General features: G+C 38.3%; 1 protein-coding gene, 2 long non-coding RNA genes and 3 pseudogenes across 5 annotated transcripts; 1 reads left to right on the top strand and 5 right to left on the bottom strand.

The window, feature by feature from the left end:
* Nucleotides 1-1,616: 1,616 nt before the first annotated feature.
* Nucleotides 1,617-3,206, bottom strand: LOC112586181 (annotated as a pseudogene).
* Nucleotides 3,207-13,436: 10,230 nt separating this feature from the next.
* On the bottom strand, nucleotides 13,437-50,378 carry LOC102399410 (UDP-glucuronosyltransferase 2C1). Of its 2 annotated transcripts, none has more exons than XM_006071137.3 (6): nucleotides 47,047-47,208; nucleotides 37,428-37,576; nucleotides 33,613-33,744; nucleotides 19,676-19,763; nucleotides 17,528-17,747; nucleotides 13,437-15,151 (listed from the first exon to the last, which is right to left on the bottom strand). In XM_006071137.3, exons 1-6 carry the CDS (start codon nucleotides 47,168-47,170, stop codon nucleotides 14,872-14,874), a joined length of 993 nt encoding a protein of 330 aa, XP_006071199.2. In that variant the 5' UTR covers nucleotides 47,171-47,208; the 3' UTR covers nucleotides 13,437-14,871. The 2 variants fall into 2 exon arrangements, with proteins under 2 accessions (XP_006071199.2, XP_006071198.1); XM_006071136.4 differs by lacking the exon at nucleotides 47,047-47,208 and adding an exon at nucleotides 48,769-50,378 and having other exon boundaries at nucleotides 13,447-15,151.
* On the top strand, nucleotides 46,024-48,499 carry LOC123465991. The gene is made up of 2 exons (XR_006641268.1): nucleotides 46,024-46,659; nucleotides 48,169-48,499. It is a non-coding gene; the product is annotated as an uncharacterized LOC123465991 (long non-coding RNA).
* A 14,484-nt stretch (nucleotides 50,379-64,862) lies between the features above and the next one.
* Nucleotides 64,863-77,527, bottom strand: LOC102399942. Of its 2 annotated transcripts, XR_003110587.3 has the most exons (5): nucleotides 76,799-77,527; nucleotides 72,164-72,309; nucleotides 68,064-68,150; nucleotides 66,937-67,001; nucleotides 64,863-66,147 (listed from the first exon to the last, which is right to left on the bottom strand). It is a non-coding gene; the product is annotated as an uncharacterized LOC102399942 (long non-coding RNA). The 2 variants fall into 2 exon arrangements; XR_003110586.3 differs by lacking the exon at nucleotides 76,799-77,527 and having other exon boundaries at nucleotides 72,164-76,545.
* A 1,584-nt stretch (nucleotides 77,528-79,111) lies between these two features.
* LOC112577685 lies at nucleotides 79,112-113,485 on the bottom strand (annotated as a pseudogene).
* Nucleotides 113,486-121,051: 7,566 nt separating this feature from the next.
* LOC112577649 lies at nucleotides 121,052-123,321 on the bottom strand (annotated as a pseudogene).
* Between the last annotated feature and the right edge of the window lie 20,858 nt (nucleotides 123,322-144,179).

Genomic DNA, 144,179 nt, shown 5'->3' with positions numbered 1-144,179 from the left:
ACTGCTGGGGATGTGGAGAAAAAAGAACCCTTGTGCTCTGTTAGTGGGAATGTAAATTGGTAAAGCTACAATGGAAAACAGTGTGGTTGTTCCTCAAAAACTTCTAAATAAAACAACTACGGCACTCCTATGTCAGTTGCATCATTATTGACAATACCCATAACATGGAAACAATCTGTTTTTCAGTGAGTGAATGGACAAAGAAAATATGGTTATATATATAAAAAAAAAAAGAATATTATTAAGTCATGAGAAAAAGAAACAATCTGCCACTTGCTTAAACAAGAATGGAACTTGAAAGAAATATGGTAAGTGAAGTAACTCAGAGAAAGACAAATATTGTTTGATATTATTTAAATATGAAATCTAAAAAGAAAGTGAAACAAAAAAGAAAACAAAGTCACAGAGAACAGACTGGTGGTTTCCATATCCTAGGGATAAAGGATAGACACAAAGGTGAAGGTGGACAAAAGATAAGCAAGTTCTGGGGATCTGATGTACAGTTTGGTGACTATAGTTAATAATTGTGGTTGTTTTTTTAATCACTAAGTACTGTCTGACTCTTTTGCCACCCATGGAGTGTATCCTGTTAGTCTCCTCTCTTTATGGGATTTTCTAGGCAAGAATACTGAAGTGGGTTGCCATTTCCTTTTCCAGAGGATCTTTCTGACCTAGGGATCAAATGTACTGGCAGGTAGATTCTTTACTACTGAGCCAACAGGGAAGCCCATCGTTGTTAATACTGTATTGTATATTTGAAACGTGCTAAGAGAATAAGTCTAAAGTTCTCGTCTCAAAGGAGAAGAGAATTTTAACTATGTGTGGTGATGAATGTTAACTAAAGTTACCTTAGTGATCGTTTCACAATATGTACAAATATAAAATCATCATGTTGTATACCTGTGATGAAACAATATGGTTTTAAATCAGGACAAGAAAAATTTAACATAACAAGTTCTCTGCCATTTGAGCCAACACCCTGCTTCCCTTTAATATACATTTTTCATCTCCATTGTACATTATCAAGATCTCCTTAGAAGATACAGGAATGTCTACTCACAATGAAACAAAAACAAACAAAAATTACGATTTCCTCCTGGCACCAGCAAAGTAACTCCTTAGGAGATAACATTCCTTACTTAATCTTTCAAGAGGTCACAGTGACCCACCACTTGCTTTATTGGCCTCTATAAACTTTCAGTATATTACTCTGATGTAAAACCCTTTATCTCAAAAACGTATAAACTGTTCTTTGACTTCTAATTGGTGAAATATTCTCCAGAGCTTTCTGAAAGACTCTCTCCTGGGTTATAATCCTCACATTGGCTCAAATAAAATTTTCCACTTCTTTCTTAGGCTAACTATTGGCTAATTTCTTCATCCACACCTGAAACTAATACAATATTATATGTTAATTATATTTTTTAAAAATCTAACTAAATAATGCAAGTAGGGTACTGCCCTCTCTAAGATAATTAGTATATTGTGCAAAATCATCCTTAGCACAATTAAATAAATTAAATAAATGCTATTTTAAAAAATTAGTTATGAAAAATTAAAAACAAAGGGGCACACAGACTTACTGAAATAGAGAAAATCTTTTTGTTGGAGTCAAAGCTCATTAATTGACTTTAATGTAGTTATGAACAGAACAATAACAACAGGATGACAATGAGATAAGTTTAAACATCTAGAAACATGGTCCTTTAGAGAAAAATCTTCCATGTTTCTCCTTTGGTAGACAAGAGTAGAGAAACCAAGATTTATATATTTCTTTTCCAGTTTCATGCTCACCACATTCCAAGCCCGGGAATCAGCCAACCAAGTGTTGATAGGATGCAAATATAAAGCTTGAAAAAAGAGAAGATTAATCAGAAAGAAAACAGAGTATATAAAAAGAGAGGTAAAAAAGAGAGAAATACTCCAGGGTTATAGAACTTACACTGTCAGATTTGAGTTTTCCAGATACTTGAAAAAATTAGTAACATCAAACAAGATATATGGAGAAATAAAGAGAATATTTCTTCTGTGATATATATTTTCAATACACAATGATCTGAAACAAAACAAAAAACCAAAAGCTTAAAAAAAAAGGAAAAATTAAAGAAAAGGTTATTATTTTCACTCAAAACAGTTAAGCAACAGAATCTTGTATCTCACTTAAAAGAAAACTTTTCAAAGGCTTTATACAGTCAGATAGACACTCACATTATACATATGAAATAAGAATCATTATGGCATGCAAATTTCTCTTACCTAAAAACTTGCTGTAATACTCATTCCATTCTGGAAATGAATAATGTGCAGATATCACATCACTCATGGTATACAATAACCATTTCTCCAGCCTCTGTATAAAAGTCATACTATCTGTCAGTCTTGATGTAACATCAGGAATATATGAAGAAAGCATAAGAAGCCCAGCACACAATCTCTCAATGACTTTTTCATAGGAAAATTGTAAAGAATATATAAATGGAATATTGATGAGTTCAACCACTAATTCTCCACAAAGGCTTAAAGGGTCAGCATACAGATACCAAACTTAGCTGTCTGTATCCTGCTGAGTAACTCCTTCTTTGTGACAGCACTATCACATACTCTTTTGGCTGTTGCTAAAAAAAATTTGATCATTTTTATCAGTTTTACTTGCCGGTCCCATCATGAAAGTTTTGGCAGTTCAAAAGAAAATGTGTAGAGACCAGCACTGAATTCTTCCATGAAACTTTCTTTATTTATTGGAAGTTGAAGAATCTCCACATTAAAGGGACTCTTGGATGATCAAACAGAAAACTTGTTGAAGGTACCAGGATGGTTATCTCATGTCAATGAAAATGGAGTTCATCCAGAATAACTTTTAAATTAATCCAGTGACTAAAATCCATGGGCCATACAAGTACCTTCCCAGTAGTCCTTCCTTTCAGGGTCAAAGAACGATAAATGTAGCATGAAAAGGACACAGAAGCCTTTTGCAGTTTTCATGACGTTAACTGTGCTCAAACAAATTCTGGGTTTAAACCAAGTTCATGAAACTCACAATCCAAAGGTCTCTCTGAGCTTCACAGTCACTTTATAGATGGTTGGACTAAACTTTGAGTTATGTACTTTGCATTAAAGATTAAAAGGAAATGCAACTGTTTTGATGGAATGAAAAATATCAATAAAGTCAATAAAATGAGTTAAGAAACCCCTCAGAATGAGAGTTTCCAAACTTATTTCAGTTCAGTTCAGTTCAGTCGCTCAGTCGTGTCCGACCCTTTGTGACCCCATGGATCGCAGCACGCCAAGCCTTCCTGTCCATCACCAACTCCCGGAATCCACCCAAACCCATGTCCATCCAGTCGATGATGCCATCCAACCATCTCATCCGCTGTCGTCCCCTTCTCCTCCTGCCCTCAATCTTTCCCAGCATCAAGGTCTTTTCCAATGAGTCTTTAGTTGATATAAAAAAAAAAAAGGCATATGAATTTAAACATAAATTCATAATAATTTCTAAATAATGTTAAGAAAATCCATCATCTCATGTGTATTCAATGAAGACTAGATTTTTTTTGGCAAATAAATAAATAAATGGTGACTAGATGGGGAAATAATGGAAATAGGAAGAGACTTTATTTTGGGGGGCTCCAAAATTACGGAAGATGGTGACTGCTGCCATGAAATTAAAAGACACTTGCTCCTTGGAAGAAAAGCTATGACAATATAGACAGCATATTAAAAAGCAGAGACAATACTTTAGTCAACATTACTTTAGACAACAAAGGTCCATCTAATCAAAGCTATGGTTTTTCCAGTAGTCATGTATGGATGTGAGAGTTGAACTATAAAGAAGGCTGAGTGCTGAAGAATTGATGCTTTTGAACTGTGGTGTTGAAGAATACTCTTGAGAGTCCCTTGAACTGCAAGAAGATCCAACCAGTCCATCCTAAAGGAAATCAGTCCTGAATGTTTATTGAAAGGACTGATGCTCAAGCTGAAACTCCAATACTTTGGCTACCAGATGCAAAGAGCTGACTCATTGGAAAAGACCCTGATCCTGGGAAAGACTGAAGGCAAGGGGAGAAGGGGATGACAAAGGATGAGATGATTGGATAGCATCACCGACTCACTGGACATGAGTTTGAGCAAGCTCCAGGAGTTGGTGATGGACAGGGAAGCCTGGCATGCTGCAGTCCATGGGGCCACTAAGAGTTGGACACAACTGAGCAGCTGAACTGAACTGAGATTTTTTTTTTTAATATTTTGGATATTTTTCTCTGCTTTTATTTGAATGTTTGTTTGAACAGGACAGTCTCTGTAGTGTTTTTCTTACTGATAAATCTGCTAAATATTCAGATAAGAATGAGGCCATCAGTTACTGCCAGATGGAGTGATTATGCATACTTTGAGATGTTAAGGCAGAGAGATTTAGATCCAAATGTTCTGATGCTGAATTCAGTACTCTTCCTGCTAAATCACATCTATCTTTAAGAGAAACAGAGAAATATATATTTTCACTATTAGTGCAGCTTATTCAAGCTCTGGTTCTCATCAGACTAATGTTATGTTGAGAAGAGATACTTTATTAATAGAGTGAAGAAAGGAAGTCATGAAGAACATAACTTGATAATATTATCCTTCTTTCCAGCAAATCTAATTGTATTATCTTTGCCTTCTTGTTCTAAAATAATTTTTATAATGTAAAATTCCATTTTTTTTTGCTTGAATTTTTCCAACTTGAATTCACTACACTCTGTAGAAATGAATCCAATGATATTTAGGGACATTTGCTTAAAAAGTTTATTTTCCTCAAACAATTAAACAATAGAAATATATAATGATAGCATTGTCATAAGAATAATTGTTTCTTAACAAAAATATAATTGTGTAATTATCCAATTGTTTACTATTTCTACACATTCTACTCCAAAATTATAAGTCAATCTATTTACATTAGTATACTTCACCATTATAGTCATTTATATATCTAATCTGGAATTACTACAGAACCCTTATGGTCTCACCGCTTCAAATTCTGCACACATGCAACTCACATTCATAGAGAAATTTTGCTGCAGTTTAAGTTGTATCTGACTCTCTGGGACCTCATGGACTGTAGCCTGCAAGATTCCTCTATCCATGGGATTATTCCAGCAAGAATATTAGAATGGGTTGCCATTTCCTCCCCCAGAGAATCTTCTTGACCCAGGATCGAACCAGCGTCTAATGAATCTCTTGCTTAGCAGTCAAATTCTTTACCACTGAATCACCTGGGAAGCTAGAGAAACTTCACTGATTTTTTTTTTAATTCTCTTTCACAAATTATCTTACTTGAGTCAAATGTTTAAATAACTATGTCTTATATAGATATTAAAATCTATACTCTCTGAAATGGCCCACAAAATGCTGACTTTATTTCTAATCTTATGTTGTTCCACATTCCTTCTCCATTGATATCAGCTTTCTTTGAGGTTTTCATGGTAAGAATTTCTTCTCTGGAATGACATCAGCAAGACTGCAGAATAGGAGATCTCTACTGTCATCCCCACAGAACAATGATTTTGGTAGTTACCTTAGGATGAGCATAACTTTATGGGAATCTGAAAGCCCAATGGAGAAGTTTCAGCCCACCATGGGAGCAAATAATCCTAAGAATGTATGCATTGAAGAAGGTAAGATGAACAGTTTTGCTTTTTCTGTCACTTCTTCCCAATTATCATGGTTCAGTGCCACAAAAGATCCATGTAAAATGTAATTTCTCCAACATGGGGAAAGTGAAATTGTATGAGTCAGTGCATGGTGTCCCAGCAATAAGGAATGCCTTTTTTTTTTTTTTTTTTTTTTTACTTTGCCAAGATTACTGAGTGATCTGCAAAGCTAAGGGGTTACAAGAGGCTGGTATCACTGCTGAGTCTTAGAACTCCTCAAAGCAATGCCACTAACCACTTTGTGGTTCTTCCTACTAAACAATTTGCAGACTCCATCAGGTGGACTTCCCACCATCTCCTTGGACACCTCATCTGCAGACCAGTCTGAGTGGCCACAGGCTTCCCCAGTGCTTCATCTGTCTCACCCACACCACTCTGCTCCTCCTCCCTGACCCACATAACCATCTCCTCTGTGCACTGCCATGGACAGCAAGAGTTAGCAAATGCAGAAATCTGACCCATATCTGTAGTACTGGAAGAATACTCACAACCTTGAACATTTCAGGACTCTATACTTGAGAAGACAAATGGGAAACTCTCAACATGGGGCTGGTATTGTGGGATCAAAAGGAGATACACAACCTAAATAAATCCCCCACAAGAGGGAGAAATCAATGTGGAAGAGACATTGGGAGGTCGTCTGTGGGGGTCACAAAGACTTGGACATAACTAAGCATCTAACACTACACTGCTACTACTATTTCATACAGTTAATATAAACTTTTCAAGGCATCTTCACAAAAATAGGAAAAACATTACTAATATTTGTATGGAGCCATAAAACACCCTGAATCACCAAAACAATCCCCAAAAGAAAGACAAAGCTGAAGATATTACACTTCCTGATTTCAAATTATGTTTTAAAGAAATAGCAATCATGAACTGAAATGACACTGGCATAAAATATGGGCAAAGACCACTGGAACAGAGTTGAGAGTAAAAAAATTGTAAGAAATATGGGCAACTAATATTCAACATGAGTTCCATAACAATAGATGGAGAATGGACAATCCTTTCAATATACAATATAGGAAAACCAGATTACCATGTCCAGAAGAATGAAACTGGACCTCTATCAAATGCCACTCACAAATTTATCATGAAATGGATAAAGAATTAGACATAAAAACAAAAACCTAAAGCATTCCTAGAAGAATAAATAGGGAACATGTTCCTTGATATGGTCTTGGCAACAGTTTTTTGGATTGACCCCAAAAGCACAGCAGTAAGAACAAAAGTAAACAAGTGGGACAACATCAAAATAATAAGTTGTGCACAGCAAAAAAAAAAAGAAAAGAAAGAAAGAAAGAAAAGGCAACTGACAGATGATATCAGCAAGCCACATACCTGATAAGGCATTAATATCCCCAAAATATAAAGAACTCATATGTCAAACCCAGTCTCCCAATTTACTTTGCTGTACCACAGAAATGGTGGCTCAGTGGTAAAGAATCCGCTTGCCAAGCAGGAGACAAAGTTTCAGTTCCTGGATTGGGATAAACCCCTGGAGAAGAACATGGCAACCCACTCCAGTATTCTTGCCTGGAGAATTCCAAGGACAGAGGAGCCTGGCAAGCTACAGTTCGTTGGGTCGCAAAGAGTCAGACATGACTGAGCAACTAAACAACAATGACAGCAGAAATTAACACAACATTGTAAGTCAACTATACTCCAATAAAATTTAATTTAAAAAAAAAGCTCATACAATTAATAGTAAAATAATCTGATTTAAAACTGATCAGACACATTGAATAATTTTTCCAAAGAAAACATACATATGCCCAACAAAAAAATTGAAATGTATTTCTAACCCTCACACAAATGCAAATCATAGCCACTCTTTGATATATCATCTAACACTGTTAGAACCAGTTCAGTTCAACCACTCTGTCATGTCCAACTCTTTGCGACCTGCTGGAATGCAGCATGCCAGGCTTCCCTGTCCATCACCAACTCCCAGAGCTTACTCCAAGTCATGTCCAGCAAGTCAGTGATGCCATCCAACCATCTCATTCTCTGTCATCCCCTTCTCCTCCCACCTTCAATCTTGCCCAGTATCAGGGTCTTTTCAAATGAGTCAAATGAGTCAGCTCTTTGCATCAGGTGGCCAAAGTATTGGAGTTTCAGCTTCAGCATCAGTCCTTCCAATGAATGTTCAGGACTGATTTCCTCTGGGAAGGACTGGTTGGATCTCCTTGCTGTCCACAGGACTCTCAAGAGTTTTCTCCAACACCGCAGTTCAAAAGCATCAATTCTTCAGCACTAAGCCTTCTTTATAGTCCAACTCTCACATCCATACATACTGGAAAAATCATAGCTTTGACTAGATGGACCTTTGTTGGTAAAGTAATGTCTCTGCTTTCTAATATGCTGTCTAGGTTGGTCATAACTTTTCTTCCAAGGAGCAAGCGTCTTTCAATTTCATGGCTGCAGTCACCATCTCAGTGATTTTTGGAGCCCCCCAAAATAAAATCTGTCATTGTTTCCATTGTTTCCCCATCTATTTGCCATGAAGTGATGGATCAGATGCCATGATCTTAGTTTTCTGAATGTTGAGTTTTAAAAGTATGAAAAGGGTGAAAGATAGGTACTTGTATTTCATCATGTCATATGATTTGCTGATATTATACACCAGAGAATTGTATGTAAGGGTATAAAAAGGACATCTCTTAGGGAAATAAATGCCAGGAAGTGAGAATGTGATTTTAGGATCTCAGTCTACTCAGCCAAGTTTAGAGCCAGAATCTAGAACATTAGTAGAAATGGAGTGGGATTCAGAAACAAAGAACCTAGGGAGGAAACAAAATTGAGAAACAAAAGGTCAGTAGCAATCCAATGTGAACTGCAGAACTGATGTTTCTCTGCTCCATAGACTGCATATTATTCTAAGCCCCAACTGTACTGCTTTTTAAAATATTACAGTTGATATCCTCATAAATATATGGATAATGTTAGATCTGAGATTACAGATGAATCATTATTTTTGGTAAAATATGTTGAATATAGCCAAAACAAATACCTCCCTCACCATAAAAGACAGCCACGTTTAGAAATCAAAGCATAGAATTTCATGGATCATTTTTTATTTATGACACATAGAACTTGACATTGTGATCATATATATATGCACATATGTATAAAATATTTGTGTACACCTGTGATAATTTAAAAATTTTATTTTAAATTAAGTCTTGATATGGAAGAAATTTGAGCAGGATTTTCTAACATAATGATGTATAAGATGTAACTAGTTTAAATATAAAGTATTTTAGAACATGTTATTATAACAGACTAGGAAAGTCAGACATCATAAAAATCCAGTAAAAAAAAATTGCCTATTAAAAGTAAACTGGAAAAATAAAGCATGTTACAAAGGTTTAGCCACTGCATACTTAAAATTATTAGCAAATTGTTTATTTAATACAATGATGTATAGATGATTTAAATAGGCAAATATTAGTGTTTAAGAGAAGTTCCGGTTTCTGTAAAATAGAATAGATTCACTTATTTATCAGAGTAGTTCTTTTGAAAAAAACAGAAATTTCAGAAATAAGGTATATAAACCTTGAATTACTTAAGCTCCTTATGTTAACATAATTTTATATTATGCAAGACATCTTGATTTTGGCATAAAATGGTACAAGATTCAATTACGGTTTTTAAAGAGTATTATTGGTCATAACTTTCCTTCCAAGGAGCAAACTTCTTTTAATTTCATGGCTGCAATCACCATCTGCAGTAATTTTAGAGACCCAAAAAATAAAGTCTGGCACTGTTTCCACTGTTTGCTCATCTATTTCCCATAAACTGATGGGACCAGATGCCATGATCTTAGCTTTCTGAATGTTGAGCTTTAAGCCAACTTTTTTACTCTCCTCTTTCACTTTCATCAAGAGACTTTTTAGTTCCTCTTCACTTTCTGCCATAAGGGTGGTGTCATCTGCGTATCTGAGGTTATTGATATTTCTCCCAGCAATCTTGATTCCAGCCTGTGCTTTATCCAGCCCAGCGTTTCTCATGATGTACTCTGCATAGAAGTTAAATAAACAGGGTGACAATATACAGCCTTGACATACTCCTTTTCCTATTTGGAACCAGTCTGTTGTTCCATGTCCAGTTCTAACTGTTGCTTCCTGACCTGCATATAGGTTTCTCAAGAGGCAGGTCAGGTGGTCTGGTATTCCCATCTCTTTCAGAATTTTCCACAGTTTATTGTGATCCACACAGTCAAAGGCTTTGGCATAGTCAATAAAGCAGAAATACATGTTTTTTCTGGAACTCTCTTGCTTTTTCCTATGATCCAGCAGATGTTGGCAATTTGATCTCTGGTTCCTCTGACTTATTTAAAACCAGCTTGAACATCTGGAAGTTCACGGTTCATGTATTGTCGAAGCCTGGATTGGAGAATTTGGAGCATTGCTTTACTAGCATGTGAAATGAGTACAATTGTGCAGTAGTTCAAGAATTCTTTGGCATTGCCTTTCTTTGTTATTGGAATGGAAACTGATCTTTTCCAGTCCTGTGACCACTGCTGAGTTTCCAAATGTGCTGGCATATTGAGTGCAGTACTTTCACAGCATCATCTTTCAAGATTTGAATTAGCTCAACTGGAATTCCATCACCTCCACTAGTTGTGTTCATAGTGATGCTTCCTAAGTCCCACTTGACTTTACATTCCAGGATGTCTGGCTCTAGGTGAGTGATCGACCATCGTGATTATCTGGGTCGTGAAGATCTTTTTTGTACAGTTCTTCTGTGTATTCATGCCACCTCTTCTTAATATCTTCTGCTTCTGTTAGATCCATACATTTCTGTCCTTTATAGAGCCCGTCTTTGCATGAAATGTAACCTTGGTATCTCTAATTTTCTTGAAGAGATCACTAGTCTTTCCCATTCTGTTGTTTTCCTCTATTTCTTTACATTGATCACTGAGGAAGGCTTTCTTATCTCCTCTTGCTATTCTTTGGAACTCTGCATTCAGATGCTTATATCTTTCCTTTTCTCCTTTGCTTTTCACTTCTCTTCTTTTCACAGCTATTTGTAAGGCCTCCTCAGACAGCCATTTTGCTTTTTTTGCATTTTTTTTCCCATGGGGATAGTCTTAATCCCTGTCTCCTGTACAATGTCACAAACCTCTGTCCATATTCATCAGGCACTCTGTCTATCAGATCTAGTCCCTAAAATCTATTTCTCACTTCCACAGTATAATCATAAGGGTTAGGGTTAGGTCATACCTGAATGGTCTAGTGGTTTTCCCTACTTTCTTCAATTTCAGTCCGAATTTGGCAATAAGGAGTTCATGGTCTGAGCCACAGTCAGCTCTTGGTCTTGTTTTTGCTGACCATATAGAGCTTCTCCATCTTTGGCTGCAAATAATATAATCAGTCTGATTTTGGTGTGGACCATCTGGTGAAGTCCATGTGTAGAGTCTTCTCTTGTGTTGTTGGAAGAGGGTGTTTGCTATGACCAGTGCATTTTCTTGGAAAAACTCTATTAGCCTTTGCCCTGCTTCATTCTGAACTCCAAGGCCAAATTTGCCTGCTATTCCAGTTGTTTCCTGACTTTCTACTTTTGCATTCCAGTCCCCTATAATGAAAAGGACATCTTTTTTGGGTGTTAGCTCTAAAAGGTCTTGTAGGTCTTCGTAGAACCATTCAACTTCAGCTTCTTCAGCATTACTGGTTGGGGGATAGACTTGGATTACCGTAATATTGAATGGTTTGCCTTGGAAACGAACAGAGATCATTCGGTTGTTTTTGAGATTGCATCCAAGTACTGCATTTTGGATTCTTTTGTTGACCATGATGGCTACTCCATTTCTTCTAAGGAATTCCTGCCCACAGTAGTCGATATAATGGTCGTCTGAGTTAAATTTACCCATTCCAGTCCATCTTAGTTTGGTGATTCCTAGAATGTCGACATTCACTCTTGCCATCTCCTGTTTGACCACTTCCAATTTGCCCTGATTCATGGACCTGACATACCAGGTTCCTATGCAATATTGCTCTTTACAGCATCAGACCTTGCTTCTATCACCAGTCCCATCCACAACTGGGTAATGTTTTTGCTCTGGCTCCATCCCTTCATTCTTTTGAAGTTATTTCTCCACTGATCTCCAGTAGCATATTGGGCACCTACCCACCTGGGGAGTTCATCTTTCTGTGTCCTATCTTTTTGCCTTTTCATACTGTTCATGGAGTTCTCAAGGCAAGAATACTGAAGTGGTTTGCCATTCCCTTCTCCAGTGGACGACATTCCGTCAGACCTCTCCACCATGACCCGTCCGTTTTGGGTGGCCCCATATTTAAAAGCAGAGGCATTACTTTGCCAACAAAGGTCCGTCTAGTCAAGGCTATGGTTTTTCCAGTAGTTGTGTATGGATTTGAGAGTTGCACGGTGAAGAAAGCTGAGCGCCAAAGAATTGACGCTTTTGAACTGTGATGTTGGAGAAGACTCTTGAGAGTCCCTTGGACTGCAAGAAGATCCAACCAGTCCATCCTAAACAAGATCAGTCCTGAGTGTTCATTGGAAGGACTGATGTTGAAACTGAAACTCCAATACTTTGGCCACCTCATGCAAAGAGCTGACTCTTTGGAAAGACCCTAATGCTGGGAAGGATTGGGGGGGGGGGGAGGTGGAAAAGGGGATGACAGAGGATGAGATGGTTGAATGACATCACCGACTTGATGGACATGGGTTTGGGTAGACTCCAGGAGTTGATGATGGACTGGGAGGCCTGGTGTGCTGCAGTTCATGGGGTCACAAACAGTTGGACATGACTGAGCCTCTGAACTGAACTGAACTGAAAGAGTATTATAGAAAAGGACATTATCTTAGTGTCAGAAAAAATGCTGCTTTGGTTACATGAATTAGGTCTTAAAACTTGCAGCATTAGTGTTTATGTTTTTTAAACTCTATATCTTAAAGTATAATAATTATTTAAAACTCATAAAATTAAGAAAACATAATTTTTAGATGTATTTTTATAGTTAATTCCCCATTGAAGAATAAATTTATGTTTACCTTGTTCTTATTTGTGCCGCTATTCCTGTAGTAAAACTGAAAAATGCCCAAATCATTCATATTTGTCCTACTTCCCTGGTGGTTCAGACAGTAAGGCGTCTGCCTGCACTGCATGAGATCCAAGTTCAATCCCTGCATTGGGAAGATCCCCTAGAGGAGGAAATGGCAATCCTCCCCAGTATTCTTGCCTGGAAAATCCCATGGATGGAGGAGCCTGGCAGGCTACAGTCCACAGGGTCCAAAGTGTTGGACATGACTTTCTTTAAGATAATTCTATATTCGTTCTAATATATTTTTATGTTGTTAGACTAATCTGATAAACTAATATTTATTCTGAGATTGTAATTTAAGGTCTATTTTGCCTGGGATATAAATATCAAAGTCTATGATAAATCATTACTAAATCTGGTTGATACCAGTTCAGTTCAGTTGCATCTGACTCTTCGTGACACCATGGACTGCAGCACACCAGGCCTCCCTATCCATCACCAACTCCCAGAGTTTACTCAAACTCATGTCCATTGAGTCGGTGATGCCATCCAGCCGTGTATTATGTTAAATAACTTTTTGGAGATAGACTTTAGAAAAGAATGTTAGAGACATCTTTTTTAAAGGGGAGAATTGGGTAATTCAAAATCATTGTCCAGACCCCCCAAAACTGATCCTGTATGATTAGAGAAGAAAGAAAGGGAATGTTCTTTTTTTTTTTTTTTAAGATACCTTTTTTTATTAAAATTCAAGCTGTGTTTTCAAGCTTACTGCAGATTTCCAGCAGATGCTAGTTAATAAGAAGCCTAAGTACTTGTGCTTGTAATAGTGATCAAAGGACCATTTATGAGAAGACCAGGGGAAGTGATGGAAGTGAAGGAGGAAATGAGAAAACCCACTGTGTTTCTCTTTAGATGGAGAAATCATTCCCCATAGCAAATAGCATTTCTGAGAAATGCATTTTCCCCAATGAATATGCAGTGTAGCTCTAAGAAGTTTGCTTCTCTCTCCAAATGTATATGTTCTAAGTAAAATTAATATAGGAAAAAAATTTTTTAATTAAGTTAGTTTAGGGCTTGCCTGTTGGTCCAGTAGTTAAGAACCCACCTGCCACTGAAGGAGACACGAGTTCAATCCCTGGTCCAGAAAGATCTCACCTGCCACGAGGCAACTAAGCCTGTTCAGTAAAACTACTGAACTCCCACTCTACAGCCCCCAGGCTACAACTACTGACACTCACGTATCCTAGAGCCTGTGCTCTGCAATAAAAGAAACCACCTCAATGAAAAGCCCACGGACTGCAACTAGAGAAGCCCCTGCTCACTGCACCTAGAGAAGGCCCATGTGCAGCAATGAAGACATAACACAGTGAAAGATAAATAAATAAATTAAGATAAATGTTTAAAAAATTGTTACTTTGAAAGGATGGGTATTAAATTCCAGTCATTTACTTTTGCTCCATCGTACCAACAATCATGCTAATATATGAAAATCACTAGTTCTCTGAAGCTATGAAGTGTTACAATACAAATTAAGTACTATTATTGTTATCAAATGAGTATTATCATTACTAATATCCAAATGAAGGGCAGTCTTCAAATACAAAGCAAAGCTTTGTATTTTAAGAGGGACAACATCTAATGTATGATATGAAAGAAAATTGATGGTGTAAAATGTGCTTTACAGATGAGTAGAAACCCTACAAGTTCCTGATCATCCTGACTGGAAGGAAAGCTCTGACTAGAGTGTGCTCTACATCACTCCTTGTCTAGTTCCTTTAGAATATGGAACCCAAAATCATGTCAGATATTAAGGAAGTATTCAATACGGTTAGTACTGAAAATAGAATTACTTGTTATGTTTGTAAGGCCTCAAACAGCATCTCAACTTATTGAACTGAAGGCAATGAATGAAGTAAACCACTACATCATTAATGGTAGCAACTTTTACATTGTTTATTTGTTTATCCTCTCTTTTTAAAGAAAGGATTCTTTTAAACCATAATTATAAATCATATGGCATATTTTTGGAGTGAGAGTTTGAACTTTGACTCGATAAGCTGAGGAATGGACAAGAACCCAAGAGAGTAGAAATCTGTTCAAATCAGTGCCTGGGATAATTCAGATGGATTTCATCAAGATTTCTAGTCCAACTGTTAAAAAAAAAACAAAAACTACTCTCTCTTTTTCTTCTTGGAAATTTTACCAAACTTCCCACAACAAAACAGGCAACATTTAGTGACCAGGAATATAATAGTTGCCACACAAGCTAGCAGGAAGCCAATCACATCCAAAGAGTGGTGCTGGTACCAGGTGAGGTCGTGAAAGGCTGGTCGAAGATGTTTGGCTCCTTTGTGATGCATGATAAACTCAATCCAGAAGACTGCTCGTTTGAGGGGCTTCACCGGTGTATCATGGTGAATTCTTGATAACTCCATAGCATTCTCTTTATAGCTAAGGATTGAATATATAGATAGCCACTTGAAAATTTTGTTAACGACATGATATACCTAAAATTGTTATATACTATTAAAAGTATATTACATAATTATAAATATATTATGTCATAAATGATATCACCAAGAGCACAGAATATACATGAAAGGTTTTTTTTTACTCTTGAGATATTTCTAGATATGGTAGTTTATTAACTGAAATTTGTTGGATATTTCACAGTCTATAATAATTGGAGGTAGGGGAGAATTTCTAACTGGAAGTAGCATTTTAAAGATTCATAAAGAGGAATGTAGAATATGTAATTTGAGAATACAGAATTTTTATCTCTTTTGCTGAATGTGGTGCTGGGAACATAATAGTGACAGAAGCAGCATTTAAGGGGCAGAGCTATGAGAAAATAACTCTTCCTGTACTCCTCTTCCCTCTCCCCGGTTCAGTATTAGTGCTAAAAGAAGCTAGTTTTCAACAGCAGCAGGGAAGATTTCAGTCTGAGATTTTCATGGCCCTGACATTCCAGATGAAAACAAGAAGCTTGATCCTCTGGGCAAGAAGTAGGAGCTGAGAGTAAGTTGATGGTATGTCAATGCTACTCTTCTCAATTTGTCCCACCCTCTTCTTCCCCTGCTGAGTCCACAATACCATCCTCTCCACATCTGTGTCTCTATTCCTCCCCTGTAAACAGGTTCATCAGTACCATTTTTCTAGATTCTGTATATATGAATTAATACATTTGTTTTTCTCTTTCTGAGTTCTTTCTCTCTGTAAAATAGGCTCTAGGTTTAGGATTTTTAATGGCTCACTTAGAGGAAGTATTCCTTTGAGTTTGTGAAGGAGATGGAGGAAGAAGGTTATTCTCCCACACTGAAGTGCAATTATCATTGATAGAGAGTACAGAACATTAAACTGTAGAAAAAATAATGAAATATATGTAGAAAGTTCTGAGAAACAGAATTGTGAGCCAAAATAAAAAAGTATGCAAAACCCTGTAACCATTTGGTAAAAAAAAAAAGACAGGTCTTTCTTAATATACAAGGATTTAATGAATAAGTACCTCTAGATATATCTCAGGAAAACAAGGAAAAAACAATAGCTCTGAGACACAGAAAAAAAAAAATTTGTCAGATAAAAAATTAATAAAAACAAATCATTCAGGAATAAATATACCAAACATGCTGTGCAAAGTGGCTTCAGTTGTGTCTAACTCTTGCAACCCCATGGACTGTAGGTCTCCAGGCTCCTCTGTCCATGGAATTCTCTAGGTAAGAATACTGAAGTAGGTGGCCATTTTCTTCTCCAGGAGATCTTCCTAACCTAAGGATCGAACCTCTCCTGTATTGCAGGCAGATTCTTTACCATCTGAGCCACCAGAGAAGTCCCAAAATGTAGCCTGGTCCCATTTTTATACATTTTTTCTTTTCTATTTATAAATTAGCACAAAGAAATATCTGAAGTAATATTTCTATACTGGTAATAGGTTATAGATGCCTGAAGAGAGCTATATGATCTTTTTCAACTTTATTTCTCTATATTTCTGTCACATTGCCTAAATTCTTTATAGTAGTAATATCTGTAATTTTAAAGACATAATAAATGGCTTCCCAGGTGGCTCAGTGGTAAAGAATATGCCTGCCAATGCAGGAGATGTGGGTTGGATCCCTGCGTCAGGAAGATCCCCTGGATTATATAGGTTTTTATATATAAAAACCTTCATTTCCCCTGGAGAAGGAAATGGCAACTCACTCCAGTATTCTTGCCTGTAGAATCCCACGGACAGAGGAGACTGGTGGACTAAAGTCAATGAGGTTGCAAAAGAGCCGACATGACTTAGCACTGAGCATGCACATGACCAAAAAATAATATTAGCAAAAGTATGTGTGACTCTTTAAAAATAGTTTGCTGCTGCAGCTGCTAATTTGCTTCAGTCATGTCCGACTCTGTGTGACCCCATAGACAGCAGCCCACCAGGCTCCCCTGTCCCTGGGATTCTCCAGGCAAGAACACTGGAGTGGGTTGCCATTTCCTTCTCCAATGCATGAAAGTGAAAAGTGAAAGTGAAGTCGCTCAGTGGGGTCCAACTCCTAGCGACCCCATGGACTGCAGCCTACCAGGCTCCTCTGTCCATGGGATTTTCCAGGCAAGAGTACTGGAGTGGGGTGCCATTTAAATAAATTTAGCATTTCTTTGAGGATGAAATCTATTCTCCAGTAACAATAGGTAAATATTTTCATAGAATTTGAGAAGTATATGACAATAATTTATTTGATGTTAGATATGTCCTGGTGATTATATAAAAGTATTGAATTAAACTGAATGAAACAATTACTCCTTTTAAAGTACCAATGTTTCTCAGAAAACGGTATACTTTATACTCACCTAGGGTTGTTAATAACTGCCTTCAAAGCGTTAAGCAGATCGGAACTCGTCATTCTCTGCAAGTCTAATTCAATAGCCGCTCCTTTGGCTTTAACACGAGCAACATTGCCATACTGATCACCAAACAGGGGGATTCCCACCATAGGGACCCCATGGTAGATAGCTTCATAGACACCATTGGTTCCACAGTGAGTGATAAAAGCTCTGGTTTTGGGATGACCTAAAAAAAAATAAATAAATCAGTATTCTAAATTGAAAGAGTTTTAGAAACAGAAAGCCATAACATCTTTATAAATAATTAATTCAGTTAGATGGCATCTTCTATATGATTGTGTACAATGAAGCCATATATAGATTCCTATAGGTGCTAAAGAAAGTAGCAATTGATTATTCCAGGCTAAGCAGCAATTAGTGATTCCAGCAAGTGAATCATTCCATAAACCTCTGAAAAATTTGTGCAGAGTTAAATGATAGAGAGTACCTGCCATTGGACAAGTAATTGGGATGATGATGCTTTAATAAACAGGATCGAGGGATTTAAGAAAAAATGCTTCTGTGAATGGAACATGGGAGAAGAGATATGCAGGGTTTCAATTTGAGAATGTTGGCAGCTCAGGATAGAAAGATAGACCAAGGAAAGTTCATTAAGTACCTGTTTAAGAAAACAGAATTGTGCATGTAATTTTATAGTAATCTGGAGCCATTTGTAATATGCTAGATGATGAAATGGTTTACCAGATTTTCTTCCCCCTAAATAGTTACTGCAGGGAAAGTGCAGAGAGGCGGATGGATACAGAGGAGAAAATGCATACAGAGTCAGGAAGGTGTTGCCATATTCTATACAAAAAGTAATGAGAACAGCAAAAGAGACACTGATGTATAGAACAGTCTTATGGACTCTGTGAGAGAGGGAGAGGGTGGGAAGATTTGGGAGAATGGCATTGAAACATGTAAAATATCATGTGTGAAACGAGTTGCCAGTCCAGGTTCGATGCACGATACTGGATGCTTGGGGCTGGTGCACTGGGACGACCCAGAGGGATGGAATGGGGAGGAAGGAGGGAGGAGGGTTCAGGATGGGGAACACATGTATACCTGTGGCGGATTCATTTTGATATTTGGCAAAACTAATACAATTATGTAAAGTTTAAAAAAAAAAAAAAAAAAAAAAAGGTAATGAGAGCCTTATCTAAAAGTACTTTCCTTTACCCTGATTCTGAAGAGGCAGAGATTATATCATAAGTGGAAGAATTATAAAATCCATATTTATGTTAGAGCTTGAAAAATATTCTATCCTTGACCAAAGTCTAGTCAGGCTCCTCTGAACTCTCTTCTCAACTAGGTCCTGGTTTGGGGGTTTCTTTTTTATCTCTGCGTTACCTAATTTTAGCAAGCATCCTATGAAGTCAGTTTCCCTAGACTCTTGAAGCCTTGATATTTGATCACCTCTCTGATTGTTGATTCATCCTTCACCATCCCCCTATTTGATACTTGATCACTCTGGCCTGCCTTCAGCAAGAATCTGATTCAGTTGTTTTTGCCAGAATGCCCCCCTTGTCTGAGATGCTTACTCTTATTAATTTTTCATCTAATGACCATCCACTCTGTACTTTGTCTATAAATTTTCCACTTTTCCTTTTTGACTCAGATTGAGTCCAATCTCTGATTTGCTGTGAAAGTCTATTGCAGTAGTATTCATTCTGATGGTCTTGGATAAAGTGTTCTTTACAGTCTTTTGGGGCTTCCAGTCTTTTGGGGCTTTTTTTGATAGCTCAATTCTTGGTAAAGAATCTACTTGCAATGCAGGAGACCCTAGTGCAATCCCTGGGTTGAGAAGATCCCCTGGAGAAGGGAAAGGCTACCTACTCCAGTATTCTGGCCAGGAGAATTCCGTGGACTGTATAGTCCACGGGGTAGTAAAGAGTCGGACACAACTGAGCAACTTGCACTGCACTTCACTTCAGTTTAGTCTTTAACAAGTGTCATGGATAGTTTTTTCTTTAACAAACTCTAGAAGAAATGTAAAGAAGCCATCAAGGTTTTTATTTCTTATTTTGAATACAAATTTTTTGGATTTATTTGTTATTGAGTAATTATTCAGATTATCCCTTATTTATTTCTGTTTAATTTTCTTCTCTTTGGTCTTACCAAGAAGATCATTCTGTGGAATCCATTCATATATCCGGGTATTGGCTCCTAAATTTTCTGGTTTCTTTCCTCCATATTTCCACAGAACCTGTTAAGGCAAGTGTCTTTACTTCATCTGAAGATTTTTAGAACCATATCTTGTCAGAAGGAGGCAGTTAACTTAGAATTAATCAGGTTTAATGCCTCCAGGTATTACACAAGCAATGAGGCCTTAGTGATTAAGTAATGAATGTTTTTAAACCATTGACATTACAATCATATTTTCAAATGCTTACAATAATCCTGATCTATATACTAACAGGTTAATTCTCACTTAAAAGATGAAGGAAAAAAGGACAATCTTTACCTGAAACAATTATGTATTGGCATTACTAGGTTATTCTGGTAAAAGGGATTTCGCAACAAAATTTTCAGAGGTAAAGGGGATGGATGTTATTTACCTAAGAGCTTGTTAGCACTCAGACCTTTGTTATATACTTGGTGGTGATATAGAATCGAGTATTGTCTTTATTATAATAAAATACACATACTGATATTTATATTTTAAGGTATTATATGATTAAAACTTACATTAGGCATTACAATCCACAATGTTATGAAACCATCAGCACTATCAATATCCCAAATGTCTTCATCATCCCTACATAACTCTGTATCATTCAGCAGTAACTCCCTATTCCCTTCACTTCATAACCCCTGGTGACCTCTATTCTATTTTCTGTCTCTACAGATTTAACTACTCTGGGAATCTAAGTGGAATCATACAGTACTTTCTGATTTAACATTATTTCACTTAATGTTATGTCTCAAAGTTCATACATATTGTAACATATCAGGATTTCCTTCTTTTAAAAGGTGAATAATATTTCTTTGTGTGTATATGTCACATTTTATCCAGTCATTTCATGATTGTGAATAATGATGCTGTGACCACTGGTGTGCAAGTAGCTGTTTGAGCCCATGATTTCAATTCTTTTGGATATATAGCTAGAATTAGAATGACTGGTTTGTATGATATACCCATGTTAACTTTCTGAGAAAACACAAAATGTTTTCCGCAGCCCATGGGATTCCCTGGTAGCTCAGATGATAAAGAATCTGCCTGCAATGTGGGAAACCCAGGATAGATCCCTGGATTGCGAAGATCCCCTGGAGAAGGGAATGAAAACTCACTCCAGGATTCTTGCCTGGAGAATTCCATGGAAAGAGGAGCCTGGTGGGTTACAGTCCATGAGGCCACAAAGAGTCAAACAAGACCCTTTCCCTTTCGTATGCATCATTTTGGGCTTCTCAAGTGGCTCAACTGTTAAAGAATCCACCTGCAGTGCAGGGATGCAGATTCGATCCCTGGGTCAGGAAGATTCCCTGGAGGAGGAAATAGGAACCCACTCCAGTATTCTTCTGATATCAGTGCGCTTCCCTGAGAGCTCAGCTGGTAAAGAATCCACCTGCAATGCAGGAGACCTGGGTTCGATACCTGGTTGGGAAGATCCCCTGGAGGAGGGAAAGGCTACCCACTCCAGTGTTGTGCCCTGGAGAATTCTTTGATGAAATCTGATTTTCTTTTCTTTTATTACCTATTCCTTTTGCCTCATACCTAGGAAATCATAACATAATTTATGTGATGAAGTTTTCCCTTAGGATTTTCTTATAAATTGCTGTAATTTTACTTCTAAATTTTCATACTTTGATCCATTTTGAGGTAATTTATATATATATATATATATATATATATATATATATATATGATATGTCTTCATTCTTTTACATGTGGATATCAGAGTTTTATTAGTACAATGTGTCAAGAAGTGACTGTCCTTTTCCAATTGAATGGTCTTTCACACTTGTTGAAAATCAGTTAGCCATATATATGAAGGTTAATTCCAATTTGTCTTCTATTCCATTGGCTTATATATCTACCCTTCTAGTACCACACTGTTAATTTACTGTCGGTTTATAATGTTTCTAATTTCAATGTTTGAAAATGTGAGTCCTTTCACTTTTTTGTTTTTCAATATTGTTTGTCTATTTGTGGTTCTTGAAATTCCATATGAGGTTGTTAATTGGATATTTCATTTCTACAAAAAAGGCTGTTAAAGAGTTTTGATAGGCATTTAATAAAACTATTGATTACTTTGGATAGTGTTGACATTTTAACATGCTAAATGTTCCTATCCATGGACACAGGATGACTTTCCATGTATTTAGGCATTCTTTAATTCCTTACAATGATAATGTTTTATAGTTTTCCACATGTAAATATGTAACTTCCTTGGTCAGATTCATTCTTAAGTATTTAAATTGTTTCATTGTTCTTGTAAAGGAAGTTTTAAAATTTCACAGTCAGTTTGTTCATTGATACTGTGTGCATAATAAGCAAAACTGATTTTTGTGTGTGAATCTTGTATTCTACACTTTTGTTAAATTTGGTTTTTAGCCCTAGTAGGTACTCTTGCCTGGAAAATCCCATGGACGGAGGAGCCTGGTAGGCTGCAGTCCATGGGGTTGCTAAGAGTCAGACACAACTGAGTGACTTCACTTTCACTTTTCACCTTCACACATTGGAGAAGGAAATGGCAACCCACTCCAGTGTTCTTGCCTGGAGAATCCCAGGGACGGGGGAGCCTGGTGGGCTGCCATCTATGGGGTGGCACAGAGTTGGACATGACTGAAGCAATTTAGCAGCAGCAGCAGCAGCTTTTTGTGAATTCTTGGAGATTTTCTATGTATAGGATCATATCATCTGCAAATACACATTGTTTTACCTCTCATTCTAATGTGCATGAATGCCTTTCATTTATTTTTCTTGTGTCATTTCCATGCCGAACTTCTAGTAAAAGTTAAATAGCAGCAGTGAAAGTAGCCATTCTTGTATTTTTCCTGATCTTAGGAGGAAAGCTTTCAGGTTCCATCATTGAGCTTGATACTAGATTTTTTTTTTTTTTAATACTCTGTATCATGCTGAAGGCTTTTTTCACTCTTCCTAGTTTCTTAAGAATTTTTACCATGAAAGAAATTGGATTTTGTCAGCTTTATTTAATGTGTAGCTTGTAATGATTGTTTTGTTTTGTTTTGTTTTCCCTTGTTATTAAATGTCACTTAACTCTTTAACTGTCGCTTGCATCTTCTGAAAAATGTGTTACTATAAAAATCACACATTTCCAGTCATGCATAACATGTCTACAACCCAAATAACATTAAATTAATTAACTTTTTAAAAATTGTACAAATTTTAAGGGTTATTTTCCATTTATAGTTGTCAGAAAGTATTGGCTATGTTTCTCATGTTGTACAATACATCCCTGAGCCTATCTTATAGCCAATATTTTGTGCTTCCTACTCCCCTATGCATATATTACCCTTCTGCCCTTTCCCACTGGTAGCCACTATTTTCTTCTCTATAACTGTGAGTCTGATCAGTACACTCATATCAAGTTATTATACTGATTGATTTACTTTTGCTTAACCATCCTCATATAAGGAAATTAAACACCATTTCATTATGGTGAATACTCTTTTTCAATATTCTACTGGATTTGATCTGCAAATATTTTCTTGAGTATTTTAATATTTATGTTTAAAACTGATCATGGTCTATAATTTTATGTTTTGTGATGTGTCTATGTGGCTTTTGTATCAGGGTGAATCTGGTCTCATAGAATTATTTAGTGTTCCCTTAAAATTTTTTGAAAATTTGGAAATGATTAGTTTATTTTATTGTTTACAAGTCTGGTAGACTTTACTAGTGATATGATCTCTCCTGGATTTTTCCTCTAGGAGAGATTTTTTTATTATAATTGATAATTCAATCTCTTAATTTGATATGTCTGTTGAAATAATCTATTTCTTTTTTTTTTTTTGTCAGACTCACAGATATATTGAAGAAACTAGTGGTTACCAGTGGGGAAGGGAAGAAGGGTAATATAAGCCTAGGGGAGTAGGAAGCACAAAATATTGAGTATAAGAGAAGCTCAAGGATGTATTGTACAACATGAGGAACATAGCCAATAGTTTGTGGTAACTATAAATAGAAATTAACCCTTAAAATTTGTATAATTTTTAAAAAATAATTTAATGATTCTTGGGTCATAGACATGCAATTATAGATGACTGGAAATGCGTGATTTTTATACAACACATTTTTCAGAAGGTACAAAAGATAGTTAAAGAGTTAAATAACATTCAATAAAAATGGAAGAGAAATTTTTAAATTCTTATAATAAAAACATTGCTAAAGTCTTTTTAAAAAGAAGTGTATAATTTGACATTTATAGATTTTTATGGTGCAAATTTGCATAACACATTTCACTGGGAATATTTTAGGTGTATTTCAGGTGTAATTGAATAGGACATGTTCAATTGTCACATTCTGATTCAACCATTTTGTCAGATTTCTACTAAGACAGTAAAAGCAGATGTGGTAATAAAAACATAATATTGAGAGTTAGTACTATTATGTAAATGAATAATCAAAGTAATTCAATATTTGCTGTAAAAAATAAATTATTATAAATAAGACCAAAAAATCACCTTAAGTAAATTGAGTTTTTTAAGATATTTATCCATGACCTCTAGTTCGTCTAATTTTGTTGTGCAATTTTTATATCACTTTTTTCCTCGAGTTTTGTTGTGATATAACTGACATAACTGCACTGTGTAAGCTTAAGTTGTACAGCATAATGATTCAACTTACATATATTAGGAAATGACTGTCACAATAAGCTTAGTGAACATCTATCAGCTTATATATGCATAAAATTAAATAGAAAAAAAATCCTGAGATGAGAAATCAGGAAGTTATTCTCCTGAAAATTTCTGTGTATAACATACAGCAGCATTAGCTAAATTTATGATGTATATTGCATCCTGGTGTTTATCTTATAACTGGAAGTTTGAACCTACTAACTACCTTCCTTCTATTGCCCCTTCCCCAATCGCATGCTTCTGGTAACCAAAAATCTGATCTGTTTTTCTATGAATTTCTTTAATTTTTTTTTGTTTTGAAGTATAATTGATCTACAACACTATATTAGTTTCTGTTAGACCACATAGTGATTTGATATTTCTATACATTTCAAAGTAATCATCATGATAGATGTAGTTACAACATGTAAAGATATCACATAGTCATTCCCCACACTGTACTTGGCAAAATACATACAAATATATGTAAAATATATGATTATCTTAAGTTGCGGATCTCTTAAGTGCAAATGCATTTTAAGAACCTTGTGTTTTTACTCCTCCCACCACACTTAGTGTTTTTGATATCATATTTTAAGCCTTCTTATTTTATATATCCCTTAACTACTTATTATGAGTATACTTGATTGTACTACTTTTGTCTTTTAACCTTCCTTCTAGCCTTATACCTTGCTGATTTACTAGCACTGTGGTATATTTCTCTTCACCAATGAAATTTTTCCTTTTGTAATTTTCGTATTTCCAGTTTTGACCTTTTCTTTCTCACTTAAAGAAGTTCCTTTAACATTTCTGTAAACCTGGTTTGGTGGCTCCAATCTCCTTTAGTTTCTGCTTGCTTGCAAAGTTTTGGTCTCACCATCGAATCTGAATGTGAACCTTTCTATATAGATTATTCTTGGTAGTAGGCTTTTCCTTTTATCATTTTAAATATGTCAAGTTACTCCATTCTGGCCTTTACAGTTTCTTCTGAAATATCAGCTGTTGTCTTAAGGGAGTTTCCTTGTACATAACTTGTTTCTTTTCCCTTGCTGCTTTAAATTTTTTTTTCTTTATATTTATTTTCTTTTCCATTTTAATTGCAATGTGTCTTAATGTGGTCCTTTTTGAATTGGTCCTGTTTGAGATTGTCTGTGCTTCCAACAATTGGATGCTTATTTCCTTTTGCAGGTTAGTTATTATATCTTCAAATATGTTCTTTGCCCCTTTCTCCCTCTTCTTCAGGTCCCTTATAATACTAATGCAGTGTACTTGATGCTGTCATGCAGGTCTCTTAAGCTGCCCTCATTTCTTTTTATTCTTTTTTATTTCTTTTCAGCTTCAGTGTTTTCTAGTACTTTATCTTTTTGCTCACTGACCTGTTTCTCTACATTATCTAATATACTGTTTTTTCCTTCTAGTGTATTTTTCATGTCAATTTTTATATTCTTCATCTCTATTTGATGGTGCTTCATATTTTCTCTTTGTTAAAAATTTTTAACTTCTCACTCTGTTCATCCAATCTTCCCCCAGTAATTTGAAAATCTTTACAACCATAATAATTGAACTCTCCATCAGGTAGATTGCCTGCTTCCATTCACTTAGTTCTTTTTTCTGGAGTTTTATATTGTTGTTCCACTTGATCATATTCTATCACCTCATGACACCTTACTTTCTGTTTTATTTTATATATCTTATAGTTTGGTTACACTGCTTGATCTTGGAGAAGAGACCTTTTGTAAGAGACATCCTGTGCATCCAAGCAGTGTACCCTCCTCTGGTTACCTCTTCATTTTTACAAAGCAGACAAGACAGGGTCTTGTCATTAGCTACTGGGATGCCCCTATTTGGGCTGCATGCATCCTTCTGTTATGGGTTTGAGGCAGCAGAGAGAGGGGCCCCGGGCTGAGCAGTTGAAGTCTGTCCCCTGTGGAACAATAATCCAAGATAAAGTTGATACAGGGGCAGAGAGGAGCTTAGTTCTGCTCAGGTAAAGAGTCCACATATTTTTCATTCTTGAGGTCAAGGAGACCTTTTCAATTACACATGTGCAGAAAGTCTTCTTAGGGGTCAAAAAGGGAGGGAGTGCCACCCCAGAATAGGTAGTATAAACCTTCCCACAGGCCTCTGAGATGGAATCCATCCTAGTTAAGAGATGCATGCATACACAGGGGAAGACTCTGAGTTATACCAATAAAGACTCAGAGCCAGGCAGAGCAATATCAGCCAGATGAAATTTGGAAAGAAATGATCCACAGAGTGATTTAAGCTACCACGAATCACAACTCTCTCTCTGAACCTGCCCATGTGTGTCTGTTCACATGTACTTTTCTTTTTTCTCCCAATAAACACTTCACTTGTTTCACTAATTTCTGTCTTTTTGTTGAAATTCATTTTTACAAAGCTAACAAGCCAGGGCCTTTTCACTTGCTACTGGCCCTCGCGGTCTAATGGCCTGGATTCAGTACTCTCACTGCCTAGACCTGGTTTCAATATCTGGTTAGGGAATTGACATCCTGCTTCAAGCCACTGCCTGCTAAATTTCCCTGAGATCAGATTGACTACTATGAGCCATGGGCTCCTCTGCAAGTAATACCTACTTGCCTTCGAAGTCAATGCTCTGAGTGATTGACTTCTGAGCACAGAATACCTAGGCCAAGGAGTCCAGGATTGGGCTCAACCCTTTCAGTCTTTGGGAACCACCTCTGCTAATTAGCCTACTTGGGGATATGATACTTAACAGTATTGCTTCTCCATCCTTCCTATCTATCTAATTGTAGTTCCTTCTTTATATCTTCAGGTGTAGATCTTTACAACCTGTCTTCTGCTTGTTCTCATCAATAATTGCTCTGTAAATAGGATCTATTTTAGTGTGCCTAAGGGAAAAGGTGAGCTACGGTCTTTCTAGTCTTCCGTCTGTGCCACACTGCCATTATATTCTCTTATAATCTTTTTATCTCTATAAATCCATTAGTAATCTCCCTAGGATCATTTCTAATTTTAATTTTTTGCATCAACTCTCTTTTTTCTCTTTTCCGGTTTAGCTAAATGTTTGATAATTTTGCCGACTTTTTTAAAGTACTGGCTTTTTATTTTATTGATTTTCCCTGTTTTATTTTTAACCTATTTTTGTTTGTTTATCTCTGATCTAATAATCATTACTTCTTTGCTTTGGCTATACATTGGTTCAGCTAGCCTTCTTTTTAGAGTTCTTTAAAGTATAATCTTAGATTGCTTGTTTTAGATCTTTCCTCTGTTTCAGTGTAGTCACATAAAGCTATAAGAGCTTCCCCGATGGCTCAATGGTAAAGAATCTGCCTGTCAATGCAGTAGACATGGGTTCAGTCCTTGAGTTGGGAAGATACCCTGGAGTAGGAAACAGTAACCCACTCCAGTATTCTTGCCTGAAAAATCCCATAAACAGAGGAGCTTAGTGAGCTATAGTCCATGGGGTTCCAAAAGAGTCAAACACTACTTAATTACTAAAATTCAAAGTCAATAATTAAAAATTTTTCTATGGCCCTGCTTTCTCACCACATATTTTTTGTCTCTTGTGTTTTCATTCATTTAAAAAGATATTTTCCAATTACTCTCATGCCTTATTCCTTGACATATTGATCCAATAGCAGAAAATAGCTCCACTTCTTTATAGATTCATCCTCTTTCTTTTACTGTTGTCATAATTTATATACTTATGCATTGTGTTCCTAATTACATAATTGTTTTTAAGCATTTATATATTAAATTTTTGAGATTTTTAAAAGTTAGATATATAGCCAGAACTACAAAAATACTAACTTTTATAATTGAATTTACTCCAATTTCACATCACTGCAGATCTTTATTTCTTCGTATAGTTTTGTGTTACTGTTTAGCAGACTTTTATTACAACCAGAAAGTTTTCCTTTTGCATTTTTTATAGGGAAAATCTAGTGTTAATGATGTTCCACAACTTTTGCTTTTCTGGGAATGTCTTAATTTGTACTTCAGTTTTGAGGACATTTTCATCATATAAAATTCTGTTAACAATTTTGTTTTTCAACGCTTTGAATTTAACAACTTACTGTCTTTCCAAGGTTTCTGATGAGAAATTGGCTGATCACTGTATTAAAGATACCATATATGTAATGAATTCTTTCTTCCTAGCTACTTTCAATATTTACTCATTATCTTTGGCTTTCAAGAAGTTGATTATAATATGTCTTAACGTAGGTTGCCTTGAGTTTATCCTACTGGAAATTCATTAAGCATCTTGGAGGTATCAATTCATTCACGCTAAGCTCTTCAGTAATGTCTGAATCTTTGCAACCTGATAGACTATAGCCTGCCAAGCTCTTCTGTCCATGGGATTCTCTAGGCAAGAATACTGGAGTGGGCTTTGTGCCCTCCTCCAGGAGATCTTCCTGATCCAGGGATCGAGCTCACAGCTCTTAAGTCTCCTGCATTGGCAGGCAGGTTCTTTACCACTAGCGCCATCTGGGAAGCTCCGTATAGATTCAAACCTTTATTAAATTGGGGCTATTTTAAGCCATTATTTATTTTAGTATGCTATCTGCTGATTTCTCTCTTTCTGGAACTCTCACAGTATATATGTTAATTCACAGGATGGATCCTCACAACTTTTAGGCTTTGTTCATTTTTCTTCTTTTCTTTTTTTTTTTTTTTTCTGTTCCTCAAACTTGATAATTTCAATTATTGTTTATTAACATTTGTCACCTTTTCTTAATATCCTTCACTTCTGTTAGGTCCATACCATTTCTGGCCTTTATTGAGCCCATCTTTGCATGAAATGTTCCCTTGGTATCTCTAATTTTTTTGAAGAGATCTCTAGTCTTTCCTATTCTGTTGTTTTCCTCTATTTCTTTGCATTGATCACTGAGGAAGGCTTTCTTATCTCTTCTTGCTATTCTTTGGAACTCTGAATTCAAATGGGTATATCTCTCCTTTTCTTCTTTACTTTTGGCTTCTCTTCTTTTCACAGCTATTTATAAGGCCTCCTCAGACAGCCATTTTGCTTTTTTGCTTTTATTTTTCTTGGGGATGGCCTTGCTCCCAGTCTCCTGTACAATGTCACAAACCTCCATGCATTTTTCATCAGGTAGTCTGTCTATCAGATCTAGTCCCTTAAATCTATTTCACACTTCAAATGTATCAGTTCAGTTCAGTTCAGTCACTCACTCGTGTCTGACTTTTTGCGACCCCATGAATTGCAGCATGCCAGGCTTCCCTGTCTATCACCAACTCCCAGAGTTCACTCAGACTTACATCCATCGAGTCAGTGATGCCATCAAATGTATAATCATTAGGAATTTGATTTAGGTCATACCTGAATGGTCTAGTGGTTTTCCCTACTTCAAATTAAGTCTGAATTTGGCAATAAAGAGTTCATGATCTGAGCCACAATCAACTCTCAGTCTTGTTTTTGCTGACTATATAGAGCTTCTCATTGGAGAAGGAGATGCCAACCCACTCCAGTATTCTTGCCTGGAGAATCCCAGGGACGGGGGAGCCTGGTGGGCTGCCATCCATGGGGTTGCACAGAGTTGGACACAACTGAAGCAACTTAGCAGAAACAGCATAGAGCTTCTCCATCTTTGGCTGCAAAGAATATAATCAATCTGATTTCAGTGTTGACCATCTGGTGATGTCCATGTGTAGAGACTTCTCTTGTGTTGTTGGAAGAAGGTGTTTGCTATGACCAGTGTGTTATCTTGGCAGAACTCTATTAGCTTTTGCCCTGCTTCATTCTGTACTCCAAGGCCAAATTTGCCTGTTAGTCCAGGCATTTCTTGACTTCCTACTTTTGCATTCCAGTCCCCAGTTAACATTTGCATTCCAGACACCCTGGAATGTGAAGTCAAGTGGGCCTTAGGAAGCATCACTACTAACAAAGCTAGTGGAGGTGATGGAATTCCAGGTGAGCTATTTCAAATCCTGAAAGATGATGCTGTGAAAGTGCTGCACTCAATATGCCAGCACATTTGGAAAACTCAGCAGTGGCCACAGGACTAGAAAAGGTCAGTTTTCATTCCAATCCCTAAGAAAGGCAATGCCAACGAATGCTCAAACTACTGCCCAATTGCACTCATCTCACACGCTAGTAAAGTAATGCTCAAGATTCTCCAAGCCAGGCTTCAACAATACGTGGACCATGAACTTCCACATGTTCAAGCTGGTTTTAGAAAAGGCAGAGGAACCAGAGATCAAATTGCCAACATCTGCTGGATCATGGAAAAAGGAAGAGTTCCAGAAAAATATCTATTTCTGCTTTGTTGACTATGCCAAAGCCTCTGACTGTGTGGATCACAATAAAAATGTGGAAAATTCTTCAAGAGGTGGGAATACCAGACCACCTGACCTGTCTCTTGAGAAAACTGTATGCAGGGCAGGAAGCAACAGTTGGAACTGGACTTGGAACAGATTGGTTCCAAATAGGAAAAGGAGTATGTCAAGGCTGTATATTGTTACCCTGCTTATTTAACTTATACGCAGAGTACATCATGAGAAATGCTTGGCTGTATGAAGCCCAAGCTGGAGTCAAGATTCCTGGGAGAAATATCAATAATCTCAGATATGTAGATGACACCACGCTTATGGCAGAAAGTGAAGAAGAACTAAAAAGCCTCTTGATGAAAGTGAAAAAGGAGAGTGAAAAAGTTGGCTTAAAGCTCAACATTCAGAAAGCTAAGACCATGGCATCCAGTCCCATCACTTCATGGTAAATAGATGGAGAAACAGTGGAAACTGTGGCAGACTTTATTTTGGGGGGCTCCAAAATTACTTCAGATGGTGACTGCAGCCATGAAATTAAAAGATGCTTGCTCCCTGGAAGGAAAGTTATGACAAACCTAGACAGCAGATTAAAAAGCAGAGACATTACATTGCCAACAAAGGTCCATCTAGTCAAAGCTATAGTTTTTCCAGTGGTCATGTATGGATGTGAGAGTTGGACTATAAAGAAAGCTGAACACCAAAGAATTGATGCTTTTGAACTGTGGTGTTGGAGAAGACTCTTGCAAGTCCCTTGGACTGCAAGGAGATCCAACCAGTCCATCCTAAAGGAAATCAGTCCTGAGTGTTCATTGGAAGGACTGATGTCTAAGCTGAAACTCCAATACTTTGGCTACCTGATGTGAAGAGCAAACTCATTTGATAAGACCCTGATGCTGGGAAAGAAGAAGGCAGGAGGGGAAGGGAATAACAGAGGATGAGATGGTTGGATGGCATCACCAACTCAATGGACATGAGTTTGAGTAAACCCTGGGAGTTGGTGATAGACAGGGAGGCCTGGCATGCTGCAGTCCATGGGGTCACAAAGAGTCAGACACAATTGAGCAACTGAACTGAACTGAGCTGAACATTTGCTGATGCTTTTGACTCATGTCTGATTTAGAACCCCTTCCGTGGATTTTTCACTTTAGTTATTGTAACTGTGAGCTCTATAATTTCTTTTTGAAATTATATGAGAAAAAAATAATTTCTTTCTCATTGCCAGTATTTCCTTTTGTCTCTGTATCATTTTCTTCTCTTTATCATTGTCTTCCTTTGTTTCTTTGTCCATCTTTAGGACAGAGTTTTTAAAGTATTTGTTTCTAGTAATTCCAAAATCTAGCATCCCTCAGAAATTGTTTTTCTCAATTTATTTTATTCCTTTTTTTTCCCCCTTCATTCCTTTGATTGGGCTATACTTTCATCTAACTTTCTATGTATTGTGATATTGGTTGAGATGTGTGCATTGGATTTTTAAACACGATTCTAACTCTGGAAATCTGATTTGCCCCTTTGATAGGGTTTGCTTTGTGTATTTGTTTGTTTGACTGTTGAAGCATTTTTCTTTGCCAGGAAACAGCTTGAAGTTAAAGGTTTAGGCCTTCTAGATATTTTATGAATCATTATCTTTTCATGGACCTGCACATAGCTTTCTAAATTCCACTGTGAGGTTGTTTTTCGATGGCCTAATTCAATGACTTGCTCCAAAGTGGACAAAAATGGGAAATTGAAAAAAATAAGCTTATCCTTTAAAGTTCCTGGAAATTGCATCTTATAATGAAGGTTGAAATGACTGTGGTCAACTTTTGTGCCTCACCTCAATTATCACAGGCAGTAGTCAGCAATTAAATTGCAAACACACAGTATTTGGAGGTTAAAGTCTATTGCCTCTCATGGTGCCACAAATTACACCAGGAATACAGGCATGTTGGCTAATGTGAGGCTGGGTGATTTCCACCCAGTCTTTCCACTGTGAGTTGCAAGTACTTAGAGTCCAGAGTTCAAATATGATTACTTCAGATAGCTTTTGCTGGAACAATTTTGTTTATGCAGAGAGAGAGGTCTTGGTGCTTCAGATTCTGCCCTGGTTTAACCCCTAAACATTGTATATTTTAATACAATTCAATATTCTTGCGAAGATCCTTTTTTACATTAAATATTTAGAAGGTATTGCTTCCACAAAACAATTTTTGAAAGTAGTTTGGCTATGAATACAATAATTATTGTGAGCATTTGTAACTTAACATTGCAGGTAATTCTCTGTTTTCACTAAAGCTAGGGGGAAAAATGTCTTTGGGAGTTTAAGAAGAACATTATTCAGTTATAACCTAGAATAGTATCAATAAAAAGTATAATTTAGGGTAACATCATAGAGTGAACTATATAAATCTTTACTGTTTTAATATTATTAAAGTCTTCAATTATGTAAATAGAAGAATCATTGCTTAGGAGTATTCCAAGAATCTATGCTGTTACTTCAAGGGTCAACCAGGTCCTGACTGACCCAAATCCATTAATTATAAGGAAATATAGTCCCAAGGCATCCTGTGAATCAAGACTATAATTTAAAATATTATTTTAAAATATTCAAAATAAATATTTAAAATAAATATTATTTTATTCTCAATCATGGCAGTTGTAACTTGTGTATATGCCTCATATTAAGATAAAACAATACAAACAACAAAACAATGTTAGATTACATGGAAAGTTTAAAATCTAGGCACAAAGTTTACTGGTTAACAGTAGTGAATGATTCAGTATTAGCTCATTGTTTAAAGAAAATTCTGCAATATGTTTTCCTGTTAGCAATGCCAGGATAGCAATTACATATGTTGCTTTCACAGTTAATACTTTTTTAATATCTCAGTTAAATTGACAATAACAGTACCAATAACTTCTACATTTTAAAGCACACTTTTTAATTAAAGAGTTTTTCCTAGATTCTAAAATAGCTGCCCCTCCCTCAAAAAATATAAATATTTGACCTTTTGTGGAATTTGGGCAAGGGCTGATGCAATCATTTTAGAGTTTTCTTCTGTGAGGTTTTTGACCATTGATCCCAGAGTAAACACCACGACTCCATTTTTTCCAGAACTTTGAACAAACTCTTCAAACTCCTGTGAAGAAAACAGTCTTTGTTATGTGAGAGTTTAGAGTTATGAGTCACACACTTTTCTCAATGTGCCCGAACTAAGAATGATTCTATTTTTTAATGTTAACTATTTCAGAGTACAGAATATGACCTGAAATCATTGGTTAATAGGCAAATTAAGAATTATTTAAATTGGAGGTTTTCTTTTAGCACATTAGAGATGTATGTGTGTATGTCTTTACAAATTATTGACTATATGTATCTTTTGCCATTGCTGAGCTCTTTACTTGTATCATTTGATTCTGATACATGGTAACTGAAGGAATATGTATACATTTGCAGATGAGAAAGCTATCTCAGAAAGGTTAAGCAATTTGTCCAAGGCTATAGAGCTTCCCTGGAGCTCAGCTGGTAAAGAATCCACCTCCATTGCAGAAGACCCCAGTTCCACTCCTGGGTGGGAAGATATGCTGGAGAAGGGATAGGCTACCCACTCCTGTATTCTTGAGCTTCTCTGGTGGCTCAGACTTTAAAGAATCCGCCTGCAATGTGGGAGGGCTGAGTTTGGTCCCTGAGTTGGTAAGATCCTCTGGAGAAGGTAACAGTTACTCACTCCAGTATTCTGGCCTGGAGAATTCCATGGACAGAGGAGCCTGGCAGGCTACAGTCCGTGGGGTCCCAAAGAGTTAGACACAACTGAGTGACTTTCACTTTCACACAGCTGTAGGTATTACAGCCAAATTTCTAGGTTACTTCAGCATGATCAAATATGCCATTTTACTTTGAATGTGATGCTGTATGTGTCTATTATATTACTGTCATTCTCAGAGTATGCTTTATAAGAACTTCTGCATTACTTGTCCAGTCAGGAAGTTATATAGCTACCTCATTTCTAAATGTGCTGTGGAACCTTCTACCAAGAGAAAAAATAGGCAATATAAAACAAAACTGAAATTTAGAAAACAGAACAGAGTAACTGTACCAAAGTATGTCATTATATTGACTGTGCTTCAGTAGAAAATGAAAGATAAATCTTATTAGCATCCATGGCTAAATATGAGGTGAAGCACTTGAACTACTTAAGAATCAGATGTAATTCATTTGGAGCATTGTGGAGAGGGTGCTAAAAGGTAATAAAGAGAACTGAATATAGTCATTGGCTTACTCATCATTTACCATTGTACATGCACTAACTCTGAAACAGCCACAAAAGTTATTGTTCATGAAAAGGTTCAAATTTCACCAGATTCTCCATCATATTCCTTTCTATAAGAGCCTCAAACCTCATGATTACTTTACTCTTCACCCTCTTTATGCCTTACTTTGCACATTTGCATTGACTCTTGTAGCTGTATATAATATGTTGATTTAGCGTCCTTTGTTGTCTAATTTTTTTAATTAGGGATATTACGGAACCAACATTAGCAATACAAATTAGTCAAATAATTCAATGTTATGAACGAAGAATCCTACTGATATCATAGATTTAAGAATATTTTTTTTTTCATATGTGTATGAGCATGTCATTATGTGACTGCAGAGATGTGATTGTGCTTTTGTAGTGTCCCCAGGGCCCTAGTGTTCTCTGGTGGGTGGAGATGGGGAAATAGATTCACTGGAAAATCTACAAAGCTCTTACACTTTCTGGACACCCTGCAAAAATAACAGATTGATCCTTGATACCACATTATTGATAAATAAATACTTAAATACACACATTACACATACATATACGTACACATTAAACATTACACATACATATGTGTTATTGGTCAATACTAAGACAATAGAAGAATTCCTCATATTTTTGAGCTATTAAATATATCTAATATGTTTATAAGCAAGCCTCACACTATTCCAACATTTGATTTCTAGGATTTTAGAACTGAATGTTTACAAGGCATAGATCTTTTATTAAAAATTATGGAGAAAAAAACAAACAAACTCAGAATACTTAAAGGATTACTTTCTAAGCTGAAAAAATGGCTTATGACAATGTAGAATGCATATCCAACATCATCTATCTTTTCAAAATATTGAACATCGTGCTTTAAGATTTTGCTGTGAATGTAAATGTCTCTAAAAATAGTTTATTAATTTAAAAAACTTCATAAATACTTAATTGACCTGTCTCCTGTGATTAAAACAGTGTGTTTAATAGCTGCTTGCTAGATACTGCATTGTACCTCATTCAGCATATACAAACATGAATTGACCATTTTCCCTCAAAATTGCTCCTTTCTCCTTCTTCACTTAGTAAATGACAATATTCTCTACTAAATTCCCACACAAAATAGTAAATATAAAGGATGACATATACAAGAAATAAAAAGCTAAGGATTAATTCTGAAATTGTCACTCTTAACTGCCACCTCCAGCCTATCTTAAAATCTTACCAACTTTCTTTGTAAATATTCTCCAAATCTTTCCACTTATGCTCAAAATTATTATCATATAGCAGTTTGCATTTCTATAAAGTCTTTCTGAAACTACTGCACCTATTTCTCAGCCCATTCCATCTCAGCCCATTTAAATAGTACTCCATTCCAAATAATTCAATAACCAAACTATATGAAGTGGTAAGCTGTATCACCTTATTGCTTAAAACTTATACATTGATTTGTCATTGATATTAAATTTGAGGTGAAGAATACTTATACTGTGCTGTGCTTAGCTGCTCAGTCATGTCTGATTCTTTGCCACCCCATGAACTGTAGCCCACCAGGTTCCTCTAATCCATGGGGATTTTCCAGACAATAATTGAGATGGGTTGCCATGCCCTCCTCCAGGGGATCTTCCCTACCTGGGGATCGAACCCAGGTCTCCTCCACTCCAGGCAGATTCTTTACCTTCTGAGCCATCAGGGAAGCCCAAAGACTACTTAGTATTTCTCATTTGCTTTTTTCATAACTTATCCTATGGTCATCTTTCCAGGCTAATTTCTTTCCTCTATTTAAACCAAACAAATGATTACTGTATGTTCTGCCAGGATTTTGGGTGAGCCATCACACCTCTATTTGATCTTTTCTCAAAGTATCGTAATTTCTCTACTATGTCCATTTCTTAGACTAGGTTATGCTGAATAACTTGCAACTCAAAAATCTGAGTGTCTTGGGGTTTCCCTGCTGTCCCAGTGATGAAGACTCTGCTTTCCAAGGCAGGGGGCACCTGTGCAATCTTGGTCAGAGAACTAAGATCCTACATATTGCAGCAGCATGGCCAAAAGTAAATACGTAAATAAAAGGCTCAAGTATCTTAGTATCCTAAACCAACGGCTTCTTTCTTTTACCATATATCCATCTATTATTCCATGTATTTTTAATCAGGATTCAGATTGACACATGTCATTCACATCACAAAGGGAAAGAGAACTCTGGAGTAAGTGCATCTGATAATTAAGAGTTGGACATGGAAGTTATACATGCCTCTTCAGCTTATACTCATTTCCCAGAGAATATTGGACAATTTCACTAAACTCAGGGGCTGGGAATTTTATTTTAGTTAAACATCTGGCATATTTGATTAGCATCAGTAATGATTACTATGATAATGTAGAAAATATGGTAGCATAAAAGTCTAATGTGGACAAGTCCCATTAATTCTTGTGTCTAGGTTTTCAGTTTGAATATCAAATACTAGAAATAATAAACTACAAATCATTTCAGGAGGTAAATACTGAGAGAGGCAAAAAGAAACACATTTAATTACCTTAGGCAAGGGTTTTGCAGGCTTGCAGTGCAGTCCTCCAACAAATTCAAAGTTAGGTAAGAAAGGGTGAGGAAATTCAAAATCCCAGTTAGTTCGAATCAACCACATTTCAGCTTTTCCCATAATCTCACATAATTTGGTAGATTTTCCTGAACAAAAATGAAAGATGATAGAGGGAAAAACATTTGATATGCTAGGTGGGACATGTTTTACCATCAAATTTCCTGTGAAGAATCTTTAAAGAACCAATATTAGTTCTATGCAACCCAAGAGAAATCAATAGGCTTTTCCTCCTCCAAGAGTACAAAATACTGAGACTAGGAAGAACCAAACACAGAATTAAGTATGGAATAACCAAAGATCTTCTGCTTTATCTCTACCAACAAAATATTTCCGCTTGAGCTACACCTGAGCCCTACTCCATGCTCAGAATCAGCAGGTGCTCTTAGCAATAAACAAGAAAACTCAGCCAGTTATCCTCAGCCTACTGTGGTACAGTCTCCTCCTCTTCTGGAATTCCAATTTATCTCATTTTCATTGCTCCAAAAGTTTCTGATAGCTTTAAAAATAAGCAGCTTTTTAAATTGAACCATTGTTTTCTTTTCTGGTATTGGAAATGTCCTGTTACTACTAAGTACATCCTATCCAGAATGGAAATCTTATAATAAAAATCTTAAAGTAATTATCTCCTTTACAAAATTAGTTTCACAAAACTTTGTCCTCTTTGGTGAAGATAGAGCACTGCATCATAATCTGGTGGCAAAATATTTGCTATTTTGACCTACTTCCTTACAAAAGTGTCCCCTTTCAAAACAAGTGGAAAGCATGTGAATATTAACATAATAGCAGCTCAAATTAGTGACTCTGAATTAAATCATGTTCCTTAGTTTGGCGCAAAAGTTTCATTTCTGAATTTATATAATTACTGTGGTATAAGGAACCTTATTCAGAGTGTAAGTGTTCTTTTGAAAGATGTACTCCACATCACCAATAAAAAGAAACTATAGCTATCTGGATTCTAACCACATGATTTTTTAAAAAAATATTTTCCTTGATATTCTAAGAGTGCTGAAGTTTTGATTAAAAAATATGAGGGATTTTTGAATTGTCAGGGAAACCTATCTGCTTAAAAGATCACAAGCAAATCTCAGTAATTTAGGGGTCTGATTCTGATAATGTCCAAGGTATTCAAATTCCAGTTTCAGGTCTAGTATAGACTTCATATTTGAGCCTTAGGTGTCAGCTATGGGTATAATTTTATTTTCTTTCTGAAATGCTTTGCTCCTCTACTCTTTTAATGACAATTTTATTGACATACAATTTACGCCATACAGTTCTTCCTTTTAAATACACTGTGTGGTCTTTTATGCTACCTTCTTTTATTTAACAAGTTTTCAAGATTGATTCCTAAGGTCATATGTATCAGTACTTGAAGATTTTTTATTTCTGAATAATACTTTTGTACAGATACACTTCATTTTTTTAATCCATTCAGTAATTGTCAAATATTTGTGTTGTTTTCATATTTGGCTCTATGAATAATGTGGTTATGAGCATTAAGGTATGTAGTTTGTGTGGATAAATGCATTCATTTTTTTTTTGTTATAAGCCTATGAGTAGAATTATGGGGTCATATCGTTGATTCACCTTCTTTTGTTATCCAAATAATATCTTTTTTAGTTAAAATCTGCACTCTTTTGTTATTAATCCAATGCGCTTCAAGCATCTTATTGAAAGGAAGACAATATTGTACAAAAACTATAATTGATCTGAATAAAGACTGTGAGCCAATATCTGAAATTTGGAAAACCATTTCCCAAAGTTCCAAAACAATACCACTTTTTGTATTATGATGAGGCATTTGTTGGATACTGGACAATTCAAAGATTATTTATATCTTTAGAAAAATGTATCTACATTCTATACTGCTATTTTTTAGTGATTTACTGCAGATTTTTGTTTTTAGATACTGTGAAGTTAAATGTTAACTTGCATATTTCCATTTAGTAGAAAAAATCATCTCCTAAATTATGAACTTATTGCCTTATTAGACATTGACCATTTTTGTATTTAACCTAATAGTATTATCCTAACATTCTTTTTCCTCAAGAACTGTTTATAAATAGTTCCTCAAAATATTTTGAAGCAGATGCCATCTTACCTGTTTCCTCATCAATTATTAGAACATATTCATACATAATAAAGTTAATAATTACATAAATTATGTTATATTTTAAATTTGAAAAAATATATTTGGAATTCATTATACAATGGAGATTATAAATTGATCCTGAATGGCAGGCTATATCTAATAGTATTTTTAAACTTATAAGTAAAAGAAATGTTTTCCTTTTATTTTATGATTTTATTCTTTTTTCTCAGATTATTGATATATTCCTCAAAGAGTATTTCAGGTGCCAAGAGCTAGGAAAGAATCAGAGACAAGAGTTATGTCCTATACTAACTTCACACTAAAATATGTTCCTAAGCTGAGTATCAAACTGCTGGAACTAGGAGTAAACAAAAATCTTAGATGCAGCTGTAGGTCAGTCACTTCTTGATCCACAGTTCAGAAAATGTCACCAGGATGAGATGTCAATGACCTTTTCTCAGTTTTGCCTTTTGTACCTTGTACTTTGGACACTGGTGAGTGATGGGTGCAACAGTTTCTGCCTATTTTTAGGGTTAAGTCTAGAGAAATAAACACCTGTTTCTGTCACAAAATGCCTAGAAACTGTCTCAATGTTACATGTCCACCTGGATTAAGTCTTATGCCTTGTTGAACACACAGCATATTCCTGGGCAGAATACTTCATTAGAAACACTCACATTGTTTCTGAATTGTTGAAGAAATGATTTCTCATAGAAATTTAAATGTGCTAAAAATAAGGAAAATGAAAAGAGCTATATAAAACAAAAGATTACAACTATAAAGGAAAATTTTTAAATTTAGTAATAAACTAATCTTTAGTAATGACACATTATTAGAGATATTTCTGTCCAAAATAGTAAAAAAAAAAAAAAAAGCAACTTTAAAATGTATATAAAACTAAAACTGACTCCTAAAAGCCAAAGCAACCTGCAGACATAACATTTCTGATTTCAGGCAATATTGTAAGCTATAGTGATCACAGCCACATGGTATAGGCATAAAAACAGGCACATGAACCAGTGGAACAGAATCAAAAGCCACAAAATAAGCCCATACATATATGATCAACTAATATTTCACAAGGGAGCCAAAAATATTCAAAGAGAAAAGATCATCTTTTAAATAATCCTTACTGCAAAAAAAAAAAAAGAAAAGAAAAAGAGTATTCAAATGAAAAGAATAAAACTAGACTCCAATCTTACTCTACTACAAAAGTAACTGTAAATGGATTAAAGATTTCAATGTAAGATCTGAAACCATAGAGTTCCTAGAAGAAAATATGGCAGAAAATTTTCTTGATATGAGTCTTGGCAGTGATTTTTTAAACATGATACCAAAAGCATAAACAACAAAATTTAAAAAAAAGCAAATGGGACTGCTTCAAACTAGAAGACTATGAACAGCAAAATAAATGATCAACAAAATGGAAAGGCAACCTATAAAATTAGGGACAATATTTTCAAACCATGTATCTGATACAGGATTGGCATTCAAAATGTCTAAAGAACTTATAAAACTCAGTACAAAAATAAAAAAATAATAATTTAATGTAAAAATGAGCATGTGTGCATGCATGCTAAGTCACTTCAGTTGTGTCCGACTCTTTGTGATCCCATGGACTGTGTAGCCCACCAGGTTCCTCTGTCCATGGGATTCTCCAGGCAAGAATACTGGAGTGGGTTGCCAGGCCCTTCTCTAGTAAAAATGAACAAAGGACCTGAATAGACATTTTTCCAAAGAAGATATCAAATAGCTAACAAGTACATAAATGGGTGCTCCCCATTGCTAATCAGGGAAATGTAGATTAAAATCACAATGAGATATCACCTCATGCCTGTTAATATGGCTATCATGAAAAGACAGGAGATAACTAATGCTGGTGAGGATATGGAGAGAAGGGAGCCCTGGTGCACTGTTGATAGGAATGTAAACTGGTGCAATACTCTGGAAAACATTATGTAGGTCCATCAAAAAATAACATTGTAAAACTACTACCACCTCCCATGTTCACTGCAGTGCTGTAGCATTGTTTAAGGTGGCCAAAATATGGAAAAACTCTAAATGTTTTTCTATGAGTGAATGGATAAAGAAAATATAACTATATATACCATGAAATAGTATTAAGTTATAAGAAAAAAAAAGACAACCTGTCATTTGCCTCAATATGAATGGAACTTGAGGAAATCATGGTAAGAGAAGTCAGAGAGGTAGACAAAAACTATGTGAAATCACTTAAATGTGGAATATTAAAACACACACACACACACAAAACAAAAAAGAAAATGAACTCATAGAAGCCGAGAACAGATTGTTGGTTGCCAAATGCCAGGATTGGAAAGTGGGTACAATAGGTAGGTGAAGGTGGTGAAAGCGCACAAGCTTTCACTTGTAAAATAAGTAAGTCCTGGGGATATGATGTACAACATGCTGACTATATTTAGCAATACTGTATTGTATATATGAAATGAGTTAAGGGAGATCTTAAAAGTTCTCATCTCAAAATTAAAAAGTTGTAACTATGTGAGGTGATGACCATTAACTAGAGATCTTGTGGTGATCACTTCACAATATGTATAAATACAAAATTATTACATTGTATGCCTGTGATTAAAAGAAGTCAATTTAAAGCAGGGCAAAAAAAAAAGCAACATAAATTTTTCTCTGCCATTTGAGCCACTCACCACCCTCCTCTTGAGCGTATATTGCATATCTATATGCAAGGGCTGCGTGGAACCCTGCCGCAGAGTCCAGGTGGGAGGGCAGGTGGGCCTGGGATGGGGGCAGTTGGTGGCCTCAGAGTGGAGAGGGGAGAGCGGTGGAGAGTACTGGAAGCAGAGACCTTGGCCACTGATTGAGGTGTGGGCTGCTTGAGAGGGCTCAGGGGTCCGGGGAAGACGGTGGTGCCTTGCGCACAGGCTGGGGAGGCTGGGAGACTGGCTCCCGCTCCCGGGGCGAGTGCTTTGTGGACCCCGTACACACAGCGCTGAGTGCCCTGCTGCTCCTTGGCAGGCCGTCAGTCAGGACTTGCATGTTTGATGGTATGCTTAGGCTTATTATTATCAGTCATCAAGCTCTCAGATCTACCTCACCTATTGAGATTAGACAAGTTAGACTTACAAACTGCCCAAAGGACAGCAACCACAATTCCTGTTTTTATTCTGATCCTACATATTCTTTTCCCCCAACTTTTTAAATCTGGAAACTTTCAAACTACAGAAGAGTTGAAAAAATATTAGAGGGAGCACCAGCCTTCACCCCCATACATCAACTGTTAAAACTGTACCTGTGCTTTGCCTCTATCTCATCTCCATATACGGAGAAGGCAATTGCACCCCACTCCAGTACTCTTGCCTGGAAAATCCCATGGACAGAGGAGCCTGGTAGGCTGCAGTCCATGGGGTCGCTGAGGGGCGGACATGACTGAGCAACTTCACTTTCACTTTTCACTTTCATGCATTGGAGAAGGAAAAGGCAACCCACTCCAGTGTTCTTGCCTGGAGAATCCCAGGGATGGGGGAGTCTGGTGGGCTGCCGTCTATGGGGTCACAGAGAGTCGGACACGACTGAAGCGACTTAGCAGCAGCAGCAGCAGCATATCTATATTCCACATTAACTAGGTCTCCTTAGAAGACACAGTAATACCAACTCATCAAACAAACAAACAAACAAACAAAACAATTTCCTTTTGCTAGCAAGGTAACTCTTTAGGAGAAAACATTTCTTCCTTAATCCTATAAGGTGTCACAATGACCCACCACTAGCTTTGGCCTATGTAAGTTGCTGGCATTACTCTGATACATTAACTTTTGATGTATAACCCTCTATCTCAAAAACTCATATAACTGTGCTTTGACTTCTAATGGGAGGACTTTTTTCAGAACTTTCTAAAAAACTGCCTCCCAGGTTATAATCTTAAGATTGGTTCAATTACAATTTTCAATTTTTTCTACAGATTCACAATATTTTGTTGACACCTAAAATTAATACAAAGTAACATGTCAATTATATCTTAAAAAATCTAACTTAATATTGCAAGCAGAACATGGCTGATAGGGCCCACATGGAGTCTCATTGATAAGATGGCTCGTTATTTGTGGTGTAGCTGTTAAACCATCAACACCCATAACAGAGACCTGAGAGACCTTGGTTTTTCCAGAGTAGGCAGGCATAGCAGAGTAAGTGGCCCGTGTCAATGAGAAAGGAGATCAGCTTACCTGCCACTGTAAGAGTTACCCTGGGCTCCATAGAGGCAATGAGAGTTGGGGCCTGGGGCCCTGGGCACCTTCAGACTTCAGTGGCAAGTCTGAGGAGCCTGGGCAGAGCTGGGTCAGAGGACTCCTGCTCTGGACCAAGAGGGAATGTCCGGATCCCTGGAGGGGGATTTGGGCAGTCGACCTTCCAATGTCCCTTTATGCCACAGCTGGGACATGGACCTGGGAGGGGGCCTTGGCTTTAGGCATGACCGGGCCCAGTGGCCTTCTTTGCCACATTTGAAGCAGGGACCAGTTGGCTTCCTTTCTTTGTTGCTTGATGGAGGCTTGGAGCCATGTAGGGCAGTGGCTAAAAGGTGGTATTTGGCCTGATCTGGTTGGGCCTTCTCTAGCTTTGCGTATTCTTCCCGATTTTTGAAAATCTTTAAGGCTAAATTTAAATGGTCTCGTTGAGGGGTTTGAAGGCCTTCTTCTGTCTGTTTTAGTTTCTTTCAGATATCTGGGGATGACTGGGAGATAAAATGGGTGTTAAGGACAATGATGCCCTCTGCTGAAGTGGGATCTAATTTAGCATATTTTTGTAGTGCTTCTGTTAACCTGGATGGAAATTGTGCCAGGTTTTCATCTAGTCTTTGAATTATTTCCCGCAGCTTATCAAAGTTGATGACTTTATGCCCTGCCTTTTGAAGGCCCACAGTGAGGCAAGCAGTCATATGATTATGGGCTGCTCATCCAGGTCTCCCTGCCTGATAACCCCAGTTGGGATCATCTCGGGGGATAGCCTTTGCCCCTACGGGCTTAGTGTCCTGTGTATCTCATCAGCATGCACCTGAGAAGCTTGCCAAACTCCATACTCCTTCCTTCTCTTCTGGAAGAAGAGTGGAGGAAAGTGTGATGTAAATATCATGCTAGGTTAAGTCATAAGACTAGGTAAGATCCTTGAATTCTTTTAGTAATTATCTGGGTCTGAGGAGAAGGAGCCAAGATGGCTTTCAATCTGAGATAGATAAGTGAGGGAGAATGGGACATGAACCTGAACAATGCCTTCTGCTCCAGCTACCTCAGGTGAAGGGAGGAGTGGAGCAGGGGAAGGAGCAGGGTCCTCTGGTGAAGTTTCTTGTTTTAAAGTTGTTTGGAGAGGGGACCGTGAACTTCCAGATGTTCAAGCTGGTTTTAGAAAAGGCAGAGGAACCAGAGATCAAATTGTCAACATCCGCTGGATCATCAAAAAAGCAAAAGAGTTCCAGAAAAACATCTATTTCTGCTTTATTGACTATGCCAAAGCCTTTGACTGTGTGGATCACAATAAACTGCGGAAAACTCTGAAAGAGATGGGAATACCAGACCACCTGACCTGCCTCTTGAGAAACCTATATGCAGGTCAGGAAGCAATAGTTAGAACTGGACATGGAACAACAGACTGGTTCCAAATCAGAAGGAGTACATCAAGGCTGTATATTGTCACCCTGCTTATTTAACTTCTATGCAGAGTACATCATGAGAAACGCTGGGCTGGAAGAAGCACAAGCTGGAATCAAGATTGCCAGGAGAAATATCAATAACCTCAGATATGCAGAGGACACAACCCTTATGGCAGAAAGTGAAAAGGAACTCAAAAGCCTCTTGATGAAAGTGAAAGAGGAGAGTGAAAAAGTTGGCTTAAAGCTCAACATTCAGAAAACAAAGATCATGGCATCCGGTCCCACCACTTCATGGGAAATAGATGGGGAAACAGTGGAAACAGTGTCAGACTTCAAAATCACTGCAGATGGTGACTGCAGCCATGAAATTAAAAGACACTTACTCCTTGGAAGGAAAGTTATGACCAACCTAGATAGCATATTCAAAAGCAGAGACATTACTTTGCCAACAAAGGTCCATCTAGTTAAGGCTATGGTTTTTCTGGTGGTCATGTATGGATGTGAGAGTTGGACCATGAAGAAAGCTGAGAGCCAAAGAATTGATGCTTTTGAACTGTGGTGTTGGAGAAGACTCTTGAGAGTCCCTTGGACTACAAGGAGATCCAACCAGTCCATTCTGAAGGAGATCAGCCCTGGGATTTCTTTGGAAGGAATGATGCTAAAGCTGAAACTACAGTACTTTGGCCACCTCATACGAAGAGTTGACTCATTGGAAAAGTCTCTGATGCTGGGAGGGATTGGGGGCAGAAGAAGAAGATGACAGAGGATGAGATGGCTGGATGTCATCACTGACTCGATGGGCCTGAGTCTGAGTGAACTCCGGGGGATGGTGACGGACAGGGAGGCCCGGTATGCTGCGATTCATGGGGTCTCAAAGAGTCGAACAGGACTGAGAGACTGAACTGAACTGAACTGAACTGGAGAGGGATCTAGGGAGGTCGGGGTAAAGCTTTGGAACTCTCAGGGCAGAGGATTGGGCTGAGGTCTCAGGGTTTATCTCAAGCACAAGCAGGGGAGAGGTGCTGGGAGCAGCGGTGGCCTCGGCCTGCCCTTGAGAGGGAGGGAGGGAGGGAGGAGGGGACATAAGGGGGAGGTTGTGGAACTGGATCTGGAGCGGCTACAAGGGGATTGGGAGTGATAGAGGGTGGGCTGTGGTCAGAAAGGTGGAAGGAAGAAGAAGAAAAGTCTGAACAAGGATTGGGAGACATTGTATTAGAAGGATGTGGCTTAGAGTGGGCTACGAGTATTTGAGAAGTAGAAGGGGATTCACAGAAAGAGGGTCGAGAGCGAAGAGCAAAGAAAGCCTGAAGATAAGGAATTTCTAACCACTTGCCATTGCGGCAGCAGAAGTTATCGAGCTCCCTTAGAGTATAGTAATCCAGAGTTCCGTTTTCTGGCCAATGGGACCTGTTATCAAGTCGGTTTTGCAGCCAGACAGTGTTAGAATAGTAAGTAAGTCTGTTTGGTCTTATCTCCCCTTGGAAGCCCAAAGCTTTTAGGTTTCGGAGAAATCATCCCAGAGGAGTAGATTTTGAAGGCTGGGATAGAGAATTTCCCATTGCGGCCGAATAGGGAAGTTAAACAAGGGCGAGAGAAAGAGAGGAGAAAGGTCCGAGAGACTCCGTTCTCTCGGACCTGAGAGCGTCCCCGTTCTCAGGACTTCCTTGGAGAGTAATGATAGTCTGCTTTGAAATGGGCTTCCCCTATTTCAAAGTCAGACGGGGCACAAGACCGAGGGGCTGAGGGCCGTGGGGATCCTCCCCGCCCGCTTATCGCTAGGACTTGGAAACGAGGAGAGAGAGAGAAAGGATCCAAGGGAATGGGATTTCACTCACCCTTGTAACCGATGGATGAAATGTGGACTTGTATGTGGATGTCGGAGAAGGCAATGGCACCCCATTCCAGTGCTCTTGCCTGGAAAATCCCATGGACAGAGGAGCCTGGTAGGCTGCAGTCCATGGGGTCGCTAAGAGTCAGGCACAACTGAGCGACTTCACTTTCACTTTTCACTTTCATGCATTGGAAAAGGAAATGGCAACCCACTCCAGTATTCTTGCCTGGAGAATCCCAGGGACAGAGGAGCCTAGAGGGCTGCCGTTTATGGGGTCGCACAGAGTCGGACACGACTGAAGCGACTTAGCAGCAGCAGCAGTGTGAATGTCAGTCCAGCAAGGCGAGCGGAGAGTGCCATCCCAGAGCTCATCTCAGTTTCTCGGCAAGGGCCAAGACAGGGGACCACCGGGGGTGGGCTTGTGAGAGGAGCCCACCCAGTTGCGGTGGATCTTCCCTCCCGGGTTTCGGCACCAAAATGTAAGGCAAGTGCAGAGAAAAAGAGAGCGAGCCAGGCAGACAAGAAAAGGGAAATTTATTAGAGGGAAAAGAGAGGGTGACTGGCTCTTAAGGAGAACCAGCGTTCTCCCTTTTTGATGGAATCCTTCTTATACCTAACCAAAGAAAAATTCTCTGAAGGGATGGTCACATAGCTGGAGGTCTGGAATCTGGTGGTCTCACAGCTTTGAGAAGATAGGCGCCAGTGAGATAACCGGATGTCATTTGGGCAATTTGGTCAGTCTCACAGATCACTGCGCTTTATTCTTTGTTTGTGAGGTTGACATAAGGAGCCATCTTATCAATGAGACCCCATGTGGGCCCTATCAATGGCTTTTTCAAAATATCTTCTGCAAAATCCTCCTTAACACAATTATATAAACTTTATTAAAAAATAAGCATATCAGTTATGCAAAAGGAAAAATGAAAGCATAAAAGGACTTGCTGAAATGGATAAAATCTTTGCGCTCAGGATCAAAGCTCAATAGTTCACTTCTAATCCGATTATGAATGGAACAGCAACAGTAAAATACATTTAAAAGTCTAGTTAGAGAAAAACATTTCTTGTTTCTTTCTCTTTTGGAATGCAAAGAGCAGATGAAACTCATGTATGTTTATTTATTTTCCAGTTTCTTACTCACATTACAAGCCTGGGAATCAGCAAACCAAGCCTTCAGAGGATGTAAACAGAAGGCCTGAGAAACAGCAGATTAATCAAAAAGAAAATGGAAGGTATAGTGCCCTATTCTAGGGGATCTTCCTGATCCAGGAATCATCAAACCCCTGTCTCATATGTTTCCTGCATTGGCAGACAGGTTCTTTACTGCTAGCACCACCTGGGAAACCTGCATATAAAAGGAGAAGTAAACAAGAGAGAAGTAGCCCAAGGTTATGGAACTTAAACACTGTCAGATTTGGGTTTTGTAGATATCCTGAAAAAAAAAAAAAATTAGCAGCATTGAATAGGATTTATGGATAAATATAGAGAATATTTGTTCTCTGATAAATTTTTAGTACTCAATAATCTAAAACAAAACAAAAAAGGAAAAGTTTAAGAAAAGAATAAAGAAAGATAAAGAATTGTTATTATGTTGTTACTCAAAACAGTTAAGAAACATGAGCTTGGGTATCACTCAAAGAAAAGCTTTTTTAAGTTTTCATACAGTCAGATAAACATTTACATTTTCCATATGAAATAAGAATCATTATTACATGCAAATATCTCTTACCTAAAACCTTGCTGTAATATTCATCCCATTCTGGAAATACAAAATATGAATACATCACGTCATTCACTGTATATGATAACCAGTTCTCCAGCCTCTGTATAAAAGTCATGCTGTCTGTCAGTCCTGATACGGTGCCAGGAACATATGAAGAAGGCATAGGAAGCCCAGCACACAATCTCTCAATGACATTCCCATAGGAAAACCGAAAGGAGTATATAAATGGAATGTTGAGAAGCTCAGCCACTAACTCCCCACAGAAGCTTAAAGGGTCAGCAATACAGATATCAAACTTAGCTGCCTGAAGCCTGGTGAGCAACTCCTTGTTCATGACAACACTGTCACAAATGCTTCTGATTGTTGCTAAAAACGTTTTCAACATTTTCGTCAGTCGTACTTGCCTCTCCCACCATGAAACTTTCGGCAGTTCAAAAGAAAGTGTGTAGAGATTAGCAGTGAATTCTTCCATGAAACTTTCTTTACTTATTGGAATTTCAAGGATCTCCACGTTAAAGGGAATCTGGGTATGATCAAGCAGAGAACTTGTTGAAGGTATGAGGACAGTTATCTCATGCCCACCAAGGTAGAGTTCATCCAGAATAATCTTTAAATTAATCCAGTGACTGAAATCCATGGGCCATACAAGTATCTTTCCGGTCCTTCCAGAGTCAAAGAACCATAGATGCAGCATGAAAAGGACATAGAAGCCTTTCACAGTCTTCATAATCAACTCGCTGAAACTAAATCTGGGCTTGGACCAAGTGCATGAAACTCAAAATCCAAACATCTCTCCTTGACTCTCCCAATCAATTATACTAGGTAGGATTGAACTTTGATTTATGTACTTTATATTAAAGATTAAAACAAAATGAAACTGCCTTGATGGAAAAAAAAAAAAAAAGAAACAGTCGATAATGTCAATAAAATAATTAAGGGAAAAAGAGGAACACCTCAGAATGAGTTTCCAAACTTCTTTTATGAGCTTCCCTGATGGTTCATATGGTAGAGAATCTGCACTCAATGCAGGAGACCTGGATTCAATCCCAGGGTCAGGAAGAAATAGCTACAGAAAAAACAAAACAAACAAAAAACTTCAGAATGAGATTTTCAAAACTTCTTTTCATGGATATCAAAAACAGAGGACATGAAGTTAGACATCAATTCATAGTAATTTCTAAATAATGTTAAGAAAGTTCATCATCATTTGATGAATATTCAATTAAGACTAGATTTTTTGGATCTTTTCCTCTGATTTGATTTGAATGTTCATTGAACAGAATGGTCTCTCTAATATTTCTTTTACTGATAGTAGATCCTTTATCCACTGAACCACCGATATTTGTCTATAATTTTATACACACTCATATTTTGATTGTCTGGGAACTAATTATCTCTTATTATTTAAGAAGGAATTCATTTTCAAGTAAAATATTTTAGGTCACATATTTTCTCTTTCAGAACTTTGAACAAACCAAACAACTCTTTCCTGGCCTGCCAAGTCTCCACTGTTGGACACTCAGTTGTGTCCAACTCTTTGCAACCCCATGGACTACAGCACGCCAAGCTTCACCATCCTTCACCATCTCCCAGAGCTTGCTCAAACCCATGTCCATAGAGTCGGTGATTCCATCCAACTATCTCATCCTCTGTTATTCCCTTCTCCTGCTGCGCTCAATCTTTCCCAGCATCAGGGTCTTTTCAAATGAGTCAGCTCTTTGCATCAGGTGGCCAAAGTACTTGAGTTTCAGCTTCAACAGAAGTCCATCTAATGAACATATAGAATTGATTTCCATTAGGATGAACTGGTTGGATCTCCTTGCAGTCCAAGGGACTCTCAGGAGTCTTCTACGACACCACAATTCAAAAGCATCAATTCCAGGGCTCAGCTTTCTTTATAGTCCAACTCTAACATCCACACATGACTACTGGAAAAACTATAGCTTTGACTATATGGACATTTGTTAGCAAGGTAATATCTCTGCTTTTTAATATGCTGTCTAGGTTGGTCATAACTTTCCTTCCAGGGAGCAAACGTCTTTTAATTTCATGGCTGCAATCACCGTCTGCAGTGATTTGGGAGCCCCCCAAAGTAAAGTCTGCTACTGTTTCCATTGTTTCCCCATCTATTTCCCATGAAGTGATGGGACCGGATGCCATGATCTTAGATTTTGAGTGCCGAGCTTTAAGCCAACTTTTTCACTCCCCTCTATCACTTTCATCAAGAGGCTCTTTAGCTCTTCTTCGCTTTCTGGCATAAGGGTGGTGTCATCTGCATATCTGCTGCTGCTGCTGCTGCCGCTAAGTCACTTCAGTCGTGTCCGACTCTGTGCAACCCCATAGATGGCAGCCCACCAGGATCCCCGTCCCTGGGACTCTCCAGGCAAGAACACTTGAGTGGGTTGCCATTTCCTTCTCCAATGAATGAAAGTGAAAAGTGAACATGAAGTCTCTCAGTCGTGTCCGACTCTTTGCGACTCCATGAACTGCAGCCCACCAGGCTCCTCCGTCCATGGGATTTTCCAGTCAAGAGTACTGGAGTGGGTTGCCATTGCCTTCTCTGCTGCATATCTGAGGTTACTAATATTTCTTCCAGCAATCTTGATTCCAGCTTGGGCTTCTAAAAACCCAGCGTTTCTCATGATGTACTCTGCATATAAGTTAAATAAGCAGGGTGACAATATACAGCCTTGATGTACTCCTTTTCTATTTGGAACCAGTCTGTTGTTCCATGTCCAGTTCTAACTGTTGCTTCCTGACCTGCATATAGGTTTCTCAAGAGGCAGGTCAGGTGGTCTGGTATTCCCATCTCTTTCAGAATTTTCCACAGTTTATTGTGATCCACACAGTCAAAGGCTTTGGCATAGTCAATAGGGCAGAAATAGATGTTTTTCTGGAACTTTCTTGCTTTTCTGATGATCCAGCAGATGTTGGCAATTTGATCTCTGGTTCCTCTGCCTTTTCTAAGACCAGCTTGAACATCTGAAAGTTCACAGTTCATGTATTGCTGAAGCCTGGCTTCGAAAATTTTGAGCATTACTTTATTAGCATGTGAGATGAGTGCAGTTGTGTGGTAGTTTGAGAATTCTTTGGCATTGCTTTTCTTAGGGATTGGAATGAAAACTGACCTTTTCCAGTCCTGTGACCACTGCTGAGTTTTCCAAATTTGCTGAAATATTGAGTGCAGCACTTTCACAGCATCATCTCTCAGGATTTGAAAAAGCTCAACTGGAATTCTATCACCTCCACTAGCTTTGTTCATAGTGATGCTTCCTAAGGCCTACTTGACTTCACATTCCAGGATGTCTGACTCTAGGTGAGTGATCACACCATCATGATTATCTGGATCATGAAGATCTTTTTTGTACAATTCTTCTGTGTATTCTTGCCACCTCTTCTTAATATCTTATGCTTCTGTTAGGTCCCTACAATTTCTGTCCTTTATTGAGCCCATCTTTGAATGAAATGTTCCCTTGGTATTTCTAATTTTCTTGAAAAGATCTCTAGTGTTTCCCATTCTGTTGTTTTCCTCTATTTATTTGCATTGATTGCTGAGGAAGGCTTTCTTATCTCTCCTTGCTATTCTTTGGAACTTCATACTGCGTGTTGTGATTCTGTCTTTAAGGTTGGCAGATTCCACATAGTGTTTTCTCTCATTGAAGATGTATTTAATACTATGCATGTGTGCATGCTTAGTCACTTCAATCGTATCTGACTCTTGGCAACCTTGTGGACTGTAGCTCGCCAGGCTTCTCTGTCCATGGGATTCTCCATGCAAGGTCTACCTAATACTATAGTCTGTCACAAGTTAGACCTACTGCAGAATTCCATCCTGTTCTGGGCCCACTCACAACGGGTATTTTTTTATGTTACTTGGCAAATGTGTCACAGGATGGAATACATATACTTCCTCTAATTCCTAAAAATGCCTTCAAATAACTGTGTTTTTTTTCTCTCTGTAGAAAGGTAAAATGCAAAAATCTGTTCTCCTTCTGAAATGATGACCTCAAATACCCCCGATCATGGGATTTCAATTAATTTCATTGACATGGCAGATTACATATTTATAGGGTTATCGTCTACTCTCCTACACTGATGTATCTTACACGAGTGCCCAATGTACTAGGCATTTCTTGCTTATCCTGTCTGACTAGCACGATGTTAACAACACAGTCAGTTAACACTTTTTTTGAAGTATATGCAGATAATTCATATCTCATTGGTCTATATTATGAGGGAAGAGAATAAAGTTTATTTTATAAAATTCTCAGTAAAAATTGTAAATGTCTGCTGTTTCTGTTTCAAGTGAATGAGAACTCTACCTGGTCTTTTCAGATAGCAATAGCAGAGAACACAATCACCAAAGCAATGACCTCCTGCCATGTACCTGAAGATGTGTTCATATGCTCTAGCAGAAATATCACATCTGAAACAGAGACTAAGAGTAGAGTGAATTATTGGATGAGTTTGCAGGAGTCCATTACCAGATATGAGGACCTTAGATATGATGGAGCTAATCATCCTGCATTTTTTAACTTTAAGATCTTTAATTTGCACCATTCACAGAATTATGATCTTATTTTCTGTTTGTGTTTGGTTTGGATAAGGATGGTGATGAGGGGGCCTCTTTCAAAGATATAGTAGGTTGAAGAGTGGACATCCCAAAGTATGCCCATGGTGTAACTCCCAGAAACTGTGAAATTGATATTCTATGGAGAAAGGATCTTTGAAATGCAAAGGCTTACCTGGTTTCATTGTGTTTTGCTTTATTGTACATCACAGATATTGGCTTCTTACAAAGTGAATATTTGTGACAACCCTGAGTGAATTAAGTCGGTCCATGCCATTTACTAATAGCCTTTACTTATATGCTTGTGTTACATTTGAGCAATTCCTGCAATATTTGAAACTGTTTCATTATTATTATATTTGATATGGTGATCTATGATCAGTGATCTTTGATGTTACTGTTTTACTTTGTGGGAAGGTGCACTAGAAAACCTTACCCATATCAGATAATGAAATTAATCAATAAATATATGTGTTCTAATTGGTTCATCAACTGGCTGTTCCTCTATGTCCTTCTCATCAGATTTCCCTCTTCCCTAAGATACAACAATATCTATTTTATTTTATTTTAAAATTTCTTGAATAGCTGCTTCTTTTCTGTTAGTTAATTTTATTGGAGCAGAGTCACTTTACAGTCATGCATTAGTTTCTACTGTACAGCAAAGTAAATCAGCTATTTATATATATATATATATATATATATATATACATATATATATATCTCCCCTCTATTTTGGATTTCCTTCCTGTTTAGGTTACCACTATGCAATGAGTAGAATTTCCTATACTATATAATGAAGTGAAGTGAAGTCACTCAGTCATGTCTGACTCTTTGCCTCATGGACTGTAGCCTACCAGGCTCCTCCGTCCATGGGATTTTCCAGGCAAGAATACTGGAGTGGGTTGCCATTTCCTTCTCCAGGGGAACTTTCCAACCCAGGGATCAAACCCGGGTCTCCTGCATTGTAGGCAGACGCTTTACCGTCTGAGCCACAAGGGAAGCCTTATACTATATAATAGGTTCTCATTAATTATCTATTTTATACATAGTATCAACAATGTATATATGTCAATGCCAATATTCCACCTCCCCTTCCCCGTTGGTATCTATACATTTGTTCTCTACATCTGTGTTTCTATTTCTGTTTTGCCAATAAAATCATCTATATCATTTTTCTGGATTCCACATATATGCATTAACATACAAAATTATGTTTCTACTTCTATTTTATTTCATTCCATTTTACAGTCTCTAGGTCAACCACATCTCTGCAAATGACCCAATTTTGTTCCTCTTTATGGCTGAGTAATATTTCATTGTTTTTATATACCACATCTTTTTTTTTGAATTTTTTTTTTTTTTATTTTTTAACTTTTCAATATTGTATTGGTTTTGCCATATATCAACATGAATCCGCCACAGGTATACACGTGTTCCCCATCCTGAACTTTCCTCCCTCCTCCCTCCCCATACCATCCCTCTGGGTCGTCCCAGTGCACCAGCCCCAAGCATCCAGTATCATGCATAAGCCAGAAATAAAAACACCAATACAGTATACTAACGCATATATATGGAATTTATAAAGATGGTAACAATAACCACATCTTCTTATTTATTCTTCTGTTGATGGGAGTTAGGTTGCTTTCTCGTCCTGGCTATAGTAAATAATGCTGTAATGAACACAGAGATACAAAAATATTTAAATTAATCTATTAATAACCCTACAATGGTCTCTAAGTGTCAAGTGAAAGGAAGAGTTAAATGTCTCTCATTTTAAATCCAAAGATAGAAATAATAAAACTTAATGATGAAGGCATATTGAAAGCTAAACTAGGCCAAAACTAGGTTTCTTGCACAAAATGAATGAATATTTTCACTAAGAAAAAGTTCCAGGAGGAAGCAAAAAGTGCTACTCCAGTGAGCACACAAATGGTAAGAAAGTGAAATAACTTTATTGTTGATATGAAGAAAGTTTCTGTGGTATGGATAGGATAGCAAATCAGCTACAACATTCTCTTAAACAAAGGCCTAATCCAAAGCAAGGCCCTAACTGTTTTCAATTCTAATAAGAATAAGAGTCATGAGGATCCTGCAGAAGAAAAGTTGGAACTAGCAGAATTTGGTTCATTTGGATGAAGGAAAGAAGCAACCTTTATAACATAAAAGTGCAAGGTGAAGCAGCAAGTGCTGATGTAGAAACTGCAGCAAGTTATCCAGAAGATCTAGCTAATATAATTTATGAAACTGGCTACACTAAACAACAGATTTGCAATGTAGACAAAAGATCCTTATGTTGGAAGATGAAGCCATTTAGGACTTTCATTGCTAGAGAGGAGAAGTTAGTGACTGACTTTTAAGTTTCAGAGGACACGCCAACTCTCTGGTTAGGGACCAAAGTAGCTGATTACTTAAATGCTGAAGCCAATGTTCTTAAAATTCATCATTAGAAAAGCCCTGGTTCCTTAAGAATTACACAAAATCTACTTTTCCTGAGTCTTATAACAACAAAACCAAGACGACAGTGCATCTCTTTACAAGGTGGTTTACTAAATATTTTCAGCCCAGTGCTGAGAACTTCTGTTCAGAAAAACAAAGAATTCTTAAAAATACTGTTCATTGACAATACAGCTGGTCTTCCAAGAGCTCTAATGGAGATGTTATAATGAGATTAATGTCATTTTATGCCTGCTAATACAACAATCATTTTGCATCACATGGATCAAAGAATAACAACATTCAAGTCTTATTATTTAAGGAATACATTTTGTAAGGCTATCACTGCCTCAGATAGTGATCCCTCTGATGGAGTGGGGTAAAGTCTACTGAAAAGTTATGGGAAAGGATTGACCTTTACAGGTGCCATTGAGAACATTTGTGATTCATGAGAAAAGTTCAAAATATAACATTTGGAAGAAGTTGATTCCAGTCCTCAGGGATGATTTTGAGGGGTTTAAGATTTCAGTAGAGGAAGAAACTGCAGATGCCATGGAAATAGCTAAAGAACTTGAATTAGATGTGGACCTGAACGTGTGAATTCATTGTAGCAATTTCCTGATAGAACTAGTAGGTAAGGAGTTGCTTCTTATGGATGAGCAAAGAAAGTGATTTCTTAAGATGGAAAGTAATTTTGGGCAGATGCTGTGAAAACTGCATTGAAATGAAATGAATTGAAATGAAAATAATGCCTGTGATTACGTTAGGGAAATCAAGGTAAGTTATTTCTGGAATTAGGATAGGCTCTAAATTCAGTAACAAATATTGACTCAGGCAGTAAAGAATCTGCCTGCAATGCAGGAGATCTGGGTTTGATCCCTGGGTTAGGAAGATCCTCTGGAGAAGGAAATGGCAACCCACTCTTGCCTGGAGAATCTTGCCTGGAGAATCTCATGGACAGAGGAGTCTGGCGGGCTGCAGTCCATGGGGTCGCAAAAAGTTGGACACAACTGAGAGACTAACAATTCACTTTCATTCCTATGAGAAGAAAAATGGAAGGATTTTAGAGACACACAAAGGAAAAGGGGATACATAAAGAGAGACAAGAGTTGAAAGAAACCACAGTCAAAGAGCATTGTCAGTAAATAACAGAATCTAGTAGAGAGCCACAGAATGGAAAAACTCTCAAAAAGTAATGGATTTGACAACACTTTGATTTCAAACTTCTGGCTTCCAAGACTGTGAAAGAATATATTTCTGCCATAAACTACAAAGTTTGCAGTAATTTGTTATAACAGTCCTAGGAACCTAATACAGATTGTTTCTAATCAACTGTTTCCAGTATTACAACTCTTATCACACAGGTCAAGGGTGCAATTTGGATTTGTGCCACTGGCAACCTATATCTATTCAATAGCATATGCGAGGGATCTATTCAATAATATATGTGAGGGATTGAGGAAAACATCAGTTGTCTCAGGATGTGGTCCTCCTCTGGGGAAAGAATTGAGGTTATTATTAACATTTACATTTACTGTGATGTTACAGCATTCTTCTTCTAAAGGACCCAATCTCTTCATTATCAATTAATCAGGTTTGAAAAATCTCAGGTCTAAAAATGTGGCAAGTGAGTATGATTTGAGGGGAGCAATGGTCCTCATCTTTCTGATACCTATCCATTGACTGTTCTGGAAGTGTAGACAGGAAAATGCCTTTTTGTTTTATCTATATCACCATGCTAACATGCTAAGTTGCTTCAGTCGTGTCCAGCTTTTTGTGATGTCATGGACTATTGCCTGCCAGGCTCCTTTGTCAAAGGCATTTTCCAGGCAAGAGTATTGAAGTGGGTTGCCATTTCCTTTTCCAGAGAATCTTCCCAACCTAGGGATCCAATACTTATCTTTTATGTCTCTTGCATTGGCAAGTGGGTTCTTTACCACAAGAGCCACCTAGGAAACCCTGTATCACCATATTGATACCTTTTAATAGGGTAAGCCTCCCCGGCTGCCACTCTAACCTTATTGTTCACTGTCATCATTGTGACTGCCTGACTATTGATGACTGAGTGCCATCACCTACTCTCTATTATTTTTTGATTTGATTATAACTAGCATCATGGACGGAGAAGGCAATGGCACCCCACTCCAGTACTCTTGCCTGGGAAATCCCATGGACGGAGGAGCCTGGTAGGCTGCAGTCCATGGGGTCGCTAAGAGTCGGACACGACTAAGCGACTTCACTTTCACTTTTCACTCTCATGAATTGGAGAAGGAAATGACAGCCCACTCCAGTGTTCTTGTCTGGAGAATCCTAGGGATGGGGGAGCTGGTGGGCTGCCGTCTCTAGGGTCGCACAGAGTCGGACACAACTGACGTGACTTAGCAGCAGCAGCAGCATCATGGAGCTCAGTTTTGTAACTACCAGCAAAACACCACCTCAAAGGACAGCCACACTACACATCATATAACTTCAATAAGCAATCATGTGGTAGATTTTCCAAATGTAAAATAGCATTTCTATCTTAATATATCCATTATTCTAAGCCTTTGGATTTCTTTCATTGTTTCCCATGGCACTGACTTCCAGTCAATTTTATTTCCTAAGGGCCATCACTTTTTTCAAGTTTCTACAGACATCCTAGTAGTCTGTTATCAATATCTCCTGGAGTCTGAATCCAGTTATTAAATCCTATGTCCCAAGACAGTGCTCCAAAAAACATGCTTCTTTGTACAACATTATGTTCTACTTTCCTTAATTTTATTCCCCAGTGTATAATTCTATGTAAAATTTCTCAGTTCCTGTTGGTAAATATTGGATATAGTCTTCAATTTTCTGAGTTATACTATCATTCATTCCCTAGTAGGTCCAGCATATGCCTGACTATGCAATGGGGCTTAACCCTGGTTATTGGCCTGTGACCAGGAGGGAAGATATGATCAAACCTGAGAGAGATACACAGTATCCTGTGGGGTAGAGGACACTATATCCTCCTCAAACAATGGAGAAGTGCTACCCCTTAACAGAGAAGAGTGGGCCAATACTGGGGACTCACAGGGTTTAGGGAATCTAGGAATTAAAGATTTTCACAAACATTATTTCTCTGATGTCTTGAGATTATGTTCTTTTTCAACTACTGTCCTGATCTTGGAAAAAATTCAAACCAGTTTGGGAATTTAAGTAGAACTGGAAATGTCTTATTTTAAAATTATACTTTTTTTTTTCCTTCTGGAAGAGATGAGAATTTTTTTATATGATGCCAAGGGGGCTCCTCTAGCTTTCTCATTTAGCCTTAATAAATGGTTTGAAGTTCTCATTCTGTCATGATATTTTCTAAAGAACTAATGCTATAGAAACAAGCATGAACCTTCATTTTCTTAATAATATCTACTTTTCCACAGTTATCAACTACTTGATATATCACAAACACTAGTAACTTTTCTTCCACCATCATATGGTCCCAACTCACCTTGACTGGAAATAATAAAAATTTCACAGTTACCACAGTCCTGGGGTATCTGTGTGTCATCTTAATCTAGTGGAACACTAGATAGGTCAATTTTTTATTTAATGTATTTTCCTGTAGTATTTGAAAAGCAATATTACTTTCTTTGTGTTTGTTAAAATACATTTAGATATAGGTATCACTAGATCTGATAGAGGGAGTGCCTGATGAACTATGGATGGAGGCTTGTGACATTGTACAAAAGACAGGGATCAAGACCAGCCCCATGGAAAAGAAATGAAAAAAAGCAAAATGGCTGTCTGGGGAGGCCTTACAAATAGCTGTGAAAAGAAGAAAAGTGAAAAGTAAAGGAGAAAAGGAAAGATATAAACATCTGAATGCAGAGTTCCAAAGAATAGCAAAGAGAGATAAGAAAGCCTTCCTCAGAGATCAATGCAAAGAAATAGAGGAAAACAACAGAATGGGAAAGACTAGAGATCTCTTCAAAAAAATTAGAGATACCAAGGGAACATTTCATGCAAAGATAGGCTCGATAAAGGACATAAATGGTATGGACCTAACAGAAGCAGAAGATATTAAGAAGAGGTGGCAAGAATACACAGAAGAACTGTACAAAAAAGATCTTCATGTCCAAGATAATCACGATGGTATGATCACTCATCTAGAGCCAGCCATCCTGAAATGTGAAGTCAAGTGAGCCTTAGAAAGCATCACTATGAACAAAGCTAGTGGAGGTGATGGAATTCCAGTTGACCTATTTCAAATCCTGGAAGATGATGCTGTGAAAGTGCTGCACTCAATATGCCAGCTCATTTGGAAAACTCAGCAGTGGCCACAGGACTGGAAAAGGTCAGTTTCCATTCCAATCCCAAAGAAAGGCAATGCCAAAGAATGCTCAAACTACTGCACAATTGCATTCATCTCACACACCAGTAAAGTAATGCTCAAACTTCTCCAAGCCAGGCTTCAGCAATACGTGAACTGTGAACTTCCAGATGTTCAAGCTGGTTTTAGAAAAGACAGAGGAACCAGAATTGCCAACATCCTCTGGATCATCGAAAAAGAAAGAGAGTTCCAGAAAAAAATGTATTTCTGCTTTATTGACTATGCCAAAGCCTTTGACTGTCTGGATCACCATAAACTGGAAAATTCTGAAAGAGATGGGAATACCAGACCACCTGACCTGCCTCTTGAGAAACCTATATGCAGGTCAGAAAGTGACAGTTAGAACTGGAAATGAAACAACAGACTGGTTCGAAATAGGAAAAGGAGTATGTCAAGGCTGTATATTGTCACCCTGCTTATTTAACTTCTATGCAGAGTATATCATGAGAAACGCTGAGCTGGAAGAAGCACAAGCTGGAATCAAGATTGCCAGGAGAAGTATCAGTAACCTCAGATATGCAGATGACACCACCCTTTGGCAGAAAGTGAAGAGGAACTAAAAAGCCTCTTGATGAAAGTGAAAGAGGAGAGTGAAAAAGTTGGCTTAAAGTTCAACATTCAGAAAACGAAGACCACGGCATCTGGTCCCATCACTTCATGGGAAATAGATGAGGAAACAGTAGAAACAGTGTCAGACATTATTTTTCTGGGCTTCAAAATCACTGCAGATGGTGATTGCAGCCATGAAATTTAAAGACGCTTACTTCTTGGAAAGAAAGTTATGAACAACCTAGATAGCATATTCAAAAGCAGAGACATTACTTTGCCAACAAAGGTCTGTCTAGTCAAGGCTATGGTTTTTCCTGTGGTCATGTATGGATGTGAGAGTTGGACTGTGAAGAAAGCTGAGTGCTGAAGAATTGATGCTTTTGAACTGTGGTGTTGGAGAAGACTCTTGAGAGTCCCTTGGACTGCAAGGAGATCCAACCAGTCCATTCTAAAGGAGATCAGCCCTGGGTGTTCTTTGGAAGGAATGATGCTAAAGCTGAAATTCCAATACTTTGGCCACCTCATGCAAGAGTTGACTCATTGGCAAAGACTCTGATGCTGGGAGCGATTTGGGGCAGGAGGAGAAGGGGACGACAGAGGATGAGATGGTGGGATGGCATCACCAACTCGATGGACATGGGTTTGGGTGAACTCCGGGAGTTGGTGATGGCCAGGGAAGCCTGGCATGCTGCAATTCATGGGGTCGCAAAGAGTTGGACACAACTGAGCGACTGAACTGAACTAAACTGATCAATATATGCATAATATATGAATTTTAAAAGATTTTGTTAAGAATAGAGAGAAATAGAAATGTAATAGGCTCTCAGTGAACATCTATCAACCATTATAGAGAGTTTGTACAAGTAACATAGAGGTCTTTGACGCTTTGGACCTTGCTCTATAGTGGAGTGACATTAATCCACTATATTAATATCCTTTGCACTTTTTGTTTAATGAGCTGTATATGCCCTTCATTTTTCATAAATCATAATGGCTCTGTTATTTATTGCTATATAATCAACCATTATTAAACTTGTGGTTAAAACAGCACCATATCATTTGCTCATGATACTCTGGACCAGCAATTTGGGCTGGTTTCAGGGAAATATATCCTCCCTGCAGATTTCCTGGGCTTACTCTTGAAGCTCCAGTTAGTTATCAGCTTGGCTGGGGCAGAATGATCCAAGACAGCATCAGTCACATGGCTGCAGTTTGGCAAATTAGTAGGAAGCTTTTATTCCTGTCTTCCAACCAACAAACTTGGGTTTTTCAAATGATAGCAGAATCCCAGACCAGCTTGTTTGCAAGTTCTAGGACTAGGTTTGGAAGTCATGCAGTGTTAACTTCTGCCAGCTTCTATTGTGTTTAAAGGCAAGTCATGAAGGAAGTCCAAACTCAGGGGTGGAAAATTAGCTTTCACCATTTGGTGAGAGGAATTACAAAATAAATATAGACATTTTTAATTTACTACAGTAGGAAACTTCATTAAATATAAAATCAAATGAAGGGCACAATGAAGTAGTACATCTTTAAAACAAGGTACTAATAAAAAACAATCTACTTTATGTATAAGAAAAGTATGACTAATTTTTGTAAAGTTTATTTTTGCTTGCCTTAAAAACTAAACATTTCTATGTATTCACACCCAAGGATCCTTTCAGATTCAAAGTTTTTTATCTCTTTACTAAATTCAAATTTTTGTATTATTGTAACTGTTGTATTTCTTTGATATAACCATCTAATACCTCCATCAGAAAAGAAAACCCCTTAGTTGTGGATGAGCAGTCTCTGGGAATTGTCTGATATGACCTCCTCCTTCTCAATGGATTAAATTTTATTGGCTAAAGAAAACTAAAACTTTGTGGATTAACATTATAATTATTATTATCAATTTTCTGTTTTCTGAGTCTACAATTATTGCAAAGAGGCTTTTGCAAACAAGACCATTTTCTAGCCTTACTTCCAGATGTTTTACGTTATTCCTTGAACAGGCAGGCACCCATCACTTATTTCCTGACTTGTTAAGAACAGAAATTTATAAAGGAGTTCTCTTGGCTGAATTATAATACATCAAAGGGATAATTTTTAGCTTTATGCTGACACATATCCCCTTTTATGAATAAACTCAGAAAATTCAGGAACAAGGTATCTAAACCTTGAGTTTAATTGAACTCCTTTATGTTAACATCATTTTACATTATGAAAAAGTGAAGGGATAGCTTTAATTTGGCATAAAATGGCCAAAGATTAAATTATGATTTTAAAAGACTATTATAGGAACGATTATTTTATCATGAGAATAACTGATTAAACACTAGGGTAAGTTATTGCTTTGATTACATGAATTAGATCTTAAAACAAGGAGCATTCGTGCTTCAGTTCAGTTCAGTTCAGTCACTCAGTCATATCCGACCCCTTGTGACCCCATGAACCGCAGCACCCCAGGCCTCCCTGTCCATCACCAACTCCTGGAGTTTACCCAAATTCATGTGCATCGAGTTGGTGATGCCATCCAGCCGTTTCATCCTCTGTTGTCCCCTTCTCCTCCTGCCCTCAATCTTGTCCAGCATCAGGGTCTTTTCCAATGAGTCAGCTCTTCATATCAGGTGGCCAAAGTATTGGAGTTTCAGCTTCAACATCAGTCCTTTCAATGAACACCCAGGACTGATCTCCTTAAGAATGGACTGGTTGGATCTCCTTGCAGTCCAAGGGACTCTCAAGAGCCTTCTCCAACACCACAGTTCAAAAGCATCAATTCTTAAGCGCTCAGCATTCTTTATAGTCCAACTCTCACATCCATACATGACCACTGGAAAAACCATAGCCTTGACTAGACAGACCTTTGTGGGCAAAGTAATGTCTCTGCTTTTTAATATGCTGCCTAGGTTGGTCATAACTTTCCTTCCAAGGAGTAAGCATCTTTTAATTTCATGGCTGCAATCACCATCTGCAGTGATTTTGGAGCCCAGAAAAATAAAGTCAGCCACCGTTTCCCCATCTATTTGCCATGAAGTGATGGGACCGGATGCCATGATCTTAGTTTTCTGAATGTGGAGCTTTAAGCCAACATTTTCACTCTTCTCTTTCACTTTCATCAAGAGGCTCTTTAGTTCTTCTTCACTTTCTGCCATAAGGGTGGTGTCATCTGCATATCTGAAGTTATTGATATTTCTCCCAGAAATCTTGATTCCAGCTTGTGCTTCCTCCAGCCCAGTGTTTCTCATGATATACTCTGCATGTAAGTTAAATAAGCAGGATGACAATATACAGCCTTAATGTTCTCCTTTTCCTATTTGGAACCAGTCTGTTCTACGTCCAGTTCCTGACCTGCATATAGGTTTCTCATGAGGCACGTCAGGTGGTCTGGTATTCCCATCTCTTTCAGAGTTTTCCATAGTCTGTTTTGATCCACACAGTCAAAAGCTTTGGCATAGTCATTAAAGCAGAAATAGATGTTTTTCTGGAACTCTCTTGCTTTTTCCATGATCCAGTGGATGTTGGCAATTTGATCTCTGGTTCCTCCACCTTTTCTAAATCCAGCTTGAACACCTGTAATTTCATAGTTCACATAGTGTTGAGCCTGGCTTGGAGAATTTTGAGCATTAGTTTGCTAGTGTGTAAGATGAGTGCAATTGTGCAGTAGTTTGAATATTCTTTGGCATTGCTTTTCTTTGGAATTGGAATGAAAATTGACCTTTTCTAGTCCTGTGGCCACTGCTGAGTTTTCCAAATGTGCTGGCATATCGAGTGCAGCACTTTCACAGCATCATCTTTTAGAATTTGAAATAGCTCAACCAGAATTCCTTCACCTCCACTAATTTTGTTCATAGTAATGTTTTCTGAGGCCCATTTGACCTCTCATTCCAGAATATCTATCTCTAGGTGAGTGATCACACCATTGTGTTATCTGGGTCATGAAGATCTTTTTTGTATTGTTTCTGTGTATTCTTGACACCTCTTCTTAATATCTTCTGCTTCTGTTAGGTCCATACCATTTCTATCCTTTATTGTGCCCATCTTTGCATGAAATGTTCCCTTGCTGATGTAATATAAAGGTCCAAGTTTCATTTTCCTCCATATGATTATCGAGTTTCCTCAATACTATTCATAGAAGAGATGACCATTTTCCTATTAAGTGTTTTTGGGTTTTTTGTCAAATATTATTCAATTTTAGAGGTAACGTTTGTAATCCTATTCATTCATCTATGTGTTTTTTATGATAATACCGTATTTTAAAATTTTCTATAGTTTTGTAATAGAGTTTAAAATAAGAGGTGGCATGCTTCCAGCTTCATTCTTATTTCTCAGGACTCCTGTGGCTATTTCAGTTCTTTGTGACTTCATAAATATTTAGGTTTTTTTTTCTTTTTTTTTCCATTTATGTGCCCCAAAAGGCTTTAAAAGCTGGTCATTCAACTCACTCTTCCCTGCTAGGTTCCTAGAAGAACTCTTCCTAGCTGTGAAGTTCTCTCTTGGAGCTAAGCAATGCTGGCTTGAGAATATGATGATGCAGCCATGAGCAAGCTGTCTTCTTCATTCTGAACTGTGTGACTATTCTCAGGTTTGTTTGTGTTTTTTGCTTTTTTTTTTTTTTTTTTGTTCCACAGTGTTGCTGAAATATCATAAGTGGACTTTAGATCTCTCAAAGATGTTTTTGTTCATGGATAGCCACTAATTATTGACCTTACGGAATAATGAGGCTGGGTTAGTCTACGTTTCCATTTGTATCTCTCCATTTTACTTCATGAACTTTCTCTTCCTTTAATTTAAATATGTCAATATAGAATATTTTAAATAATTATTAAGTAGCATTATTCCATTTTTATAATTATTTCCTTTTTATTTTCTACTTATAAACTAGCACAAAAATATCTAAATTAATATTTCTATACTGGTAATTGGTTATAACTACATGAGGTGTGTTAAGTGACTTTTTTTCATTTTTATTTTTCTATATTTTTGTCATATTACCTAAATTCTTTACAATGGTAATATCTTTTAAAAAATAAATATTAACAATGAAAAAATATGTTCCTTTAAAAATAGCTAAGTTTCTTTCAATAAATTTCTTTGAGGTTGGAATCTAATATCCAGTAACAGTAGTGAATCTAAATGCTTTCATAGAAGTTGAGACATACCAGACAATTCCATTTGATTTTAGCCATGTCCTGGAGATTATGTAAAAGTACTAAATTTAACTGAATGAAATGAATTACTCCTTTTAAAATACTGATGCTTCTCAGAAAAGCATACATCCTATACTCACATAAGGTTGTTAATAACTTCATTCAAAGCATTAAGCAGATCAGAACTCATCATTCTATGCAAGTCTAATTCAACAGCTGTCCCTTTGGCTTTTACTCAAGAAACATTATCAAGCTGATCACTCAACAAGGGAATTCCCACCATAGGGACCCATGGTAAACAGCTTCATAGATCCCATTGGTTCCACAGTGAGTGATAAAAGCTCTGGTTTTGGGATGGCCTAAAAAGAAAAAAAAAAAAAAATATATATATATATATATATATATATATATATACATACACACACACACATACACACACACATGTTTAAATGGTAATAGTTCCACAAAAAGAAAATCATGGCACCTGTATAAATCATTAATTCAATTAGGTAACATCTTTTATATAACTCTGTGCCATGAGGCCATATATAAATTCCTACAAGCTCCAAAGAAGGCAGTAATTGATTGGCTAAGCATCAATTAGTAATTCCAGCAGTTAAGTAATTCCACAAACCTCTGAAAGTTTTGTGTGGAGTTAAATGTGAAGAGTACTTGCCACTGGACAGGTTGTTGGGGTGAGGATACTTTAATAAACAGGAATGGAGGAATTTAAGTAAACAAATGCTTGTGTGAATGGGAAATTGAAGGTGAGATATGCAGGGTTTCAATGAGAGAATGCTGGCATCACAGGCTAGAAAAATCAACTAGTTGCAAGTTCATGAAATGTATGTTTAAGAAAACAGGATTTTGTATTTGAATTTATAGCAATCTGGTCACTCAGTCATGTCCGACTCTGTGACCCCATGGACTATACAATCCATGGAATTCTCCAGGGCAGAATACTGGAGTGGGTAGCCATGCCCTCCTTCAGGGAATCTTCCCCACCCAGGGACTGAACCCAGTCTCCCACATTGTAAGTAGATCCTTTATCAACTGAGCCACCAGGGAAGTCCATAGGAATCTGGAAGCATTTATAATATGATAGATGATAAAATGGTATTTCAGATTTTTTTTTTCCAGATACTTACTGTGGGGTGAGTGCAGAGAGGTGGGAGAGAATGAATACAGACAGTCAAAAGAGTGCTGCAGTATTCTGTACAAAAGTTAATGAGAACTTGATTTAAACATATTTTCATTTACCCTGATGCTGAAGTAGGAGAGTTTGCATCATAAATGGGAAAATTATAAATTTCATATTTATGTTAAAGCTTGATAAAGATTCTGTCCTTGACCAAAGTCTAGTCAGGCTCTTCTGAACTCTCTTCTCAACCAGGTCCTGATTTGGAAGCTTGATTGTTAATCCCTGCATTACTCAATTTTAGCAAACATCCTACTGAGTCAGTTTAGCTAGACTCCTCCAACCTTGATATTTGATCACCTTTTCCACTGTTGATTCATCCTTCACCATCCTCCACCCTGGCCTGCATTAAGCATTCATCTGATTAGGTTGGTTTTTGCCAGAGTCCCCTTCTCTGTATCAGTCGTTCAGTCAATCAGTACAACTCTTTGCAACCCCTTGGACTGTAGCCCCATCAAGCTCCTGTGTCCATGGAATTCTCCAGGCAAGAACTGGAGTGTGTTGCCATTCCCTTCTCCAGGGGATCTTCCCAACCCAAGGATTGAACCCAAAGATTTCCACCCACTGGGGCTTTGAATTTGCTCCTACATTACAGGCAGGTTCTTTACCATATAAACCACCAGGGAAGGGAGCAAACTTTGAGCAAACTCCAAGAGATGATGACAGACATCATGGTCAAGGAAGCCTGGCATGCTGCAGTCCATGTGCTCACAAAGAGTCAGACATGACTGAGCAGCTGAATAACCCATATCTCTGATGTTTCCTCTTAGTAATTTTCTATCCAGTGACTCCCTACTCTGCACTTTGACCACTTTTCCTTTTTGTACTCAGTTGAATCCAATCTCTCCAACTTACTATAGTAGTAACTACATTTATCATGATGGTCTTGAATAAACTGTGCCTTACAGTCTTAGCAAGTATCATGAATATTTTTTTCTCTAGAAGAAATGTGAAGGAGACAAAAAAAATTTTTTTTGCTTATTTTGAATGCAAATTTGTTGAATTTATTTGTTATTAAGTAATTATTCACATTATCCCTCATTCAGTTCTATTTAGTATTCTTTTCTTTGGTCTTACCAAGAAGATCATTCTGTAGAATCCATTCATATAGCTGGGTATTGGCTCCTAAATTTCTGGTTTCTTTCCTGTGTATCTCCACAGAACCTGTTAAGACAAATGTCTTTACACTATTAGAAGATTTTTAGGTTTTTCACATCCTATCAGAGGAAGCCAGCTAACCTAGAATTAATTTGGTTCAATAACTCCAAGTAATACACAAGCAAACTGAGGCCCTATGTAAGCAATGAATGTTTTTAAATATTGACCTTATAGAGATATTTTCAAGTGCTTGCAAAAATCTTAATCATTAGGCTGTCATCATCAGATTAATTCTCATTTAGGAGATAAAGAATAAAAAGGCAATCTGTACAAGAGTGAGATCTGTACCTTTATCTGGCCTTTATATCAGGGTGAATCTGATCTCATGAAATTATTTAGTAAACGTTTCTCTCAAATTTTTTTAAAGATTTGAAAAGGATTAGTTTGATTATTTAAGTTTTTAATAGTTTAATAGAATTTACCAGTTATATTATCTCTCTAGGATTTTTCCTTTTTGGGAGACTTTTGCTTATTTATTCAATCCCTTAGTTTGACATAAATCTGTTGAAATAATTGATTTTTCACTCAGACTCACAGATACTGAGAACTAGTGATTGTCAGCAAGATAGGGGGTAGGAGTGATATATGAGTAAGGGGAAGTGGGAGGTACAAACTGTTGTGTAAAAGACAGACTCAAAGATCTATTGTTCAACACAGGGAATATAGCCAATATTTTGTAACTGTAAATTGAAAGAAACCTTTAAATTTGGACACATTTTTCAAAAGTTAATTAATTTGAGGATTTTAGGGTTCAGTTCAGTTCAGCCGCTCAGTCATGTCCGACTCTTTGCAACCCCATGAATCGCAGCACGCCAGGCCTCCCTGTCCATGACCATCTCCCAGAGTTCACTCAAACTCACGTCCATTGAGTCGGTGATGCCATCCAGCCATCTCATCCTCTGTCGTCCCCTTCTCCTCCTGCCCCCAATCCCTCCCAGCATCAGAGTCTTTGCCAATGAGTCAACTCTTCGCATGAAGTGGCCAAAGTACTGGAGTTTCAGCTTTAGCATCATTCCTTCCAAAGAAAGCCCAGGGCTGATCTCCTTCAGAATGGACTGGTTGGATCTCCTTGCAGTCCAAGGGACTCTCACGAGTCTTCTCCAACACCACAGTTCAAAAGCATCAATTCTTCAGCACTCAGCTTTCTTAACAGTCCAACTCTCACATCCATACATGACCACAGGAAAAACCATAGCCTTGACTAGATGGACCTTTGTTGGCAAAGTCATGTCTCTGCTTTTTAATATGCTATCATTTAAGTTAGATATATTATAATCTTCAGAGATATGTATATATTTGCAGACGAGAAAGCTATCTCAGAAAAGTTGAGTAATTTGTCCAAGGCTACAGAGCAGTAATTGGCAGAGGCAAATTTCTAAGATAAGCTTGTTTTTTGTAGAGCCAATGAGTATATTCAGTACACATTATTCCATTCTGACACTCTCTCCACAATGCTCCGAATGAAGAACTTTTGATTTCTACTTTAAGTTAAATAGTTCTGGTGCTGCACTTTGTATTAGTCTTTGGATGCTAATAAGATTATCTTTCATTTTTCAGTCTAGTCACAGTCAGTACAAAGGCATACATATGAGGTACTTACATTTTTTCTGTTGTCTAAGTTTCAATTGAGTCTACATTGTTTATGCTTTTATCTTTTATCTTTGTGTGAGCTACACAGTTAGAAACAAAGTAGCCATATAATTACTACAGAGCTTACAATTGTATTCTTTCATGCTAGCAAGGTTATGCTCAAAGTCCTTCAAGCGAGGCTTCAGCAATAAGTGAACTGAGAACCTCCAGTTGTACCAGTTGGCTTTTGAAGAGGCAGAGGAACCAGAGATCAAATTGCCAACATTCCTTGGATTCTAGAGATAGCCAGGGAGTTCCAGAAAAACTACTCTTGCTTCATCGACTATGTTAAAACCTTTAACTGTGTGGATGACAACAAAATGTGGAAAATTCTTAAAGAAATGGGAATAACATACCACCTTATCCATCTCCTGAGAAACCTGTATGAAGGTCAAGAAGCAACAGTTAGAAACAGTTATGGAACAACTGACTGGTTCCAAATTGGTAAATGAGCATGACAAGGCTGCTTATTGTCACCTGTATATTTAACTTCTATACAGAGTACATTATGTGAAATGCCAGCCTGAATGAATCACAAACTGGAATCAAGATTGTTGGGAGAAATACCAACAATCTCAGATACGAAGATGAAGCCCCAATACTTTAGCACCTGATGGGAAGAGCCAACTCACTGGGAAAGACTCTGATGCTGGGAAAGATTGAAAGCTAAAGGAGAAAGGGAAGCAAAGAATGAGTTGGTTAGATAGCATCACTGACTCAATGGACATGAATCTGAGGAAACTCTGGAAGATAGTGGAGAACAGAGGAGCCTGGCATGCTGCAGTCTATGGGGTTGCAAAGAATCAGACATGACTTAGTGACTGAACAATAATAGCAGCCACTCTAATTGAAGAAAGTGAAGATGAACTAAAGATGGAAATGGTAGTTTGAAACTCAACATTCAAACAACTAAGATCATGGCATCCAGTCCCAACACTTTATGGCAAATAAAAAGGGGGGAAAAATAGAAGCAGTGACAGACTTTATTTTCTTGGGCTCCAAAAATCACTGAGGATGGTGACTGCAGCCAAGAAATTAAAAGATGTGTGCTCACTGGAAGGAAAACTATGATAAACCTAGACAGCGTATTAAAAACCAAAGACATCACTTTGCTGACAAAGGTCCTTATACATAAAGCTATTGTTTTTCCACTAGATATACATGAATATAAGAGTCAGACCATAAAGAAGGATAGTTTAGTCGCTAAGTTGTGTCCAATTTTTGCAACCCCATGGACTGTAGCCTGCCAGGCTCCTCTGTCCATGAGATTCTCCAGGCAAGAATACTGGAGTGGGTTGCCATTTCCTTCTCCATGGGACTTCCTGACCCAGGAATCAAACCTGGGTCTCCTGCATTGCAGGCAGATTCTTTACCAACTGAGCTATGAGGGAACTTCAAATAAGAATGATCACTGAAGCACTGATGCTTTTGGACTGTCATGTTGCAGAAGACTTGAGAGTCTCTTGGACTGCAAGGAGATCAAACCAGTCAATCCTAAAGGAAATCAATCCTGAAAGTTCATTGGAAGGAGTGATGGTGAAGCTAAAGCCCCAATACATTGGCCACCTGATGGAAAGAGCTGATTCATTGGAAAAGAGCCTGATGCTTGGAAAGGTTGGAGGAGCAGGGGCTCTAAGAGGATGAGTTGGTAAATAGCATCATCAACTCAATGGACAGCAACTCGAGCAAACCCTGGGAAATAGTTTGAGGAGCTTGGCATGGTGCATTCCACAGGGTTGCAAAGAGATTGACAGGACTTAGCAACTGAACAACAACAGGTCGACAGAGTAGCAGCGTTGGGACACATCCTGTTGACATCACAAAGGAAAAGAGAACTCTGGAGTATGTGGCGAGCTAAGTCGCTTCAGTCATGTCTGATTCTTTGCGACCCTATGGACTGTAGCCTGCCATGGGATTCTCCAGGCAAGAACACTGGAGTGGGTTGCCATACCCTCCTCCAGGAGATCTTCCCGACCCAGGAATCGAACCCAAGTCTCCTGTAGCACCTGCATTGTTGGCAGATTCTTTACCGCTGAGCCACCGGGGAAGCCCCTGGAGTATCTGGACCTAACAATTATGTGTTGGACCTGGAAGTGATACATACCACTTCAGCTCATTTACATTGGTCAGAGAGTTTTGGACAATTGTGCTAAACTCAAGGACTAAGGGCATTATTGTTGTCAAATATCTGGCATATTTGTTGAGCATCACGAATGATTACCACAATAATGTATTAAATACTTCTGGTAGCATAACAATCTAAGGTGGATAATTCCCATTAATTCCTGTGCCCAGTTTTTCAGTTTGAGTGTCACATACTAAAATAATAAGCTGGAAATCATTCCAGGAGGTAAATACTCAGAGAAGTAAAAAGAAGCATGGTTAATTACCTTAGGCAGGGGCTTTGCAGACTTGTATTGCAGTCCTCCAACAAATTCAATGTTAAGTTAAGTAAGGGTATGGAAATTCAAAATTCTGTTCAAATCAACCACTTTTCAGCTTTTTCCCATAATCTCACATAATGTGGTAGGTTTTCCTGAACAAAAATGAAAGATGATAGAGGGAAAAGAATCTGATATGATAAGTGATACATGTATTGCCATCAAATTTTCTGAGTAAAGTCTTTAAAGAACCAATATTAGTTTTAGGCAACTCATGAAAAATCAATAGTTCTTCCCCCACCAAGAGTGCACAACACTGAGAGTATGAAGAAACAAACACTGATTTAAGCATGGAACAAACCAAAAGCCGCTGCTTTCTCTCTATTTGAGCTAAACCCAAGCCCCACTCCATGCTCAGAATCAGCACGTGCTTCTAGCAATGAACAAGAAACTCAATCAGTGATCCTCAGCCCGCTATGCTAGAGTCTCCTTCTCTTCTGGAATTCCAATTTATCTGATCCTCATCACTCCAAAAGCTTCTGAAAACTTTAATAATGACTTTTGTAATTGACTCTTTTATTTTTCTTTCCTGGTGTTTGGGAGTGTGCTGCCACAACTAATTACATCCTATCCAGAAAGGAAATCTTACAATAAAAATTTTAAAATGATTTATTTTATACAAAATGAAAGTTTCTGTTTCCTAAGGCTTTGTCCCCTTTTGTGAAAATAGAGCATTGCATCATAATCTGGTGGCTAAATATTTGCTCTTTTGACATATTTGCTGACAAACAGTACAGAAGGGTTCTCTTCCAAACAAAGTGGAAAGCAAGTGAATATTCACAGAACAAGAATGCAAGTAAGTGACTCTGAATTAAATCACTTTCCTTAGTTTGGAGCCTGAGCTTCATTTCTGAATTCTGTATAACTACTGTGGTGTAAGGAACCTTACTCAGAGTTGGTCTTTTTGAAATATGCATTCTGTGTCACTGAGAGGAGGAAACCGTAGCTCTCTGGTTTCTCACCATAAGGTTTTTTGAATATTTTCCTTGGTGTTCCAAGTGTGCTAAAGTTTTAATTAGAAAATATGAGAATTTTGATCTGTCAAGAAAATCTATATACATAAGAGATCATAAGCAAAACTCTGTAGTTTAGTGATTTGATTCTGGTAATGTCAAAATTCAAAATCCAATTTCAGACTCAGTATATATTGCATTTTGGAGCCTTACTGGTGTCAGCCAAGGGTATAATTTATTCTCTTTGTGAAATGTTTTACTCCCATGCCCTTAAGCCTATGAGGGTTTTATTAGGATATAATTTAAATATCATGCAATTATTCCTTTTATCTAAACAGCTCTATAGCTTTTTGTATATTTATAACACCATGAAACCATCACCAGCATTACATTTTAGAAAATTTCATTACTCCCCAAAGAAATCCTGTATTCATTGATGGCCATTCCCCATTTCTTCCTCTTCCCAGCCCCTGACAACCACTATTCTACTTTCTCTCTCTTTTCCTATTTCAGAAAAACCTTGTTTCACTTAATATAAATGAAAGCATACACTATGATCTTTTGTGCTGCTTTCACTTAGCATAACATTTTCAAGGTCCATAGTGTGGCCAGATGTATCAATATTTCATTACTTTTTGTTCCTGAATACTATTTTTGCAAGGATATTGTGCATTTTTTTTCATCCACTCATCAGTTGATTGGAGAAGGAAATGGCAACCCACTCCAGTGTTCTTGCCTGGAGAATCCCAGGGACGGGGGAGCCTGGTGGGCTGCCGTCTATGGGGTCGCACAGAGTCGGACACGACTGACGGGACTTAGCAGCAGCAGCAGCAGCAGCAGCAGCATCAGTTGATAAAGATTTGAGTTGTTTTCTTATTTGGCTACTAAGAATAAGGCAGCTATGAGCATTCATGTATGTGTTTCGTGTGGGAAAATGGGTTCATTTTTCTTGGTTATAGACCTAGGAGTAGAATTGTGGGATCATGTCATTGATTTGCTTTATTTCATATCAAGATACTTTTTTTTTTGTTAAATCTCTACTCCTTAGTAATCCACTGTGCTTCAAGCATCTTATTGAAATGAAGACAGTATAGTAGGAAAACTAAAAACTATATCAATTATTGATATAATTGATCTGGATAAAGAAATTGTGAGAAAATATTTCAAATTTGGAAACACATTTCCCCCATTTCCAAAAGCACATACCACTTTTGATACTATGCTGGGGCATTTGTTGAAGAATGAATGATTGAAAGATATTTTACATCTATAGAAAAGTGCACCCATGTTTTATTTTGTATTTATTATTGATTTCATGCAGATTTTTGTGTTTAGACACTGTGAAGTTAAAATGTTAACTTGCATATTTCTGTCTGGTAGAAAAAAAATCCCTTAAATTATGATTTATTGCCCTATTAGACATTGACTATTTTTGTATATACCCTAATAATATTATCTTTGCACTCTTTTTTCTCCAAGATGTTTATAGTTCCTCAAAATATTTTTTGAACCAGATGTCATCTTACTTGTTTCTTCCTCAATTATTAGAACATATTGGCACATATTTTAATATTATATAAATTATAATTTATATCTTTAAATTTGAAAGATATACTTAGAATACATTATATAATGAAGATTCTAAACTGATCCTAAATGCCAATCTATATCTAATAGCATTTTTAAATTTATGAGAGTAAAATAAATGTTTTTCTTCTATTTTACAAGACTTCATTCTTCTTTCTCACATTAATGATATATTTCTCAAAGAATATTTTAGGGGAGAATAGAGAGAAAGAGCTAGGAGAGAATCAGAATCTTATCTCATTATTAATGCTTCACTATAAAAGAGGCTCCAAAACTGAGTACCAAACTGCTGGAACCAGAAGTAAAGAACTTAGATCCAGGTATAGATCAGTCACTGGTTGGTCCATGGCTCAGAAAATGTCACTAGGATGAGATTTTAAGTTATCTGTTTTCAGTTTTGCCTCTTGTATCTTGGACTCTAAACATGAGTGAGCAATGTATGCAGCAGTTTCCCCCCACATTTTTTAGGGTAAAGACTAGAGAAACAGCACCTATTTCTGTCACAAAATTTCAGGAAAATGTCTCAATGCAACAAGTCAACCTTGATCAGGTCATATGCCTTTTGAACTTATTTCATATTTCTTGGCAGCATACTTCATTAAAAGCTTTCATGTTGTTTGTGAGTTGTTGAAGAAATAATTCCTTACAGGAAATTTAGAACAGATACTCAAAAAATGGAAAAAGGAAATGGCTATAAAACAAGATGTTGCAACTATCAAGGAAAATTTTAATTTTTGAGAAATGAGGTGTTTTTTGTTTTTTGTTTTTTTTTTAGTAATGGTATATTATTATAGATACTTTTGTCAAAAAATCAATAAATAAAACAATGTTGAAATTCATATAAAATTGAAAAAGACCCCAATAGACAAAGAATTCCTGAGAAAAAAGAATAACCCACAGGCATCACACTTTCTGATTTCAAGTAATAGTATAAAACTACACTAATCAAGGTCATATGATACAGGTATAAAAACAGACACATGAACCAACAGAACACAATCAGAATCCCAGAAATAAACTCATGTATATATGGTCAACTAATATTTCACAATGGAGCCAAAAATACTCAATGGAAAAAGATAGTCTTTTAAATCTTCCTGAAGAAATGAATATTCTCATGCAAAAGAATAAAAATAGACCCCAATCTTATTTCACTACAAAAATTAACTGGGAATGGATTAAAGACTTTGATGTATGACCTGAAACCAGAAATTTCCTAGAAGAAAACATGGTAGAAATTTTCTTAATACAGATCCTGGCAATGATTTTTTAAAATTAACACCATAAGCATAAGCAACAAAATTAAAAAATAAACAAGGGGGACTAATTCAAACAAAAAAGACTATGCATAGAAAAAGAAATGATCCACAAAATGAGAAGGTGACTCATAGATGAGAGATAATACTTGTAAACCTTATATCTGATTCAGGGTTATGATCCAAAATGTCTAAGGAACTCAAATACAATTCAGTACAAAAAATAAATTTTATAAAATTAGCAAAGGATCTGAATATAGAATTTTTTTCCAAAGAAGATATTCAATTGGCTAACAAGTACATAAAAAGATGTTCACCATTGCTAATCAGGGAAATGCAAATTAAAACCACAGTGAGATATTAGGTTGGTGGAAAAATAATTTCAGTCTTGCATTGTTAATCTTTGCCGTTTGATATTGGAATACATTCTTAAATAAATGTGGTTATGATATACATCCTTTTAATATGTATTTCTTACTTTATTTTGTGCTAATGAATTATTACTGCTATTTATTTTATGTATATTTTAGACAATGGAAATAATGTTAGACAAAAAGCAAATTCTAGTGATTTTCTTATTTGAGTTCAAAATAGCTCATAAAGCAGTGGAGACAACTCACAACATCAACAATGCATTTGGCCCAGGAGCTACTAATGAACGTACAGTGTAGAGGAGGTTCAAGAAGTTTTGCAAAGGAGGCTAGAGCCTTGAAGATGAGCAGCACAGTAACTGATCTTCAGAAGTTGATAATGACCAACAGAGAGGACCATGAAGCTGATCGTCTTACCACTACACAAGAAGTTGCCTAAGAATTCTGCGTCGACCATTCTACAGTTGTTCTGCATTTGAAGCAAATTGGAAAGGTTAAAAAATTCAATAAGTGGGTGCCTTGTGAGCTGACTGCAAGTCAAAAAAATCATTTTAAAATGTCTTCTTTTATTCTATGCAGCAAAAAAGAACCATTTCTGTATCAAATTGTGACATGCAACAAAAAGTGAACTTTATACAATAACCAGCAATGACCAGCTCAGGGGCTGGACTGAGAAGAAGCTCCAAGGCAGTTTCCAAAGCCAAACTTGCACCAAAAATGGGTCCTGGTCACTGTTTGGTGGTCTGCTGCCCATCTGATCCACTACAGCTTTCTGAATCCTGGTGAAACCATTATATCTGAGAAGTATGCTCAGAAAATCAATGAGAGGCACTGAAAACTGCAACACTTGCAGCCAGCATTGGTCAACAGAAAGGGCCCGATTTTTCTTCACAACAATGCCTAACCACATGTTGCACAGCCAATGCTTTAAAAGTTGAACCAGTTGGGCTACAAGGTTTTGCCTCGTTTGGCATATTCATCTGACCTCTTGCCAATTGACTACCATTTCTTCAAGCATCTCCATGACTTTTTGCAGGAAAAATGCTTCCACAACCAGCAGGATGCAGAAAATGTTTTCCAAGATTTTTATGCCACAGGAATAAACTTACTTTTCATTGGCAAAAATGTGTCGATTGTAACTTTGTGCAATGAGTGTTAACTAGACTTCTTGTGGTATTCATTTCACAATGTTGTTGTTTGCATCCTAAGCCACTTCAGTCACGTCCAACTCTGTACAACCCATGGACTATAGCCTGCCAGGCTCCTCTGTCCATGTGATTCTCCAGGTAAGAATATTGAAGTGAGTGTTGTAGTTTAGCTGCTAAGTTGTGTCCAGCCCTTTTGTGATCCCTTGGACTGTAGCCTGTCAATCTCCTCTGTCCATGGGATTTCCCAGGCAAGAATACTGCAGTGGGTTGTCATTTCCTTCTCCAGGGGACTTTCCCAACCCAGGGACTGAACCCATGTCTTTTCCATTGCAGGCTAATTCTTTATCACTGAGCCAGCTGGGAAGCCTTCTTTCACAATAGCACACATATAAAATAATTATATCATATATCTGTGATAAAGGAAAATGATTTTAAGGCAGGACAAGAAAAATTTAATACAAAATTTCCTCTGTCATTTGTGATAATACTCCATTCCCTCCTTCAGTTTATCTGAATTATGCATTAACTAGATCCCCTTAGAAGATACAGAAATGCCTACTCACAAAAAAAATGAAACAAAAAACTTCCTCCTGCTGCCAGAAAGTTAACACCTCAGGAGATAATACTCCTTCCTTAATCTGTAAAAGGTCACAGTGACACACCACTTGCCTTATTAGCCTATGTGCTGCGGCTGCTGCTAAGTCGCTTCAGTCTTGTCTGACTCTGTGCGACCCCATAGATGGCAGCCCACCAGGCTCCCTGTCCCTGGGATTCTCCAGGCAAGAACACTGGAGTGGGTTGCCATTTCCTTCTCCAATGCACGAAAGTGAAAAGTGAAAGTGAAGTTGCTCAGTTGTGCCTGAGTCTTAGCGACCCCATGGACTGCAGCCTACCAGGCTCCTCCATCCATGGGATTTTCCAGGCAAGAGTGCTGGAGTGGGGTGCCATTGCCTGCTCCAGTTGGCCTATGTAAACTGTCAATATTACTCTGATGTATAACCCTTTATATCAAAAACCTATACAAATATGTTTTTTACTTCTAATGGGCAGAAATTTCCTCAGTGCTTTCTGAAAGACTATCTTCTGGGTTATAATCCTAAATTTGACTTGATTAAGATTTTCAGTCTATTTTGTATACTGGCTATTGATTAATTTTTCACTGACCCCTGAAACCAATGCAATGTTGTATGTTAAATATATCTTTAAAACATCAAACTGAATACAAGCAAGGAACTGCTTCCTTAAAGATATTTTAGGCAAAATCATCCCTAACACAATTATATATAAAAGATTAATTATGCAAAAGGAAAAACAAAAGGGTAAACAGATGTGCTAAAATAGAGAAAAAAAAATATGCTCAGGGTTACATCTCACTAGTGGACCTCTAATGCAATTATGAATAGAACACTGCCAACAAGAAAAAGGGGCTTCCCTGGTGGCTCAGACAGTGAAGAATCTGCCTACAATGTGGGAGGCCTGGGTTCAATCCCTGGGTTGGGAAGATCCCCTGGAGGAGGGCATGGCAACCCACTCCAGTATTCTTGCCTGGAGAATCCCATAGGCAGAGGAGCCTGGTGAGCTATACAGTCCATGGGTTCACAAAGAGTCAGATACGACTGAGCAACCAAACAGGAGCAGGAGGAATAAGAAAAAATGCAATTAGATTAAAAGTTTATAAACATAGTCCTTTACAGAAAAATCATAATTTTCTTTTCCCTTTTCTAAGACAAGAACAGATGAAAACAAGATATATTTATTTTTTAGTTTCATGCTCACCACACGTCAATCCCTACAACCAGCCCACCAAGTCTAGATAGGATGCAAAAAAAAGCCTGAGAAAAAGATTAATCAGAAAGAAAGCAGGCTGTAAAAAAGGAGATGTAAACAAGAAAGAAGTAAACCAAGGTCATAGAAAGTAAGCACACTGTAAGGTTTGGGTTTTTCCAGATTTTTTTTTTTTTTTTTAATTTAAAGGCATCAAGCAGGTTTTACTCATAAATAGAGAGAATATTCCTTCTCTGATATGTGTTCAGTACTTAATCATATAAAACAAACACAAAAAGAAAAACATTGTATTTTCTTCACTCAAAACAATTTAGCAACGACCATGTGAAATTTCACTTAAAAATCTTTTCTAAATTTTCATACAATCAGATAAATATTTACACTATACATATGAAATAAGAATCATTCTTACATGTAAATTTCTTTTGCCTAAAACCTTGCTGTAATACTCATCCCATTGTGGAGATACATAATATGAATAAGTCATATCACTCATTGTGTACAATAACCAATTCACCAGTCTCTGTATGAAAGTTATGTTGTCTGTCAGTCTTGATGCACTGACAGGAACATATGAAAATGGCATAGAAGTCCAGAACACAATTGCTCAGTGACATTCCCAAAGGAAACCCAGAAAGATTTATATAAAGGAAATGTTGAGGAGCTCAGCCACCAACTCCCCACAAAAATTTAAAGGATCAGCAATACAGATATCAAACTTAGCTGCCTGTAGCCTGCTAGGTAACTCCTATTTGTGATAGCACTATCACATAGTCTGTTGGCTTTTGCTAATAAAGGATTCATCAGTTTTTTCAGGTTTACTTGCGTTTTTTTCAAGTCCCACAGTGAGAGTTTGGGCAGTTCAAAAGAAACTGCATAGAGATCAGTATTGAGCTCTTCCATGAGAGTTTGTTTAGTTACTGGCCGTTGGATAATCTCTACATTAAAAAGAATCTTGGTATGATCCATCAGATGGCTTGGTGAAGGTACAAGAAAAGGTATCTCCTGTCCAGGAAGGTGGAGTTCTACCAGAATAACTTTTAATCCAATCAACTAAAATTCTCAGGCCTTCCAGTACTTTCCCCATCCTTCCAGGGTCAAAGTGAAAAGTGAAAGTCACTCAATCATATCTGATTCTTTGCAATCCCATGGAATATACAGTCCATGGAATTCTCCAAGCCAGAATACTAGAGTGGGTAGCCTTTCCCTTCTCCAGGGTATCTTCCCAACTCAGGAATCAAACCCAGGTCTCCCGCACTGCAGGCAGATTCTTTATGAGCTGAGCCACAAAGCCCAAGAATACTGAAGTGCATAGCTTTTCCCTGCTCCAGCAGATCTTCCTAACCCAGGAATTGAACCGAGGTCTCCTGCATTGCAGGTGGATTCTTTACCAACTGAGCAAGGAGGGAAGCCCTCCAGGGTCAAAGAGACATAGAATCCTCATGAAAAGGACACAGAAGTCTTTCACAGTCTTCATAACTAATTCTTGCTCAAACTAAATCTGGGCTTACGCCAAGTGTGTGAAACTCACAATTCAAAGATCTCTTCCTTAATCCTCCCAATGTTTATAGTAGGTTGGGCTGAACTTTGAATTGTGTACTTTGCAATAAAGACTAAAATGAAATGTAGCTGTTATTGATTGGAAAAATGTTGATTAAAGTCAATAAAAAATAAGAGAAAAAAAACTCAGAAGAAGAGTTTATAAGTTTCAGAGAATATCAAAAGAAAGGGCTTAAAGTTAAACATAAACCCATAATAACTTTTAAATAATGTTAAGAAAATTCATCAGGTATGCATATTTAATTAAGACTGCATGTTTGGGATCTTTTTCTCTGGCTTTATTTAAATGTTCATTTGATCAGAATTGTATAAATCTCTCTAGTGTTTCTCTTAGTGATAATTATACTACATATTCCACATAGAGAAGAGAACATCACTTACTGCCATAAGGAAAGAATATGCCCACTTTAAGAAGTGTTAAGGCAGAGACACTTTCAAATAAATATTTTGATGTTAAATAAAGTGCTCTTTTCACTAAATCACATATATCTTTATGAAAAAGAGGTAAATATATCTTTTTCCTATAGCTGTAGATATAAATTAAAGTTCAGATTCTAGGTCTGATTCACATTATGTTGTGAAGAGATATCTCACAGTGGAAAAGGTATGTCATAAAGATATCTTGATAATTTTATCCTTCATTCCAGGGTATCTGCTTCTATTTCCTTTACTTTCTGTTTGAAGATATTTCTTATAATGTAGAATTCTTTTTTTTTTTTTTTTTGTTTGGATTTTACATGTTGAAGCCATTATCTGGTATAAAAATGGATTCAGAAATATTTAGGGCAATAACTTCATCTATAACTTTTTTGCTTAAAAAGCTAACTTTCTTCAAGTGAATAATCAATAAGAGTATGTGATGATAATAGTATCATCTTAAGAATAATTGGCTAACAATGAAAATATAATTCAGTAATTATCCAAAGATAAAATTATGAAAGAACTGTGAAGAAATAAAACACCTCATTTCATACAAAGGAAACCCTATAGGGATATTCAGGCATCCCAGATGGCAAGTGGTAAAGAACCCTTCTGTCAGTGTAGAAGACATAAGAGACATGGGTCTGAACCCTAGGTCAGAACGATCCCCTGAGGGAGGGCATGACAACCCATTCCAGGATACTTTCCTGGAGAATCACATGGACAGAGGAGTCTTGAGGGCTATGGTCCATAGGGTCATACAGATTCGGACATGACTGAAGTTTTATAGCATGCATACACAAGGATATTACTGACTTTTTTAGAAAAAAGTCCAGGCCAAGACAGAGTTGGTTCATATATTCAAAGTTCTGAAAGAAGAAGCGCTATAACCCCAATAATTTTACATGAAAACGATGTCCTTCAGAAATAAAGGAGAGATCAACATTTTGTCAGACAAACAAAATCTGAGTACAAAATTCATCTTTGATGAATGTAGATGTAAAATTAGCAAATAAAATTCAACAGCACAAAAATTGGATCATACTCCATGATCAAATAAAATTTATCTATGGGTTTCAAGGATGGGTCAACATACATAAATCAATAATGCGGTACTCGTCATTAAGAGAATGAAAAACAAAATTAAAGGCTCATCTTAATATATGTGAACAAATTTGGAAAACATAACAACTCTTCATGATAAAAATGCTTAACAAACTGGATATAAAAACAACATGATCAACATAATAAAGTCCATCTATGACCAACCTGGGTTTCCCTTACAGCTCAGTGGTAAAGACTCCATCTCCAATGCAGGAAACACAGAGATGCAGTTTTGATCCCTGGGTTTTTGGGCAGATCCCCTGGAGGAGGGCATAGCAATCCACTCCAGTATCCTTGTTTTAAAAAAACCCATGGAGAGAGGTACCTGGGGAGCTATAGTCCATGGGGTTGCAAAGAATCGTACACAACTGAAGTGACTGAGCATGACAAGCCTACAGCTAGCATCATACAAAATGATGAAAGGCTGGAAGTTTTTCCTCTGAAACTCCATCAGAAATAATGCATGTGTGCTACTCAATAGAATAATAAATGTCCTAGCCAGAACAATCAGGCAAGAGAAAGAAACAAAAGATATCCAAACTGGAAAGGAAGAAGTAAAATTTTCTTATGATCTTATATATAAGAAATTCAAAGACTCCACCAAAAAACTGTTAGAAGCAATTAATGGATTCAGAGTATTTTAAGGATAAAAATCCCCATACAAAAATAAGTTGCATTTCTATACACCAACAGCAAAACATCTTAAAAATGATGAAAGGAAACAACCCTATTCAAAATAAAAACAAAAGCAGTAAAGTATTTGGAAATAAATTTACCAAGGTAGTGAAAGTTCTGAACACTATAGACTCTTTTTTGAAATAAATAGAAGAAACATAAAAAGTTACAATTTTATATATATATATATATATATATTCATGGATGGTAGAATTAATATTGTCAAAATGTCCATGCTAATCAAAGGTGACTTTTTTCAATGCAATTAATATACTAATTACAAAGCATGTTTAAACAAATAGAAAAAAATCTGAATATTTGTATAGGCCACAGAACACCCTGAATTGTTGAAGCAATCCTGAGAAAGAAGAACAAAGCTGGAGGCATTATACTTCTTGTTCAAATTATGTCACAATGCAATAATAATTAGAACAGTATGACACTGGCATAAAACACGCACATACACCAATGGAACAGAATTGAGAGTTTAAAAAAGTGTCAAATATAACATCAGCTAATATTTGATATGGGATCCAATAACACTAAAAGGGAAATGGATAATATACTCAATTAATGGGATTAGAAAACCAGTGGCTCACATCCCTTTTATATATCCCAGTCTTATGAATTGCTGAAATTGCTAAAATGTCAGGTTAATGGTATGTAACCATTTTGCTGAGTTCATGCAGATAATAAAATAAAATCATTCCCAGTATATGTGACTATTCCTATCAGGGTAAATAGCCACTGTGAAAGAGATCCAAGTTAGAAAGTAGGTGCCAAGTATCCAGTTGGTCTACTCAAACTATGGTGCCATATTAGGAATTCAGTGTTTAATTAGATCTTTAGCAGATGTGATCCTCCTGACACTCAGTTAGGGCATAGTTACATGAGTTTGGAAAATAGGAGTCCAAACATTGGGGCCCATGTAAAGCTTCACTTGCCATCACCACAGCCATTTTGTTAATTTGTTCTAGGGACTGTCACTGGGGTAGATCATGATAGAGGCTGTCTGATGTGACCTGGCTGGGTAATTTGGCCTATGTTATTGCTTAATGCCTATTCTATGATGGATGGTTTATGGTGGGAAATAACAGTGTCTCAGAGCCAAGGAACACCATGCACTATCAGTAGTCAACAGACAAGAATGAATGGATTCTTTCAAAAACTCAAAACATAATGAACCATGGCAACACCTTGATTTGAGATTTCTGGCTTCCAAAACTGTGAAAGAAGAAATTTCTGTTAAAGTATACTTTTCCATCTGAGCCATGGCTTCCCTGGTGGCTCAGAGGGTAAAGTATCTGCCTGCGAGGCAGGATGCAGGTTCTATCCCCGGGTCTGAAAGATTCCCTGGAGAAGGGAATGGCAACCCACTCCAGTATTTTTGCAGAAGAATTCCATGGGCAGAGGAGCCTGGTGGGCTACAGTCCATGAGGTCACAAAGAGTCAGACACGACTGAACAACAAACACTAGAGTAAGCTACCAAGTTTGTGGCAATTTGTTATAGCAGCCCTAGAAACCCAATACAGAGTATTCTACTTGACTTTTTCTACTCTTTTCCACAGGTCAGGAATATAATTTGGGTTTGTCCCAACAACAAAGTGTATCTATTTAATTACCCATTTGGTAATTGAGAAAATCCTTGGTTGTGACTGTGATACTACTGTCCTCTTGAGAAATAACTGAGGGGATCATTAGGGATCATTAGCATGTACACCTACTAAGAAGTTACCATCTGAGCCACCAGGGAAGCCCTTGGTGACTCAGATGGTAACATCATAGTGTACAAGCTAAAGAACCTGTCTAGTAAACAGGAGATCCAGGGTTTGAATCCCAGTAGTGCCTGACAGTTGACTACAGTATATTATTGTGAATTCCCTGGTAGCTCAGAGGGCAAAGAATCTGTCGGCAATGCAGGAGACTCAGGTTTGATCTCTGGGTTGGGAAGATCCTCTGGAGAAGACAATGGCTACCCACTCCAGTATTTTTGCCTGGAGAATCCCATGGACAAAGGAGCCTGGTGGGCTACAGTCCATGGGGTCACAAAAAGTTGGACATGACTGAGCAACTAACACTTTCACTTCACTTTCACAGGATGTTATACCATTCTTCTGAAGGACCCAGTCTCTTCATTAGTCAATGGAAAATTTTCAGGCCTAAAAATGTGTCAAATGATTATGATTTTAGGGTAGCAATGGTCCTCATCATTCTGATATTTATCCTTGAACTCTTCCAGTAGTATATGCATAATATATGAATTATAAATTAAACATATTTTATATTTTGTTAAGAGTGGTGAGGAAATAGAAATATGAGTTTCTTAATGGATGTTTTTCAACCATTATTGAGAGTTTCTACAAGCAACCTAGAAGTCTTTGAGATTTTGGACCTTGCTCTAATTTGACATTGATCAACTATGTTAATATTTCTTAGGCTTGTTTATTTAAAGTGTTATTACATATGCATCGGTTTCCTTAAATCATAATATCTCTGTTATATATTGCTGTATAATTAATCAATCCTAAACTTACAGTTAAAATAGCACCATAATATTTGTTAATGACCCTCTGTATCAGCAATTAGGGCTGGGCTCAGGGAAATGCCATCTTTATTAATTTCCTGAACTTATTCTTTACTATACAGTTAGCCATCAGCTTAGCTGGGGGAGAGTGATCCAAGAAGACATCATTCTCTTGGCTGTGGTTTGGCAGGTTAGCAATAATCCTTGATTCTCACCTTCCTGTGGCCTCTAAAGCAGACAGCCTTGGACTTTTCCCATGATAACAGAATCCTAGACCAGCTTGCATAAAAGTTCTAGGCCTGGAACTTGGGTTTGGAAGTTTGGGTTTGGAACTTGGGTTTGGAAGTTCCTGGGTTTGGAAGTTATGCAATGTCACTTCTGCTTCTGCTATTGAGTTTTGGAACAAGTCATTAGTCAGTTCCAAATTCAAAAGGTGGAGAAGCAGCCTCCACCTCTCAACGGGAGGAGATACAAAGCAAACATAGCCATTTATCATGTACTATGGTCATAAGCTCATGAAATAGAAAAATCAACAAAGCAAAGTTAATTTGATTCATAACAGGAAGGGTGTGAAGTATTTTGACAGGGCTTTACTACTGCCTCAGAACAGGGAAATCAGGAGCAGATATTTAAGGTGTTGAGGCCTGGAAAGTGATATCAAGGGAAACTTTGTAATGTAAGGAAGAGGTCAGGACTGACAAGGTTTATAACATAAATTTATTATTTTATTTTTTTATGGCATAACTTTAGATTGCTGCATATAGTGAAGTGAGGTCTTGAGTCTTGTCTTACTGAGCAAGCTAAGTGCTTTAATAAGTATACTACTTTAGTTGGTCACATCTTATCACCCTGCAACAAATTAATAAGATTTTTTTCTGGTTCTCAATATTATCTAACAGAGGACTTGGGGGAAAAAAATGGTTCTGATATTTTTTGACATGTCTAATAAAATATAGATTTTTTATTACTCATTTTTAAAAAAACCTGCTTTGCTGCAATGTGGCAGGTTTTTCACAAAACTTTTCTCTTAACTGCCATCTATTGTTGAGAATTGATAAATAAATCACACTATGTGCTAATTGAATGGCATCACCGACTCCATGGACATGAGTTTGGGTAAGATCTGGGAGTTGGTGATGGACAGGGAAGCCTGGTGTGCTGCAGTCCATGGGGTCGCAGAGTCGGACACGACTGAACGACTGAAACTAAACTGAATTCACTAACTATGCCTCTTCCAGAAATTTTATTTTTTGATTAGTCTTCTTTACCCCATACTGTTTTATATCAGACTTTCATTAACACATCTGTCTTGGTACTTTACCTCTAAGATGATATAGGAAAATAGCATTACTTTTCTCTGGTACAAATCTATTTCATTGAATTGAGGGACTTTTTTAGGATAACTATTTTTTATTTAAAATATATAGGAATAAATGTGATGTTTATTAAAAATTTCATAGTTGTAAAAATCTAAACTCTCTAATTCTTAAAAACTTTGCTATTTTTAAAAAAATTTGCTGTGTTTTTAATATCAGCACTTAATGAATCAATTACAATACTCAGACTGCTGCATTGTTAAGGAAGTGGTTAAAGTCTAAAGACATACAAACCAACTCAAAGTACCAGGATATTTGCCAGTAGAATCCAGAAGAGGAAAAGCAAGCTCTTCCAACAGGAAAGGATTAAGTCAGTTGTGATATTTTTATTGTCAAAGGTCAAGAGAAATATTTGATATTGCTTATTGTCTCTCTAATATTGAATAAGTTACATGACAAATTGCCTTTATAACTTTATTGATTTAACTACATATTTGCAACTTTTACAGTAGTCCAGACCTTTTGTAACTTTCTCTCCTGTGCTCTTTAAACCAGCCTTGCAAAGTGGCCCAGGTGTTTCTTGTGTAACACCATTCTTCCACAGGCTTTAAGATTAAGAAAAGCTGCATGACTTACTGGATTCCTGATCGAAGCTTTTCTCCATTGCTGGGGAAGAAGCTACTTGCACACCACAGTATGTGCTGCTGCTGCTGCTGCTGCTGCTGCTAAGTCGCTTCAGTCATGTCCGACTCTGTGCGACCCCAGAGATGGCAGCCCGCCAGGCTCCCCTGTCCCTGGGATTCTCCAGGCAAGAGTACTGGAGTGGGGTGCCATCGCCTTCTTCGACCACAGTGTATGGTGTGGCCTAAAAATAACTGCAAGGAACCTATCTCTGTAGCTGTGTTTCAAATATGCATATTTTACTTAGGGTAGGCACACTGAGTATCATGATAAGATAATGAAATTTTCTTAATTTTTTGAAACCAACTGTCACTTATAATTTATGCAGTAAATTCTAAAAATTAAAAACACATTCTAAACTGATTTCTAATTAATTCCAAAATTGTTCTACTTAATTCTAAAACTTAAAAAGGCAGTATCTTAAAATGAAGTTAGTTAACATATTAGTATTTTTAATATTTGCAACATTTATACTGGTTTATTTGAATTTAGGAACCTCTCTGTTATTAAGAACTAACTTGCAAAGAAACAGTGAAGGAGAAAATTAAGCCTCAAAAGCTCAAAACATTTCCCACTAAATACTGTCAACTAAAAAATAGAGTCACAACCTGAAAGTAGAGAGCTATTTTAATTGGTGGGCATGTTTAGGACTCCAAGCCCAGGAGACAACATCTAAGGAACTCTGAGAAAACTGTTCCAAGGAGGCAGGAGCGGAAGTCAGGCTGTGTACACATTTGCAATAAAGGGAGCAGGCCGTCTGAACACCAAAGATCAGGTATCAAACTAAGGAATTTAGCATTCTATGTAAGGGAAGGTGCAAGCCTCTGGACTCCCTGAATTCATTATTTTCGTATGCACCTCAACTCTCTGGGCCAATTCTGTTTCCTAGTTCACCTTGCTTCTTGCATTCTCCCAGTTCCTCAGCAATCACTGTGGGGGGTGGCAGCATCCATGTGATCACAGTTTTGGGAGTCCTCATTCTCATGTGGAGGCCAGAAATTGCTGATGGCTGTGACATTCTTATTTATTAATATGGAAGTTAGATATTTTCATTTCACAATACTAATGTAAATGTGTAATGAAGATTATAAAAAATTATTCATTTAAATTTATACAAACTATTTTAAACTCAAATACTATTTTAAAACTCAAGTACATATATAAGATGAAGAAAGTAGACTGAAAGAGAATATACTGCAACAACCTAGACCATACTGTTAATTCTACTATGCTGCCTGAAATAACAGGCAATCTGGGCTTGGATTACAATATGAAGCAGGGCAAAGGCTAACAGAATTTTGTCAAGAGAAGACACTGGTCATAGCAAAGCCCCATTATCAATAACCCAAGAGATGACTCTACACATGGACATTACCAGATGATCAATATCAAAATCAGATTGATTATGTTCTTTAATGCCAAACAAGGAAAAGCTCTATACAGTCAGCAACAAAAAACAAGCAAACATGTAGTTGACTGTGTCTCAGATCATGAACTCCTTATTGCAAAATTCAGACTTAAACTGAAGACAGTAGGGGAACCACTATGCCATTCAGCTATGACTTAAGTCAAATCCCTTATGATTAGTCAGTGGAGATGATGAATAGATTCAAGGGATTGGATCAGATGACAGAGTGCTTGAAGAACCATGGATGAGAATACATAACATTGTACAGGAGATAGTGACCAAGAAAAAGAAATGCATGAAGAAAAATTGATTGTCTGAGGAGGCTTTACAATAGCTGAGGAAAGAAGAGAAGCAAAGGCAAGGGAGAAAGGAAAAGGTATAGACAACTGAATGCAGAGTTCCAGAGAATAGCAAGGAGAGATAAGAAGGCCTCCTTAAATGAACAATGCAAAGAAAACAATACAATGGGAAAGACTAGAGATATCTTCAAAAACATTGGAGATATTGAGGAAACATTTCATTCAAGGATGGGTATGATAAGGGAGAGAAATTATAGGGGCCTAAAAGAAGCAGAAGAGATTAAGAAGAGGTGCCAAGAATAAACAGAGCTATTAAAAAAGGTGTTAATGACCTGGATAATCACAATGGTGTAGTCACTAACTTAGAGCTGGACATACTGGAGTGTGATGTAGTCCATAAGGTGGGCCTTAAGAAGCATTGCTATGAACAAAACTACCGGAGGTTATGGAATTCCAGCTGAGATAATTAAAATTCTAAGAGATGATAATATTAAATGCTGCACTCAATATGTCAGGAAATTTGGAAAACTGGGCAGTGGCCATAGGATTGGAAATGGTCAGTTTTCATTTTAATCCCAAAGAAGAGCAATGCCAAGAATGTTCAAACTACCAAACAAGTCTGCTCATTTCACATGCCAGCAAGTTTATGCTCAAAATCCTTCAGGCTAGGCTTTAGCAGTATGTGAACCGAGAATTTCCAAATGTACAAGCTGGATCTGGAAAAGGCAGAGGAATCAGAATTCAAATTGCCAACATCCATTGGATCATAGGAAAAGAAAGAGAATTCCAGAAAAACTTCTGCTTCATTAACTGTGCTAAAGTAATGAATTGTGTGGATCACAACAAACTGTGCAAAACTCTTAAAGAAATGGGAATATCAGACCATCTTACCTGCCTCCTGAGAAATCTGTATGCAAGACAAGAAGTAGCAGTTAGAACCAGACATGGAAAAAATGGACACGTTCCAAATTGGGAATGGAATAGGTCAAGAATGTATATTGTCACCATGCTTATTCAACTTCTATGCAGAGTACGTCATGCAAAATGCTGGGCTGGATGAAGCACAAGCTGGAATCAAGATTGCCGGGAGAAATATCAATAACCTCAGACATGCAAATGACACCACGTTTATGGCAGAAAATGAAGAGGAACTAATGAACCTCTTGATGAAAGTGAAAGAAGGGAGTGAAAGAGTTGGCTTAAAACTCAACATTCAGAAAACTAAGATCATGTCATACGGTCCCATCAGGAAGACATATCAAAGTGAAAGTTGCTCAGTTTGTGTTCAACTCTTTGCGACACATAGGGTTCTCCAGGCCAGAACACTGGAATGGATAGGCTTTCCCTTCTCTAGGGGATCTTCCCAACCCAGGGATCAAACCCAGGTCTCCTGCATTACAGGCAGATTCTTTACCAGCTGAGCTACAAGGGAAGCCCAAGGGAAGATCTGGTCCCATCAATTCATGGCAAATAGGTAATGAAACAATGGAAACAGTGAGAAACTTTATTTTCTTGGGTTTCAAAATCACTGCAGTTGGTGAGTACAGACATGAAAGTAAAAGACAATTGCTCCTTGGAAGAAAAGCTATGACAAACCTAGACATATTAAAAAGCAGAGACATTACCTTTCCCGACAAAGATCCATTTAGTCAAACTGTGATTTTTCCAGTAGTCATGTATAGATGTGAGAGTTGGACCATAAATAAAGCTTAGCACCAAAAAATTGATGCTTTTGAACTGTGGTGGTGGAGAAGACTCTTGAGAGTCCCTTATACAGCAAGGAGATCAAACCAGTCAATCCTAAAGGAAATCAATTCTGAATAGTCATTGGAAGAATTGATACTGAAGCTGAAGCTCCAATACTTTGGCCACCTGATGCAAAAAGCTGACTCAATGGAAAAGACCCTGATGCTGGGAAAGATTGAGGGCAGGAGGAGAAGGGGGCTACAGAAGATGAAATTATTAGATAGCATCACCTACTCAATGGACATGAATCTGAGCAAACTCCAGGAGATAATGAAGGACAGAGGAGCCCCATGCTGTAGTCCATGGGGTCAAGAGTGGGACATGACTTAGCGACTGAACAATACAGCAGAACCCTACTTCCTTTTTTTTTTAATTTTATTTTATTTTTAAACTTTACAATATTGTATTAGTTTTGCCAAATATCGAAATGAATCCGCCACAGGTATACCTGTGTTCCCCATCCTGAACCCTCCTCCCTCCTCCCTCCCCATACCCTCCCTCTGGGTCGTCCGAGTGCACCAGCCCCAAGCATCCAGTATCATGCATCGAACCTGGACTGGCGACTCATTTCCTACATGATATTATACGTGTTTCAATGCCATTCTCCCAAATCTCCCCACCCTCTCCCTCTCCCACAGAGTCCATAAGACTGATCTATACATCAGTGTCTCTTTTGCTGTCTCGTACACAGGGTTATTGTTACCATCTTTCTAAATTCCATATATATGCGTTAGTATACTGTATTGGTGTTTTTCTTTCTGGCTTACTTCACTCTGTATAATAGGCTCCAGTTTCATCCACCTCATTAGAACTGATTCAAATGTATTCTTTTTAATGGCTGAGTAATACTCCATTGTGTATATGTACCACAGCTTTCTTATCCATTCATCTGCTGATGGACATCTAGGTTGCTTCCATGTCCTGGCTATTATAAACAGTGCTGCGATGAACATTGGGGTACACGTGTCTCTTTCCCTTCTGGTTTCCTCAGTGTGTATGCCCAGCAGTGGGATTGCTGGATCATAAGGCAGTTCTATTTCCAGTTTTTTAAGGAATCTCCACAGTGTTCTCCATAGTGGCTGTACTAGTTTGCATTCCCACCAATAGTGTAAGAGGGTTCCCTTTTCTCCACACCCTCTCCAGCATTTATTGCTTGTAGACTTTTGGATCACAGCCATTCTGACTGGCGTGAAATGGTACCTCATAGTGGTTTTGATTTGCATTTCTCTGATAATGAGTGGTGTTGAGCATCTTTTCATGTGTTTGTTAGCCATTTGTATGTTTTCTTTGCAGAAATGTCTATTTAGTTCTTTGGCCCATTTTTTGATTGGGTCATTTATTTTTCTGGAATTGAGCTGTAGGAGTTGCTTGTATATTTTTGAGATTAGTTGTTTGTCAGTTGCTTCATTTGCTATTATTTTCTCCCATTCTGAAGGCTGCCTTTTCACCTTGCTAATAGTTTCCTTTGTTGTGCAGAAGCTTTTAAGTTTAATTAGGTCCCATTTGTTTATTTTTGCTTTTATTTCCATTACTCTGGGAGGTGGGTCATAGAGGATCCTGCTGTGATGTATGTCAGAGAGTGTTTTGCCTATGTTCTCCTCTAGGAGTTTTATAGTTTCTGGTCTTACGTTTAGATCTTTAATCCATTTTGAGTTTATTTTTGTGTATGGTGTTAGAAAGTGTTCTAGTTTCATTCTTTTACAAGTGGTTGACCAGTTTTCCCAGCACCACTTGTTAAAAAGATTGTCTTTAATCCATTGTATATTCTTGACTCCTTTGTCAAAGATAAGGTGTCCATATGTGCGTGGATTTATCTCTGGGCTTTCTATTTTGCTCCATTGATCAATATTTCTGTCTTTGTGCCAGTACCATACTGTCTTGGTAACTGTGGCTTTGTAGTAGAGCCTGAAGTCAGGTAGGTTGATTCCTCCAGTTCCATTCTTCTTTCTCAAGATAGCTTTGGCTGTTCAAGGTTTTTTTGTATCTCCATACAAATTGTGAAATTATTTGCTCTAGCTCTGTGAAGAATACCATTGGTAGCTTGATAGGGATTGCATTGAATCTATAAATTGCTTTGGGTAGTGTACTCATTTTCACTATATTGATTCTTCCAATCCATGAACATGGTATATTTCTCCATCTATTAGTGTCCTCTTTGATTTCTTTCACCAGTGTTTTATAGTTTTCTATATATAGGTCTTTAGTTTCTTTAGGTAGATATATTCCTAAGTATTTTATTCTTTCCATTGCAATGGTGAATGGAATTGTTTCCTTAATTTCTCTTTAGAACCCTACTTCTTTATGATTGTTATGTTAGAATATTATGAGTAATCAAAGTTGCTATATGTATGTATTTAAGTATAATCCTTGTATTCCTTAATTCTTTTAAATAAAAGAATGGAATATAAATATATTATATATACACACTGTACACTAAACACTTTTATACTCAGATAATTTCAGACTTAGAATTAAGTTTAGGATTCATGTTAAGGCATTGTAAAATAAACAATTTTAAGTGTTTTCTTGGAATATTCTAAGTGTATTTATAATTTTTACAGCAATGCTCCCAAATCAATAAAATTATAAGCCTTTAATAAAGAGAAGTAGAATTTTTCAAAATTATAGAGTTTACCAATTTGATATTTAGTAAAATGAACTAAATTATCAACAATTAACAACTTGGTAATAGCAAAACAATTAGACATCAAGATAATCATTTCTGAGAAACAAAGTATCATAGCAAGGCCTGCTGAAGCTTCTTAACTCCCTTTCCCCTCCCTTGCTCTTGATGAAATTTACAATGTCATGAAAATTATGACTTGAATATGTATCTAAACAAAAATCTTTGGACTGGAATATGGGTGGGAGTGGAAAATGGACCACAAGGGTGACTTTTCAGAATGCATACATGGCAAATATTGAGTGTCTTTCCTTTGGAAATGAATACATTGACTTCTTTGTCTAGAAAAGCTTGTCTCTAGGGCTTTTAACTGGAGAAGGCAATGGCACCCCACTCCAGTACTCTTGCCTGGAAAATCCCATGAATGGGGGAGCCTGGTAGGCTGCAGTCCATGGGGTCGCGAAGAGTCGGACACGACTGAGCGACTTCCCTTTCACTTTTCACTTTCATGCATTGGAGAAGGAAATGGCAACCCACTCTAGTGTTCTTGCCTGGACAATCCCAGGGATGGGGGAGCCTGGTGGGCTGCTGTCTCTGGGGTCGCATGGAGTCGGACACGACTGAAGTGACTTAGCAGCAGTAGCAGTAGCAGGGCTTTTAACAGATGGTTTTCACAGACTAGCTCCTCTAGAAAAGCTGCACAATATTTCATTGAGTGTACCTTCTCTCCTACCTCCTGACGTTCATGTTTCAGTAATGTGCATTGAATGTTATAACTATGCTCCGAGTTTTGTGTCTGAATAAAAACAATTGAGTCTGAGATAACCTGGAAATACATTTTAAAATATGGTATGTATTCACATTTGGAGCAAACACTGAAACCAAGATGAAAAATGTGACTTAACAACTTGAACAACATTAGGGAAAAATACACAAAAATGATGGACTTACAATGTAATTAGACATTACACATAATTCAAAAGAAGAGAGTTTAAGTAAAGTGAGAACTTGAGAGTTGAATAACACCTCAAAGATCAGATTAGGAAACAATAGGAGGTAATAAAAGATATTTTCAGCTATTTTATAACTGGTATGAATGCCAATTACTCTCTTGTGCATAAAAATACAATTGAATAGAGAGGGTCATGAGCATAAATTTCTTCCTTATTCCTTTATATTTTGAGAGGAATTTCTAAATGAAAGAAAAGCACAGTTTTATTCCTTCCCTGATAAGCAACAAAAAATGACAGTTGTATTCCACAGCTTCAGATAGCCCCTGCTTTCTTAGAGTCGACTCTGTACTTCAATTCCCAAATGGGACAATACGAAATATTTTTCACTTTCATTTTCAGTTCAGTTCAGTAGCTCAGTCATGTCTGACTCTTTGCGACCCCATGAATCGCAGCGCGCCAGGTCTCCCTGTCCATCACCAACTCCCGGAGTTCACTCAGACTCACGTCCATCGAGTCAGTGATGCCATCCAGCCATCTCATCCTCTGTCGTCCCCTTCTTCTCCTGCCCCTAATCCTTCCCAGCATCAGAGTCTTTTCCAATAAGTCAACTCTTTGCATGACATGACCAAAGTACTGGAGTTTCAGCTTTAGCATCATTCCTTCCAAGAACACCCAGGACCAATCTCCTTTAGAATGGACTGGTTGGATCTCCTTGCAGTCCAAGGGACTCTCAAGAGTCTTCTCCAACACCACAGTTCAAAAGCATCAATTCTTCTGCACTCAGCTTTCTTCACAATCCAACTCTCACATCCATACATGACCACTGGAAAAACCATAGCCTTAACTAGACGGACCTTTGTTGGCAAGTAATGTCTCTGCTTTTGAACATGCTATCTAGGTCAGTCATAACTTTCCTTCCAAGGAGTAAGTATCTTTTAAGTTCATGGCTGCAATCACCATCTGCCGTGATTTTGGAGCCCCCAAAAATAAAATCTGACACTTGTTTCCACTGTTTCCCCATTTATTCTTTAGTTTAATTTGTGATTATGATCAAGATAGCATAGTACTTTATCAAGTAGGAGTTTATTCTAAGCAGAGCTGCAGTTCTCTGTGCCTAACAGGATGAATATCCAGTGGAGGAAAATCTGATGAGAAGGGATAAAGGTGATTTTTTTTTTTTTTTTCTCACTATAGTCGCCTAAAATGCTGACTCATTTATTCCACATGTAGTGGCTCCAAGAAGTGAGGCATGTCCCAGACAGGAAAGCAGGCATGGCTGGAGCAGAGCATCACTAGTGCCATCAGCAAAGTATCTGGGGGCGTTGACAGACAGAGGGACTTAACATCTCAGCCAGTAGGGTGAGAGGCACGCATGTCCTCTAAATTCACCCTGCTCTGCCCTGAATGACCGGCAGGTGGCGCACACACCTGCATTTCTTCTGTGTGGGTAACCCCACTCATATATACTTGTAGCTGGTCCTACTTTCTATGATAGTTGAGAAAGTGAAAGTGAAAGTGACAGTGAAGTCGCTCAATCGTGTATAACTCTTTGCGACCCCATGGACAGAGAAGCCTACCACGCTTCTCTGTCCATGGGATTTTCCAGGCAAGAATACTGGAGTGGGCTGCCATTTCCTTCTCTAGGGGATCTTCCCAACCTAGGGATCTAACCTGGGTCTCCTGCATTGCAGACAGACACTTAACCGTCTGAGCCATTTAGTTTGAGAGCTAAAAGTTGAAGAGGAACATATCAATACAAAAGAGGTAGTTTGCAAACATTGAGATTAAGTAAAACTATTTGTCTTTTCTTTTTTTTGAAGGTCTTTGGAAAGTGGCACTGTAAGTGAAAAATAGAAAATACACAGGATGAGTTTAGACAGAAGGTGAGTGTTAAAAGGCATTAAAACAAATATTACTATGTAAATTTACTTGTCATGAGGGCATCTGAACTCTTAAGTTTCAAATGTAATGTTTTCCAAAAACATAATTAGCTTTAAATTTTTATTGTCTGGTTTTTGACTGATTTGCTGTGTTTTTCCCTTCCCTCACTTCCTTCCTTCCTTTCTTTTTCTCTCCTGTTTTCTATCTTTCTCTCGCTCTCTCTTCTGTCTCTCTCTCTCTTTTTTTTAAAGATATTTGAATCATTTATTGAATCTGTGCTTCTTAAATCACTAGAGGTAAAGCTTATTTTAATAAGTCTGTTTATGGGGACTTAAGCTGTGAAATTAAAAGACACTTACTCCTTGGAAGAAAAGTTGTGACCAACCTAGATAGCATATTGAAAAGCAGAGACATTACTTTGCCAACAAAGGTCCGTCTAGTCAAGGCTATGGTTTTTCCAGTGGTCATGTATACATGTGAGAGTTGGACTGTGAAGAAGGCTGAGCCCCGAAGAATTGATGCTTTTGAACTGTGGTGTTGGAGACGACTCTTGAGAGTCCCTTGGACTGCAAGGAGATCCAACCAGTCCATTCTAAAGGAGATCAGCCCTGGGATTTCTTTGGAAGGAATGATGCTAAAGCTGAAACTCCAGTACTTTGGCCACCTCATGAGATGAGTTGACTCATTGGAAAAGACTCTGATGCTGGGAGGGATTGGGGGCAGGAGGAGAAGGGGACGACAGAGGATGAGATGGCTGGATGGCATCACTGACTCGATGGACGTGAGTCTGTGTGAACTCCGGGAGTTGGTGATGGACAGGGAGACCTGGCGCGCTGCGATTCATGGGGTGGCAAAGAGTCCGACATGACTGAGCGGCTGAACTGAACTGAAGAAAAGCTGTTAAAACAATTCTTTGTTAGTTTTCTTAAATCATACTATTCTAGCCCATTTCAATATTGTATAGATACTGTCAGTTTGGTTTTTAAGGGGGGGTGAGATACAGGATTTGCTTATACTCTATTATTTAGTGAAGTAGCTTGTTAGTAAGAGGGTAACAGGCAGGAAGGTTAGAGGTCTCTAAACGGAGGAAATAGTCTACAAGTGTCAGACATATTTTATCTCTCTCTTAAGTGGCAGGACTGACTTCCCTGGTGGCCAGACGGTACAAGTGTCTGCCTACAAAGTGGGAAACCCAGGTTCAATCCCTGGGTCAGGAAGATCCCCTGGAGAAGGAAATGGCAACTCACTCCAGTATTCTTGCCTGGAAATTCCCATGGACAGAGGAGCCTGGGACTACAGTCCATGGGGTCCCAAAGAGTCGGACAGGACTGAGTGACTTCACTTTCACTTTAAGTGGAAGGAGGAAACATACAAGTGTTAGATTTTTTCTGCTTCTCCATATAAATTTAAAAAGAGGTTTCTTTTGAAAATCTGTGTTGCCATGATGACACCTGGCTGCAGCTGAACTTCACTTTTCTCAAACCTTGAGCTAACCAATGTGTTATTCTTAATTCTTGTTTGGAAATGTTTGTCTTAAGCTATGTTAACGAACTATGTATTTACCCTAGACTCTTGTCTTCAAGTGGGTTCCCCTAAGACTCAGAACAAACTTGACAAACCAGTATGTTTTACTCATACATTGTTCTCCTAATCTATGTTAATGGAACTGTATATTTACTTGGAAACCTGCCTTTCTTCAAGATTCATGTCAATTGTTTTATGACCCCAGATGACTCACCTGGTGCCAATATTATCACAAAATGCATGTTGTGGGTGAGGGGACTGGTGCCAGTCTCTGAGTTTTGAGACATTGCTTTTCTCTAATTAGCTGACTGCTAGTAGCTATATAACATCTGGCTAAACACCAGCAGAGGGGCACTATTTCTGCCCCCTTCTGATGTCTATGTCAGAAGTTTTCTCTATCTCTTTTATACTTTAATAAAACTTCATTACACAAAAGCTCTGAGCGATTAAGCTTCATCCCTGGCCCCGGATTGAATTCTTATCTGGAGGCCAAGAATCCCAGCATCTTTCGTGGTTCACCAACAACTTTTCATTAGGATGCTAATTTTTTGTTATGTAATTTTTTCTTTTTGAAACTCTGCATGAAGAATTTCAGATTAAATACTAATAGGTAGCAAACTTTTTAATAGAACAGCTAAAATTAAAAATACAGAGTTTTAACAGGCCTAATTAGTACAATTATAGAGTTTTATATGAAAGTGAAAGTTAAGTCACTCAGTCATGTCCGACTCTTTGTGACCCCATGGTCTGTATCCTCCATCCATCTATCTTCCATCCATGGAATTTTCCAGGCAAGAGTACTGGAGTGGGTTGCCATTTCCTTCTCCAGGGGATCTTCCCAACCAAGGGATCGAACCTGGGTCTTCTGCATTGCAAACAAGTGCTTTTACCATCTGAGCCACCAGGGAAGTGAAAATATAAAGACAGGGTATTTCGTGAATGGGAATATATGAAGAGTAGAAATCTAAAATAAACAAAGTTAATCGAATGCAATAAAGAAGAAAATATACACCGTTTGACAATAGTGTTGTAGCCACGCATTCTGGGAAACAAACTCACTCAGAAGGATAATGCAGATAGTGGAGTGCAGTTTATTTCACCAGCGGGCCCAAGGCAGAGTCTCCTCTTAGCCAAGGGCCCCAACCAGCATTTGTGAAAATCTTTTATACCCCATGTGCACATGTCTGAACCCACCACCCCAAATTTCTTGAGACTTACATAAATCAAGGAAAATACAATCCCAATAACCCCATGATTCACGTGCTATGTGCTCATGTGCTCATGTGCTCAAACAGTCAAACAATTAGCCAATAATCAATAAGCCCGAGGTTACACTCCAATAGATACAGAAAAATTTATGGCCTGTCTGGAGGAAGGGGTGATTAGTGTGTTTTCTCTTAGGCGATGAGTAACCTAGATATGATCTTCAAGGTTCCCCTGTCTGGAGGGGGTCTTATCCTTCTGTTGTTGTTTTCATAGGCACTAAACACAGAGTTCAGAGTCTATTGGAAGGGTGGCCGAGCGTGATCAGCATGAACACGCCTAAGATGAAGTCCAGGCCCTATGAATTCCTTCTTCAATTGCATTAGGATTTTAATTGTTCTAACTATAGAAAATTCAACTTAGAAAGATTAGGCTTCTATTTCTAAACCAACTACACTTTAAGTCTTAATAAAGCCTAGTGATATAAAGAATATTCTTGAGTGTGATTGCTCTCTATGTGTTACCTCTCTTTTCCTGGACCTTGGAGCTGACACCTCTGTGAACTTTTGGAAAGAATCAGTACAAGTCATAAGATTTCAAACAATAAAAAGTTACTAGAATCTTAACATTTTCATCTCTTTTTTATTGAAAATAAGTGATTTCCTAAAAGATGTATTTTCATAGTAATGTGAAGACTCAGGAGGCAAATGGTAAAATGTGCCCCATATACATTTAAATGTTTTGAGACATTTTTACTTAAAGGTGGTACTAGTTCTGCTCAGTAAAGGATGAGTTACAACTTTCATCTGAAAAGAGTACTCTTAGCTACACATTTTCTCCAGTTTGTAAAGTGGCTACTCACAAGGATTGGAGTTTGAACTAACCTTCTCTAGAATCTGGGCGAGGCCTGAGGCAATGCGATTGGCCTTTTCTTCCGTGAAGTATGTGACCACTGACCCCAGAGGAAACATCACAATACTATATTCGCCTGAACTTTGAACAAATTCTTCCATTTCCTGCAGGGATAAATTTCTCTCTGTTACACAAGTGCAGGATCCTAGTGGGAAGAGGCTCTTCTATACCTCCAGATAGGCAGACTTGAGAGATTTGTGAGAGACCCTGTTAGACTGAGTCTGTCTCCTGCCGCCTAGAGCCATCTAGTCTGATTAAGAGGAAATGTGTTTCTGAAAATGATGGCTTAAGTATATAATGAGTGATTACACCTAAAGACATGGAACCAAATCATTACCCAAAATGAATAAGTGATAAGAGCCAGATGTTCTCATGGTGTGTGTGTTAGTCACTCAATTGTGTCTAATTCTTGCAAGCTCATGGGCTGTAGCCTGTCAAACTCCTCTGTCCATGGAATTCTCCAGGCAAGAATATTGGAGTGGGTTGCCACTCCCTTCTCCGGGGGATCTTCCTGATCCAGGGATCAAACCCAGGTCTTCTGCATTGCAGGCAGATTCTTTATTGTTGGAGCCACCCACCTCTCAAAATTAATTTTATGAACCAACAGACCTGTTTGCAAATTTATAAAGATATTCTTTGTAAGGAAGCCCAAGAAGTGTTTCAAACTAGACTTTTAAAATTTGTAGCATACCAGTTTATAGGCAATATATTTTAAATAACTTGTTCTAACTTCCTGTTATTAGTTCAGGATACTTTACTCACCTTTATTGCTTCACTTATTAATAGGGCTAAAAAGGATCTTTTAAGAAATGGAGTATATGTGAATGTCACCCTCTCAAGATGTGTTATTTCTTTGTAAATATTTGTAGTCACCCTACAATTAATGATATTTCTCAATTTAAAGCTAGTAAAATTACCAGGGGAAGGACAGTGCCATAAACAAATGTAGACTGCTATTTTTAGCTTAGCTAATGTTAAGAGAATATCTGATATCCTAGGAATTGGTGTTTTACCATTTTGACTCATTTCCCTAAACAGTGATTGAAAAAAAAAAAAATTACACACACACAGATATATTAAGAGTTACACACTTAAACCATGTTTCATTAGGAGTTTTGATTTAACTCGTAGTTCTTTTCTATTCTGTGACTGGTATAATTTTTTCATCAGAGACATAAGCCGTGATTGGTATTCATATTACTCCAGTATCTATATTAATAATTGGGTTTAGAATAGAATAATTTCCCGCTCTTATGAAGCATGTCTGTTATTTTTCTGAAATTGCATGTGAAAAGTTGGGGGTGGAAGGATAAATGTAATAGTGTGGCATGGTATTATCTGGTGAGCCATGGAATACGTCATGTCTCTTTCTGTTCCTTTCACTATTTAAGATAATGTATTATTACCTCCAGTAATAACAGTCAATAGAGCTTGTCTTCAGCTATAACTTGATTGGTATGAAAACATATTCAGAATCCTGAAGTGAAATTTGTCGACTAAAAAAGATGTACAACTTGAGAGTTGTGAGTTAAGTTTTATTTGGGGCAAAATGAGGACTGCAGCCCGGGAGGTAGCATCTCAGAGAGCTCTGAGAGACTGCTCCAAAGCAGCAGTAGGGGAAAGTCAATATATAAGGTTTTGGTGAAGGGGGACTTCAATATCATGAAGTACCCAATTTACAAAAGGTTTTTTGTTAGTCAAGAGGGTCTGATGTCACCATGGAGGGATTTAGTGCTTCTCTAGCTATGAGGAGATGTAAGGATTGAGATCATAAAATCTGTTCCTAAAAACATCCAACTATCTAAAGACTTGTCCCACCAGATTCCCTGGAGCACAGGGTGCCTCAGTCCATCCTGAACTCCCTCAGGGATTGTTGAAGATCAACAGCTATAGCAGCATGGGGTTCAATCTCAGTAGAGGCAGATGGCAAATGCCTTGTTGTTCAGTCATTGGCAATGCTCTTAGTAAGTGCCAATTTGTAATTAACAAATTTCATTTAAAACAATTTTTAATGTCTTATTTTATATTTCAGTATAGCAGACCAAAAATATTGTTACATTTTCAGGTGGGCAAAAAGGGACTCGGCCACACACATATATGCATCTGTTCTCCTCCAAATGAAGTGAAAATTTAAACTTCAGTATCAATGTTACCCTTAACAAAAATGATGAACTCTCCGGGGAATACCTCTTAACCTGCTATCTCCTACAGAGATTATGCTCATTTACCTGTGCTGTGCTGTGCTTAGTTGCTCACTCATGTGAGCAACTTTGTGACCCCATGGACTTCAGCCCACCAGACTCCTCTGTCCATGAGGATTCTCCATGCAATAATACTGGAGTGGGTTGCCATGTCATCCTCCAGGGGATTTTCCCAACTCAGGGATTGAACCCAGGTCTCCCACGTTGCAGGCAGATTCTTTAGCATCTGCACCACCAGGAAAGCTCAATACTGGAGCCTATCTCTGCTCCAGGGGATATTCCAGACCCAGGAATTGAACTGAGGTTTCCCATATCATGGGCAGATCCTTTACCAGATCACTTACACCCAGGTTAATGAATATCTGTCCCCTCACTGCCTATTGATATAGTACAATATTCTTTCTATGTTTACCTCTTATTTCCTTTTACTTCTAAATGTTTCCTTCCAATATTTCTGGCAGCTCATATTTATTCTTTAATAACATTGAAATATGGATATATGATTTTCTTTTTCACCCTAAAATACCCACTATTATGGCCATAAAGAACCAATTCAACATTTAGGTTTCTCAGTTTTATGGTTTCTAATTTATGTTGATGACTCCCGATTTATTTCTTATGCTCTCTGATGAAACTGAAACTTTGTATTAACCAGACAGTTTCTATAAATCTTCACCAGAAAATTATTTTCACTTCTTAAAGTGAATTTGAAATTGAATTCATTGTCATATCAGAAAACTTTTTTTAATTCTCTCCTGGCTGAGTAAAGTCCATTGCTCTCCAAGAAGCCCTGTCTGATTTCATGTCTTCCAGCAACACATAACCTTCTTACTGACCAAAGTCTGTAGTAAGAGTCTGCTCAAGACTCACTAAAGCAACTTATCACTCAGCTGATCATAATAAATACCCCTATTCATAAGTCCATCATGCTTGTTAGGAAGACTACAGCAGGCTCCTTAGTGATTTCCAAGGTTCTTTCAATCCAATATCTGTAAATATATGAACACACTTATATTTTTTAACATGTCACTTGGAAGACTTCATTCTTCTGCTTAAATATCAATGTAAAGGGAAAAAAAAAAATGTAACAACATTCATATGAGACCCCAGTGGTTTTGAAAATATATTTGGAGTAGTAAACTAAAGACATTCAGCAGCACATCTCTGTTATTGAAACATAAACTTTAAAGGACAATAAAGATTTTATCATAAAAGACACACACAAAAAAATCCCTTTACTGTAATAGACTTACCTTAGGAAATGACTTCCCTGGTGGCTCAGACGGTTAAGCGTCTGTCTACAATGTGGGAGACCCAGCTTCCATCCCTGGGTCGGGAAGTTCCCTGGAGAAGGAAATGGCAATCCACTCCAGTACTATTGCCTGGAAAATACCATGGACAGAGGAGCCTGGTAGGCTACAGTCCATGGGGTCGCAAAGAGTCAGACGTGACTGAGCGATCTTCACCGAGTTCACCGAGGTAATGGTTTGGCAGATTTACAATACAAACCTCCTACAAACTCAAAATTCGGTAAGTATGGGCAAGGAAATTCAAAATCCCAATAGGTTCTGATGAGCCAAATTTCTGCTTTTCCCATGGTCTCACATAGCATAGTGGGTCTTCTTGGAGAAAATAAAGTTTGCTCCAAGGTATTAGCATACATGCTTGCTGGGGGGAAATTGCAGCATTGATTTTCTGATGTGTTACAGGGGAAACCAATAAATGTGGTTTCTCTAGATTTCTTATCACATCAAGATGTTAAAAGGAAAGGCAATGCAAAGGAATAAGGAAGAAGGAATTCAGGGAGGGAAGGAACAAAGGAAAAAGGATAGAAGACAAGGATTGGAGGTGGGACAGAGGCAGAAAGAATGTTTGGGTAGTGAAAGAACAGTAATGTGTAAAATAAAAATAAACTCAGCAAAATAAAATAAAAATGCAATTCTTTGACAAAAATAAGTTCTTTCAGGAAATAAATTCAAACAAAAATTTTAATCACTACTCCAAGTACCGATGGATTTAATATTCATTGTTTCTCCCCAGTTAAATGCAGATGACAGAGTAGTTCTAGCTTATTAACACCAAGTCAACTCTCAGTGGTTTTCTAATTTCCATTTGGCCTCTATTTCTACTTTTCAGCTTGTTTCAGCTTTCACTGCTGCTTGTTCACTTTCACTGTTGAAGAATCTCACAAATATCAGTTTACCTTATCTTGCTGAGTCAAATATCATGACTTCATTGATTTTCCATTGTTTTCTCAGTAGGAAATCACTGAGTAACTTATACCTAATACAATCATCTCTGGAATGTAGAGTACACATGCATGCATTACTAATATCACACACTTATTTGAGTGTTATCTCTCAGTGATGTTTTTGAAAGAGAAAAATTCTAAGTATTAATTTTAGAAAATTATGGAGGGAAAAAACATGTATTTGCAAGTATCCAGTCAATCACTTATATACACAGAAAACTTGTTTTACATCTAAGTAAAGAAAATTGAATGCTCCTTTCTTGAGGGTTCTATTCAAAGTTGGTGATCAAATATTCCCTAGGATGGATAACCTGGTTTTAGAATTGTTACTACTTTGTAGTGTTTAGGAGCTACCCCACGCCCCCACGCCCGAGGCCAAGGGCGGCAGGTGGGAGGAGCAACCCCACGTCCAAGGAGCCGTGGCTGCGCTGGCGCAGGAGGGCCTACAGGAGCTATCCCATGTTGAAGGTTAGGAAGGGTGGCGGTGACGAGATACCCCTCGTCCAAGATAAGGAGCATTGGCTACACTTTGCTGGAGCAGCCATGAAGAGATACTCCACGCTCAAGGTAAGAGAAACCCGAGTAAGACGATAGGTGTTGCAAGAGAGCATCAGAGGGCAGACACACTGAAACCATACTCAAACTAGTCAATCTAATCACACTAGGACCACAGCCTTGTCTAACTCAATGAAACTAAGCCATGCCTGTGGGGCAACTCAAGATGGGTGGGTCATGGTGGAGAGATCTGACAGAATGTGGTCCACTGGAGAAGGGAATGGCAAACAACTTCAGTGTTCTTGCCTTGAGAACCCCATGAATAGTATGAAAAGGCAAAATGATAGGATACTGAAAGAAAAACTCCCCAGGTCAGTAGGTGCCCAATATGCTACTGGAGATCAGTGGAGAAATAACTCCAGAAAGAATGAAGAAATGGAGCCAAAGCAAAAACAATACCCAGCTGTGGATGTGACTGGGTGATAGAAGCAAGGTCCAATGCTGTAAAGAGCAATATTGCTTAGGAACCTGGAATATCAGGTCCATGAATCAAGGCAAATTGGAAGTGGTAAAACAGGAGATGGCTAGAGTGAACCTAGACATTCTAGGAATCAGCAAACTGAAATGGACTGGAATGGGTGAATTTAACTCAGATGACCATTATACCTACTCTGCGGGCAGGAATCCCTCAGAAGAAATGGAGTGGCCATCATGGTCAACAAAAGAGTCTGAAATGCAGTACTTGGATATAGTCTCAAAAATGACAGAATGATCTCTGTTCATTTCCAAGGCAAACCATTCAATATCACAGTAATCCAAGTCTATGCCCCAACCAGTAATGCTGAAGAAGTCGAAGTTGAATGGTTCTCTGAAAACCTACAAGACCTTTTAGAACTAACACCCAAAAAAGATGTCCTTTTCATTAGAGGGGACTGGAATGCAAAAGTAGGAAGTCAAGAAACACCTGGAGTAACAGGCAAATTTGGCCTTGGAATACAGAATGAAGCAGGGCAAAGACTAATAGAGTTTTGCCAAGAAAATACACTGGTCAAAACAAACACCCTCTTCCAACAACACAAGAGAAGACTCTACACATGGACTTTACCAGATGGTCAACACCAAAATCAGATTGATTATATTCTTTGCAGCCAAAGATGGAGAAGCTCTATTCAGTCAGCAAAAACAAGACCAGGAGCTGACTGTGGCTCAGACCATGAACTCCTTATTGCCAAATTCAGACTTAAATTGAAAAAAGTAGGGAAACCACTAGACCATTCAGGTATGACCTAAATCAAATCCCTTATAATTATACAGTGGAAGTGAGAAATAGATTTAAGGGCCTAGATCTGATAGACAGAGTGCCTGATGAACTCTGGAATGAGGTTCGTGACATTGTACAGGAGACAGGGATCAAGACCATCCCCATGGAAAAGAAATGCAAAAAAGCAAAATGGCTGTCTGGGGAGGCCTTACAAATCGCTGTGAAAAGAAAGAAAAGCAAAAAGCAAAGGAGAAAAGGAAAGATATAAACATCTGAATGCAGAGTTCCAAAGAATAGCAAGAAGAGATAAGAAAGCCTTCTTCAGCGATCAGTGCAAAGAAATAGAGGAAAACAGCAGAATGGGAAAGACTAAGGCTCTCTTCAAGAAAATCAGAGATACCAAAGGAACATTTCATGCAAAGATGGGCTCGATAAAGGACAGAAATGGTATGGACCTAACAGAAGCAGAAGATATTAAGATGAGATGGCAAGAATACACAGAAGAACTGTACAAAAAAGATCTTCACGAACCAGATAATCACGATGGTGTGATCACTGACCTAGAGCCAGACATTCTGGAATATGAAGTCAAGAGGGCCTTAGAAAGCATCACTACGAACAAAGCTAGTGGACATGATGGAATTCCAGTTGAGCTATTCCAAATCCTGACAGATGATGCTGTGAAAGTGCTGCCCTCAATATGCCAGCAAATTTGGAAAACTCAGCAGTGGCCACAGGACTGGAAAAGGTCAGTTTTCATTCCAATCCCAAAGAAAGGCAGTGCCAAAGAATGCTCAAACACCCGCACAATTGCACTCATCTCACACACTAGTAAAGTAATGCTCAAAATTCTCCAAACCAGGCTCCAGCAATATGTGAACCGTGAACTTCCTGATGTTCAAACTGGTTTTAGAAAAGGCAGAGGAACCAGAGATCAAATTGCCAACATCCGCTGGATCATGGAAAAAGCAAGAGAGTTCCAGAAAAACATGTATTTCTGCTTTATTGACTATGCCAAAGCCTTTGACTGTGTGGATCACAATAAACTGTGGAAAATTCTGAAAGAGATGGGAATACCAGACAACCTGATCTGCCTCTTGAGAAATTTGTATACAGGTCAGGAAGCAACAGTTAGAAGTGGACATGGAACAACAGACTGGTTCCAAATAGAAAAAGGAGTATGTCAAGGCTGTATATTGTCACCCTGTTTATTTAACTTATATTCAGAGTACATCATGAGAAACACTGGACTGGAAGAAATACAAGCTGGAACCAAGATTGCCAGGAGAAATATCAATAACCTCAGATATGCAGATGACACCACCCTTATGGCAGAAAGTGAAGAGGAACTCAAAAGCCTCTTGATGAAAGTGAAAGTGGAGAGTGAAAAAGTTGGCTTAAAGCTCAACATTCAGAAAACGAAGATCATGGCATCTGGTCCCATCACTTCATGGGAGATAGATGGGGAAACAGTGGAAACAGTGTCAGACTTTATTTTTCTGGGCTCCAAAATCACTACAGATGGTGACTGCAGCCATGAAATTAAAAGACACTTACTCCTTGGAAGGAAAGTTATGACCAACCTAGATAGCATATTCAAAAGCAGAGACATTACTTTGCCAACAAAGGTTCGTCTAGTCAAGGCTATGGTTTTTCCTGTGGTCATGTATGAATGTGAGAGTTGGACTGTGAAGAAGGCTGAGTGTCAAAGAATTGATGCTTTTGAACTGTGGTGTTGGAGAAGACTCTTGAGAGTCCCTTAGACTGCAAGGAGATCCAACCAGTCCATTCTGAAGGAGATCAGCCCTGGGATTTCTTTGGGAGGAATGATGCTAAAGCTGAAACTCCAGTACTTTGGCCACCTCATGCGAAGAGTTGACTCATTGGAAAAGACTCTGATGCTGGGAGGGACTGGGGGCAACAGGAGAAGGGGACAACAGAGGATGAGATGGCTGGATGGCATCATTGACTCCATGGACGTGAGTCTGAGTGAACTCCGGGAGTTGGTGATGGACAGGGAGGCCTGGCGTGCTGCAAGTCATGGGGTGGTAGAGTCAGACACGACTGAGCGACTGATCTGATCTGATCTGTAGTGTTTGTATATATGTCTGAAGTAACATAGGCAATGATTCAATTTGATAGTAAAAAGGCAATTTCCAAGGATATTGACTTGAAAATGTTAGAGATTAAATGAGATCACTGCCTCAGTTTTCTTACCAATATGTTTATGTTCTTGTCATGTCTTGTTCCATGTGTGTGACATCCTGCCTTGATTACTAAGTCCTTAGGTAAAGTTATTGATGAAAACTGCAGGCCACATTTTAAGAAAGACCAAGTTTAAAGTGTTCACTAGAATTCTCTATTTGAAGTAGTTATGCACAGTGTGAAATGCAAAGTCAATCAAATATGAAAAGAACAAAATTGTGCAAAAGTGTGCAAAATTTGTTATATAATTTCCTAAGACATTCTAAATGTCATACTGAAGACTGGTAAAACAAAAATATGGAATTAAAATTAAATTAAAATATGGAATTAAAATATGGAAAAAAATTTACTTTTTCCTATAATTATATTACACAAAATGAGTTATGAACACAGTGGAGAATTATATAAATAATTGATTAATGGGCACTAAGGCCTTCCCAGGTGGTGCTAGTGGTAAAGAACCCACCTACCAATGCAAGAGGTGTAAGAGACATGGGTTCGCTCCCTAGGTTGGGAAGATTCTCCTGGAGGAGGACATGGCTACCCACTCCAGTATTCTTGCCTGGAAAAATCCCATGGACAGAGGAGACTGGGAGGCTACAGTCCATGGAGTTACAAAAGAATCAGACAGCATTTAGTAACTAAACAAAAACAATTCTCATAGAATGTGTTAGAAATTATTCCCTCAACTTCTATCCTTTAAAAATGACTGTATAGAATTAGTATAATTTCATTCTTGAATTCATTTTTGCTACAATGTATTTATCTGTTTTTTGGTTTTGCATGTCTCTGCTTATACAGGTGATCTATTCTTACATACTGTCTACTTTATCCATTAGAGCCCTTAGCATATTACTCAGAGTTGTTTTAAATCCTTGCTTTGATAATTACAGCATTCTTGGCATTTCTGGTTCTGATGATTGCTCTGTCTACTCAAAATGTGTTTTTGCCTTTTGATGTGCCTTGTAATTTTTTACTTGATACCCAGACATGTTGTACTGGGTAGAATTGTAAATGGATTTTTTAAAATGTGGTGGTAAATTGGGCAGAGAAGTATTCTAAAGTCCTAGGATTAGCCTTGCTGCTGCTGCTAAGTCGCTTCAGTTGTGTCCGACTCTGTGCGACCCATAGACGGCAGCCCACCAGGCTCCCCCGTCCCTGGGATTCTCCAGGCAAGAACACTGGAGTAGGTTGCCATTTCCTTCTCCAATGCATGAAAGTGAAAAGTGAAAGTGAAGTTGCTCAGTCAGGTCGGACTCCCAGCGACCTGGGAGTCCGCAGCCCACCAGGCTCCCCCGTCCATGGGATTTTCCAGGCAAGAGTACTGGAGTGGGGTGCCATTGCCTTCTCCAGGATTAGCCTTAGTATTAGTCTAAGTCTCTGGACTCTTCACAACTATTTCTCTCTCTCTCTCTCTCTTTTTTTTTTTTTTTTTTCCATTTTATATGGAGCAGGATGGTCTGGAGTTAAAATATCCTTTTTCCATGAAATAGTCTAGAGGGGCCTGGAGTAAGGTGTTTTTTTTGCCCCAGGTCAGTTAGGCTCTGATAATATTTCCAGCACATTGTGCACCCAATTAATTTACCTTGAGGACAGACCTTGTTGGTAAGAACAGTGTTCTGGCTTCTTTCAGAATGCTTCCTTTCTGCCTCCTCTTACTGAAAGCAAGAGATTTTTTTCCTGATATTTAATATGGAAAATTGCATGAGTTCCTGAAAGTAAAACTTACTATATTTGGGGGACCCACATATGACTGGATCCCATTGGATTTTTTCTCTCAGAATTATCCACAGTGAATCTCTAGCAATTCATCAATTACATTTCAGATGTTCCTACCCAGGCACTGGTTCCTGTGGTGATTTCCCATCCTGAGTTTTTGCTCTTGAATGTCTGCTTATATAATCTGAAATTCTCTGTTTATTCCAAAAGAATATACAGATTTGTTATTAGAATAAATGTGAGAGTCTGTCATTTCAATGAATACAAAAAAGATAAAATGGCAACTGCAATTTTTGTGTATGAATAAAAGAAAATATAACTAAAATGTATACTTTGACTTATGATTCATGAATAATTTTTTTTAATTTTATTTTATTTTTAAGCTTTACATAATTGTATTAGTTTTGCCAAATATCAAAATGAATCCGCCACAAGTATACATGTGTTCCCCACCCTGAACCCTCCTCCCTCCCCATACCATCCCTCTGGGTCGTCCCAGTGCACTAGCCCAGGCACCCAGTATAGTGCATTGAACCTGGACTGGCAACTCGTTTCATACATGATATTTTACATGTTTCAATGCCAATAATTTTTTAAAAGATATGCAAACTTTGCTGCTGCTGCTAAGTCGCTTCAGTCGTGTCCAACTCTGTGCGACCCCATAGACGGCAGCCCACCTGTCTCCCCCGTCCCTGGGATTCTCCAGGCAAGAACACTGGAGTGGGTTGCCTTTTCCTTCTCCAATGTGTGAAAGTGAAAAGTGAAAGTGAAGTCGCTCAGTCGTGTCCGACTCTCAGCGACCCCATGGACTGCAGCCTACCAGGCTCCTCCGCCCAGGGGATTTTCCAGGCAACAGAACTGGAGTGGGGTGCCATTGCCTTATAATTAGAATTATAATGTCTTACTGAAATCCATTATAGTAAAATAAAGACCTATCACATTCATTGATAGGAAATCAAAAATCATAAAGATGACCATTCTCTTCAAATCAGTATACAGATTCCTTGTAATTCTTACTAAAATTTCAAAACCCCAAGCCTCATGAAATTTGATGATTTTTGTAGAATTTTGCTTTTAATTTTTAAAATCCATAATAAAAGAACAGAAAGCTAAGAATAATCAAGGTACTCCAGAAGAAATACAAGGGAAGGGAGTATTACCCTTCCAAATATTTTGAGCAGGATGATCAAATAAGATGTGTCTCATGTACTCTCCCAAGCAATGATCTGGTGTTTATCCACAGACCTACATGTCTTTGTGGGAGCTCTGGGATCCAGATAGGAGACTGTGAAATTTGGGTGCACTCCAAAACAGAAAATGACATTTGAGAAGGGAAGTTTGCAACAAGGTTACAGACCCAAAGAGTGTGTTCCTGGCTGCAAACATGGCGAAAAGGTCTGAGAACTCAGCTACAGGCTGTTTCTTTTTTATTGCATCACCAACACCATATGTCAAGGCACACAAGAAGAATCATTCCCAACTCCATGTTGAGTAACAAACATCCAGACCTCAGTACCAGCTGTGGACCTTGAAGTGGCTCATGAACTGGTTAAAGCTCCTGTATAAAAATTTACTCAATCTCAGGAATAACCAAGGGAATCTAAATAAAACCTAAGATACCATTTCAGACCCATCTTACTAACAAAACTTTAAAAAAAAAAATCATTTCTTGGGAGGATTACAGAATTAGAACATGGAGACAATGGTTAAACTTTGTAAACATAGTAAATATCACAGTTCGTGGGGAATTTTTAGGGTATGTCAATTATTCCTCAAGATGACTGTTACTAAAACTCATTCAATAATATGCTAAAAGTAATGATGTGGCATTTTGGACTCTTTTGTTGAGCATGATGGCTACTCTATTTGTTCTAAGGGATTCCTGCCCATAGTAAGAGATATAATGGTCATCTGAGTTAAATTCATACATTTCAGTTCATTTTAGTTTGCTGATTCCTAGAATGTCGGCGTTCAGTCTTGCCATCTCCTATTTGACCAATTCCAATTTGCCTTGAAGAAAGCTGAGCGCTGAAGAATTGATGCTTTTGAACTGTGGTGTTGGAGAAGACTCTTGAGAGTCCCTTGGACTGCAAGGAGATCCAACCAGTCCATTCTGAAGGAGATCAGCCCTGGGATTTCTTTGGAAGGAATGATGCTGAAGCTGAAACTCCAGTACTTTGGCCACCTCATGCGAAGAGTTGACTCACTGGAAAAGACTCTGACACTGGGAGGGATTGGGGCAGGAAGAAGAGGGGACGACAGAGGATGAGATGGCAGGATGGCATCACCGACTCGATGGACATGAGTTTGAATGAACTCCGGGAGTTGGTGATGGACAGGGAGGCCTGGTGTGCTGTGAGTCATGGGGTCGTAAAGAGTCGGACATGACTGAGCGACTGAACTGAACTGAACTGAATTTGCCTTGATTCATGGACCTAATATTCCAGGTTCCTATGCAATATTGCTCTTTACAGCATCGGACCTTGCTTCTATCACCAGTCACATCCACAGCTGGGTATTGTTTTTGCTTTGGCTCCATCCCTTCATTCATTCTGAAGTTATTTCTCCACTGGTCTCCAGTAACATATTGGGCACTTACCAACCTGGGAAGTTCCTCTTTTAGTATCCTATCATTTTGCCTTTTCATACTGTTCATAGGGTTCTCAAGGCAAGAATACTGAAGTGGTTTGCCATTCCCTTCTCCAGTGGACCATATTCTGTCAGACCTCTCCACCATGACCCGTCTGTCTTGGGTGGCCCCACACAGCATGCCTTAGTTTCATTGAGTTAGATAAGGCTGTGGTCGGTGTGATCAGATTGGCTAGTTTTCTGTGATTATGGTTTCAGTGTCTGCCCTCTGATGCACTCTCACAACACCTACCATCTTACTTGGGTTTCTCTTACCTCGGATGTGGGGTATCTCTTCACAGCTGCTCCAGCAAAGCGCAGCCGCTGCTCCTTACCTTGGATGAGTTGCCCCTCCTGACCTTGAACTTGGAGAGGCTCCTCTCAGCCCTCCTGCACCCTTGCAGTTGCTCCTTTGAAGTGGGGTGCCCCTCTTGGCCACTGTCCCTAACCTCGGCCATTGGGTAGCTCCACTTGCGGCCACTCCTGTGCCATCCCAGCCTGGCACTCTCGGTTGCCACCCCGACCTTGGGTGTGGGGTAGCTCCTTTCAGCCATGCTTCCCGCACAGTCCGTCACAGCCATTGTGCTTCCTGTGAGATCCATTGCAGCCACTGGAATGATCTCTGTTCCTTTCCAAGGCAAACCATTCAACATCACGGTAATCCAAGCCTATGCCCCAACTAGTAATGCTGAAGAAGTTGAAGTTGAACAGTTCTATGAAGACTTACAATACCTTTTAGAATTAACACCAAAAAAAAAAAAATGTCCTTTTCATTATAGGGTACTGGAATGCAAAAGTAGGAAGTCAAGAAACACCTGGAGTAACAGGCAAATTTGACCTTGGAGTTCAGAATGAAGCAGGGCAAAGGCTAATAGAGTTTTGCAAAGAGAATGCACTGGTCATAGCAAACACCCTCTTCAAACAACACAAGAGAAGACTCTACACATGGACATCACCAGATGGTCAACACCAATATCAGACTGATTATATTCTTTTCAGCCAAAGATGGAGAAGATCTATACGGTCAGCAAAAACAAAACCAGGAGCTGACTGTGGCGCAGATCATGAACTCCTTATACCAAAATTAAAACTCAAATTGAAGAAAGTAGGGAAACCACTAGACCATTCAGATATGACCTAAATCAAATCCCTTATGATTATACAGTGGAAGTAATGGCACCACACTCCAGTACTCTTGCCTGGAAAATCCCATGGATGGAGGAGCCTGGAATACTGCAGCCCATGGGGTCGCTGAGGGTCGGACACGACTGACCAACTTCACTTTCACTTTTCACTTTCATGCATTGGAGAAGGAAATAGCAACCCACTCCAGTGTTCTTGCCTGGAGAATCCCAGGGACGGGGGAGCCTGGTGGGCTGCCGTCTATGTGGTTGTACAGAGTCGGACACGACTGAAGCGACTTAGCAGTAGCAGTAGCAGTGAGAAATAGATTTAAGGGACTAGATCTGATAGACAGAGTGCCTGATGAACTGTAGACAGAGGTTCGTGACATTGTACAGGAGACAGGGATCAAGACCATCTCCATGGAAAAGAAATGCAAAAAAGCAAAATGTTTGTCTGAGGAGGCCTTACAAATAGCTGTAAACAGCAGAGAAGCAAAAAGCAAAGAAGAAAAGGAAAGATATAAGCATCTGAATGCAGAGTTCCAAATAATAGCAAGGAGAGATAAGAACACCTTCCTCAGCAATCAATGCAAAGAAATAAAGGAAAACTACAGAATGGGAAACACTAGAGATCTCTTCAAGAAAATTAGAGATACCAAGGGAACATTTCATGCAACGATGGGCTCAATAAAGGACAGAAATGGTACGGACCTAACAGAAGCAGAAGATATTAAGAAGAGGTGGCAAGAATACACAGAACTGTACCAAAAAGATCTTCATGACCCAGATAATTATTACTGTGTGGTTACTCACCTAGAGCCAGATCCTGGAATGTGAAGTCAAGTGGGCCTTAGAAAACATCACTACAAACAAAACTAGTGGAGGTGATGGAATCCCAGTTGAGCTATTTCAAATCCTGACAGATGATTCTGTGACAGTCATGCACTCAATAGGCAAGCAAATTTGGAAAACTCAGCAATGGACATAGGACTGGAAAAGGTCAGATTTCATTCCAATCCCAAAGAAAGGCAATGCCAAAGATTGCTCAAACTACCACACAATTACACTCATCTCACATGCTAGTAAAGTAATGCTCAAAATTCTCCAAGCCAGGCTTCAGCAATACGTGAACTGTGAACTTCCAGATGTTCAAGCTGGTTTTAGAAAAGGCAGGGAACCAGAGATCAAATTGCCAACATCCGATGGAGCATCGAAAAAGCATGAGAGTTCCAGAAAAACATCTATTTCTGCTTTGATGACTATGCCCAAGCCTTTGGCTATGTGGATCAGAATAAACTGTGGAAAATTCCGAAAGAGTTGGGAATACCAGACCACCTGACCTGCCTCTTGAGAAACCTGTATGCAGGTCAGGAAGCAACAGTGAGAACTGGACATGGAACAACAGACTGGTTCCAAATAGGAAAAGGAGTACATCAAGGCTGTATATTGTCACCCTGATTATTTAACTTATATTCAGAGTACCTCATGAGAAACGCTGGGCTGGAGGAAGCACAAGCTTGAATCAAGATTGCCAGGAGAAATATCAATAACCTCAGATATGCAGATGACACCACCCTTATGGCAGAAAGTGAAGAGGAACTAAGAAGCCTCTTGATGAAAGTGAAAGAGGAGAGTAAAAAAGTTAGTTAAAGCTCAACATTCAGAAAATGAAGATCATGGTATCTGGTCCCATCACTTCATGGCAAATAGATGGGGAAACAGTGGAAACAGTGTCAGACTTTATTTTTAGGGGCTCCAAAATCACAGCAGATGGTGATTGCAGCCATGAAATTAAAAGACGCTTACTCCTTGGAAGAAAAGTTATGACCAACCTAGATAGCATATTCAAAGGCAGAGACATTACTTTGCTAACAAAGATCCATCTAGTCAAGGCTATGGTTTTTCCAGTGGTCATGTATGGATGTGAGAATTGGACTATAAAGAAAGCTGAGCGCCAAAGAATTGATGCTTTTAAACTGTGGTGTTGGAGAAGACTCTTGAGAGTCCCTAGGACTACAAGGAGATCCAACCAGTCTATCCTAAAGGAGATCAGTCCTGGATGTTCATTGGAAGGACTGATGTTGAACCTGAAACTCCAATACTTTGACCACCTGATGCGAATAACTGACTCATTGGAAAAAACCCTGATGCTGGGAAAAACTGAGGTCAGCAGGAGAAGGGGATGACAGAGGATGAGATCCTTGGGTGGCATCACCGACTTGATGGACATGAGTTTGGGTAAACTCCGGAAGTTGGTGATGGACAGGGAGACCTGGCTTGCTGCTATTCATGGGGTTGTAAAGAGTCGGACATGACTGAGCAACTGAACTGAACTGATCTAAATGATGTGGCACAGTGAGGACTAAAATGTTATGTTGGCTAATGTAAAAATCCTGCAATGCAAGAGACTTTGGTGCAATCCCTGTGTTGGGAACAGCCCCTGAGAAGGCAATGGCAACCCACTCCAGTGTTTTCTGGAGAATTGCATGAAGAGAGGAGCCTGGTGGGCCACAGTGCATGGGGTCTCATAGAGTTGAACATGACTAAGTGACTAACACACATATGTAAAGGTCTGAGGATAAGAGCTAAATGGTTCAAAAATGTTAGATGGCATTGTGGCTGAGATATAAGTAGAATGAGTTTAGGGCAACAATTTTTTTGGTAACACCAGAGCTGGAAAATTTAACTAGGGCTTTCACATTAGACCAGTTCAATGATCTGTTATATCCACTCATATGAATATTGCTGCATCAATTTAAAGAATAATGTAGATTTTAATATGTTGTGAGTATATATGTCAAATCCATATTAAGTGAAAAAATAAAGATGATTAGTCATTGTCCTAATTGGTAAAAAAAAAAAAAGAATATATATATATATATTTTTTTTTTTAATAATACAGAGACAATATCTTGATGAAAAGACAAGAAAAGTTAAAACTTCTTATATAGGAAAAACATGAAGCCAATTATCATTCATTATATATGCTTTTGTTCTATTCAATTTTTTTAGCAATTTATATTAGCTATGTTTATCATTACATCAAGAATGAAATGATACCCATCGTGCATTCAGAATTACTCAATAAAGAAAATGATAGAGTACAGCAATGAAAATCAATGACGGTGTGAAAGTGTTAGTTGCTCAGTCATGTCTGACTGTTTGTGACCCCATGAACTGTGGCCCACCAGACTCCTCTGTCCATGGAATTCTCCAATAAAGAATACTGGAGGGGATTGCCATTCCCTTCTCCAGGGGATCTTCCCAACTTAGGAATCGAGTCTTGGTTTCCAGCATTGTAGGTGGATTGTTTACTGCCTGTGCTATCAGGGAAGCACAGTGCTTACAATAAAAGAAAGATCTATTAAAGATAGTAGAGTTAAAATTTTCCAATTGTTACTATGAACTATATTTGTTTCATAATATGTATCCATACAGAATCATATACCTTCCCTATATTAATGAATAATACAACAAATATCCCAGAAAATTATTGGTTGGAACTAGGACAGCGTCTCTAATTATCAGAACATATTCCTAACTCTATGTTTTATGTGTATTTCTGAAAGAAGAATTGAGATCAAGGCCCTGATCTTATTTACCTTAAATAAGGACCTAACTCACTGTCTACACCAGGAAGTGCTTCAGTCAGTTCAGTTCAGTTCAGTCGCTCAGTCGTGTCCGACTCTTTGCGACCCCATGAATCGCAGCACACCAGGCCTCCCTGTCCATCACCAACTCCCGGAGTTCATTCAGACTCATGCCCATCGAGTCAGTGATGCCATCCAGCCATCTCATCCTCTGTCGTACCCTTCTCCTCTTGCCCCTAATCCCTCCCAGCATCAGAGTCTTTTCCAATGAGTCAACTCTTTGCGTGAGGTGGCCAAAGTACTGGAGTTTCAGCTTTAGCGTCATTCCTTCCAAAGAAATCCCAGGGCTGATCTCCTTCAGAATGGACTGGTTGGATCTCCTTGCAGTCCAAGGGACTCTCAAGAGTCGTCTCCAACACCACAGTTCAAAAGCATCAATTCTTCGGCGCTCAGCTTTCTTCACAGTTCAACTCTCACACCATACATGACCACTGGAAAAACCATAGCCTTGACTAGACGGACCTTTGTTGGCAAAGTAATGTCTCTGCTTTTCAATATGCTCTCTAGGTTGGTCATAACTTTTCTTCCAAGGAGTAAGCGTCTTTTAATTTCATGGCTGCAGTCACCATCTGCAGTGATTTTGGAGCCCAAAAAAATAGTCTGACACTGTTTCCACTGTGCTTATTGGTTGTTAAATTATTTATTGAGAAATAAATGCAGTGTAAATTCAAAATCATGTGTAAAGCTAAGGATTTTTAAGCGTTTTTTTTTTTAATCTTAGCTCTATTTAACAATGTATCTATTAAAAATCAAAATTACGGACTGAATTATGTTCCTTTAATATTCATATATTGAAGTCTGAGAGTATTTGAAGGTAGGTCCTTTAAAGAGGTATGTGTGTTAGTCACTCAGTCATGTCTGACGCTGTGTGACCCCATGGACTGTAGCCCACTAGGCTCCTCTGTCCGTGGAATTCTCCAGGCAAGAATACTGGAGTGAGTTAATCATTCCCTTCTCCAGGGGATCTTCCCTACCCAAGGATCGAACCCAGGTCTCCTGGATTGCAGGCCAACTCTTCACCATTTGAGCCACAAGGGAAGACCAGCACTTATTTTTGAAGAGGTAATTAAAGTTAAATGAGTCCATAGAGTGACTCCTAATCCAATATGAGAGGTTTCCTTATAAGACAAAGAGACTCAAAGGATGTGCATATACAAAGGAAAGACTATGAGAAGACATAGTAAGAAGGTGGACATCTACAAGGCAGAAAGACTGGCCTCAAGGGAAAGCAGCTCTAACAATACTTTGTTCTTTTACTTCTAGCTTCTGGATCTGTGAGACAATAAATTTCTTTTTATACCACCCAGTTTTTTAGATTTAGTTATCACAGTCCTAAAAAACTACTACATTAAAGAAGTTAAATTGGTTATTATTTCTAATACCCAATATGATCTTTTGTTTGTTAGTTCATGTTTCTTCGTGAGTCTCAAAAATATTTGGAGTGATAAAAAATGCTGGAGAGGTTGTGGGGAGAAAGAAAACTTAGCTGTGGAAAACAGTATGGAAGTTCCTCAAAAACCTAAAAATATAATTACCATATGATTCATCAATCCTATTCCTGGGAATAAATGGAAAAAAATTATAATTCAAAAACATACATGCACCCCTATATTCATAGTAGCACTATTCACAATAGCTGGTTCATGAAAAAAACCTAAATGTCCATCAACAGAGGAATGGATGAAGAAGATGCGTTACATATATACAATGGAATACTACTCAGCCATAATAAAAAAGAATGAAATAATGCCATTTTCAGCAATATGAATATGACTACAGATTATCATCCTAAGTGAAGTGAGTCAGAAAGAGAAACACGAATACCATATGATACCACTTATATGTAGAATCTGAAGTATGATGAAAATTAACCTACCTATGAAACAGAAACATTTACAGAGAGAACAGATTTGTGGTTGCCATGGGGGATAATAGGTGTGGGAGGGATAGACTGGGAGTTCCGGGTTAGCAGAGGTACACTATTTTATATAGAATGGATAAACAGCAAAGCAAGTAAGTAAGTATTAGTTAGCTCAGTCGCACCTGTCTCTTTGCGACCCCATGGACTGCAGCTGACCAGGCTCCTCTGTCCATGAGATTTTCCAGGCAAGGATACTAGAGTGGGTTGCCATTTCGTTCTCCAGGAGATCTTCCCAACCCAGGGATCGAATCCATGTCTCCTGCATTGCAGGCAGATTCTTTACCGACTGAGTTACAAGGGAAGCCCTGTAAAGCTCAAAGAAATATATTCAATATTGTGATATAAATCATAATGAAAAAGAAGACAAATAATGTATACTATGTAAAACTGAATCATTTGGCTATACAGCAGAAATTAAGACACGCTTGTAAATCAACTATACTTTAGTTAAAAAAAAAAAAAATGGAATGAAAGCCAGCTTCACTTGATGGAATCAGATATAAGCTAGATGTGTGAAAATTGCAAAAGAAAATGATTTTTTATTAGGAAAGGCAAACAATTACAAATAGAATATATGTAACTAGTGTAGTGAAAAATATGCTCTTTTTAACACTTAGAGCTATAAACTCTTTTAAGTTTATACTTAATTTTTTAGGTTTCTGTATCATACTCCCCTAAGAAGTATACCAGGCTTCCCAGGTGGCTCAGTGGGTAAATAAAGAATTCACCTACAATACAGGAGATGCAAAAGACATGGATTTTATCCCTGGGTTGGGAATATCGCCTGTAGGAGGGCATGAAAACCTACTCCAGTATTCTTGCCAGGAGAATCCCATGGACAGAGATGCCTGTGGGCTACAGTCCATAGGGTTACAAAGAGTCAGATATGACTAAAGTGACTGAGCATGCACACAAGAAGTATAACATACTAGAAAACTTTTCAATATGACCAGCTATGATGAAGCAGTTCACATAGGACTTAACAAATTTTCATCCCAAATTTAAGAGAGACCTAGGAATAATGGGTACTCTGGGCAAACAGAATGATGGTATAAATTTTAATTCTAATAATGTGTGATGTTCAAAAATTGTAGAGAAAAATTCAAATAACAAATTTAATCCCGTTGTTAGCATAGCTCAGGTTTCAGTCTATTACTGGAAACAGGTAAGGAGATTATCTTCCTCATTTAACAAACATTACACTCCCTTTACTGAGCAGTTCCTTGGACTACTAGTCCATCCTAAAGGAAATCAGTCCTGAATGTTCATTGAAAAGACTAATGTTGAAGCTGAAATTCCAACTCTTTGGCCACCTGATGAGAAGAACTGACTCATTGGAAAAGACCCTGATGCTGGGAAAGATTGAGGGCAGGAAGAGAAGGGGACAACAGAGGAGGAAACGGTTGGATGGCTTCATTGACTCAATGGACATGAGTTTGAGTAAACTCTGGGAGTTGGTGATGGACAGGAAGGCTTCGCATGCTGCAGTCCATGGGGTCACAAAGAAATGGACACAACTGAGCGACTGAACTGAACTGAGCAGAAGTCCAATGTCCTCCCCTATGAAAACTCGCTGTGTGTTTGTGCCCAATTGTTTGATTGTGTCTGAACCTTTGCAACCCTATGGACTATAGCCCAACAGGCTTCTCTGTGCAGGGAATTTTCCTAATAAGAACACTTGTGTGGGTTGCCATTTCTTCCTCTGGGGTATTTTCCTGATCCAGGGAGTGAACTTGCAACTCCTGCATCTTCTACATTGCCAGGAGATTCTTCACCGCTTTCCAGCTCAGTGTATTAGACTTGCCTGTGATATTCTGCATGTGACAAAAAATACATCTTTCATTGGATTGACACTTATTAGCAAGTTTTATATTTCATTTTGTTTTGGTAGCAATCATGTAGGTATTGAAGTATTCTACAAGATAGATGAGTGTAAAGAAAGAGGAACCACAGCAAGATATTTCTTGCCTCCCTTTCCCAATTAGTTGTTGAACCACAGTTGACTGATATTAATTGTGGAGTTTTGGGGGAAGTGAAAGTTTTAAAAATATATTCCTTTCATCTTCCTAGACTTTTCTTAAACCTCCTTAGCTTTTTCTGATAACTACTTTAGAATGAGAAGCAGAGTCTCTTACCTAACACTTCACTTTGAAACTAATCCCAAAGCTGAGTGTCATGTTGTTGGAGCCAGAAGTCAAAGAAAGTGGAGAGCAATAAATTTTTTACCCTTTGCAGAAAGGTCATTTTGTATGTTAGTCCTGCCATGTCAACAGGCATGTAGGAAGGTGAGGATGGAATTTGCCCACAGTGTTTTTCCATCATGCCACACATGGAATGCCTCAGAGTGTATATAGAAGGGTTTCCTAGAATCTCAACAATCAGCTCTCCACAGGGCTTCATAGGTTCTATAATCATAACATTATAGTTGGTGTCCTGGAGTTTCTTCAAGATTGTCCAGTTGTAGACAACACTCTCACAGACAAGTTTTAAATATCCACTCATTTGAAAAAAAAAAAAAAATTGCAGATTTTGCTGATTGCCAAGGTGAAATTGAAGGCATGATGTTAACTGACTGGTCTAAAAAGTCATTTAGTCTATTTTCATTAGCTTCTCTGTCCTGTGGCATGGGGAGAATCTTGAAGTTCGTGGTGGAAGGTTTGCTGTAGTCAATGATAAAATTTTGTGGAGACACCAACACAGTCACTTCGTGGCCTCTTTCCATGAGTTTCTCCAGAATAACCTTTAGATTGAGCCAGTGGCTCATGTCACAGGGCCACACCAAAACTTTCTCACAGAATCCACAGCCAGTATAGCAGAGCTGCAGCAATGGAATTGCTGAAACCCACTTCTCAGATGCCATGACAGCAGCTACCTTACACACTGCTCTGCAAAGGCTGAATGTTTGCTGGGCCAGAAGTGAAGTGGCAATTTAGACATAGATCACATTAAAAATTAATTTCTTGAGTTCGGAAATGGCACTTACATGCAGAAAACTTTGCCAGTTGTTCATTGGCACAGTATTGTATAGTATTTATTCAGGAATAGATATGTAATATGTATATATTTTGGAGGAAATAATTTTGACATTCTAGGAGCTTGCTTTGAATAGGTTAAAATAGAAAAATGATGTTTTTAATTGACAATTTTAAAGTATAAAAATTCATTTTAGTAAGTCTACTAAATAACATGTTTTATCTTATGGATAAATGGGGAAACATAAAAATATATGTTTCTCATAAGATTGGTCATATGCTAACAGGTGAATAAAGCACATATATCACATGATATGAGAAATATACTAAATACTATACAAAGGTATAGCGTTTCAGAGCTTCAGAAGATGCTATCACTGCAATATGAAGAAAATCAGTCAAAATTTCAAAATGTAGGGGAAATTTCGGCTGAGTCCAAAAGAAAAGATTACAGAAAAAGGGTTCTGGAAGTGAATAGATGGAAAAAAGATGAATGATATGTAAGTCATGGTCATTTAAATATACAGATATCGGTTTCATATATATAGTCATAGGCCAACACAGAGCTGTGCAGAAAAGGGAAATATTAGTTAAAATAGGACATTTTGGAGAGCCTTGGATGCTATGTTCTGGGTCATGTTTAATTATGATAAAAAGATGTCCACTCAGTATCAGATCAGATCAGATCAGTCGCTCAGTCCTGTCTGACTCTTTGCGACCCCATGAATCCAGGCACACCAGGCCTCCCTGTCCATCACCAACTCCCGGAGTTCACTCAGACTCACGTCCATTGGGTCAGTGATGCCATCCAGCCATCTCATCCTCTGTCATCCCCTTTTCCTCTTGCCCCCAATCCCTTCCAGCATCAGAGTCTTTTCCAATGAGTCAACTCTTTGCATGACATGGCCAAAGTACTGGAGTTTCAGCTTTAGCATCATTCCTTCCAAAGAAATCCCAGGGCTGATCTCCTTTAGAATGGACTGGTTGGATCTCCTTGCAGTCTAAGGGATTCTCAAGAGTCTTCTCCAACACCACAGTCCAAAAACATCCATTCTTCTGCGCTCAGCCTTCTTCACAGTCCAACTCTCACATCCATACATGACCACTGGAAAAATCATAGCCTTGACTAGACGAACCTTTGTTGGCAAAGTAATGTCTCTGCTTTTGAATATGCTATCTAGGTTGGTCGTAACTTTCCTTACAAGGAGTAAGCGTCTTTTAATTTCATGGCTGCAGTCACCATCTGTAGTGATTTTGAAGCCCAGAAAAAATAAAGTCTGACACTGTTTCTACTGTTTCCCCATCTATTTCCCATGAAGTGATGGGACCGGATGCCATGATCTTTGTTTTCTGAATGTTGAGCTTTAAGCCAACTTTTTCACTCTCCTCTTTCACTTTCATCAAGAGGCTTTTGAGTTCCTCTTCACTTTCTGCCATAAGGGTGGTGTCATCTGCATATCTGAGGTTATTGATATTTCTCCCAGCAATCTTGATTCCAGCTTGTGTTTCTTCCAGTCCAGTGTTTCTCATGATGTACTCTGAATATAAGTTAAATAAGCAGGGTGACAATATACAGCCTTGACATACTCCTTTTCCTATTTGGAACCAGTCTGTTGTTCCATGTCCACTTCTAACTGTTGCTTCCTGACCTGCATACAAATTTCTCAAGAGGCAGATCAGGTTGTCTGGTATTCCCATCTCTTTCAGAATTTTCCACAGTTTATTGTGATCCACACAGTCAAAGGCTTTGGCATAGTCAATAAAGCAGAAATGCATGTTTTTCTGGAACTCTCTTGCTTTTTCCATGATCCAGCGGATGTTGGCAATTTGATCTCTGGTTCCTCTGCCTTTTCTAAAACCAGCTTGAACATCAGGAAGTTCACGGTTCACATATTGCTGAAGCCTGGCTTGGAGAATTTTGAGCATTACTTTACTAGTGTGTGAGATGAGTGCAATTGTGCGGGTGTTTGAGCATTCTTTGGCACTGCCTTTCTTTGGGATTGGAATGAAAACTGACCTTTTCCAGTCCTGTGGCCACTGCTGAGTTTTCCAAATTTGCTGGCATATTGAGGGCAGCACTTTCACAGCATCATCTTTCAGGATTTGGAATAGCTCAACTGGAATTCCATCATGTCCACTAGCTTTGTTCGTAGTGATGCTTTCTAAGGCCCACTTGACTTCACATTCCAGGATGTCTGGCTCTAGGTGAGTGATCACACCATGGTGATTATCTGGGTCGTTAAGATCTTTTTTGTACAGTTCTTCTGTGTATTCTTGCCATCTCATCTTAATATCTTCTGCTTCTGTTAGGTCCATACCATTTCTGTCCTTTATCGAGCCCATCTTTGCATGAAATGTTCCTTTGGTATCTCTGATTTTCTTGAAGAGATCCCTAGTCTTTCCCATTCTGTTGTTTTCCTCTATTTCTTTGCATTGATCGCTGAAGAAGGCTTTCTTATCTCTTCTTGCTATTCTTTGGAACTCTGCATTCAGATGTTTATATCTTTCCTTTTCTCCTTTGCTTTTTGCTTTTCTTCTTTTCACAGCTATTTGTAAGGCCTCCCCAGACAGCCATTTTGCTTTTTTGCATTTCTTTTCCATGGGGATGGTCTTGATCCCTGTCTCCTGTACAATGTCGCGAACCTCATTCCAGAGTTCATCAGGCACTCTGTCTATCAGATCTAGGCCCTTAAATCTATTTCTCACTTCCACTGTATAATCATAAGGGATTTGATTTAGGTCATACCTGAATGGTCTAGTAGTTTTCCCTACTTTCTTCAATTTAACTCTGAATTTAGCAATAACGAGTTCATGGCCTGAGCCACAGTCAGCTCCTGGTCTTGTTTTTGCTGACTGAATAGAGCTTCTCCATCTTTGGCTGCAAAGAATATAATCAATCTGATTTTGGTGTTGACCATCTGGTAAAGTCCATGTGTAGAGTCTTCTCTTGTGTTGTTGAAAGAGGGTGTTTGTTATGACCAGTGCATTTTCTTGGCAAAACTCTATTAGTCTTTGCCCTGCTTCATTCCGTATTCCAAGGCCAAATTTGCCTGTTACTCCAGGTGTTTCTTGACTTCCTACTTTTGCATTCCAGTCCCCTATAATGAAAAGGACATCTTTTTTGGGTGTTAGTTCTAAAAGTTCTTGGACGTCTTCATAGAACCGTTCAACTTCAGCTTCTTCAGCGTTACTGGTTGGGGCATAGACTTGGATTACTGTGATATTAAATGGTTTGCCTTGGAAACAAACAGAGATCATTCTGTAGTTTTTGAGATTGCATCCAAGCACTGCATTTGGACTCTTTTGTTGACCATGATGGCTACTCCATTTCTTCTGAGGGATTCCTGCCCGCAGTAGTAGATATAATGGTCATCTGAGTTAAATTCACCCATTCCAGTCCATTTCAGTTCGCTGATTCCTAGAATGTCGACATTCACTCTTGCCATCTCTTGTTTGACCACTTCCAATTTGCCTTGATTCATGGACCTGACATTCCAGGTTTCTATGCAATATTGCTCTTTACAGCATTGGACCTTGCTTCTATCACCCAGTCACATCCACAGCTGGGTATTGTTTTTGCTTTGGCTCCATTTCTTCATTCTTTCTGGAGTTATTTCTCCACTGATCTCCAGTAGCATATTGAGCACCTACTGACCTGGGGAGTTTCTCTTTCAGTATCCTATCATTTTGCCTTTTCATACTGTTCATGGGGTTCTCAAGGCAAGAATACTGAAGTGTTTTGCCATTCCCTTCTCCAGTGGACCACGTTCCATCAGATCTCTCCACCATGACCTGCCCATCTTGGGTTGCCCCACGGCCATGTCTTAGTTTCATTGAGTTAGACAAGGCTGTGGTCCTAGTGTGATTAGATTGACTAGTTTTCTGTGAGTATGGTTTCAGTGTGTCTGGCCTCTGATGCCCTCTTGCAATACCTACTGTCTTACTCGGGTTTCTCTTACCTTGGGCATGGGTTATCTCTTCACAGCTGCTCCAGCAAAGCGCAGCCAATGTTCCTTACCTTGGACAAGGTGTATCTCCTCACCTCCGCCCTTCCTGACCTTCAACGTGGGATAGCCCCTCTAGGCCCTCCTGCGCCCGCGCAGCCATGGCTCCTTGGACGTGAGGTTGGTCCCCCGGCCACCACCCCCAGCCTCGGGCGTGGGGTTGCTCCTCCCGATACTGCCCTTGGCCTCAGGTGTGGGGGCGTGGGGTAGCTCCTCCCGCCGGCCTCCCCTGGCCTCCAACACGGGGTAACTCCTCTCGTCGCCCCCCTGACCTCGGACACTGGGTATTTCCTCTCAGCCACCCCCACTGACCTCGGACTCAGGGTAGCTCCTCTTGGCAGTTCCACTCAGTATACTAACGCATATATATGGAATTTAGAAAGATGGTAACGACAACCCTGTATGCGAGACAGCAAAAGAGACACAGATGTATAGAACAGTCTTTTGGACTCTGTCAGGGGCAGGGATGATTTGGGAGAATGGCATTAAAACATGTATAATATCATATAAGAAACGAATTGCCAGTCCAGGATCAATGCAGGATACAGGAAGCTTGGGGCTGGTGCACTGGGATGACCCAGAGGGATGGTATGGGGAGGGAGGTGGGAGGCAGGTTCAGGATGAGGAACACGTGTACACCCGTGGCAGATGCATGTTGATGTATGGCAAAACCAATACAATATTGTAAAGTAAAAAAAATAATAATAATAATAATTAAAAAATTAAAAATAAATAAAATAAAAGAAGTACAGAAAATGATCATATATATCCTTTAATAAACTATTCTGGCAACAAAAAGGATTTGAGTCATAGAGAAAAATGAATATATAATTGATTAAAATTAGGTGGCTCAGACAGTAAAAAATCTGCTTGCAATGCAACAGACTTGGTTTCTATCCCTGGGTCAAGAGGATCCCCTGGAGAAAGGAATGGCTGCCCACTCCAGTATTCTGACCTAGAGTATTCCACGGATGGAGGAGCCTGGTGGGCTATAGTCCATGTAGTTGCAAAGCATCAGACATGACTGTTCGACTAACACACTTTTCTTTCCTTTTTAAAATATATATATGTTAGGAAAGCAAGATTTGATGAGATTATTAGTAAGAATGTGCTCTGCTTAGTGGCTTAGTCTTAACTAAGTAAGAATATAATATTGAAATATTGATTTGTGAATGGAGAGCAGAGAATGAGTCTTATGACTGATGGGAAGTGAGAGGTGACCAAGAGTTAACCAGGAAGTGTTTGGTTTTTACTTTAAGCAACCAGAGTGTGATAATGACTCTAGCAAATTCATGAAACACTAAAGGAGTAGCTATGGGAAGAGTTTTTGACCTGCAGTGTGTAAGTTAAAGACAGGACATGTCTGTGAATCTCAAAGGAAAGACGAATTTAGAAGTACTCATTTTATATTCAGTCACTCACATGAATTTCAATTTAATTCTACTTCCTCTATAAATTCTTTATATTTCATACCTTTCACAAGCAATTTTTAGTACTTACTGTATACTAGATTCTGTATTATGCATAGGGCATAAAGAAACAAGTAAAATACAGTTCTAATTCAAAATGATCTCACAGACTATTGGACAAAATAAGATAGCCAGTTAACCAATACTTATTCTACAAGCTTAAGGGAGGAGAATCAGAGAAGGTAGAGATGAACTAAGGAATTGCAAAGCCTATGAAGGGGATTCTTTGGTAGAGGAAGGGAATGATGGAGTTAGCTGTCTTTAAGAGTCTATTTAGTAGATGGAAAAGCATCACTTAGAAGTAAAAGGAAATATCAATGTATCTGTGTTCTAAGAAATGTGGCACAGCTATATGAAGGGTTATATTCAGTTACAAAATTATATTCATTTTAATAATTTGGAAGAGACATACAGAAATTTCAAATCCCTTGAGAATTTTTTTTTTCCTGTTTTGTTTGCTAAAATGAAAACACCGGGTAGGTTTGCTTAGAAGATGCCAAGACAAAACTTTGACCAAGGATTAACAGTTGTGTCCTGTTGCATAATTAGGGTTTACATAAGTTCTGTATTAATCAGTAAAAATCAGAATCAAAAAAAAAAAAAAAAAATCACAAAACAAGATGGGATGGAATCATGAATCCACTAAAAGAAAATTGAGGTAACAATATAATCTTAAAAGAGGAAAGTCTTTTTATATATGGTAAATAACCTAGAAGTGATTTGAAAAAAAAGACTGATAAATTTATCTAATCACTATGACAAAGTTCACATGTTGTAAACAGTTTCGTGGAAAGATATAATACAGCTCAGAAACTGACCTAAGCATACTTGTGTAAATTGGGAGAGAAATATTTCTAAGTTATTTTATTATATGAGAAAACTAAAGCAGAGCTCAGATTTCAAATAAGGATTTATTCACATAAATTTAAAAGTATAGGAGGCCAGGTTTGCTTATATCTAACTGAAACATTAAAAATCTAGATAAAATATTAAATTGCTTCATAAAAATTCATTTTTGATTTGGCAAAAAAATAAAAAATCAGAAGAATCCCTAATCAAAGTCAAAGCAGGTATTCTGATGTTCACCCTTGCCATTTCTTTGTAGAACAAACAATATATGGCAAGAGTGGAGAGATCAAAAGTCTGAAGATTTGCCCAAGATCCCAGACCCTGCATATGTTCATGTAACGCTAGATTCTCAAGATAAGATCTCACTTTTACAAGTGAATTCCCTTATACAGAAGTTTACTGTAAGGAAAATCACTAGTTTTGACTTAGTGCTTTCTGGATGAAAGAACTCTTCCCTTAGAATTTTTAACACTATAAGCCTTAGTATGGGTTTACAGTTCAAACTAGAAAAACCTCTTTGAAGAAACTTTGCCCCAAGCTTCAAAGTTTCCTATAGATAAAATTTCAAAGTAAATAAGCACCTCCCTGTTACAAGAAAAGAAAGCTTCAAGACTGGGAACCAGCAGAAGTAACAGAAATATTAACTCAATGATGTAAAGTAGTTTGTTTTTTTTTTGTTTGGTTTTGTTTTTTTGGTTAAAAAACAGCTTTATTTTATTTTATTTTTTACTTTACAATATTGTATTGGTTTTGCTATACATCAACATGAATCCGCCATGGGTGTACACATGTTTCCAATCCTCGACCCCTCTCCCACTTCCCTCCCCATAATACAATATATTTAAGGATATGAAAGTGAAATCTGAAAATATGGGCAAAGAACAAGAAATTAAAAAGAATAATTGTGAAAATTTGCTAAAGAAATAAAGTGAATTTATCCAAATTAAGAATTCAACAAATCAGATTTAAGTGAATAGATAGAGTGAAGAGTAGACGCTTGTGGCTGAGATGGTTAAGAATCTTCCTGCAATGCCAAGAGACATGGATTTGATCCCTGGGTCAGGAAGATCCCCTGGAGAATGGAATGCAACCCACTTCAATATTCTTGCCTGAAGAATCATGGACAGTTGAACCTGGTGGGCTAAAGTCCATGGGGTCGCAAAGAGTTGGACATGACTGAAAGAATAACACTTTCATACAAATAAACATTGAGTCAAAAGAGAAATCACAAGATGCTATGTGGAATTAAGTTCTGAATAAAAAATTGCAATAGGAAATATGATAGATGGTGAAGAAGTATGGAGAACAGACTGAGACTTCTGAATCTAGTTGTTGGTTGTCTACTTGGTTCCTCCTCTTACAAGTCTTTTTTCACTCTTTAAAACTTGTGGGTTTTTTTTTCTTTTGCAACCAAGCTGTGCAACTCAGTCCTATGTTTATGTTCTTTTAATCCAATCTACTTACATCAAATTTTTCAATTGTTGTTGTCCTTCAGTGGCTCAGATGTGTCCGACTCTTTGAGACCCCACAGACTGCAGCCCGTCAAGCTTCTCTGGACTTGGTGCTCGATCAGAGGCAGAGTGCTGATGAGGTGATTGTCAAGCTGCATATGAGGATTGGTCCCGTGGGACTGGAGGAGGTCGACACTGCTTTCACACACACGGGCTGTGTGGTGCGGCTCCCAAGTGGTCGGCAGTGGGGTGGTGTTTTCTATGCCAAGATAGTTCTTGCACCAAAATGCAGGCTTGCAAAGGTGGCCTTCTGCAGCTGTCACTGCACAAGAAGGTGACTCTGTTCACATGGTCCTCTCTGCTGAAGAAACTTTTAGGGACCTAGGAGTTGGTGCCAGGTCTGAGGAGCCAGGAGAATGGGCAGGAGCCATCTCCCATTGTCTTGGAGCCAGGCCCTGAGCCTCCCGGGCTAAGCAGGAGGCCTGCGGCCAGAAGCGGGCCCAGGACTGTGATGAGGTAGGTGCTGGACTGGTCATGGAGCCCAAGCAGAGCCCAGTGCCAAGAGGGCTGTGCATCTCTGTGGAGGGAGGGGGGTGGAAGGGGCCAGAGATGGCCCTGGACCTGGGGGTGATGCCCTCCCCGCCATTCCTGGCTGAGCCAGCCACCCAGGCTGAAGCGGAAAACAGCTCTGTGTTCCACCACTGAATCGCCAGACCAGCCTTCTGAGCTCTGAGGAGAATCTAGCACTTTTGACAGGAAAGAAGGCAGCAGACGCCCAGGAGTGACCCAGTATCTCCAGCCATGGCCCGGAGCAGAGACCCTAAGAAGGACGATCATTCCAAGGAGGAGATGACAGTGGCCACAGACGCTACAGCCTTGGTGTATGAGCCCGAGTCTGTGGTGAATGTGGGATTTATCAAGAATGACTCCTATGAGAAGGGGCCAGACTCCCGGAAGTGCTCGTGTACCTGAAGGAAATCTGCAAAGACACCTCTCCAGTGCTCTTCTGCAAGCAGGACTTGACACTTATTAGTCCATACACTAATTTGTAAAAAACAGATTTGAAAACCAGAATATATATTTGCATTATAAATTTGTGATTCAAGATGGCCACTAAATACATTAGCACAAAGAAAATACTAAACCCACATGATTTTACAGATAAACTTTAGCAAAAAATTCCAAGAATAAATCCTTATTTTTTTAGGATAAGAAAAAAGGAAATATTTTGTTAATCCCAAAGGCAATATAAACTTACCTAAAAAGGGGCTGAAGGAGAAACACATTCTAGGTCCATAATTACTCATGAATACAAATATTCTTTATCAAAACATGAGCAAAATGGATTCAATGATGAATGAGAATATTTAAAATATAGCCAAGAGATGAGTTAAAGGTAGAAGGGAAGCTTAATAGAAAATTTTTCAATATCGTACCAGTTCAGTTCAATTCAGTCACACAGTCGTGTCCGACACTTAGTGACCCCATGGGCTGCAGCTCACCAGGCTTCCCTGTCCATCACCAACTCCCGACGTTTACTCAAAAACATGTCCATTGAGTTGGTCATGCCCTCCAACCATCTCATTCTCTGTTGTCCCCTTCTCCCTCCTTCCAATCTTTCCCAAATAAGGGTCTTTTCAAATGAGTCATTTCTTCACATCAGGGGGCCAAAGTATTGGAGTTTCAGCTTCAGCATCAGTCCTTCCAATGAATATTCAGGAATGATTTCTTTTAGGATTAAGTAGTTTGATCTCCTTGCAGTCCAAGGAACTCTCAAGTGTCTTCTCCAATACCACAGTTCCAAAGCATCTATTTTTCAGTGCTCAGCTTTCTTTATAGTCCAACTCTCACATCCATACATGACTACTGGAAAAACCATAGCCTTGATTAGATGGACCTTTGTTGCCAAAGTAATGTCTCTTCTTTTTAATGTGTTGTCTAGGTTGGTCATAGTTTTTCTTCCTAGGGGCAAGCATCTTTTAATATCATGGCTGCAGTCATCATCTGCAGTGATTTTGGAGCCCAAGAAAATGTCACTGTTTCCATTGTTTCCCCATATACTTGCCATGAAGTGATGGGACCAGATGCCATGATCTTAGTTTTCTGAATGCTGAGTTTTAAGCCAACTTTTTCACTCTCCTCTTTCACTTTCATCAAGAGGCTTCTTAGTTCCTCTTCACTTTCTGCCATAAGGGTGGTGTCATCTGCATATCTGAGTTTACCGATATTTCTCCTGGCAGTCTTGATTCCAGCTTGTGCTTCTTCCAGCCCAGCATTTTGCATGATGTAATCAGTCTGTTGTTCCATGTCCAGTTCTAACTCTTGCTTCTTGATCTGTATATAGATTTCTTAGGAGTCAGGTAAGGTGGTCTGGTATTCCCCTCTCTTGAAGAATTTTCCACATTTTGTTGTGATCCACATAGTCAAAGGCTTTGGCATAGTCAATAAAGCAGAAGTAGGTGTTTTTGTGGAACTCTCTTGCTTTTTCAATGATTCAACAGATGTTGGCAATTTGATCTCAGATTCCTCTGCCTTTTCTAAATCCAGCTTGGACATCTGGAAGTTCACGGTTCATGTATTGCTGAAGCATGGCCTGGAGAACTCTGAGGATTACTTTAGTAGTGTGTGAAATGAATGCAACTGTGTGAGAGTTTGAGCATTCTTTGGCATTCATTTGACAAACCTAGGCAGCATATTAAAAAGCAGAGATATCACTTTGCCAACAAATGTCCATATAGTCAAAACTAGTCATGTACAAATGTGAAAGTTTGACCATAAAGAAAACTGAACACTGAAGAATTGATGCTTGTGGACTGTGGTGCTGGAGAGGACTCTTGAGAGTCCCTTGGACAGCAAGAAGATCAAACCAGTCAATCCTAAAGATAATCAATCCTGAATATTCATTGGAAGGACTGATGCTGAAGCTGAAGCTCCAGTACTTTGGCAATGTGATGTAAGAAGCTGACTCTTTGAAAAAGACCCTAATCCGGGGAAAGATTGAGGGCAGGAGGAGAAGGGGACAATAGAGGATAAGATGCCTGGATGGCATCATCAATTCAATGGACATGAGTTTGAACAAACTCTCAGAGATAGTGAAGGACAGGGAAGCCTGGCGTGCTGCAGTTCATGAGGTCCCTAAGAATTGGACATGTCTGAGGGATTGAAGAACAACCACAATACACTATTAGCAAATTAAAAGAAAAGAAGGTAAAATTTATTATTATTATTAACAGCTTTAAAAAAGTATTTGTCTAAGCCTTCAATTTTCAACAAAATAATTTTCTTCAGAATTAGAAAAAGCAACTTCTTTGAACTAATATGAATGGTTATAAATTTAACCTCGTTTCAAGTGAAAAAGTTAAAATTATTCCCTTTAAAATCAAATATAAAAATATCCTAGAATTCGCATTTCTAGTTAATGCATTTGTGTGTGCATGCCAAGTCATTTCAGTATTGTCCAACTCTTTGTGACCCTGTGGACTATAGCCTTAGCTATGTGTCTCTGTCCCTGGGATTCTCCAGCAAAAAATACTGGTTCAATTCAGTTCAGTTCAGTCACTCAGTCATGTGTGACTCTTTAGGACCCCATACTGCAGTAGGCCAGGCTTCACTGTCCATCACCAACTCCCAGAGTTTGTTCAAACTCATGTCCATTGAGTCAATGATGCCCTCCAACCATCTCATCCACTGTCATCTTCTTCCCCTCCTACTTTCAATATTTCCCAGCATTAGGGTCTTTGCCAATGAGTCAGTTTTTCGCATCACGTGGCCAAAGTATTAGAGTTTCAGATTCAGCATCAGTCCTTCCTATGAGTATTCAGGACTGATTTTCTTTAGGATGGACTGGTTGGATCTCCTTGCAGTCCAAGGGACTCTCAAGAGTCTTCTCCAACACCACAGTTGAAAAGCATCTATTCTTCGGCAAACAGCTTTCTTTAGAGTCCAACTCTCACATCCATACATGACTACTGGAAAAGCCATAGCTTTGTCTAGATGGACCTTTGTTGCCAAAGTAAACTTTGCTTTTTAATATGCTATCTAGGTTGGTCATAGCTTTTCTTCCAAGGGGCAAGCACTTTTTAATTTCATGGCCTACAGTTACCAACTGGAGTGATTTTGGAGCCCAAGAAAATCTTTGACAGGCCAAGTCTGTCACTGTTTCCATTGTTTTCCCATCTATTTGCCATGAAGTGATGGGATTGGATGCCAAGATCTTTGTTTTTTGAATGTTGAGTTTTAAGCCAGCTTTTTTATTCTCCTCTTTCACCTTCATCAAGAGACTCTTTGGTTCCTCTTTGCTTTCTGCCTTAAGGGTGGTGTCATCTGCATATCTGAGGTTATTGATATTTCTCCCAGCAATCTTGATTCCAGCTTGTGTTTCAGCCAGCCAGGTATTTCACATGAGGTATTCTGCATATAAGTTAAATAAGCAGGGTGACAATATACAGCCTTTATGTACTGCTTTCCAAATTTGGAACCAGTACGCTGTTTCATGTCTGTTTCTTACTGTTGCTTCTTGACCTGCGTACAAATTTCTCAGGAGGCTGGTAAAGTGGTCTGGTATTTCCATCTCTTGAAGAACTTTTCACAGTTTGTTGTGATGCGCATAGTCAAAGGCTTTAGTGTAGTAAATAAAGCAGAAGTATGTGTTTTTCTGGAATTCTCTTGCTTTTTCTGTGATCCAACGATCATAAAAAAATACTGGAGTAGGTAGCCATTGCCTTGTCCAGTGGATCTTCGCAACCTGGGGTTGAACCCAAGTGTCCTGCATTACAGGTGGATTTTTTGCTTTCTGAGCTACCAGGGAAGCCTGGGCTATACTTCTTGGCATGTAGTGTAGTTACTTTCTTATGACAAAATAACAAGGAACACATTATATATTCCTTGTTACCCTATCATAACAAAAGTTTGTCTAATCAAAGCTATGGTTTTTCTAGTGATCACATATGAATGTGCGAGTTGGACTATAAAGAAAGCTGAGGGCCAAAGAAATGACGCTTTTGAACAGTGGTATTGAATAAGACTCCTGAGAATTACTTGAATTGCAAGGAAATCAAACCAGTCCATCCTAAAAGAAATCGGTCCTGAATATTCATTGGAAGGACTGATGCTGAAGCTGAAGCTCCAATACTTTGGCCACCTGATGCGAAGAACTGACTCATTGGAAAAGACCCTGATGCTGGGAAAAATTGAAGGCAGGAGGAGAAGGGGACGACAGAGGATAAGATGGTTGGATGGCATCACCAACTTGATGGACATGAGTTTGAGTAAGCTCTGGGAGTTGGTGATGGACAGGGAAGCCTGGCGTGCTGCAGTCCATGGGATCACAAAGAGCCAGACATAACAGCGACTGAACTGAACTGGATTCTCCACATACGTGTGGGTTTATTTCTGGCCTTTCAATTCTGTCCCATTGATTTAGGTGTCTGTTTTTCAGTCAATTTCATGCTGTCTTGATTACCATAGTTTTGTAGTACAGTTTGAAATCAGGGAGCATGGTACCTCCATTATATTGTGTTCTTCATCTACAGATTTTCTGTTTGATTTTTTTTTTTAGGATTTAAATCTTCCTGGTAGAATATTCTTTCTGTTAATTAATTCATTACTTTTATTCCTGAGCTCACTGAATTGCCTTTCTGAGTTTTCTTGTAGCTTGAATTTCTTCATGATCACTATTTTGAATTCTCTATCAGATCATATTCCTTGTTTAACAATTGGTTTTTGCAGAACTGCCATTTTCTTTTTTCATACAATTTTACTGTGGATCTTCATGGAGCTTGAAAAGTCGTTCCTTTGCTGGCCCTACTGCAGTAGTGAATGTCTTTTTTTTTTAAGTAATGTTTTTTTTTTTAACTTGATTGTAATGATTCAGTGGGTTGGAAATTAGTTGTTCTATTGTTTTCCAGTAGGTGGCATGATAGCACAAAATTTTATTTTTTCTTACATGTGTTCTCTCTACTTATATTTGAGAGTAGGCACTTTTCACCCCCCACTAACTCTGTCAGAAAAGAAAATCTATGACCAACTAGACTGCATATTAAAAAGCAGCAACATTAGTTTGCCAACAAAGGTCCATCTAGTCAAAGCTATGGTTTTTCCAGTAGTCATGTACGGATGTGAGAGTTGAACTCTAAAGAAAGCTGAATGCCGAAGAACTGATGCTTTTGAACTGCTTGGAGAAGACTATTGAGAGTCCCTTGGACTGCAAGGAGATCAAACCATTCAATCCTAAAGGAAATCAGTCCTGACTAATCATTGGAAGGCCTGATGCTGAAGCTCCAATACTTTGGCCACCTGATGTGAAGAACTAACTCATTAAAAAAGACCCTGATGCTGAGAAAGATTGAAGGCAAGAGGAGAAGAGGACAGCAGAGGATGAGGTGGTTGGATGGCATCACTGACTCAGTGGACATGAGTTTGAGCAAGCTCCAAGTGTTGATGATGGACAGGGAAGCCTGGCGTGCTGCAGTCCATGGAGTCGCAAAGCATCGGACATGATTGAGCGACTGAACTGAACTGAACTCTGGCAGAGGTGTTGCCTGATGCTGGCACTGTCACCACTTTGGAGTCCTTGGCACCCTGGTCTTGTTGGGGTCACTGACTTTGCTGCCTGTGGCTCTAGGAGAGTGGGTGCTTCTGCCTCTTCTGCCATTTTCTGACTCACTCACAGGCTTGGTCTCCACAGGCTGTGGGGAAAGATGTGGCAAAATGGGGATCACAGGTGCCTCTGCTGTAAGTGTTTGGTCTTTATCATCAGAGCTGGACATCAAACATAATTCTGTTTCGTAGAACACCAAGTCCTTCACTGTCAGTGGTGGCAACTGACACAAGTCTCTCCTATCACTAAATGAGGATTGCTGAATATGGAGAAAGAAGGGCCACAGATGGAAACAGTGGCCTATGAAGTGGTTCACAAAACCTGAACACCCTCCCAATAACACAGGAGTGGAATTCACTGCCTAGAGCCAGCAAAGGACACAGAGTTCTTCAGAAGGGTAAAGGTTAGTTTATGTAAATATTTTTAGGGTTTAGTCTATGACTCAAAGTTTAGCTCACCTACTTCTCAGATACTGTATAGCCAGTGTATGGCATTGTGCTTGTTATTGATTTTTTTTTTTTTCATGTTCAAGTTCATATCAATGAAGTCAAAAAGACTATAAATTTGATGAATGGTGGGTTATTTATCTAAGTGTGCCATCCACTGAGTATGTGCATAGTCATTGTAATATCTTGACTTAAAGAAATGGATAGGTAATTTCCTTCTCATCTTTGCAATATTGAGACTTCCTATACTTCACCCTTTTATTTGTGATAACTGAATTCTGAGAGACTCAAAGTCCAAGCGTTAATTATAGGCTGGTTGTCAGACAGAGGGCAAGTTCACACAGCTTAATGGAGCTTACATGACTTGCGTGATTTTGTCCTACCAATATTTATTCATCCCAGCTTATTTCACAGATTGTACAAATAATCTGTTGTTCAGACACTCAGTTGTGTCCAACTCTTTGTGACTCCACAGACTGCAGCATGCTAGGCTTCCCCGTCCTTCACTATCTCCCAGAGTTTTCTCAAATTCACATCCATTGAGTCAGTGATGCCAACCAACCATCTCATCTTCTGTCATTCCCTTTTCCTACAGCCCTCAGTCTTTCCCAGCATCAGGGTCTTTTTCAATGAGTCAACTTTTCACATCAAATGGCCAAAGTATTAGAACTTCAGTGTCAGTCCTTCCAATGAATATTCAGGGTTCATTTCCTTGAGAATTGACAGGTTTGATCTGCTTGCTGTCCAAGGGAGTATCAAGAAGCTTCTCCAACACCATAGTTTTAAAGCATCAATTCTTTGGCACTCAGCTTTCTTTGAGGTCTAACTTTCATATCTTTTTGGCTGCACTGTAAGGCATGGGGGATCTTAGTTCTCTGACTAGGTATTGAACCCAGGCCCTCTGCAGTAGAAGCAGAGTGTTCTAACCACTGAACCACCAGGGAATTCATATCCTTACATGACTATTGGAAAAACCATAGATTTCACTATCTATACAGACCTTTGTTGGCAAAGTGATGTCTCTGCTTTTTTAATATGCTCTCTAGGTTGGTCACAGCTTTTCTTCCAAGGAGCAAGCATCTTTTAATTTCATGGTTGCAGTTACCTTCAGCAGTGATTTTGGAGCCCCCCAAAATAAATCCTATCACTGTTTCCATATTTTCCCCATCTATTTGCCACGAACTGATGGAACAGAATGCCATGATCATTTTTTGAATGTTGAGTTTTAAGCTAGCTTTTTCACTCACTTCTTTCACGATCATAAAAAGGCTCCTTAGTTCCTCTTCACTTTCTGCCATAAGAGTGATGTCATCTGCATATCTGAGGTTATTGATATTTCTCCCAGCAATCTTGATTCCAGCTTGTGATTCATCCATCCTGGCATTTCACATGAGGTACACTGCATATAATTTAGATAAGCAGGTTGACAATGTACAGCCTTGATGTACTCTCTTCCCAGTTTTGAACCTGTCCATTTTTCCATATCTGGTTCTGACTGTTGCTTCTTGACCTGCATACAGGTTTCTCAGGAAGTTTATCAGGTGGTATGGTATTCCCTTCTTTTTAAGAATTTTTCACATGTTGTTGTGAACCACCCAGTCAAAAGTTTTAATATAGTCAATGAAGCAAAAGTAGATGCTTTTATGGAACTTTCATGCTGTCTCCAAGATCCAAGAAATGTTGGCAATTTCATTTCTGGTTCCTCTGCTTTTCTAAATCCAGCTTGAACATTGGAATTTCTCAGTTCATGTACTTTTGAAGCCTAACTTGAAGCATTTGGAGCATTATCTTGCTAGCATATGAAATGCGTGCAATTGTGGGGGCAGTTTGAACATTTTTTGACATTGCCTTTCTCTGGGATTGGGATGGAAACTGAAAGGATTTCCATCCTTTCTTTCAGTGTCCTGTGGCCACTGCAGAATTTTCCATATTTGCTGCCATATTGAGTACAGCACTTTCACAGCATCATCTTTTAGGATATGAAATAGATCAGCTGGAATATATCATCTCCACTAGACTTGTTCTTAGTAATTCTTCCTATGGCCCTCTTGACTTCACACTTCAGGATGTCTGGCTCTAGGTGAGTGACCGCACCATCGTCCTTATCCAGGTCATTAAAGATCTTTCTTATACAGTTTTTCCTCTGTATTTTTGCCACACATTCTTAACATTATCTGCTTCTGTTAGGTCCACACTTTTTATATCCTTTATTGTACCCATCATTGCAATAAATGTTCCCTTGTTATCTCTAGTTTTCTTGAAGAGATGGCTAGTTTTTCCCATTCTATTGTATTCCTCTATTTCATTGGATTGTTTACTTAAGATGACTTTCTTATCTCTCCTTGCTCTTCTTTGGAACACTACATTCAGTTCAGTTCAGTCGCTTAGTCATGTCCAACTCTTTGTGACCCATGAACCACAGCATGCCAGACCTCCCTGTCCATCACCAACTCCCAGAGTCCACCCAAACCAATGTCCATGGACTCGGTGATGCCATCCAACCATCTCACCCTCTGTCATCCCCTTCTCCTCCTGCCTTCAATCTTTCCCAGCATCAGGGTCTTTTCAAATGAATCAGCTCTTCGCATCAGGTGGCCAAAGTATTGGAGCTCCAGCTTCAACATCAGTCCTTCCAATGAACACCCAGGACTGGTCTCCTTTAGGATGGACTGGTTTGAACTCCTTGCAGACCAAGGGACTCTCAAGAGTCTTCTCCAACACCACAGTCCAAAAGCATCAACTCTTCCGTGCTCAGCTTTCTTTATAGTCCAACTCTCACATTCATACACAACCACTGGAAAAACCATAGCCCTGACTAGACAGACCTTTGTTGACAAAGTAATGTCTCTGCTTTTTAATATGCTGTCTAGGTTGGTCATAACTTTCCTTCCAAGGAGTAAGCGTCTTTTAATTTTATGGCTGCAATCACCATCTGCATTAATTTGGGAGCCCAAAAAAATAAAGTTAGCCAAAGTTACCACTGTTTCCCCATTTATTTTCCATGAAGTGATGGGACCGGATGCCATGATCTTACTTAGTTTTCTGAATGTTGAGCTTTAAGCCAACTTTTTCACTCTCCTCTTTCACTTTCATCAAGAGGCTCTTTAGTTTTTCTTCACTTTCTTTAGCTCTTTAGTTCTTTTTCACTTTATTTCTTCACTTTCATAAGGGTGGTGTCATCTGCATATCTGAGGTTATTGATATTTCTCCCATCAATCTTGATTCCAGCTTGTGCTTCCTCCAGCCCAGCGTTTCTCATGATGTACTCTGCATGTAAGTTAAATAAGCAGGGTGACAATATACAGCCTTGACATACTCCTTTTTTTATTTGGAACCAGTCTGTTGTTCCATATCCAGTTCTAACTGTTGCTTCCTGACTTACATACAGGTTTCTCAAGAGGCAGGTCAGGTGGTCCGGTATTCCCATCTCTTTCAGAATTTTCCACAGTTTGCTATGATCCACAAAGCCTTTGACATAGTCAATGAAGCAGAAATAGATGTTTTTCTGGCACTCTTGCTTTTTCCATGATCCAGCAAATGTTGGCAATTTGATCTCTGGTTCCTCTGCATTTTCTAAAACCAGCTTGAACATCAGGAAGTTCACAGTTCACGTATTGCTGAAGCCTGGCCTGTAGAATTTTGAGCATTACTTTACTAGCATGTGAGATGAGTACAATTGTGTGGTAGTTTGAGCATTCTTTGGCATTGCCTTTCTTTGGGATGGGAATGAAAACTGACCTTTTCCAGTCCTGTGACCACTGCTGAGTTTTTCAAATTTGCTGACATATAGAGTACAGTATTTTCACAGCATCATGTTTTAGGATTTGAAATAGCTCAACTGGAATTCCATCATGTCCACTAGCTTTGTTTGTAGTGATGCTTTCTAAGGCCCACTTGACTTCACATTCCAGGATGTCTGTCTCTAGGTGAGTGTGAGTGATTACACCATCGTGATGTTTCTGGATCGTCAAGATCTTTTTTGTACAGTTCTGTGTATTCTTGCCACCTCTTTTTAATATCTTCCTATTCTGTTAGGTCCATACCATTTCTGTCCTCTATTGAGGCCACCTTTGCATAAAATGATCCCTTGATATCTCTAATTTTCTTGAAGAAATCTCTAGTCTTTCCTACTCTATTGTTTTCCTCTATTTTTTTGCATTGATTGCTGAGGAAGGCTTTCTTATCTCTTCTTGCTATTCTTTGGAACTTTGCATTCAAATGGGTAAATCTTTCCTTTTCTCCTTTGCTTTTCACTTCTCTTCTTTTCACAGCTATTTGTAAAGCCTCCTCAGATAACCATTTTGCTTTTTTGCATTTCTTTTTCTTGGGAATGGTCTTGATTCCTGTCTCCTGTACAATGTCACAAACCTACATCCATAGTTCATCAGGCACTCTGTCTATCAGATCTAGTCATTTAAATCTATTTCTCACTTCCACTGTATAATCATAAGGGATTTGATTTTGGTCATACCTGAATGGTCTAGTAGGTTTCCCTACTTTCTTCAATTTAAGTCTGAATTTGGCAATAAGGAATTCATGATCTGAGCCACAGTCAGCTGCCGGTCTTGTTTTTGCTGACTGTATAGAGCTTCTCCATCTTTGGCTGCAAATAATATAATCAGTCTGATTTTGGTGTTGACTATCTGATGATGTCCATGTGTAGAGTCTTCTCTTGTGTTGTTGGAAGAGGGTGTTTGCTATGACCAGTGCCTTTTCTTGGCAAAACTCTATTAGCCTTTGCCCTGCTTCATTCCATACTCCAAGTCCAAATTTGCCTGTTATTCCAGGTGTTTCTTGACTTCCTACTTTTGCATTCCAGTCTCTTATAATTAAAAGGACATCTTTTTTTGGGGTGTTAGTTCTAGAAGTTCTTGTAGGTCTTCACAGACCCATTCAACTTCAGCTTTTCAGCATTACTGGTTGGGGCATAGGCTTAGATTACCATGATATTGAATGGTTTGCCTTGGAAACGAATAGAGATCATTCTGTCATTTTTGAGATTGCATCCAAGTATTGAATTTTGGACTCTTTTGTTGCCTATGATGGCTACTCCATTTCTTCTAAGGGATTCCTGCCCTCAGTAAAGGATATAATTGTCATCTGAGTTAAATTCACCCATTCCAGTCCATCTTAGTTCCCTGATTCCCTGATTCAGCAGTGCGGTGGCTCGACGGCACAGGAGCAGAGGAGAGGAGTTACCCCACATTCAAGGTCAGGGGCAGCGGCCGAGAGGAGCTACTGCATTCAGATGGGTATATCTTTCCTTTTCTCCTTTGCCTTTATCTTCTCTTCTTTTCTCAGCTATTTGTAAGGCCTCCTCAGAAAACCATTTTGACTTGTTGCCTTTCTTTTTCTCAGGGATGGTTTTGATCACTGCCTAGTGAACAATGTTCTGAACCTCCATCCATAGTTCTTTAGACACTCTGTCTATTTAATCTATTCCTTTGAAACCATTTGTTCATTCCACTGTATAATCATAAAGACTTTTATTTAGGTCATACCTGAATGGTATAGTGGTTTTCCCTACTTTCTTCAATTTAAGTCTGAATTGTGCAATAAGGAGCTCATAACCTGACCCACATTCAGCTCTAGGTCTTGTTTTTGCTGACTGTATAGAGCTTTTCCATATTTGGTTGTGAAGAATATAATCAATCTGATTTTGGTACTGACCATCTGGTGATGTCCATGTTTAAAATTGTCTCTTATGTTGTTGTAAGAGAGTGTTAGCTATGACCAATGTGTTCTCTTAGCAAAATTCTGTTATCGTTTTCCTTGCTTCATTTTGTACTCCAAGGCCTAACTTGTCTCATTCCAAGTATCGCTTGGCTTCCTACTTTTGCATTCCAGTCTCCTGTAATGAAAAGGACATCTTTTTTTAGTGTTGGTTCTCGAAGGTCTTGTCAGTCTTCCTAGAACCGTTCAACTTCAGCTTCTTCAGCATTTGTGGTTGTGGCATAGACTTGGTTTACGGTGATGTTGAACGGTTTGCCTTGGAAATGAACTGAGATCATTCTGTCATTTTTGAGATTGTTCTCGAGTACTGAATTTTGGACTCTTGTTGGCTGTGAGAGCCTCTCCCATTAGGAAGCTTGCACAAGCCTCTCATCCTCATCCATCAGAGGACAGAGAGAATGGAAACCACAGAAATCTAATAAAAATGATCACAAAGGTCACAGCCTTATGTAACTCAATGAAATTATGAGCCATGCTGTATAGGGTCACCCAAGACAGATGGGTCATGGTGGAGAGTTCTGGAAAAATGCTGTCTACTGATGAAGGGAATGGCATTCTTGCCTTGAAAATCCTATGAAAGTATGAAATGGCAGTAAGATACGAAACTGAAAGATAAGCTCCCAACGTTGATAGGTGTCCAATATGCCACTGGAGAAGAGTGGAGAAATGGCCCCAGAAAGAATAAAGAGGCTGAGCCAAAGCAGAAATGAAGCCCTGTTGTGGATGTGTTTGGTGGTGAAAGTAAAATCCTATGCTGTATAAATAATAAACTTTATTAATAAAGTTATTAAGTTATTTTTTAATAAACTTCTTAAATTATTTTCATATCCATGCTTTCTCAAAGTTATGAGTCTTTCCTTTGTTCTTTGTCTGGAAAATTGCCATATCTTTCTGCATTTGTCTACTATGAACATGACTATTCCTATTTATCGGCAATGGAGATTATAGTATGTGCCCATTAGAAGTTCCTATCAGACAGTAATTTTTCATAAAGAAAAATACAGTGTTTATCTTGTTAACTATTACATCCCCTAAAAGAGCACACTGAGTCTCCAAAA

The sequence above is a fragment of the Bubalus bubalis genome, chromosome 7 (genome assembly GCF_019923935.1).
Source record: "Bubalus bubalis isolate 160015118507 breed Murrah chromosome 7, NDDB_SH_1, whole genome shotgun sequence".
NCBI lineage: Eukaryota > Metazoa > Chordata > Mammalia > Artiodactyla > Bovidae > Bubalus > Bubalus bubalis.
Note: the sequence above shows the minus strand (reverse complement) of the source record. Positions and strands in the feature narration are given on the sequence as shown.

Coding starts and splice junctions, on each gene's coding strand:
- LOC102399410 (XM_006071136.4), bottom strand. CDS start 49,489: ATGAAGACTGTGAAAGGCTTCTATGTCCTTTTCATGCTGCATCTATGG. Junction 37,577..48,768: donor ATATTACAGCAAGGTTTTAG/GTAAGAGATATT, acceptor ATTTTTGTTCAG/GAAAATCTACCAAATTATGT. Junction 19,764..33,612: donor TTGCCCAAATTCCACAAAAG/GTCAAATATTTA, acceptor TTGCCTTAACAG/GTTCTGTGGAAATATGGAGG.